At 62.4% G+C, this 131,351-nt stretch overlaps 13 protein-coding genes and 3 pseudogenes across 17 annotated transcripts in view; 6 read left to right on the forward strand and 10 right to left on the reverse strand.

Moving 5' to 3' along the window:
* Positions 1–8,208, reverse strand: part of INPPL1 (inositol polyphosphate phosphatase like 1) — a gene marked incomplete at its 5' end in the record, with an annotated part of 24,754 nt that extends 16,546 nt beyond the window's left edge. The window contains 2 exon segments of the mRNA XM_054224894.1: positions 425–488; positions 8,036–8,208. Coding sequence (XP_054080869.1) covers positions 425–488; positions 8,036–8,208 — 237 coding nt within the window.
* A 1,776-nt stretch (positions 8,209–9,984) lies between these two features.
* LOC128904291 (folate receptor alpha-like) lies at positions 9,985–12,160 on the reverse strand. The gene is made up of 5 exons (XM_054188399.1): positions 11,980–12,160; positions 11,675–11,825; positions 11,350–11,538; positions 11,122–11,257; positions 9,985–10,405 (listed from the first exon to the last, which is right to left on the reverse strand). The coding sequence occupies exons 1-5, from the start codon at positions 12,024–12,026 to the stop codon at positions 10,125–10,127; spliced, it is 804 nt and encodes a 267-aa protein (XP_054044374.1). The 5' UTR covers positions 12,027–12,160; the 3' UTR covers positions 9,985–10,124.
* A 2,076-nt stretch (positions 12,161–14,236) lies between these two features.
* On the forward strand, positions 14,237–16,204 carry ANAPC15 (anaphase promoting complex subunit 15). The gene is made up of 4 exons (XM_054212996.1): positions 14,237–14,436; positions 15,280–15,339; positions 15,683–15,820; positions 16,018–16,204. The coding sequence occupies exons 1-4, from the start codon at positions 14,317–14,319 to the stop codon at positions 16,063–16,065; spliced, it is 366 nt and encodes a 121-aa protein (XP_054068971.1). The 5' UTR covers positions 14,237–14,316; the 3' UTR covers positions 16,066–16,204.
* Positions 16,205–16,553: 349 nt separating this feature from the next.
* TOMT (transmembrane O-methyltransferase) lies at positions 16,554–19,425 on the reverse strand. Its single transcript, XM_054222650.1, has 3 exons — positions 19,164–19,425; positions 17,956–18,152; positions 16,554–16,874 (listed from the first exon to the last, which is right to left on the reverse strand). Exons 1-3 carry the CDS (start codon positions 19,423–19,425, stop codon positions 16,554–16,556), a joined length of 780 nt encoding a protein of 259 aa, XP_054078625.1.
* A 3,235-nt stretch (positions 19,426–22,660) lies between these two features.
* Positions 22,661–29,494, forward strand: LAMTOR1 (late endosomal/lysosomal adaptor, MAPK and MTOR activator 1). The gene is made up of 5 exons (XM_054182537.1): positions 22,661–22,814; positions 25,414–25,559; positions 26,203–26,280; positions 27,947–28,073; positions 28,887–29,494. Exons 1-5 carry the CDS (start codon positions 22,773–22,775, stop codon positions 28,977–28,979), a joined length of 486 nt encoding a protein of 161 aa, XP_054038512.1. The 5' UTR covers positions 22,661–22,772; the 3' UTR covers positions 28,980–29,494.
* Positions 29,447–31,878, reverse strand: LRRC51 (leucine rich repeat containing 51). Of its 2 annotated transcripts, XM_054182521.1 has the most exons (5): positions 31,694–31,878; positions 30,754–30,938; positions 30,526–30,674; positions 30,294–30,445; positions 29,447–29,540 (listed from the first exon to the last, which is right to left on the reverse strand). In XM_054182521.1, the coding sequence occupies exons 1-4, from the start codon at positions 31,767–31,769 to the stop codon at positions 30,331–30,333; spliced, it is 525 nt and encodes a 174-aa protein (XP_054038496.1). In that variant the 5' UTR covers positions 31,770–31,878; the 3' UTR covers positions 29,447–29,540; positions 30,294–30,330. The 2 variants fall into 2 exon arrangements, with proteins under 2 accessions (XP_054038496.1, XP_054038485.1); XM_054182510.1 differs by lacking the exon at positions 29,447–29,540 and having other exon boundaries at positions 29,945–30,445.
* A 1,115-nt stretch (positions 31,879–32,993) lies between these two features.
* NUMA1 (nuclear mitotic apparatus protein 1) lies at positions 32,994–56,690 on the forward strand. Of its 2 annotated transcripts, none has more exons than XM_054189899.1 (26): positions 32,994–33,345; positions 37,328–37,400; positions 37,994–38,082; positions 40,152–40,231; positions 40,941–41,023; positions 41,104–41,184; positions 41,476–41,560; positions 42,312–42,441; positions 43,059–43,216; positions 43,879–43,996; positions 45,661–45,778; positions 46,080–46,220; positions 46,347–46,469; positions 46,930–50,079; positions 50,697–50,738; positions 52,149–52,217; positions 52,362–52,472; positions 52,567–52,785; positions 52,881–53,038; positions 53,172–53,415; positions 54,638–54,917; positions 55,034–55,170; positions 55,321–55,524; positions 55,863–55,973; positions 56,067–56,234; positions 56,535–56,690. In XM_054189899.1, the coding sequence occupies exons 2-26, from the start codon at positions 37,359–37,361 to the stop codon at positions 56,568–56,570; spliced, it is 6,177 nt and encodes a 2,058-aa protein (XP_054045874.1). In that variant the 5' UTR covers positions 32,994–33,345; positions 37,328–37,358; the 3' UTR covers positions 56,571–56,690. The 2 variants fall into 2 exon arrangements, with proteins under 2 accessions (XP_054045874.1, XP_054045864.1); XM_054189889.1 differs by lacking the exon at positions 32,994–33,345 and adding an exon at positions 34,227–34,388.
* Positions 56,691–57,545: 855 nt separating this feature from the next.
* On the reverse strand, positions 57,546–62,876 carry XNDC1N (XRCC1 N-terminal domain containing 1, N-terminal like). 2 transcript variants are annotated; one of them, XM_054189912.1, is made up of 10 exons: positions 62,741–62,875; positions 61,233–61,341; positions 60,800–60,938; positions 60,552–60,707; positions 60,086–60,240; positions 59,821–59,897; positions 59,488–59,690; positions 58,949–59,033; positions 58,610–58,740; positions 57,549–58,035 (listed from the first exon to the last, which is right to left on the reverse strand). In XM_054189912.1, exons 2-10 carry the CDS (start codon positions 61,275–61,277, stop codon positions 57,851–57,853), a joined length of 1,176 nt encoding a protein of 391 aa, XP_054045887.1. In that variant the 5' UTR covers positions 61,278–61,341; positions 62,741–62,875; the 3' UTR covers positions 57,549–57,850. The 2 variants fall into 2 exon arrangements, with proteins under 2 accessions (XP_054045897.1, XP_054045887.1); XM_054189922.1 differs by lacking the exon at positions 58,610–58,740 and having other exon boundaries at positions 57,546–58,035; positions 62,741–62,876.
* Positions 62,877–63,286: 410 nt separating this feature from the next.
* Positions 63,287–82,157, forward strand: RNF121 (ring finger protein 121). The gene is made up of 9 exons (XM_054189936.1): positions 63,287–63,350; positions 70,316–70,353; positions 72,417–72,558; positions 73,396–73,550; positions 73,985–74,092; positions 74,884–75,004; positions 77,388–77,521; positions 79,442–79,543; positions 80,737–82,157. Exons 1-9 carry the CDS (start codon positions 63,294–63,296, stop codon positions 80,855–80,857), a joined length of 978 nt encoding a protein of 325 aa, XP_054045911.1. The 5' UTR covers positions 63,287–63,293; the 3' UTR covers positions 80,858–82,157.
* IL18BP (interleukin 18 binding protein) lies at positions 74,102–86,009 on the forward strand. Of its 2 annotated transcripts, none has more exons than XM_054189972.1 (5): positions 74,102–74,256; positions 84,710–84,778; positions 84,975–85,040; positions 85,323–85,452; positions 85,561–86,009. In XM_054189972.1, exons 1-5 carry the CDS (start codon positions 74,253–74,255, stop codon positions 85,745–85,747), a joined length of 456 nt encoding a protein of 151 aa, XP_054045947.1. In that variant the 5' UTR covers positions 74,102–74,252; the 3' UTR covers positions 85,748–86,009. The 2 variants fall into 2 exon arrangements, with proteins under 2 accessions (XP_054045947.1, XP_054045937.1); XM_054189962.1 differs by lacking the exon at positions 74,102–74,256 and adding an exon at positions 77,580–77,717.
* Positions 86,010–86,698: 689 nt separating this feature from the next.
* ART1 (ADP-ribosyltransferase 1) lies at positions 86,699–89,572 on the reverse strand. Its single transcript, XM_054189949.1, has 4 exons — positions 89,476–89,572; positions 88,322–89,187; positions 87,283–87,321; positions 86,699–87,190 (listed from the first exon to the last, which is right to left on the reverse strand). The coding sequence occupies exons 2-4, from the start codon at positions 89,106–89,108 to the stop codon at positions 87,108–87,110; spliced, it is 909 nt and encodes a 302-aa protein (XP_054045924.1). The 5' UTR covers positions 89,109–89,187; positions 89,476–89,572; the 3' UTR covers positions 86,699–87,107.
* Positions 89,573–89,724: 152 nt separating this feature from the next.
* On the forward strand, positions 89,725–99,476 carry LOC128919663 (F-box only protein 39-like; annotated as a pseudogene).
* A 440-nt stretch (positions 99,477–99,916) lies between these two features.
* Positions 99,917–107,476, reverse strand: LOC128900091 (neuronal acetylcholine receptor subunit alpha-10-like). The gene is made up of 4 exons (XM_054180861.1): positions 107,446–107,476; positions 107,083–107,288; positions 106,825–107,049; positions 99,917–99,952 (listed from the first exon to the last, which is right to left on the reverse strand). Exons 1-4 carry the CDS (start codon positions 107,474–107,476, stop codon positions 99,917–99,919), a joined length of 498 nt encoding a protein of 165 aa, XP_054036836.1.
* Positions 107,477–111,045: 3,569 nt separating this feature from the next.
* On the reverse strand, positions 111,046–114,622 carry LOC128900177 (F-box only protein 39-like; annotated as a pseudogene).
* A 3,519-nt stretch (positions 114,623–118,141) lies between these two features.
* LOC128900206 (neuronal acetylcholine receptor subunit alpha-10-like) lies at positions 118,142–121,811 on the reverse strand (the record flags this gene model as incomplete). Its single annotated transcript, XM_054181039.1, has 4 exons — positions 118,142–118,150; positions 121,172–121,396; positions 121,430–121,635; positions 121,793–121,811. Coding segments are annotated over 4 exons (459 nt in total), but the record flags the coding sequence as incomplete, so codon positions are not given.
* Positions 121,812–125,489: 3,678 nt separating this feature from the next.
* On the reverse strand, positions 125,490–129,102 carry LOC128904039 (F-box only protein 39-like; annotated as a pseudogene).
* Between the last annotated feature and the right edge of the window lie 2,249 nt (positions 129,103–131,351).

The raw sequence follows: 131,351 nt of genomic DNA on the forward strand, positions 1-131,351 counted from the left end.
CACAGCACAGTGCCGAATCCGAGCCGTGCCAAGCCTCCAGGTGTGCCAGATAGCCGGGCACACTCATGGCACGGTGCCGAATCTGAGCCTCCGGCCATACCGAGAGCTGGGGAGCCGGGCACACTCACGGCACAGTGCCGAATCCGAGCCCTGCCGAGCCATGCCAGGAGCCGGGCACACTCATGGCGCGGTGGCCATGCCAAGCCCTGCCACACCGTGCCAGGGAGCCGGGCACACTCACGGCACAGTGCCGATGCCAAACCATCCAGCCATGCCAGGAGCTGGGCACGCTCATGGCACGGCGGCCATGCCGAGCCCTTCCACGCTGTGCCAGGAGCTGGGCACACTCGCGGCACGGTGGTGATGCCGGGGGGTGGCCGGTGTGGCGGTGGGTTGTGGGGGGGGGACAGGACACAGTGCCCACCTGCACGGCCAGGAACTCCTCCTCGTCGGGCAGGATGCGGTAGGTGTGGACGTGCTTCTGGAACCTGCGGGCAGTGTGGGGGGGCGGGGGGGGGGGGGTCAGGCAGGGGGTGCCGGGGGGGACACACGTCCCCTCACCTCCCCGCACAGCCCCCCCCAGCCCCAGGGGGACACCAGGCACCCGTCCCGTGGGACCCCTCTGTCACCAGCCCGGCACGAGCACCCGCGGCTCTGGTACTACCATCACCCATGGCATGTAACGAGCTGCCGGGTCTCAGCCCGGCTCCTACGGGAAAATGCCTGTGGGAAGGGTGCTGGGGGTCCGGGGAGGGCGGGGGGTCCCAGAGTGACCCCCGGCTTGCTCCGAGAGGGACCCCCCGATCAACACCCCCGTGTCCCCGGGCCATCCTCCAGCCTGCCCCATGCCATGCCGTGGATCCTGTCCCTGCTGCCCGTTCCCTGCCTGCATGGTAGGCAGGAGCAGGCAGGAGGAGGCAGGGACAGGCAGGAGGAGGCAGAGCAGGCAGGAGGAGGCAGGGGCAGGCAGAGACAGGCAGGAGACAGGAGGAGGCAGAGCAGGCATGGGGAGGCAGGAGGAGGCAGAGCAGGCAGGGACAGGCAGGAGCTGGCAGGAGGAGGCAGGGACAGGCAGGAGCTGGCAGGAGGAGGCAGGGACAGGCAGAGAAGGCAGGGTAGGCAGGGACAGGCAGGAGCTGGCAGGAGGAGGCAGGGGCAGGCAGAGATAGGCAGGAGACAGGAGGAGGCAGAGCAGGCAGGGGGAGGCAGGAGGAGGCAGGGGAGGCAGAGCAGGCAGGAGCTGGCAGGAGCAGTCAGGGGCAGGCAGGAGGAGGCAGGGGCAGGCAGGAGGAGGCAGGGGGAGGCAGGGGGAGGCAGAGCAGGCAGGAGCTGGCAGGAGCAGTCAGGGGCAGGCAGGAGGAGGCAGGGGCAGGCAGGAGAAGGCAGGAGGAGGCAGGAGGAGGCAGGAGCTGGCAGGGCAGGCAGGAGAAGGCAGGAGGAGGCAGGGCAGGCAGGAGCAGGCAGGAGGAGGCAGGAGCAGGCAGGAGGAGGCAGGGCAGGCAGGAGCTGGCAGGAGGAGGCAGGAGGAGGCAGGGCAGGCAGGAGCTGGCAGGCAGGAGGCCAGGAAACAATTCCTTTTTCAATGGCAGCCGAGCGGAAGCGGGGACACGACCCCGGGGCCGGGGGTGACGGGCGGCGCTGAGAGACGGGGCACCGATGCCAGCGGGAGTGGGGAGCGGGACAAGGACCCCACGCCTGTCCCCTGCCCGTCCCCACCATCGCACAGGGACCCCCCGGCACCCCCAGACCTCCCACCCCGGGTGACAGCGGCAGGGACGGCAGCAGGGACGGTGGCTCCCAGCCTGGCCCCCGGCCACGGTGCTCCCGGAGGTCACCATGAAGACAGAGGTGGCTGTCACCGCGCCAGGGCCACCTGTCAGCCCCACCACGCCGTCCCCTGCCCCGGTGGCATTCCCCCGTGGGGCTGGGGGAGCAGTGTCCCCCTGCCACTCTGCCTGTGCCACCGGAGGGGGTGCCCTGCCTGGCAGTGCCAGGTCCCCTGGTGTCACCGTGTCACCCCACAGTGCCAGGTCCACCAGTGCCACCTCGCTCCCCACAGCACCAGGTCCCCCAGTGTCACCCCACGGCGCCAGGTCCCCCAGTGCTACCTTGCTCCCCAAACTGCTGGATCCCCTGGTGTCACCCCATAGTGCCAAGTCCCCTGGTGCCGCCCCACAGTGCCGTGTCCCCCAGTACCACTCCACTCCCCACAGTGCCGTGTCCCCCAGTGCCACCCCACAGTGCCGTGTCCCCTGGTGCCACCCCACTCCCCATGGTGCCAGGTTCCCTGATGCCACCCCACTCCCTGTGGTGCCAGGTCCCCTGGTGTCACCCCACAGTGCCAAGTCCCCTCGTGCCACTCCACTCCCCACAGTGCTGTGTCCCCCGGTGCCACCCCACAGTGCCATGTCCCCTAGTGCCACCCTGCTCTCCATAGTGCCAGGTCCTCTGATGCCACCCTGCTCCCTGTGGTGCCAGGTCCCCTGGTGCCACCCCACAGTGCCATGTCCCCCGGTGCCACCCTACTTGTGATGTGTCCGCCAGTGCCACCTTACAGTGCTGTGTCCCCTGGTGCCACCCCACTCCCCACAGTGCCATGTCCCCTGGTGCCACGCCACTCCCTGCGGTGCCAAGCCCCTGGTGCCACCCCACAGTGCCATGTCCCCTGGTGCCACCTCACTCCCCACAGCACCGGGTCCCCTGGTGTCACCCTGCTCCCTGCGATGCCAGGTCCCTGGTGCCACCCCACTCCCCACATCACCAGGTCCCCCAGTGTCACCTCACAGTGTCAAGTCCCCCGGTGCCAGCAGGTCCCCTGGTGTCACCCTGCTCTCTGCAATGCCAGCTCCCTGGTGCCACCCCACTTACCATAGTGACGGCTCCCCCAGTGCCACCCCGCTCCCCACAGTGCCGTGTCCCCTGGTGTCCCCCCACTCCCCACAGTGCCCTGGTGCCACCCCCTAGTGCCACGTCCCCCAGTGCCCCCCCCACTCCCCATCCCCCACCCCAGTCACTTCTGCCCCTCCAGCCCCTGGCCCCACAGCGAGGCGGGGGGCCGGGGGGGGCACAGCACAAGCACCCTCCCATGGGCTCCGAAAAGGTGGTCCCCCATTTCTGCCCCCCCCGACCTGTGGACATGACCGACCCCCCCCCCCCCGCCATGGCTGGCATCGCACCCCGGGGGCGCAGGACCCGCTCCCCCAGCACCGGGGCTGCGCTGGGGGGTCCCAATGCCCAGCCAGGGGATGGGGGGCGCGGGGGGCCATGGGGAACCCCCCAAACTGGGAGGAGCTGAATGGGAAACCTCCGGGTTAGGGGGGGGATGACGACAAGGGGGTCCATGGGAGACCCCCACTGAGGGATCTGGGGGGTCCCCAACTCAAAGGATTCTGGGGGGGTCGCCATAGAAGACCCCCAACTGGGGTCAGGGGATTGGACGGGGCAGGGGGGGATGCACAGCCCTCCAGCTTGGGGGGGGCACAGGGGGTCTCTGTGGGGAGCCCTAGAGCACAGTCGGGGTCTCTGGAGCAGGAACCCCATATGGGGGGGTGACAGGGGGGTGATGGGAACCCCAGCACAGGGTTTGGGGAACCCAAACTTGGGGGGGGGGGCACAGGAGGGACCCCAGCTGGAGGGGAAGCACAGGGGGGGTCTCTATGGGTAACCTGGGGGGGGGCTCTATGGGGACCCCCAGCAGAGGGGTCAGTGCAGGTGACCCCAGCCTGGGGGGGGAGGGAGCCCCACAGCCACCACCCCAGGGGGCTGCCCACCCCCCCTCCCAGGCACCACTCCGAGGGGCTGCCCCCCCCCAGCTGGTGTTTTGACCCCCCTGTGCACCCACCCCGGAGAGGGGGGCACCCACCCCGCCTTCTCCACCAGCACCCCCCCGGCACCGCCATTGCCATGAACTGGTGCAGAGTGGGACGGGGCCTCTGGCCCCCCACCCTCCTGGGGGACACCACGCGGGGACCGTCCCCACCGCCAGCCAGTGACGCCAGCGCTCGCCACCGCCAGGTGCCGTGGCCCACCCTGGCAAAGCCCCCGGGGTGCCACGACCCTCCCGGTGATCCCCCGACTGCCACCACCAGCCCTGACCAAGCCCCAGGGTGCCATGACTGTCCCCAGAGAAGCCCCAGCGTGCCACCGCCAGCTCTGGCAAAGCTCCGGTGTACCACGACTGTCCCCAACAAAGCCCCGCTTGCCATGGCCAGCCCTGGTGAAGCCTCAGGGTGCCACGACTGTCCCCAGCAAAGCTTTTGCATGCCACAACTGTCCCCAGCAAAGCCCCGGGGTGCCGTGACTGTCCCCGACAAAAGCCGCCGTGTGCCAGAGCTGTCCTCAGCAAAACCTTGGCGTGCCACAACTGTCCCCAGCGAAGCCCCGGTGTACCGTGACTGTCCCTGGCAAAGCCCCCGTGTGCCACGATCAGCCCTGGCAAAGCCCCGGTGTGCCACCACTGTCCCCGGCAAAGCCCTGGCGTGCCACGACTGTCCCCGACAAAAGCCCCCATGTGCCACAACTGTCCCCAACAAAGCCCCGGTGTGCCACGGCCAGCCCTGGCAAAGCTCTGGTGTGCCACGTCTGTCCCCGGCAAAGCCCCGGTGTGCCACAATTGTCCCCAGCAAAGCCTTGGCATGCCACAACTGTCCCCAGTGAAGCCCCAGTATGCCACAGTCAGCCCTGGCAAAGCCCCAGTGTGCCATGACTGTTCCCAGATAAGTCCCGGTGGGCCACGACTAGCCCCAACAAAGCCCTGGTGAAACCCCGGTGTGCCGTGACTGTCCCCGGTGAAGCCTCAGAGTGCCACGGCCAGCCCTGGCAAAGCCCCAGTGTGCCACAACTGTCCCCAACAAAGCCCCGATGCGCCGTGCCGGTGCCGGCAGCAGCCGCGGCGCGTGGGCGGGAGGGTTAAAGGAAGACGGCGCTGCCGGGATCCCGGCGCAGTTCCCTTTCCTCCTCCTCCTCCTGCCCCCACAGCTATTTTTAGGTGGCCGCCGCCGCTTCTAGCAGCCACCCCAGCGCCGGCGAGGGGGCTTCGGTGGCACCGCGGCACGCTCCTGCCCCCAGCCCGGCCAGGGACCCCCACCGCCCCTCGCCACCGTGGGGTCTGGCGCAGCTGCCCACCATGGCATCGCCGTGCTGGGCTTCGGCTTGCGGCGGGGTGCCGGCCCTCGCCACAGCCACGCAGCACCCACAACCGGGCCGGCGGCACCGAGCCAGCAAGCCCACCGGGCCAGTGGCACAGGGGGGACACCAGCCACTGAGCCAGCCCCGCGGCAGGGATGCCACTTTCCCACCACCGGCACTGGGCCAGGAGGGGGGAGACGCCAGTGCCACATCCCCCTTACCACGGCACCAAGACCCCCCGGCACCCACCTATGTGCCCCCACGTGCCCCCCGGCACCGTTGGGTGCCGGTACCCACAGGGGCGAGGCGTGCTCTGCCCGTGCCGTGCCGTCGGGGCCGCCCACCACCCCGGCTTGACGGCAGGCAGCCAGTGGCCACAGCCACCCTGTGCCTGCGTGGCCAGCAAACCAAATCCGCACAAGCCACCGGCCCCGGGGAAGGAGGACGGTGCCACCGCGGAGGCTGCACGCCCTGCGCCGGCGCGGCACGCGGCACAGCCCGGGGCCAGGGCAGGTCGGCTCCCGCTTCTCCCTCCTTTGCCGTAGGAAGCCAGCGGCCACCGGCGCCTGCGGGCTGGCACGGAGCGGAAAAGGCTCGTTTCAGGGTGCCCTCACCGCGCCCCAACCACATCAAGGTGCCAGGGAGCACCCCGGGAGCACCCCGGCACCCCGCCAACGCACCGAGGGGATGGTGAGGCCCCGGGGACGGCCGGGGGGACGGGCTCTACTCCACGGGGACGGCCCGGCCGCCATCCCGGTGTCACCGCGCACAGGACGGCCACCACAGGGACCCCCAGGGCTGTTGGCACCCACCCGTGGTCCTGGCACCAGCCGGTGTTGCCGCAGGAGCCACCGAGTCCCCCCAGTGTGACCCACAGACAAAGAGCCAGCCCCCCCCCCAGGATTAGGACCCCCGGCCAGACATGAGGGCAGGGGCTGGGACCCCCCCCCGTCTGTGGGTGCCCCAGCCCCCTGGAACCCCCACCCAGCCCAGAGCGGGTGCCAGCCCTCCAGTAGCGCCAGTGCCCCCCCAGGTCTCCCTGTGCCCCCCCAGACCCCCACTCCCAGCACTGCCTCAGCCCCCCCTTCCCGTTGCCCCCCCATGCCCGGTCCCCACCTTAGTGCCGGTGACCCCCATGGCCAGTGTGTCCCCCCCAAGACACAACCCCCCTCTGCCTGCTGCCCTCTGGGTGACAGTCCCCCCCGCTCTGCCCCCCCCGGGACACCCCACTCATGTCCCCCAGTGCTCCCCCAGTGCTCTCCTCAGACCCCCCCCCAGTGCTCCCCAGACTTCTCCAGGTGCCCTCCCCCTCCAGTGCCGACAGTGCCCCCCTGGACACCCCCATGCCCCCCAGATCTCCCCCAGACTCTCAGACCTCTCTGGGTGCCCCCCCCAGTGACCCCCCTCCATACCTTCTCGGTGCTCCCCCGGATCCCCCCACCCGCTCCCCTCCAGTGCCCCCCCCCGGTGCCGACAGTGCTTCCCCAGACCCCCCCCGGTGCTCCCCTGGACCTCTCTGGGTGTCCCCTGGTACCTCATCGATGCTTCCCTGGATCCCCCCCAAGTACTCCCCCCCCTCTCGGTGTCCCCAAACGCCCCCCCCGCCGCTCCCCAGGACCCCCCCCTCTCCCATGGATCCCCAGACCCCCACCCCCAGTGCTTCCCTGGACCTCTGCCGGTGACCCCCCAGTACCTCATCGGTGCTCCCCCAGATCTCCCCCCCCGGGTGCTCCCCTCCAGTACCTCCCCAGTGTCCCCTTTCCCCCAACCCGATGCTCCCCAGGACCTTCCCCTGGTTCCCCCCGGTGTCCCCCCCGGTACGTCATCGGTGCTCCCCCGGATCCCCCCCACAGTGCTCCCCTCCAGTGCCCCCCCAGTGTCCCCTTTCCCCCCATCCAATGCTCCCCGGTGTCCCCCCCACTGCCCCCTTCAGTGTCCCCCTCCGATGTCCCCCTCGGTACGTCATCAGTGCTCCCCCGGATCCCTCCCCGGTACACCCCCAGTGCCCCCGGTGTCCCCTTTCCCCCCACCCGATGCTCCCCGGGACTTCCCCGCCACCCCCTATGGTGTCCCCCCCGGTGTGTCCCCCCGGTTTTCCCCCCGGTACATCGTCGGTGCTCCCCCGGATCCCCCCCGGTACATCCCCAGTGCCCCCCGGTGTCCCCTTTCCCCCTGCGGTGTCTCCTTTCCCCCCCACCCGATGCTCCCTGGTGTCCCCCCCGCTGCCCCCTCCAGTGTCCCCCTCCGATGTCCCCCCCAGTACGTCGTCGGTGCTCTCCCCATATGCCCCCAGTGCCCCCCGCTGTCGCCTTTCCCCCTGCCCGATGCTCCCCGGGACGCCCCCGCCGCCCCCTCCGATGTCCTCCCTGGTTCCCCGTTTCCCCCCCCGGTGCCCCCTCCGGTGTGCTCCCCGGTTCCCCCGGTGTCGCCCCCGGATGTCCTCCCCGGTACCTCGTCGGTGCTCCCCCGGATCCCCCCCAGATACACCCCCAGTGCCCCCCGGTGTCCCCTTTCCCCCCACCCGATGCTCCCCGGGACTTCCCCGCCACCCCCTCCCGTGTTCCCCCCGGTTCCCTCGGTGTCCCCCCCGGTACGTCGTCGGTGCTCCCCCGAATGCCCCCCCGGTACACCCCCGGTGCCCCCCGGTGTCCCCTTTTCCCCCCCCGCGACGCTCCCCGGCACGCCTCCGCCGCCCCCTCCGGTGTCCCCTCCGATTCCCCGTGTCCCCCCCCCGCTGTCCCCCCACCGGTGTCCCCCCCAGTACGTCGTCGGTGCTCCCCCGGTACACCCCCAGTGCCCCCCGGTGTCCCCTTTCCCACTGCCCGATGCTCCCCGGGACGCCTCCGCCGCCCCCTCCGGTGTCCCCCCCCGGCTTCCCCGTGTCCCCCCCCCGCCCCCCCGCACTCACAGCAGGCAGAGCGCGTAGGCCCCCGCCACGCTCTCGCTGTCCCGCACCAGGAAGCTGCCGTCCCGCCCGGCCCGCGCCAGCAGCTCCTCGGCGGCGGCCCGGCTCAGGTCCCGGTGGTACCAGGGAGGGGGAGGCGGCGGCGGCGGCGCCCCCCCCGCGCCCCCCGCGCCCCCCGCGCCCGCCATGCTCCGCCGGGGCCGCGCCGCGGGGCCGCGCTCCCGCCGCGGTGGGCGGGGACACCGGGGGGGCGGGAACACCGGGGGGCGGGGGGAAACGGGAGGGGAGGGGGCACACAAGGGGGGGAGACCGGGGGGGGCACCCGGGGGGGGGCCGGGAGAGCAACGGGGGGGGACCGGAGGGGGTTTGCGGGAGCAGCGGGGGGACATCGGGGGGAGCACCGGGGGACTCCGGGGGAGCAACAAGGGGGTACCGGGGGGACACCGGGGGCGTCCAGCAGAGCACCGGCGGGGGGAGCACCGGGGTGGGCAACGGGGGGGTCCGGGAGAGCACCAAGGAGAGCACCGGGGGGCACCGGGATGAGCACCCGGATGGTTTCGGGAGGAGCAGCGGGGGGGGCACCGAGGGGGCAACGGTGGGGTCCGGGAGAGCACCGGGGGGAGCACCGGAGGGAACATCGGGCGGGGGGCCACCGGGATGGGCACCGAGGCCCTCCGGGGGGGGCACCGGGACGGGCACCCGGAGAGGTCCGGGAGAGCACCGCGGGGGGTCCGGGGGGAGCAGTGAGGGGCCACCGGGGGGGTCTGGGGGGGACACCTTGAGAGGTCTGGGAGAGCATCGGCGGGTACCGGCGGGGGAGTGGGGGAGCGCCGGGGGGGACATTGGGAAGAGCATCCGGGGGAGCACGGCGGGGGAAACCGGGGGGAGCACCAAGGGGGACATCGGGGGGGAGCACCGGGGGGGTAACGAGAGGTACCGGGCCGGGGGGGGGGCCACACTGGGAGGAACACGAGGGAGGCTGCGGGGGCGATCCAGAGGCACGGGGAGAGGGGGGGTCCAGGGAAGCACCGGGAGGGGCACTGGGGTCGGAACGAGAGGTACCGGGGGGGGCCCGGGGAGAGCGGGGCGGGCCGAGGGCAAGAGTCGGCACCGGGACCGGTGGGCACCGGGCGGGGGGGGGCTGCGAGGGGTCCCAGAACCGGCGACCCCCCCCCCCCCGCCATGACCCGGGGGCTGCTTGCCGGGGCAGGGGCCCCCCCCGTGGGGCACAGATGGGGACGTGGGGGCTGAGCTGAGCCCCCCAAGATGGGATGTGGGGCAGCCGGGAGGGCTCCGGCCCGGAAGGACACCCCCCCCCCCGCCCCGGGACAGCCTGGGCCCCAGCTCGGGGGGGTCCCAGCGGCGGGGAGCCCCATGCCCCTCACTATGGCGGGGGGGGGATGTCACACAGCCCAGTGGGCCAGTACGGGTAAAGGTGGGACCCCCCGGCGATGGGTCCCCCCTCCCATCCTGCTGCCCCACTCAACCCATCCACCCCCCCCACGGCCCCCCGACACCGAGTGGGGCAGGAGCATTTATTCACCAGCCACATGCCGGGGGGGGGAGGACAGAGCGGCTTGGGGAGCTTGGGGACACCCCATGGCGGGGGGGGCCAGGGCAGCCTAGACACCCCCATTGCCCACTCCTCCCCACAGCCCCCCCCACTTGGGACAGCCTTGGGGGGCCCCAGTGTCAGGGAGGCCCGTGCCCCCCACTTTGCTGGCTGTGGAGGTTCGGGGGGGGGGGTGATGCCACGCAGCCTGGTTGGGTCGGTGTGGGTAAAGGGGGGGTTGGTATGGATAAAGGGGGGGTCCCCCCGGGTCAGTAAGGATAAAGGGAGGTCAGTATGGATAAAGGGGGGGTCATCCCCCAAAGACAGGTCCCCTCTCCTATCCCACTGCCCCCCCCCCCATCCCACCTCCCCACAGCCGCCCGACACTGGGTGGGGCATGAGCATTTATTCACCAGCCACATGCTGGGGGGGGGGAAGGGATGGACACAGCGGCTTGGGGAGCTTGGGGACACCCCATGGAGGGGTCCAGGGTATCCTGAACACCCCCCCTGCCCACTCCTGCCCCGCAGCCCCTCCAGCTCAGAGCAATGCCAGCAGGACGGGGGGCAGCAGGGCCAGCAGGAGGGGGAGCGGGGGGGCGGGGGAGGCCGGGGGGGCGTCGTTGGCGTAATAGCGGGCGACTTCGACGTTGGGGTTCCCCAGGACGGGGTCAAACCACATCTGGATGCAGCGGGCACTGCCACGGCGGTGGGAGGTGTAGCGGTAGGAGTGGGACCAGATCTGCTCGCAGAGGGCCGCCGGCGTGGGGAAGACGAACTTGAACTTCTGGCACATGGCGCCTTGGGGACACTGGTTGGTGCCTGGGGGGGCGGGGGGTGGGGGGAATAGGGGGTGAGGTGGGGTAAAGGGATTGGGGATGGGGCAGGGGGGGTTGTTGACCCGCTGCAGTTGAGGGTTCTGGTGGGTCCCGCTGGTGGCTTTGCTGGGCCGGGGGGGGGGTGTGACACACCGAGGGACAGCACCCCCCCATGGGGACTCGCACCCCCCAGGGGGACCCTCAAACCCCACCCATAGGGGCCCTCACCCCCCACAATGAGGATCCTCACCCTCCCCCATGGGGACCCTCAACCCGCTCTCATGGGGACCCGCACCCTTCCATGGGGACCACCAACCCCCCCCCCCCATGGTGACCCTCACACCCCGCCATGGGGACCCTCACACTTCCATGGGGACACCCACCCTCCCTCCATGGGGACCACCAACCCCCCCCGTGGTGACCCTCACACCCCACGATGGGGACCCTCAAACCCGCCTCCCTGGCAATCCTCACCCCTCCAATATGGTCCCTTGCTCCCCCCATGGCAACCCTCACACCCCCCCCGTGGGCAACCCCCCCCCTCCATGGGGACCCTCACCCCGCCCAGCCCCCTCACCAGGGAGGGGGTGACAAAGCCACATCCCCTGTGGCCAGACGGGGGTGGGGTGTGTGACTGGGGACCCACAGGGGGGTCCAACCATGGGTGGGTGGGTGGGTGGGGTGTCCCCATTTCGCCCCCCCCCCCCCCCCATCACTGACCTGTGGTCCAGTTCCAGCCCTTGTGCCAGTTGACCTTGCAGGTGACAGCATCCTGGCAGTCCTCCCACCACTGCTCGCAGTCCTCCCGGCACAGCGGCACGTGCAGGATCCGCTCCTTCCGCCAGCTGTTGTCCGCCTGCCCCGCCACCCCAGTTCACCCCAGTTCACCCCAGTTCACTCCCAACCCCAGCGGGTGACGGGGGTGGGGGGTGATGTGTGTCCACCCACCTGGTCGATCCATGGCCCCAGGTTGGGGGAACACTCGTAGAGACACGTGTCCTGGATGAAGTGACGCTTGCACTTCTCCGGCATGGCCCCGCAGTGGTCCCAGTTGAAGTTGTAAAGGTAGGACTGGTCTTGGTGGGCTTCCATACTGGTGTTGGCGGTGCAACAGGCGTTATCCTTCCAGAGGACACACTGCGCCAGGCGAAAGCAGGGTTCAGCCGTCACCCACTGGCAGAGCTCCGGCTGACGGAGACCCCCACCGGGACTTTGGTGACATGGCGGCGGGTGGCACCCCACGGCGGGTGGCACCGCTGGGGTGAGGACGCACCTGCCCGTAGAGCTTCCCCTCGGGTCCCGGCTGCTTCTTGTGGTGCTTGGCGTCCATGCAGATGTTGAGCAGCGAGTCTCGCGCCGCACCGGTGACGGTGGCCGGCCATGCCGCCAGCACCACCAGCGGCACCCACATGGCAGCCATGGCCCTGCCGGCGGCGACGGAGGGTCGTTGGGGACACGAAATGCCCACCCCCACACACACACACACCGTGGGATCCCCCACTGGCACGGCGGCACCGCCGGCGGGGTGACCGGAGTGGGGGGTGATGGCGGGGGTTGGGGGGGGGGGTCGGGGCTTACCTGGGTGGGTGGCGGGTGGAGGGTGGCGGGTGGCGAGCGCGGCTCATCTCAAAGGTCGCGGCGGCGGCGCAACCCTTGGCCGCCGATCACGGGACGTGGCTGGGGCACGGCGGGACGGGCAGAGCTCGCGGGGCACCCCGGGGAGGGGGGGGGCACCCCGTGAGCTCTGTGTGTGTGTGTGTGTCCTTGGCCACGCGCGGAGCCAGGGACCCTCCGCCCGGCGCCGGGCGGGGGCCAGCGCCGGCCAAAATCCACCGGTGGGTGTTTGTCCTTCCCGCCCGTGGAGGGAGGGGGGGGCACGGCGGGGGGGGTGGCCACGCGCCCAGACACTGGCACCCGGGGCAGGATCCACCCCCCCCTCCCAGCACCGATGCTCTTACCCCAGTGATGCTCTTACCCCAGTGGGTAAGGGATGCCCCCCAGGATGGGGGGGGGGCAGGTTCCCCCATTTTGGGGTAGGAGATGCCCCCCCCCCCCCCCACCGAGGGGCCAGGGGCAGGTTCCCCCCCTTTGGTCGGATGCTCTGAGGTGGGGGTGGGGATACCTACTAAGTAAGAGATGCCCCCCCAGGATGGGGGGGGGGGGGGCAGGTACTCCCCCATGGGGGTCACAGATAGCCCCAGGGGGGTTACAGAAGTCCGGGGGGGGCAAATGCCCTCCATGGGGGTCACGGATACCCCCCCCCGAGTCACAGATACCCCTGGGGGGTCAGGTACCACCCCATTGGTGTCCATTGGTGTCACAGATAGCCCCGGGGGGGGGCTCAGATGCCCCAGGGGTTTCACAGATGCCCCAAGGAGGGTCACAGATGCCCCGGGGGGGGATTACAGATGCCTTGTGGGGGCTGATACCCCCCCATTGGGGTCACAGATACCCCGCTGGGGGGCCACAGATGCTCCAGAGGGGTGACAGATGCCCTGGGAGGGGCAGATACCCTACTTGGGGTCACAGATATTCCCCGGGGGGGGTCACAGATGCCCTGCGGGGGCTCGCACTGCCACATTAGGGTCGCAGAAACCCCCCTGGCAGGGTCGCAGATACCCCGGGGGGGGGCAGACAGCCCTGGGGTAGAGACTGGGGGTGGGAAGGTACCCCAGGGAGGGGCAGATACCTCTGGGGTGACACATGATGGGGGGGCAGACATGCCCCTGGGGGTCACAAATGCCCCGGGGGGGGAGCAAATACCCTCTGTGGGGGTCACAGATGCCCCCGGGGGGGAAGATACCCCATGTGGGTCACAGATTACCCCCCCTATTGGGGTCACAAGTACACATCAGGGGGGTCACAGATACCCTGGTTGGGGGCAGATTCCCCCCGGGGGGGTCACAGATCCCCATGGGAGTCACTGGTACCCCCCCGATGGGTCACAGGTACCCCCCAGGGGGTCACAAATGCCCTGGTGGGAGGCAGATACTCTCCGAGGGGGTGACACTTGCCCTGGGGGGGGGACAGATACCCTCCAAGGAGGGTCACAGATGCCCTGGTGGGGTTTACAGATGCCCCGGGGGGCAGGCACCCCCCCACTGGGGTCACAGATACCCCGGGGGGGGTCACAGATGCCTCAGGGGGCAGATATCACCCCATTAGGGTCACAGATATCCCCCGGGGAGGGGTCACAGATGCCCTGGGGGGGTCACAGAAGCCCCGAGAGGGGCAGGTACCCCCCTCATTAGGGTCAGAGATACCCCATGGTGGTCACAGATACCTCCCGGGGGGGTCACAGATGCCCCGGGGGGGTCACAGATGCCCCGGGGGGGACAAATATCCCCTCGTGTGGGTCAGAGATACCCCATGGGGGTCACAGATTCCCCGGGGGGAGCAAATATCCCCTCATGTGGGTCAGAGATACCCCATGGGGGTCAGAGATACCTCCCGGGGGGGGCACAGATGCCCCGGGGGGGACAAATATCCCCTCATGTGGGTCAGAGATACCCCATGGGGGTCAGAGATACCTCCCGGGGGGGGGCACAGATGCCCTGGGGGGGGCAGATATCCCCCCGTGGGGGTCACACATACCCCATGGGGGTCAGAGATACCCCCCGGGGGGGGCACATTCCCCCCATAGTTCCCAGATGCCCCCCCACGGGGTCGGACGCGCTGGGGGGGGGGGGGGGGGGGGGAGATCGCGGCTGTCAATCAAAACTAGGCCCCGCCCCATCGCATAAAGCCACGCCCCTTCGCCCCAGAGCACCCGTTCCCTCTGCGCATGCTCCGTGCGGGGGGGGGCGGGAGAGGGTGCACTGCCAAGTGCTTCCGGTGGGGTTGTACTTCCGGGTGGGCGGCCGGTGGCGGCGGGTCCCGCTCCTGGTGTCCCCCCCCGCGTCTTCTCCCCCCGCCATGTCCACGCTGTTCCCCTCGCTGCTGCCCCGCGTCACCGAGTCCCTGTGGTTCAACCTCGACCGGCCCTGCGTGGACGAGACCGAGCTGCAGCAGCAGGAGCAGCAGCACCAGGCCTGGGTGGGCCCCGACGGGGGGAACCGGTGCCGGGGGGAGCGGGGGTTCTGGGCCCCGAGGCCGGGGAGGAGTCCCCGCGGCCCTCTGTGGACCGTTCCCTCCGCTCCCGGAGCTCCCCGTTATTTGGGGGGGTGTGTGTCGGGGGGTGTGTGTGTTAATTAAAGACCTGGTGCTGAACCGAGACTCCTAATTAATTAATTAACCTTCTCCCGGGGGGGGGGGTGGGGGGGGGAGATTTCTGATCCCGGGAATCTACCGGCACCGGGAGCGTGAGTTGGTGTCACGGTCTTAACACCAGCCCTGGAGTATGGGGGAAAAACACCTCTGTTTGATTAAAACGTGAGAAAAGGAATCTCGGTGATTAAATTACTGTAATGGAATAAAATAATTTCAATCAATAATTAAACCCCCGGCGCCGGGGGGAGGCTCCGGGGCCCTCTGCGGGGGTGTGGGGGGGTGCAGGAGTATTTTAATTGAGCTTTAATTAGCTGCGGCTCATCTGCCTGAACTGACACCTCGGAACGGGGTTCTTGCTTTTATAAAATAACGGAAAAAATCTTTGTGTTTGAGCTCACTCGAGGCACCGGGGTGGGGGGGGGGGAAGGTGTCTCTGGGACACCCCACCCCCGGTGCTCTGGTGCCAGCGACCCTCCCCTTCCCTGCCTGTCCCCCACCCTGGGGACACCGCGGGCAGGGGGAAGGGGGGGCCCCATCAGGCAGCGGGGCGAGTGCTGGAGGGGCCGGTTTGCCAGTGGGGAGCCGCACTGGGGGTGTCACGGAGCTGTTGGGGTGCTCACCTCCCACCCCCCCCCCTTCCCCCCCCCCTTCCCCAACTTCCCTCCCCAGCTCCAGAGCATCGCCGAGAAGGACAACAACCTGGTGCCCATCGGAAAGCCGGCGTCCGAGGTGCGTGTGGGGGACATGGGGGGGTCCCCCACCCTCTTGCTGGATGTGGGGGAGTCTCATGGGGGGGGACAGGAGGGTCCTCCAGCCCCTTGTGAGGCCGGGGGAGGGGATGACAGGGTGTCCCCTACCCCCTTGCAAGGCAGGGGGAGGGCTCATGGGGGGCACGGGGCATCCCCCATCCCCTTACGAGGCAGGGGGAGGGCTCATGGGGAGCACAGGGGGTCTCCCAGACACTTGCAAGGTGGGGGGAGGGCTCATGGGGGGCACTGGGGGCCCCCCATCCCCATGTGAGGTTGGCGGGGGGGGGGGGGGCGGCAGGGCACTGAAGCTGTCGTACCCGCAGCATTACGACGAGGAGGAGGAGGAGGACGACGAGGACGATGAAGACAGCGAAGAGGACTCGGAGGACGACGAGGACATGCAGGACATGGATGAGATGAACGATTATAACGAGTCTCCCGATGACGGGGAGATTAACGAGGTAAAGGGTGGGGGGGGGCAGCGCTGGCTCGTGTCCCTGCCCCACTGAGCCCCTAAATGGGGGGTGTCTGATGCAGGGGAGGCCGAGGATGAACCCCAGGGGGGTCCCAGGCCTCCCTGCCTTTGGGAAGGGCTGGCTGCTGGGCCGCACTCTGCTTGGGGGGGGGGGTGTGTGTCTCACACCTTTCCCCTCCCCAGGTGGACATGGAGGGAGCAGAGCAGGATCAGGACCAGTGGATGATCTGATCCCACCCAGAGCCGAACTGGAGCCTGAGGACGGGAGGAGGCTGGGGGGGGGTGAGCCCTCCCCCATGGCGGTTTGGGGCTGAGGGGCCATTTGAGTGAAGCTCCTCCTGCCGTGGCCGCGCCGGGGGCTGCGTGGGGCGGGGGGTGTTGGGGTGAAGTTGCCTGGGGGGGGCCGGAGAGATGCTGGGGGGAGCGTGGGGCTCTGCCTGGCGCTGTGTCTTTTCTAATAAATTCATTTTCTAAGAAATCGGGCCCCAAATCTGGTGTCCGAGAAACACCGGGGGGGGGGATTCCGGGTGCTGCTGGGGAGCGCTGGGCTTCCCCGGGGTCTCGCCCCGGACCTTCCTCGGCTCCAGCAAGGCGCCCTCTTCCACCCCTGGGTGCCGCTCCCACCTCCGTGTCCCATCACAAACCACAGCAGCCACCACCTTTTCTCCGCAGCCTGTGTTTCCAGCTGAGCGCGACCTTGGCGGAGCTCCGCGCCCGGCTCAGCGGTTCCCGGTGTAGCAGAGCTCGGCGATGCCGTCGGGAATAGCGCGGAAATACTCCAGGCTGGCGCGGTGCACCCTGCAGCGGTATTTGCCGCAGGTTTTGGCGTACTGCAGGAAATGGGGCGCCCCGGGGAAGAGGACGTTGTCGGCCAGGACGGTGGCCCCCTCGGCCAGCAGCTGGTGGCTCTCCAGCAGCTGCAGGTCCCGCAGGTAGCAGCGCTTCCAGTGGTCCATGAAGACGAAGTCGACCTTCGTCAGGCCGTGCCGCTCCCTCAGGTGGGGGATCACCTCCTCCGAGGGGCCCACGATCAGCTCCACCTGCACCGAGCAGCGCAGATGTTTAATGGTGCTGGGTCCATACTGGGACCAGAGCTGTGTGACATCACTGGTGACATGGATGGTGGGGTCGAGGGCAACCTCAGCGAGTGACACCAAGCTGAGCGGTGCGGTCACACAATGAGGGACGGGATGCCATCCAGAGGGACCTGGACAGGCTGGAGAGGTGGGACCACATGAACCTCATGGGGTTCAACCAGGTCAAGTGCAGGGTCCTGCACCCGGGTGGGGGCGACCCCAAGCACAAATCCAGGCTGGGCAGAGAATGGATGGAGAGCAGCCCTGAGGGAGAGGGAGGGGGGGGAAAAGCTGGCCATGACCCGGCACCATGCGCTGGCAGCCCAGAAACACCCCGCAGGCTGGGCTGCATCCCCAGCAGCGTGGGCAGCAGGGCGAGGGGGGGATTCTGCCCCTCTGCTCCGCTCGGGGGAGACCCCCCTGCAGTGCTGCCTCCAGCTCTGGGGCCTCAGCACAGGAGAGACACGGAGCTGTTGGAGCGGGGCCAGAGGAGGCCCCGGAGATGCTGGGAGGGCTGGAGCCCCTCTGCTGGGAGGACGGGCTGAGAGAGTTGGGGGGGTTCAGCCTGGAGAAGAGAAGGCTCCGCGGAGACCTTGGAGCGCCTTCCAGTCCCTCAAGGGACTCCAGGAAAGCTGGGGAGGGACTCTGGATGAGGGAGGGGAGCCATGGGACGAGGGGGAAGGGTTTTCCACTGCAAGAGGGGAGACTGAGCTGAGATCTCGGGCAGAAATTCTTGGCTGTGAGGGCGGTGAGCCCCTGGCCCAGGTTGCCCAGAGAAGCTGTGGCTGCCCCATCCCTGGAGGGGTTCAAGGCCAGGTTGGCCGGGGCTTGGAGCAAGCTGGGCTGGTGGGAGGTGTCCCTGCCCAGGGCAGGGGGGTGGAATGAGATGATCTTTAAGGTCCCTTCCCACCCAAACCATTCCATGACCCCCCTCAGCCCCAGGGTGCCAACCCACCACCCCTACCAGGGCAGGACCCCCCCACCCCTTTCCTCCCCGGCAGCGGTGGGCAGAGCCGTGTTTCCCTCCCCTGGGCACGCTGCTCACCGTCTGCTCGTCGAAGCCGGCCAGGCGGATGACCTTCTCGGCCACGGCGGCGTGGCGGGGGTCCCCCTCCACGGTGTAGAGGCGGGCGCCTGGCGGAAGCCCCCGCGCCAGCAGCACGGTGCCGTAGCCGCAGTAGGTGCCCAGCTCCAGCACCCGCAGCGGTGCCCGCTCCTCCAGCAGCCGCTCCACGATCCGCCCTGCCGCGGCCCGGCACCGTCAGCACCCCGGGGGGCTGCACCCATCCCTCCCCCCGCTTCCTGGCGCAGCGTCGGGTCCCCAGGGCTGCTGGGATGGGGGGAAGGTGGTGGCTGGTTCCCCAGCGCCCAGAAGGATGGGGGACGTGGCACGGCATGGCAGGAGGGAGGTGGATGGCCGCGCCAACGCTCCCCGTGGCCCCAGCCACCCACCCCGTGTCCCTACCTGTGGCGGGGCCATGGCCCTGCTGGGGGTGCAGAGCGCTGGCAATGGTGCCGTGACTGTAGTGGCAGTGCCACGGCTGTGCCAATGATGCCATGGCCACAGTGATGGTGCCACGGCCATGCCATGGTCATGCCAATGATACCGTGGCCGTGTTGAGGGTGCCACGGCCATGCCAATGATACCATGACCATACTGATGGTGCCATGGCCACACCGATGGTGCCGCAGCTATGCCAATGGTGCCATGGCCACACCGATGGTGCCATGGCCATGCCAATGATGCCATGTCCATGCTGATGGTGCCACAGCCATGTCAATGGTGCCACGGCCGTGCCAACAGTGCTGTGCCAGTGGTGCCATGGCCTTTCTAATGGTCCCATGGCCACACCAGCGGTGCCATGGCAGTGTCAATGGTGCCACGGCCATGCCATTGGTGCCGTGGCCGCACCAACAGTGCCATGGCCATGTCAATGGTGCCACTGCCGTGCCAACAACGACGTGTCCATTCCAACAGTGCCACGGCTGTTTTCAAAGGTGCCGTGGCCATGCCAACAATGCCGTGCCCATACCAACAGTGCCACGGTGGTGTCAATGGTGCCACAGCCATGTCATTGGTCCCGTGGCCATACCAACAGTGCCATGGTCATGCCAACAGCGCCAAGGCGTTACCGCTGGTACCACAGCGGTGTCAATGGTGCCACGGCCGTGCCATTGGTGCCGTGGCCGTGCTAACGGTGCCATGGCTGTGCCGGGCCTCCCCCGGCGCGGGCAGGCGAGGGTGGTGCTCACCTTTGACGGGCCCCACGCAGCTGAGGTGCTCACAGTGGTAGCACCACTGGTCGAAGGTCTGGAGGACGTGGCAGGGGTCGCCGGGGATGGCGTGGGCCAGCAGGTACTGGAAGGCGCGCTGCTCCCGGGGGACGCCGGTGAGCCGGTCCCGCAGCCAGCCCACCAGCACCGCCCGGTACAGCAGCACCAGGTAGTGCCGGTAGCGGATCAGCAGGGTGACGAGGAAGGGGAGGAAGGCCAGGGCGATCGCCGGCGACACCATCCCGGGGGCTGGGGGTCAGGCTGTGGAAAAGGGCCCCCCCCCACCACCAAGTGATGCTGTGGAGGGGGGGAGGTTCCTCCCAGGGTGCCAGCCAGCAACTCCCACTCGTGCCATGAGCTGGCAGTGCTCTGCACACACACCCCCCCCCCCCCTTTGCCGGGGCCGGGGCACCCCGGGGTGCTGTGGGGGTCCCTGCGCCGGGGCTGAGGGGGGGGGACGGGGACCCATCTGCAGGGCTGCTGTCCTGGGGGGTCGGGCTGTGGGGCTGCTGGGCGTGTGGGGGGAACTGCCTGGCACACCCCCTCACACCCACCTTGGCCCAGCTTTGCTGCCTTCGCACCCCATATCCTGCACCCCACATCCCCTCCCCACCGCCCTGGGCTGTTGGGGGTCCCCAACCACAGCAAGGGGACGGGGCTGTGGGGGTGGCACCTACCTGTCCCCACGCTCCAGGTGGGCAGGAGGAGGCAGGGGGCAGGCAGCAGGCAGGGCTGCGTGTCCCCGAGCGGTGCCGAGCCCCGCTGCCCACTCAATTATTGATGGCGTTGCCTCAGCCACAGCCGGCACCAGCTCCGGTTACCGGTTACTGGGCTGAGAGGGGCTGGGGACAGGGACGGGGACAGGATGGGGCTGGGGGATGGCCCTGGGGCTGCCGGAGGGGTCTTGGGGCTGGGATCCCCATAACGGGGCTGGGGTCTTGATGCTGGGGCTGGGTTCCCCATACTGGGGCTGGGGTCCACATACTGGGGTTGGGGTCCTGACACTGGGGCTGGGGTCCCAATACTGGGGCTGGGGTCCTGATACTGGAGTTGGGGTCCTGACACTGGGGCTGGGGTCCCAATACTGGAGCTGGGGTCCTGATACTGGAGTTGGGGTCCTGACACGGGGGCTGGGGTCCCCATACTGGAGCTGGGGTCCTGACACTGGAACTGGGGCCCCGTCACTGGAGTTGGGGTCCTGACACTGGGGCTGGAGTCTTGATACTGGGGCTGGGGTCCTGTCACTGGAGCTGGGGTCCTGACACTGGGGCTGGGGTCCCCATACCGGGACTGGGGTCCTGATACTGGAGTTGGGGTCCTGATACTGGGGCTGGGGTCCTGTCACTGGAGCTGGGGTCCCAATACTGGAGTTGGGGTCCTGTCACTGGGGTGGGGTCCTGATACTGGGACTGGGGTCCCCATACTGGAGCTGGGGTCCTGTCACTGGAACTGGGGCCCCGTCACTGGAGCTGGGGTCCTGACACTGGGACAGGGGTCCCAATACTGGGGCTGGAGTCTTGATACTGGGGCTGGGGTCCTGTCACTGGAGCTGGGGTCCCAATACTGGAGTTGGGGTCCTGACACTGGGACAGGGGTCCCAATACTGGAGCTGGGGTCCTGTCACTGGGGTTGGGTCCTGATACTGGGACTGGGGTCCCAATACTGGGGCTGGAGTATTTATACTGGCTCTGGGGTCCCCATACCGGGGCTGGGGTCCTGTCACTGGGGTTAGGGTCCTGATACTGGGCCCGAGGTCCTGTCACTGGCGCTGGGGTCCCCATACTGGGGCTGAGGTCCTGATACTGGGCCCCTCTCCCTGCCGCTTCCCGCGCAGTCGGGGCCACGCGCGATGTCCTGCCGGGCTGAGCACCGACGCACTCGCCACAGCGATGGGTCCCATGGTGGGGAGGGGGGGCGGCACCGGGCAAGGGGGTGACAGGGTGCTGGGGAGCGGGGTGGCAGCACAGGCAGCGGGGAGCTGCAGGCAGAATGGGGGGGCTCAGCTTGGACCCCCCCACGGCGTGGGGGTGCCCAAACCTGCTGGGGGGGCTGCAGGGGGGCAAAGGGAAGTCCGGGGGCTTGGGGGGCTCGGGACTCGGGGGGCTCAGACAGTTTGGGGGGGCTCAGGGGGTTTGGGGCTTAATGCTCAGGGGACTCGGGATTTGGGGGGCTCAGGGGGCTCAGTTGGATTTGGGGGGCTCAGGGCTTGGATATTTGGGGGGTTCAGGGGGTTCAGGTGGTTTGGGGGGCTCAGGGCGTTTGGGGGGCTCAGGGGTCTTTGGGGGGGCTCAGGTCTTGGGGGGCCCGGGGAGGCTCAGGGGGATGTGGGGGGCTCAGGGTGCTCAGGGCTTGGGGGGCTCAGGGGCTTCAGGGGGCTCAGTGGGATTTGGGGGGCTCAGGGGAGTTGGGAGACTCGGGGGGGGGGGGGGGCCGTGCCTCAGTTTCCCCACCCGCCGGGTACCAGCCCTCCCGGGAGTACTGGGAGCACTGAGAGGGTACTGGGGGGCACTGGGAGGGCACTGGGAACGCTGGGAGCCCTGGGGGCACTGGGAGCACTGGGGGTGCTGGGAGCCCTGGGGAACACTGCGGGGGGCACTGGGAGCACTGGTGGACTGGGGAACACTCGGGGGACACTGGGGCACTGCGAGGGTACTGGGAGCACTGGGCGGCACAGGGGGGCACAGGGAGAGCCCTGGGAGTATACTGGTGGGAACTGGTGGACACTGGGGAGCACTGGGGGACTGGGGAAAACTGGGGGACACTTTGAGCACTGGGGGGCACTGGGACACTGGGAGGCATTGACGGGCACTGGGGAGCACTGGGTGCTCTAGGGGACTGGGGAACACTGCGGGGGGGGCACCGGGAGGCACTGGGAGCACTGGGAGGCACTGGGGAGCACTGGGAGCTCTGGGGGAGTGGGGAACACCGCGGGGAGTGGGGCGCTGGGAGCACTGGGAGGCCCTGGGGATACCGGGAGGGTACTGGGAGCACTGGGGGTCACTGGGAGGCATCGACGGGCAGTGGGAGGCACCGGGAGCTCTGGGGGACCGGGGAACACTGGGGGGCACTTTGAGCACTGGGAGCACTGGGAGCCCTGGAAACACGGGGGGGCACCGGGAACGGGGTTGTGCTGGCAGCCCTGGGCGGCGCGTGCAGCCGGGCACGTGACCGCTCTCGCACGCGCCCGCCGCCCCGGGCCGCGTGACGCCTCTACGCGCGAGCTCCGCCCCCCTCCCCTCTCCCCCCCACCTCCCCACCCGCGCCATCCTGTGACACCGCCCCCACGCGCGAGCGCGGCGCGAGGCGCCGCTCACGTGACGGGGCCCGCGGAGGGAGGGGCTCCGTCCCTCCCTCTTACCCGCCCTCTGATTGGCTGCCCTTCACGTGACGGCGGCGCTTTTATGCGGGGCCTGTCTCCTCCTTTCCCATTGGTTCCTTCCCCCCCCACGTGACGCCATGGCGGGTCACGAGGCCGGCAGGGGGAGGCAGGCGGTGCCGCCCTCTCCCCTCTCACGTGACCGGGGCGGCGGGGCCCCCGCCGGACACCGCAGCGGCGCCGCGCCCGGCCCGGCCCTGCTGCGCCTCGCCATGGGCTGCTGCTACAGCAGCGAGGCCGAGGCCTCCGACCAGGTGCGCCCGGGGCCGGGGGAGGTGGCCCGGGACCGGCGAGGGGAGGCCCGGCTCCGGCGGGGGCGGCCCGCTGCGGCGAGAGTAGGCCCGGGGCCTGCGGCGGGCGGCCCGGCCCGGCCCCGCCACACCACGGGGGGGGACACCGCGGAGAGCTGCCTGCCCGGCACCGGGGGAGGCCTGGCTGACCGCGCTCGGGGCCCTCGTCCCCTTCCCGGGGCCCGGCGGTGGGTTCGGGAGTCCCGCCGCGGCTCCTCCGGTTCGTCCATCCCGCCGTGCTTGGGAGGGGTCTGGCCCCGCCGGTGCTGCCTCGCCGTCTCCGGTTGCGTCCCGCAGGTCCCCGGGTCCGCCTTGTCTCCCTATGCGGAGCCCTGGGACCGGCCGGAGGGGTGGGTCTGCGATCTCATGGGGTTCAACCAGGCCGAGTGCAGGGTCCTGCACCCGGGTGGGGACAGCCCCCGGTCCCACCCCAGGTTGGGGATAGAAAGCAGCCCTGAGAGAAGGGCTTGGGGCTGCTGGGGGGTAAAAGCTGTCCATGACCCGGCAACGTGCACTTGCAGCCCAGAAACGCCCCGCAGCCTGGGCTGCATCCCCAGCAGCGTGGGCAGCAGGGCGAGGGGGGAGATTATGCCCCTCTGCTCCGCTCGGGGGAGACCCCCCTGCAGTGCTGCCTCCAGCTCTGGGGCCTCAGCACAGGAGAGACACGGAGCTGCTGGAGCGGGGCCAGAGGAGGCCCCGGAGATGATCCAAGGGCTGGAGCCCCTCTGCTGGGAGGACGGGCTGAGAGAGCAGGGGGAGTTCAGCCTGGAGAAGAGAAGGCTCCGCGGAGACCTTGGAGCCCCTTCCAGTCCCTCAAGGGGCTCCAGGAAAGCTGGGGAGGGACTCTGGATCAGGGAGGGGAGCCATGGGACGAGGGGGAAGGGTTTTCCACTGCAAGAGGGGAGATTGAGCTGAGATCTCGGGCAGAAATTCTTGGCTGTGAGGGTGGTGAGCCCCTGGCCCAGGTTGCCCAGAGAAGCTGTGGCTGCCCCATCCCTGGAGGGGTTCAAGGCCAGGTTGGCCGGGGCTTGGAGCAAGCTGGGCTGGTGGGAGGTGTCCCTGCCCAGGGCAGGGGGGTGGAATGAGATGATCTTTAAGGTCCGTTCCCACCCAAACCCGTCTGTGGTTCTAAGGTGCTGTCCCTGTGCATTGGCACATCCAGGGTGGCTGATGTTTCCCTGTTGCCCCTTGTCCCCCTGGACACTGTCAGCCCCCCAGCAGGGCCCAGCCTTTCTCTGGCCGCACAGACCCGGGGCTGACTGCTCTCCTAGAACAGCCTCCCAGAGCTGCTTCTTCCCCTGAGCTTCCTAAAGTCACTTTTCCCTTGTGTTTCTCTGATTACCAAACTTGTGCCAGTGCCCACCAGTCTCCCAGGTGCTGAGTGGGAGGAGGAGGGGGCTTGGTGGATGGGGCAAGACAAGCCTCGCACCCTGCAGACTCTGTCCCGCTGCAGGTGTGAGCCCAGGGTGACAGACGCTTGTGGCACTGGTGGGAGTGGTGACAGGTTTTCCTTCCTGGGACAAAGCAACCGTTCCCGCTGACACTGAGCAGCTTGGGGGCCTGGTGCAAATCTGAGCTGTCATCTGTCCTGTGGAAACTTAATCCGTGGCTGTGGTGTGGGCAGCCTGTCACTGTCAGGGAGCTCAGCTGTGACAGCTCATCCCCAGGGGATGCTGAGCTGGGGTGCTCCTGCCATGCTGTGGGGAAGGTGAGGGGTCTGGGCTCAGGGATGCCAGCCATGTTTCCCAGCAGGAGGAAGGGGAGAGGGAGCTGCTGGCCAGGGAGGAGCTGAAGATGGCACCAGCAGGGTGTGCGGAGGAGTGACAGTGCTCTGGCTCCCCAGCATCTTGCTCTCCTAGGTGCTTGCACCCATCAGCTCCCTGCCAGGCTCTTCCCCCCCACCCCTGTGTCGCTGCTTGGCCGAGCTGGAGGATTAAGGCCTGAGTCACGGTGGGGGGCTCTGCACCCCCTGAGCTGAGGAGGGGATGTGCCCTGGGGCTTCACTCCCTCCCAGAGCCTCCTCCAGGCACCCCCTGCCCCGTGGGGCTGTAGCTGGTGGGGTTCACCTGGCGCTGGCCACACCATAACCCAGGCAAGCCACGCTCTGTGGCTGCGAGGAAAGGCTGGTGGTGGTCTCTGCAGACCCTGGGTGTGGGGTGAGGCTGTGGTAGGTGCTGCATGGGCAGGTTTGGGATGCGATGGGTGCGTCCTTGTTAGCTGTGAGTTTTCGGGCAGGTTGGCACTGGCAGTTGGGATCCTCCTTAGGGACATGAGGTGCCGGCCGCGTCGGGTTAGCTGCCCGAGACGTGCTGCTGCACGCTGCCTGATTTCAGCCGCGCTTGCTCGCTTTGTGGCAGTGGGGGCTCCAGGTGTGAAAAAGCGAAGGAATTAGGGAAGAGGAGCTTGACCGTCAGCTCGGTGGAGCCAGGGCTGTGCTGGGGTTACACTGGGAAGCGCGGGGAGCCTTTTCTGGCAGGCGGAGGGCAAGACTTGCACTATCCCGTGGGGTGAAAGCTGGTGGCGTGGTGGAGCCAGGGCTGATTCTCTTCTTCCCTTTCCCCAGGAAGAAGAGACGAAGCGGCTGCTGGAGCCGGCGGCCAGCCCTCCCAACAAGGTGCTGAATGGAGCAGAGCAGAGCTACCACAACCTCCCGTCGGCGCGCACAGATGAGCAGGCCATGCTGTCCTCCATCCTCGCCAAAACGGCCATGTAAGCCTCCTGCTGTAACCACCGCAGGCCAGCCCCATTGGGGGGTTCTTTGCGTTGCTCGTGGGCCCTACTGGCATGGAAGGGCTGGTGGAAACTGGTGTGCGTCCCACACACGGTGTCACAGCACCACACTGCCTGGGGGAGGTGGCAGGGGGCACGGGGCCAGGCCACGGCATGGACCTGGGCGAGTGCCCAGTTCTTCTCTGAGCCTGGGGCCCGGCACCGGGGCTCTCGGGATGCCTGCCAAGTGCTTAATCCTCGCAGCCCCTGCAGCATGGTGCAGCGTCCTTCCCCAAGCAGCTGCGTGCCGAGGTCCTCAGGGTACGGGCCACCCTGCGCTGCAGGAGGCTGCATACCAAAGCCTCTGACCGCATCTGCCCCGGGGCAGTTTCAGGCAAATGCTCCTTGGTGTTTCCCCTCCCAACAAGCAGCCGCTCCAGCCTGGTACGCTCCTGTCCAGCTGGCTGCAGCCACACTGCAAATTTGGCCTCGTAACAGCCCTGAACTGTTCATTTTGGGGTGCTGGAGGGGGCTGAAGTCCTGGTTGCCCTCCTCAGAGGGTGCTGGGTCTGCCGGAGACGGGGATTGTCCTCGAGGGGAGCGACGGACCTGCAGTGGGACCTGCTGTCTTGTGTCTCCGCAGCAACATCATTGATGTGTCGGCAGCGGATTCGCAGGGCATGGAGCAGCACGAGTACATGGACAGAGCCAGGCAGTACAGGTGGGACCTGCCCCGCTCCCTCGGGGCGCTTCCAGCCCCTCAGAGAGTCATAGAATCCCAGAATCCCGGGTTGGAAGGGACCTCAGGGATCAGCTGGTCCAACCTCCCTTGGCACAAGCACGGTCTAGACGAGATGGCCCAGCGCCCTGTCCAGCTGGATCTTAAGTGTCCGATGCTGGGGAGTCCACCGCTTCCCTGGGGAGATTATTCCAGTGGCTGATTGTTCTCACTGTGACAAATTGCCCTCTTGTGTCTAATTGGAATCTCCCTGGCAGTAACTTGTACCCGTCACCCCTCATCTTTTCCCCTCGTCTTTTCCGTGTGACCCCTTGTAAAAAGGGAGTCTCCGTCTTCTCTGGAGCCACCCTCTGAATACCGGAACGTGGGGATCAGGTCTCCCCTGAGCCGCCTTTTCTCATGGCTGAACACACCCGGCTCCCTCGGCCTTCCCTCATGGGGCAGCTTCCATGTCCCCGAATCGTCTTGGTGGCCCTTCCCTGGCCCTTCTCCAGCCTGGCCCCAGCTGTTTTGCATAGCGGTGACCGAAACTGAGCCCCGTGTTCCAGGTGTGGCCTGGCGAGCGCTGAGCAGAGCGGGACAAGGATTCTTTGTCTCTGCTGGCGATGCCCTTGGCGATGCAGCCCAGCGTCCCGCTGGGTTTCTCTGCCGCAGCAGCCCCCTGCTCGCTTACCTTGAGCTTGGTGTCACCAGGACCCCCCAGGGCCCTTCCCACAGCGCTGCCCCCGAGCCGGGCAGATCCCAGCCTGTGCTGCACTCTGGGACTGTGTGTTCCCAGCTGCGAGACCTTACACTCGTCCTCATTGAATTTCACAAGGTTCTTGTCAGCCCACTCTTCCAGCCGACCCAGGGTGTCCTGCAGGGTGGCTCTCCCTTCCCAAATGTCCGTTTCCCCACCCCGTTTGGTGTCATCAGCAGACTTCCATCAGGGTACACTTGATCCCATCACCCAGCTCGCTTATGAAGCTATTAAACAGTGTTGGGCCCAGTATCGATCCCTGGGGGACCCCACTTGGGCCAGGTTGTTGGTTTGAGGAGGAGCTATTGACCACCCCGCTCTGGATGCGGTCAGTCAGCCGGTTCCCCCAAACTGCACAGACCACTTGTTTGGACCGTAATGCACCAGTATCTCTAGGAGGAGGCTGTGGGGAACTGTGTCTAAAGCCTTGGAGAAATCCACATAGATGATGGCCATATCCCCGGGAAGGCATTGGGCCTTGGGAGAATAACGGTGTGGAGCAGGGCTGGTGCTCAGCCTCTTCCTCTCCTGGCACTGCTGGGTGAAGCCAGCGGCAGAGCCCTCATCCCAGCTACGGTCTCGCTGAGGGCGGCCGCAGACAAAGGGCTCCTGTGTTTCCCCCTGGCACTCGGGGCAGCCGGCGGGTGGCTGGATGCGATCGCTCCCGCGTGAAAGGCGCCTGTGTTGGAGAGCTGGAGGCTCCTTCGTCCTCCCGCCTCGGGGATTGTAGGGGGGTGAGTGCTGGGAGCGGTGCAGCGCAGCTCTCCCCAGCTCCCCCTCGGTGTTTGGAGGTGCAGCACCCGTCTTCTGCCGAGCCTGGGGTCTGCTGGAGTCCCGTTGCTCCCTGGGGTGGGCTGACACCCTCCTCCCCAGTGCCAGCGCTGACCCTCGCTGCTCTCCCCTCCGCAGCACGCGCCTGGCCATGCTGAGCAACAACCTGACGCACTGGAAGAAGCTGCCGCTGCTGCCGTCTCTCACCAACCAACCGCACCAAGTGCTCGCCAGTGACCCCGTCCCCTTCGCAGACCTGCAGCAGGTGAGGGGCTGGGGGGAGGGGGAAGCTCTGCCCCACAGCCGATCTGTGGGCCCCGCTCGATGCTCTGCTGAAATGCAGGAGCCGAACGAAGTGTCCTTGTCCTGGGGGGAGCAGCAGTGGCAGTGACCGCTCCAGCTTGTCTGTGGCAGCCCGGCTGTGCTGGAGGGCCCCAAGCAGGTCCCGGCGGCTGCTCTTGTCATCTTTAGCCTTGTCAGAGGGGTGCGGACACCACGGGATCCCATGAGCGTGGAGGTGGGAGTCACGGTGCCCGTGGGTGATGCAGAAACACCCCAAGTTTCAGGCAGTCCCGTAGGGGCTCGTTAGCACTGAAGGCAAAGCCCAGTCACACATTTCTAGCGCAGTAACTGCGTGCAGGCAGCAGCTTTATACTCCTCCCAGTCCCTTCAGAGGGTCATGGCGGCAGCAGGGTGTCTTGTAGCGCAGGCAGCTTTGCTCCCAGGGTGTCCTGCTGCTGCTTTGGGAAAGGAGCTGCTGGGGAAACCTTCTTCCTCCCAGGCAGGAGCCATTGCCTTGCCAGTTAAGTGCACTGAAAAGGCTCAGGTTTGCTCTCAGCCGCAACTGGTTTGCCCGCTGTGCTGAGCTCGCCTGCCTGCAGCTTTCCTGATGGATGGCCAAGGTGCCACGGGTCCTTTCCTGCTGTCCAGTTTACGAGTGATGCCAAATGCCTGGAGTGGGCACCCTGCTGCTGCAGGATGTGCTGGGGCTGCCACGCTGCTCCCTGCGGTGTTTTCTTTGGGATAACTGCCTTGTCGGAGCCACTGCTGATGCCGGCTGCTGTGCTCGTGCCCGCAGGTGTCCCGGATAGCTGCCTACGCCTTCAGCGCGCTCTCACAGATCCGCGTCGACGCCAAAGAAGAACTGGTTGTACAGTTTGGCATCCCCTGAGCCCTCCCCGCAGCACCACAGCTTCACCGGTTTTGGGTTGGTTTTGGTTGTTTGTTTCTTTTTTTTTTTCCCTTTTTTTTTTTTTTCTTGTCTTTCTTCCCCCTCCCTCCCCACGGCACTGCGACAGAACTTGTACAGACACCTGGTTTCCTACTAATCGCGAAGACGCTGTCACCAGCGCACCGACCCTGCCGGCCCTGCTCGGAGGCTTTCTCCTCCTCCCGGGTGGGTGGGTGTGCGTGGGGAGGGGGCTGTGTTTCACCGGATGCCACCTTGCACAGGGATAACCACAAAGGGAACGCTGGCGCTGGGGGAAAAGGCCCGGTGTGGGTCGGCACCACTGCTGTGCCGGGTCAGGGCAGGCTGGGCCGGAGTCAGGCTGCCGCGGATGTGACGCTCTGCACGGGACCCGGTGGCTTCTGACACCCTCCCCACTTATTTTTACATGTTTGGACCTTTATTTTTTTTTTAATTATTATTTTTGGCCGCAGTAGATAAAAACCATGTTCATCCAGCGCCCGTCTCCTCTGTCACGGCATGGACATGGTTGGGGACACGTACCTGCTCCCGGGGAGGGGCAGGGGGACAGGGATTTTGGGAGGGATGTCCCTTGTTTAGGGACAGCTCTTCCCTTTGTTTTGGTTACGGGATTTGCTCTGTGCTCCGGACAAAGTCCATGGAGCCCCACTCTACTCTCCCAGCTGCTTACTGGGACCCACTGGACCTGCACTGCTGTTGCTGTGTGGGGCTGATCCCTGCACCCACCCCACGGTCCCGATTTGGCCCATTTTTATAGAAAACAACCCCACGAGCCACCTTCTGCCTTCAGCCACAACTGCCACCCCCCTAGCTGAGGCCTGCATTGATTAGGAGGGGCAGGGAGTCACAGGGGGGTGGCGATGGGGGGGTCCAGAGGAGGCAGCTGCCCCCTCCCCCTCCCTCCCCCCCAGGACCCCCACCCCCAGTGTCACCCCAGGAGGCAGCCAAGGCCTGGGTGAGCCTGTGGGGGGTCTCTGGGTGCCGCTCCGCAGGTTTCAAGGCAGATGTTGAGCCTTGTCTTCCATCGGGGTCCCCTGGTTGAGAGGACGCCCCTGGGCAAGGGGTGACATGGGGCTGTGGGCCTAGGGACAAGCCCCAGACACCCCCCGGGACTGCCCAGGTCCTGTTCCCCCTCTCTCCCCACCCCCAAGCAGGGCAACATCCCACTTGTGGGTGGGTCAGGGCAGGCTTGGGGGGCTGGTGGCACCCAGGGGCTTTCAGGTCCCTCTCCCCAGGGTGCCACCCTGCCTCCCCGTGTCCCCCACCACCACCTACTTCACTCTGAAGCGGGGGCTCGGTGTCCTGGCCCCCCCTATTTCTTCTTGCCATGCTGGAGCCTGGCATTGGCAGCATCCTCACGGTCCTGCTTGGTCACGCCGCTGAAGTCCAAGGAGGTGAGGTGGGGCAGCAGGGACAGCACGTAGCTCCTGGGGGAACAGGGCTTCAGTGGGGCGTGGGGGCTCTCCCCTTGCTCCCTGCGGGGTAAGAGTGGCCCCCCCGAGGGTACCTGTAGCCCCTCTGTTCCTCCATGGGGTTCCCATGCAGGGTGAGGCGACGCAGCTGGGGCAGAACACCCAGCTTGTCCACTTCGGCCAGGCTGCTGATGCTGTTCCCGTGCAACTGGAGGCTCCGCAGGGCACGGAAAGTGGTCAGGACCTGTGGACCTCCCCTGCCATCAGCCCGGGACACCCCCCCCTGCACCCCAGGGAAACTGAGGCACAGTTCCCCTGCATACCGGGTCGATGGCAGTCAGACGGTTGAAGGAGAGGTCGAGCCAGTGGAGCTGTGCAGGGGTCACCAGCAGCTGCTCCAGGGTGGGGGGCAGCCCCCCCAAGGCCTCCAGGCTGTTGTTGTTGAGGCGCAGAGCATGGGTGGGCTGTGGGGGCAAGGGGCCAGCGCGGGGCTGCACCCTCAGCAGCTCTGTGGGGAGAGGAGTTGGCTGGAGGGTCACTTCTAGAGGGTGGTGGCCAATGGCTCCATGTCCTGATGGAGATGGGTCACTAGTGGTGTCCCTCAGGGATTCATACTGGGACGAGCACTGTTCAATATCTCCATCAATGACAGGGACTGTGGGAGCGGGGGCACCCTCAGCAAGGTTGTGGGTGACACCAAGCTGTGCGGTGACACGCCTGAGGGCTGGGATGCCATCCAGAGGGACCTGGACAGGTGGGACCACATGAACCTCATGGGGTTCAACCAGGTCAAGTGCAGGGTCCTGCACCTGGGGAGGGGCAACCCCTGGTCCCAGCCTAGGCTGTGAGAAGAGGAGGCTCCGCGGAGACCTTGGAGCCCCTTCCAGTCCCTCAAGGGGCTCCAGGAAAGCTGGGGAGGGACTCTGGATGAGGGAGGGGAGCCATGGGACGAGGGGGAAGGGGTTTCCACTGCAAGAGGGGAGATTGAGCTGAGATCTCGGGCAGAAATTCTTGGCTGTGAGGGCGGTGAGCCCCTCGCCCAGGTTGCCCAGAGAAGCTGTGGCTGCCCCATCCCTGGAGGGGTTCAAGGCCAGGTTGGCCGGGGCTTGGAGCAAGCTGGGCTGGTGGGAGGTGTCCCTGCCCAGGGCAGGGGGTGGCACCGGGTGGCCTTTAAGGTCCCTTCCTGCACAAAGCGGTCTGTGACTCTCTGAGAGGGTGAGGGTCTTGCTGTGGGGCTGGGAGCTCCTATGTGGCCATACTCACCCTTGATGGAGCTGATGCAGCAGAAGGAGAAGTCGAGGGGAGAGGCAAGCTCGGGGCGCTCCCCCCAGGACAGCATCCCCTGCCGTGGGGCAGGAGCCCTGTGGGGCAGAGTGGGCCCTTGCTGCCCCCGCCGCCACCCCCAAGGGTCCCTCAGGTGTCCCCCACCCCAAGTAGGGCTCTGGGGCTTGCACCCCCCAACCACCCCCATGGCCCCATGTGTGTCCTCATTGCCCCCCATGGCAGCATCACGGCCCCACACATGTCGCTGTACCCCCCACAGGAGCACCCTCCCTTTGCTCCATACATGTCCCTGTGGCCCCCAAGAGCCCCCTCCCCACAGCACCACGTAGCCCAGTGCCCCCCCTCCATGCCAGGGTCCCCCTCTCCTGGGTCCCCACGTGTGTCCCTATCCCCCCCTCTGGCATCCCATGGCCCCACACATGTCCCCATGCTCCCCCAGAGCCCCCTCCCCACAGTCCGATGTGTGTCCCTGTATCCCCCCATGGGAGCCCACTCTCCACCCCTGGATCCCCACGTGTGTCCCCGTCCCACCCCTCCGGGATCCTGCACCACGCGGCCCCACGCATGTCCCCGTGCCCCACCGGACCCCCCACCCTTGGAGCCACACATGTCCCTGGGCCCCCTCCCCTTGGTCCCACGCGTGTCCCCATGCCCCCTGGGCCCCCTCCCTGCAAAGCCCCACGAGTCCCCATGACCCCAGGCCCCCTCCCCGCAGCCCCACACATGTACCCAGGCCCCTCGGACCCCCTCACCACAGCCCCACACGTGGCCCCGTGGCCCCCGGACACCCTCTCCGCGGCCTCACTCATGTCCCCGTCACCCCGTGCCCCCTCCCCTTGGTCCCGCACATGCCCCCGGTCTCCCCAGACCCGCTCCCCGCGGCCCCAGACGTGTCCCCGTCACCCCGTGCCCACTCTCCGCGACCCCACACATATCCCCGGGCCCCCTCTCCGCGGCCCCACACATGTCCCTGTGACCCCAGGCCCCGTCCCTGCAGCCCCCTACCTTCCACGCCCTCCCCCCTCCCCCATACGCCGCCGTCGCCACGGCAACCCGCTCCCGGCGTCCCCCGCGGCTCTCGCGAGACCCGCGCCGCGCCCCGGGGGCCGCCGGGATTGGTAGTCCCTCCCGCCACGCCCCGGCGGCGGCCAATGGGGAGGCGGCGGGGGCGGGCGCTGCTGTTTGAATCGGGGCGGTGGCGGCCCTGCTACGGTGCGGCGGGGTGGGGGCGGGGGGACAACCGGGAGGGGGAGGCGCCAACCGCGAGGGGGAGGCGCCGGGGTCACTGGCGGCAGGGGGTCCGACCTCAGTGGGCCCGGTAGTTCCTGCGGCCCAGCCGAGGCCTCAGTGGGGGCCCGGGCCTGGAGTGGGGCCCGGGCCCGTTCCTGGTGTCGCCATCCCGGGGTGACCGGGGCCGGTGCTCGCTGGGGCCTAGCTGTGTGGGTCAGTGGGGCTGAGCTTCCCTCCGCTGGCCGTGGGGCTCGATAGAGGAGCTGCCGCCATTTGACGGCCCCACAGCGGGAGCCGGATTAGTGCGCTGCCGGAGAAAGGCCTGACGGCTGCCACCTGCCAAGGGCTGCGCCTCGTCCACACGACGCCCTGGGCCCAGCTCGTCCTCGCCTCCCCATCAGGTAGGAGAAACTTCTTCAGCCGGGTCCAGTCGGTCCGTGCACCTTGGCCCCTTCCCGGCTGGTGCGGTGAGGGCCACGCTCGGGGCAGTCCCCAGTTTCTCCTCAGCAGCCCAAACCCCGTGGGGATGGCTCCCGAGGGTCCCTGGATGAGTGGTGAGGGACGAGCCTCCCTTCCTCACCCTGCCAGCCCCAGGAGGCAGCCGGGGGCTGTGGGTGCAGGCAGGGCTTTGGGAGGAGTCAGGGGTCCCAGGGGGGTCCTGCAGCCCCTTGGCCAGCTGCCTTCGGTGCCATCTCTGCCAGCAGTGGGTCACAGCACTACTCTGGTCCCCACTGAATCCATGGCTGTTGTGGGGGTGTGTCGGGGGGGAATTTTTCAGGAACCATCTGGGATGTGGCTCCAGAGGGTGATGGGGGATCGCAGTGGGGAGCCCAGCACCCTTCCTGACCAAGGCCCCGGCTCCCTGCGAGCCACCGTGCTGGGGCTGGGTGCGGGTCCGTGCCGGCCCCACCAGCCTGTCACCCAGGGCACTGGCAGGGTGATGAATATTAGGTTAGATTGAATATTAAGAAAAATTTCTTCACCAAAAGGGTTGTCGAGCACTGGACCAGGCTGCCCAGGGCAGTGGTGGAGTCGCCATCCCTGGAGGGATTTAAAAGCCGGGCAGACGTGGTGCTGAGGGACGTGGGGTAGTGGTGGGCTTGGCAGTGTTGGGTTGATGGTTGGACTCCATGATCTGAAAGGTCCCTTCCAACCTTGACGATTCTGTGATTCTATGGCAGCGAGTGTGCCCATGGTGGGGGTGGGACGTTGCCCCTTCCCCGTGGCCGCTCCAGCAGTGGTGGCGGCTTTCTGTGCCGTGCGCCTTTAACGAGCGCAGCCTCGGCGCAGTGACGTGGGGTGGCCCAGGGCCAGGAAGGGGAACCGTCGCCTGCCAGCCCCGCCGAAGAGAAGCCCAACAACTTTTCTTTTGTGCGTGGCCGCTGGCTCCCCGGCCCTCCCCGGCTGCTGGTGCTCATGGCGGATTAAACCCCACACGCCCCCGGTAAGGCCCCAACAAAGACTTTATCCCTCTTCCGTGTTTGTTTCCAACAGAGCTGGGGCGGAGGAGGAGGAGGAGGAGGAGGGAGGCGGGGGAGGTGAAGCCCGCCGGTTTCCAGCCCCAGTGCCTCACCACAGCGTGTGGCTCCCACCCCAGTGCCCCGCGAGCCCCCGAGGTGCGAATCCCCGACTGTTGTTGGGACGCGGGCGGCCGTGTTGGCTTCGCCAACATCCGGGAGCTCGGGCCCCCCCGCCGCCTCCTCCCCACGCCAACTGTGGGCCTGTCCCCGGGGGGAAAGCTGCCGTGGGTCGCCCACCTTGCCTGGGCAAGCTGCTGGGTGCCTCCAGCAGCAGGACCCCCCTGCCCCACGACAGCCGGGGGGGTCTGCGGGTGCATCCCTCCAGCAGGTCGGCGTGTCGTCGGGAGCTCCGGAGGCGCGGGCTTGCGTAACGCTGTGTTTTGACCGGAGCGGGCGCTCAGGGAAAGCGGCAAAGGACAATGCCGCCCCCACCGCTCGTCGCTCCCTCTCCCGCCAGACCCTTCCCCACCGGGGACGTGGCTGGAAAGCGGTCGGTGCCGTGCTTTGTGCCCACACACCGGGCTCCCCAACTGTGTCCACTCTGCCCTCGCACGGATCCAGGCATAGTGCAAGCGGCATCTCCCCACAGAGGGTCATGTTGTTGTCTCCGGCACTTGGCGAGCACGGCTCGGGGAAGCCGATGTCGCCGGTGCTGAGCCAGGCTGTGACCGGGGCAGGAGCACAGCCGTGCTTGTCCTGGCCTCTTGCAGGGCACCGGCACTTCTGCAGCCCGGCTCTGGTAAACCCCAGCCCAGGCTGGGTGTGCTTGGCGGAAGTCTGCATTCGGGGCTGGCGCGCGCGTTTTGCCCAGAGGTTTTGGCTGGATTTTTGGGGAGAGGTCCTGGATTGGTCCTGCTGCACGCCCGTCTGAGGGGGTGGTGGGTGCCGAGAGGCTGTGTGCCGCAGCCGTGGGGCGGAGGAGCTGGTTTTTAGCCAAATGGGAGGGAGGACCTATCCCGCCGAAGATCCTGTGCGTCCCAGCTGAGCTCATGGAGGCGGTGGGTGCTCCGTGCACCCCAAAACCCAGGTGGCCGTGGTGTGCCGGGCGCTCCCAGGAACGGCTGCAGATCCCGGCCCGTCGCAGTGAGGGGGTCAGGGTGTGATATGGGGCAAGGAGCTGAGGAGCACCCTCCCCACCTGGGTGATTTTTGGTAGGGGGGGCTCTGTTCGGCCCCCATCTCTGCTCAGGTCTGCTCCCAGCAGCTCCCTGGCTGGGAGGATTACCAGGATGGCACAGGGACAGCCGGTGCGGAGGCAAAGGTCGCCGCAGAGGGGACCTGGCAGTGATCCCACATCGTGGGGGCAGTGGGTTGGCTCATCCCCACTCCCACCCTGTGTGGCGATGCCTGGGGGTCTCCCCCCGCCCCAGGAGGTGGTTCTCCTCAGCAGCAGTGGGAAGGGGAGCTGGCAGCACTCCGACGGCTTGACCACCACCTCGCTGGGCTTGTTTGGGGCCAGATGACCTTTGCAGGCTCCTTCCAGCCCCCACGACAGTGACCCAGGCACGGCCAGCGTGGGCAGCCTGCCTGCTCCCTGAGGGTGGTGGCACCTGGGGCTTTGGGGGACTAGGGAGCCCCAGCTCCTGCTCCACCAGCGTTTTGGTGGCCACACAGCTGGAAGGAAGCCGGAGCTGCTGCGGGCAGTACCACGGTGGGACCTCAGCCCTTCCCAGGCAAGGCCAGCTCTGCACCCCCAGCAGCCTGGGTTCCCTCCTTCTTCTTTCTCTCTTTAAATTTCCTTCCACTGTGCGGAGATCCCTCCCCCTGCCAAGGCCTGTCAGCCCGCGCTCTCCACAGCTCCCACCACGCTCCTGGCTGCAGCCTGTTGTCCTGCCCAGTTTGGGTGCTTGTTTGCTACTGGTCCCCAGTGCCCCTCTGCTCCTCAGGGGCCAGGCCACCATCTGTGGCCACTTTGTCCCGCTGGGGCCAGCTGCCCCTTCGCACAGCGCTGGGGGATTTCTTCCTGCTCTCGCTCATCCCGCAGGACCACCGCAGCTCTTTGCATGGCATCCCTACACATGCCAAACTTTTTGGGATTTGAACGATGCTGTCTCTCTCCAAAGTTGCTGCTCGTGTTTTCTAGAGGGAGGTGAATTTTCCTGGGATGCCAGCAGTCCTGGCAGCGATGCCGGTGCTCAGCTGTGACCAGTGGCAGGGACAACACTGTCCCCAGGTGGGCAGCAAGTGCCGACGAGCTGCCGGCCCCTGCGCCAGGACCCTGCGGGGTGCCCAGGTCGGGCTCCTTGCCTCCAGCCTGTCGTGGGCAACGGAGCCCCGTGGTTTGGCACAGCCATGGGGAAGCCCTCGGCCACCCCCGGTGCCCCACGGCGAGGCAGGGGGGCAGGATCCCTCGGGGTGACGGCAGGTGCCGGTGCCAGCTGGCCAGAGCCGTGACCAGTTGTTTTGTGTCACCGCAGTGTGACCTGAAAGACAGACCCAATGGGACACTGCCCTTCTCCCCAGGGCTGAAACCGGTGGTGAGGGGGACCTGCCTGGGCACGGGGTCTCAGCGAGCTCCCAGAGTGCCAGGCCTTTAAATTCCTCTTAAAAGAAATTTAAGAGGAGCTTGGAGGTGCTGGGGAGGGAAGGAGGCATGGCAGGGGGTGCTGGGGATGAGGAGCCCGAGCAGCGGTTTTCCCTTGAGCCTTGCCCGTGGGGAATCCCGATCTCCAGGGGTAAATCCCGCGGGGGTCTGCGGGAGAGGACCTGGCTGCTTACCACAGCCGGCCAGGCACGGAGGGTAGATCCTCCCTGGACGGACATGAATGCCTGGCGCAGTGTGCAAGCTGTATGTTAATGTAATTACTATGTTTGGCCCTAATTGCTTTTGTGTTTTTTTTTTCCCCCTTTGTTGGTGTTCCTAGGTCCGGGCGGTGACCTGGCAGCCTCGCCAAGATGCCTCTTCACGGTGCGAGAGCCGCGGCTCTCCTCGCTTGGGTAAAGCCTCCCTCTCTTCTGCCGTCTCTTGCTCCGTAGGTGGGACGCGCTGCCCGGCTGGGTCCCAGCTGGCACCGGCGCTGGCACTGGTGGCTCCCTGGGGACACGATGCTGTGGCCGGTTAAGGGGGAAATTGTGGCTGGGGCAGGCCCCGGGACAGCCAAGTCCCTGCTGTTCCCGGGCAGGTGGGTGTTTGCAGGAGAGGCTTTGCTCCTGTTGAATAACCAGAAATGCTGGAACGGCTTGGTCCGGTCATGGAAACTGCCCGGGAGCCGGCACCGAGCCCGGAGCAGGCAGCAGGCTTGGGAAGTGAGCGGCAGCTGGACCACGAAGGGGCTGTTGGATCTGCCTCGCAAAGCGGTGCTGTGTCTGAGCAAAGTGTCGCAGCGTGTTAAACAAGACCTGTGCCGGCCTGTCTGGCTGTGGAGCCGTGGGGATTGCGTTCAGCCTCTGCCAGGGCAGGGGTGGTCGGAAGGGCTGGCTTTGCTTTCGCACCCAGCTGGGTCTGGCTGTCCCCTACAAGGACTGGGAGGTGGCGGGTGGTGTGGTGCGACTTTGGCTTCTGCCTTCTGACCGTCTCCCCCCATTTCTAGGTGAACAGCACAAAAGTTTCTACTGATCCCCTCAATGATCTGTCACAGCTCCAGGACTGTAACGTCTTCATCAGGATCATCAACAAAATGTGAGTACGGGGAGCCAAGGGCCCCTGGGGAATTCATCCTCTGCCAGCCCTGCTGCTGGATCTCCGGCTCCTCCGTGCAAGGCTCTGGCGGAGCACAGCACCTGTGTAAGCAGCGCTTGCTGCCGGGCGTGCTCTGAAGCCTGCAGCAACGCAATAGGAGGCTCCTGCCCTCGCGCCGTGGCTCCTCCGCACGTAAACCCACCGTGCGTGGGATGGTGAGGCTTTTGGGCTGCCCCACTTGGAAGCCTCCGTATGTAGATGATGTGCCGGGGCTCTGCTGGCAGCTCAGCCTCCAGACAAACCTGCTTTTGAGGTAGCCGGGAGAAGGTCTGTTCCCCAGTCTGCCCCACAGCCCTGCGCGGCTGGGGTCTGCCCGCGGAGCCCCAGGCAGAGCTGTCGGACCCCATGGAGCCGCCTGGGTGGGATTTTGGCCAGAGTTTCTGTTGTTGGAGGCTCAATATCGTGTCTGGCATTGACGTCTGGGCTCGCTCCTGGTGTTGAAGCAAAGAGCCGAGCACTGATGCCAGCGGCGTGGGGACTCCTGGAGCTGCACGGGAGAAGCTTTATTTTCATAAACGCTGCTCGGGTGAGAAAACAGCAAGTTTTCCTGAGCCTTGGGATCCTGAGAGGGAGCCTTGGGTCTGTAAAGCAGCTTTAATAATGACAGCTCCCGCCCCACGAAGCGCTCCTGTTCTCTGGGGACGTCAGAGATATGACTTCTGAGTACAATACGGGCAGGACAGAGCCTGTTTGCTCCGTCCGGAACCCGAGGCGGCTGGACAGGGCTGGGAGGAATGCCTCCGTCAGGAGCTGCGTTCCTTGCCTGTGAGCCAGAGCGATTAAAACTTGCAAGCCGTAATGGGCACTGGAGCTAGGACTGAGCACACTCCGCTCCGGCTGCACGTCTTTAATGAGCTGGCGAGGCAAATTGGGAGGCTTCGAGGCTGCTGCTCAGCTCCGAGCGCGGCATTGCTTTCAAACCCTTCCGGCGAGAGGCTCTGTGGGAGCCTGTCTGCTATAATTACCTCCCGTGCGCTGTAACGAGAGCCTGCTCGGAGCAGGGATCTGCCTGCTGTGGGTGGGGAGGAAGGAGCCGCCTGCAGAGGGGATATATTTAGTCAGACCTGGTTAATCTCCTGGGTCTGTGCTCCAGCTCAGATTAGCCGGGATCTCCGGCGGCGTGTGCTCACTAAACAGGCCTGACTGTAGCTTGATAACAGGGGCGGACACCGCGGCAGCCGGCTGAGCTGGGGAGCTCCCCATAGCATGGGGGGGTGGTCTGGGAAACCCATAAGGATAAGAAAATCCTTGTTCCGGCCCCTTTCCCGGGCAAAGTCCCTGCTTTCGGTGCCTTGGGAGCAACCGAAGGAACCACAGCAGCGCTGGTTGAGCACGGCTGGCACGGGTTTTAGGCCCACTGTCTCAGTTTGAGCTGGCGAGGAAGAGCGTGGTCTCAAACAAGAGCGGCAAGAGGCAGCTTCGGCCCCACCCCCTAAATCCAGCGTGGGTTTTAGAGCAGCGACCCGGAGGGGAGCGGGGTCTGCACGTCTCCCAAACGCCATTTCCCACAAATGGTGACACTTTGCAATAGCAAGAAAACCCTTGACTCCCTCTGCCGCGGCGGATGCCGGGGCTGGCAGGCGGAGGAGGAAACGGCAGAGGCCGGCAGCGCTCCGGCACACGCGCTGGAGGCGGGGGGACCTGTCTGCCTGGCTCTGGCTGCTCACCAAACGCAGCCATGTTTGTCGGGGCTGCGGGAAGCGTCTGCGCCTGCTCCTGGGTACCACGGCGGGCTTGGCTTTTGCTTCGCCACCCGACCTGGCACGGAGCCATATGGCAGATGGGTGCTGCGTTGCTCAAGAGCCAGCCCCTTGCTCAGCAAGCTCTGTTGCAAAAAAAACAAAACAAAAAACCAAAAAAAAACCCCAAAACCAAACCAAAACAAAAAAACCCAAAAAAAACCCCAAACCAAACTTAAAAAAAACCCAAACAAACCGCCCAACAAACAACAAACCACTGTTTGTTTAATCCCTCGGCAAAGCGTTAACGCAACCCGTGTCCTCTTCTAGCCACAGGAGTGAGGAGGGGGAGTCTGTGCTGGAGCAGCCGCTGCCGGAGAGGATCTCCTTCATCCGTGGCTTCCTGCAGAGTAAGAGCCGGCGCCAGGGGAAGTGGCCGCTCGGTGCCTGCCACCCCTGCGGGGGTCTGGTTTTGTGTCTTTATTCCCCCCGCCTCAAAGTGACCACCCCCTGCTGCATCAGCAGTTTCAGGAGGTGCAGGCGGGGCTGCCCTGACCCGGGAAGGAAAGATTCCTCATGGAAATCCGTGCTGGAGCCCGGGCTTCGTGCAAAGGAAGTCCAGGGGGTGAAGGGCAGGGTGCTGGTGGCTGCTCCAGTGATGCTGCTTTGGGCAGCATTCCTCACCTGGGGCCTGGCCTCAAGCTGTTCAAATCCCACTGGAAAACCTTTACCTGAGCAGGAATCCTGGAAGGGGAAATGGGAAATCGCTTTTGCTCGGCCTCTCCTGGAAGAGGAGACACTGTATCCCACCCTCCATAGATGGGGTTCAGTTTGTGCTGGGGGTGGAGGAGCAGAAGGTGCAGAGAGATGCCGAGGGGGAGGTGGGGAGGCTGGGACCGAGGGGGAACTTGCCAGGGAGGAAAAATATCCCATCAGCGTTAATGGAGGACGAGGGGCTCAGCCCCTGAGCCCAGCCTGCCCCATGTCTCCCTTCTCGGGGATCCATCACGGTGCCCCCCAGCCTGTCACCCCGGGGGATGGTTGCGTGCCAGGGCTGGTGGGCAGAGTGCCTGGCGGCGGGAGCTGCTGCGTGACTGGGAATCCTGCTTTCCATTGCAGAGCACTGCAAGCACAAATCGGCCGCGGAGAACCTGGTGTCGGCACAGGAACTCCTGGGGGGAGAGGAGCTGGCATTGGCCAAGGTAACCGCGGGGCATGCTTTATTCCTAGATGACACCGTTGACCAACCTGGGGTCAGTGACACTTACCTGCCTTATTTCAGGTGGCCGTGCTGCTCCTGTATCACACCTCCATGAGCTGCAAGAGCCCCAGGGACTGGAATGAGTTTGACTACAAGACCCAGGTAATCTCTTCTGGGTTCCCCCTCTGGCGCGGGGGGAAGCGGAGATGCCTTTTGGGGGGTGCTCTGAGACCTGCCCTCATATTCGGGTCCCCTTGAAGGATGGTGCTGGGAGGGTGCTGTGGTTCTTGCCGGCGCATCTGGGCAGTCAAAGGCTCGTGACTGCGAGTGTGGGCACCTGCGGGTGCAGGCACGGGCAGGCAGGGAGCTGCCCACTGTGGTTGCTGCCCGGCCGGCGCTGCTCTGCCTGCGAACCGCAGCAGAGCTGCTGACCCTGCGGCTCCTCCGCCACAGGTTGAGCTGGCATCGATCCTCAAATTTGTGCTGGACAATGAGGAGAGCCTGAACGAGAATCTGGAGACGTTTCTGCAGAGGAAAGGTGAGCGCTGGGCCCTGCCTGCTTCTGCTGTGGCACCAGCCCGGAGTAACGGGCCAAGCCTTGTGCAGGCAGAGCAGGCACTGGGCATGTTTTGCTCCTAGTTGGTACCAAAGCAGCACCCAGAGTAACGTGTTTGCCCGAGTGGTGTCCGAGTGCCAGCTGGAAGTGGGACAGAAACAGACCATCACCTTGCGGAGAGCAGCAGGGTGGGATAGCACGAGCGCTGCTGGCATCTTCCTTTACGGCCCCAATGCTGGCAGCACCCAACTGGCATGGATGACCCTTTTCTGGAATGTAAAAACATTGGGGTTTTTCCCATTTGTGCTGCTATAGCTGCTGAGCCATAAAAGCAGCACCACCATCCAGATCCCCTCACCCCGGGACTGAGCACTACGAAATTGTCCCCTGTAAGCTCTTCTTTGAGAGTTGGGCTGCCTTATACCTGCTGATATAAGGTATATAGATATATATACACTGGCAGCATCCCGAGCTGAAATGTGCTTTCCCCGGAGGAGCGGGGCGGGTGGGAAGCCCACAGCTCCGTGGTGGGAGCGGAGTGCCGGAGCAGGTCCGTGGAGCTGGCAGAACGGGGATGTAAAGTGGGTTTATGGCTTTCTCGGCTGGGCTGATCCGTCCCTGCTGGAATTTGCAGTCCCTGCGCATCAGGGATTTCAGCTGCTAAACCCTCCCTTCTGGCAGGAAGGTGAAGATCACAACTTGCTTCTTGCTTTTTTTTTTTTTTGATTTCCAGCACCGCTGCCCTCGTCCAGCACGTCCAGCAGCAGCTCCGAGGAGCACTCCCCGCTGCTCTCCCTCCCGCACAAGCGAGAGGTGCGTTTCCTGGAGCTGAAGAAGATTGCCTCCTCCTCCGGCGCCAACAAGTACGTCCCTAGCCTCTTGGCTGCTGGCAGGGGGACTGAGGGGAGGAGGGGGACAGACAGGGTGGCTTCTGGGACCCGGAGATGTCACTAGGGTGCACACTGACTCGACAGAGACCCCCTTTCTGCCGTGGTGCTGGCCTGTTGTAAACTCCTCAGGCTTGACATGGGGATGTGTGGTGGTGGGCTGAGGTCAGGCTGTAATTAGCTCCTATTAGCCCAGCTCATTTCAGCCTAACGAACACAGAAACCTCCCAGAGCAGCTTGTGGCTCCTCTCCTGCCCTGGGTGGGTTTGGGAGGACCAGGCTTGTGTTGCTGCTGGATGTGCTGAAGGAGTTTCTCTCTTGCAAGCCGAGTGCTCTGCAGTGGGGCTCTGGCTGTGGTGGGAAGGGAGATGGAGGCTTTGCCCTGGAACTGGTTTTGAAGGTTCGTGCCGGACACTTAGAGGCTCCTCAAGATGAGGAGAGCATCCCTTCTGCCAGGGTGATGAAGCATCAAAGGGATTACTTGGAACCTGCCCCTGGGATGGGGGAACCGGAGTGGGTCTGGCTGCATGGGGAGGGATGGTGCCCTCCCGTTGGCTCCAGCTAACCGAGTTACATGGCGTGCCTCTCTGCAGCATGCTGCCCGGCCCTCCGTCCTCGCCCATGGGGGACGTCATGCAGACCCCCCAGTTTCAGCTGCGACGGCTGAAGAAGCAGCTGGCTGTTGAGAGAGAGAACCGGGATGAGCTGGAGGTGGAGCTGGCAGAGAATCGCAAGCTCATCACAGAGAAGGGTCAGTGGGTAGCGGGATGGCCTGGGGCATGGGGAGGGCTCTGCAGGGCTGAGACCTCGTCTGGTTCCTGTGACTTCGTTATGGTTTTGACCCCACGTGAGCACAGCTCACGGCTTTGGAGCTCTTTGGCTTTCCAGAGCAGATGGGGCAGCTCGCGGTTTGCTGTGCCTCCCTCCGTGGTGGGCCAAGGGGACTCTTGCCCGTTAATCTGGACCAAAGTGTGGTGTAAAAAGCCTTCCTGATGGGATCCAAGCCAGCTCCGATGCTGTTGTAACAGCTTGGAGCATCTCTGGGAGATGGCTGCTGGTCCCTCTGCCAAAAGATTTGGAGCAGGCTGGCAGGCGTAGGAGTCTCGCCATCCACATCTAAAACTCTCTCTGCACTGGGGATTTCCCCAGACGTGTGTGGAGGCTGCAGGTTCCTTCTTCCCTCTCGTATTCCCCTGTATATCCTGGGCAACAAAAGCCGTGATTGAAGCAACACCCGTGTGGAGCAGCAGTGCCTGGCTCTTCCGTGTCCTGCTTCAGGTGGTGTCTGTGCAGCGGCTCCTCACCCGCCTGGGAGAAGGACAGATATCCTCCACTGTGCTGTGTTTGGGGGCTTTCAGGTGACATAAAAAGATGGTAATGGGCCCTCTCTTGCTGTCTCTTCCCCCCACCCAGAGGCTCAGATCACCATGATGCAGCAGCGGATTGACCGCTTGGCCCTGCTCAACGAGAAGCAAGCTGCAGACCAGCAGGAGCCCAAGGAAATGGAGGAGCTGAGGGAGAAGAACGAGAGGTAATCCTCCGGGGACATGTGCACCCTCCTGCTAGGCTGGTCCTTGTCCCTCCCACGTCCCCGGGCTCTGTGTTCTCTATCTCTTCCCCAGCAATGCACAAAACAGGGGTGAGGGGAAAACCTTCCTGTTGTTCTTTACCACCTCCTCTGCAGCTGCACCCCAGGGAGGAAATGGCTTCGGCAGTCATAGGAGCAGGGAATGGTTTGGGTGGGAAGGGACCTTTAAAGGCCACCCAGTGCCACCCCCCGTGCCATGAGCAGGGACGCCTCCCACCAGCCCAGCTTGCTCCAAGCCCCGGCCAACCTGGCCTTGAACCCCTCCAGGGATGGGGCAGCCACAGCTTCTCTGGGCAACCTGGGCCAGGGGCTCACCGCCCTCACAGCCAAGAATTTCTGCCCGAGATCTTAGCTCAATCTCCCCTCTTGCAGTGGAAACCCCTTCCCCCTCGTCCCATGGCTCCCCTCCCTCATCCAGAGTCCCTCCACAGCTTTCCTGGAGCCCCTTGAGGGACTGGAAGGGGCTCCAAGGTCTCCGCGGAGCCTTCTCTTCTCCAGGCTGAACCCCCCCAACTCTCTCAGCCTGTCCTCCCAGCAGAGGGGCTCCTACCCTCCCAGCATCTCCGGGGCCTCCTCTGGCCCCGCTCCAACAGCTCCGTGTCTCTCCTGTGCTGAGGCCCCAGAGCTGGAGGCAGCACTGCAGGGGGGTCTCCCCCGAGCGGAGCAGAGGGGCAGAATTCCCCCCTCGCCCTGCTGCCCACGCTGCTGGGGATGCAGCCCAGGCTGCGGTTGTGCCAGCCGTGCCACTGCTCCTCGTGGCTGGGCGTAGCTGTGCCTCCCTCCGTGGTGGGCCAAGGGGATTCTTGCCCGTTAATCTGGACTAAAGCGTGGAGCAGAAAGCCTTCCTGATGGGAGCCAAGCCAGCTCCGATGCTGTTGTAACGGCTTGGAGCATCTCTGGGATTACGGCCCGTAGCCCTTTTTTTATCACAGTGGGCAGGGAGCCAGTCCCAAACCACACAGTGTGTTGTGAGTGCCCGCTCCTTAACCTAAACGTGTCACGGGAAGAGCCATCCCTGTTGTGGGAGAAGGCCTGCGTGGGTCTCGCCCACCTCCAGAAGAGCCTGCTTGGCCTTCCCAGCTCTGAGATGGGCTCTGCATCGCTGAAAGCTTTTGGGTGATATTGGAGCTCCCGACCCCAGCCCCTTGCCCAGCTGTTAGCCCTCCAGTTTGATCCAATTTGATCGGATCTGAACTGGGCTGTGTGGCACACTGGAATTCTGTTGCCTGCCGCGTTGTGTCCTGGTCTTTGCCCTGTCCCTGTGCAGCGCCGTGTTTACTTGGGAAGGACGCCCAGCCTCCACTGGCAGGTGCCGTGATGCCTTTTTTTGTCCTTTCCTCACTTATTTCACTTTGCAGAGGGGTGGCTGGCGTCCGTCAGCTGCCTCTGCCCTCGGTTCGGAGTGGTCACGCTCCTGCAAAGCACAAACATGGCTTATCTCTGCTCCGCTTTGCGACGTATCAGTTTAGAGCTGAATTTACAGTAGTTTCTCACCATGGCGCAGAGATATCTCGGTACCTTAGTTTCCTCAGCAGCATCGGTCCCCAGCGAAGTCCTCACCTGCCTTAGGTTTGCACCCCCCGCTTTAATGACATCCTCTCCCGCAGCCTGCTGGTGCGCTTGCACGAGGCCCTCAGGCAGTGCCAGGACCTGAAGACTGAAAAAGGCCAGATGGACCGAAAAATCAACCAGCTCTCCGAGGAGAATGGGGATCTTTCCTTCAAGGTACGGGGCGCTGTGTCCTCTCTGCATCCCCACAGCCCAGGCGTTTGTGGTGGGAACCAGGGGGGAGGGTTTGATAGCAGTGCCGGACTCTGGCCTGCTTTTGGCTCTGCTGCTGGCCTCCTGTGGCGTTGTCCCAGTGACCAAGTCTGCTTTGGGCTCCAGATCCTCATCCAAAGGGGAACCGTGGAGGCGGGAAATAGGGGCTGTGTGGAGTTGCAGTGCTCAGCGCTCGGGAGAAGGGAGCTGAGCAGAACTCTGGGCAGCGTGGGCGCTCTCTGATGGGGGATTTGCCCCTTCACAGCTGCGGGAGATCGCCAGCCACTTGGTCCAGCTGCAGGAAGCCCTGAACGAACTCTCGGAAGAGCACAATGCGGCCCTGGCGCAGTCGCAGGAGAAGCAGGGGCAGCTGGAGAGCGAGCTGCGTGCTGCCCTGCAGGAGAAGGTGAGGGGACCCCGGGGTGCCGCCGGGGTGGTGGGTGCCAGTGTGGAATAAAGCTGGGTGACTTCACCTCCCATTGCTTCGTTCCCTCGCCTCGCGCGGCACTCAGTTTCACGTCTCTGTCCCCAGAAATGCTCGGAAGAGAAGATTGAGATTCTGCAGGGGAAGATTTCCCTGCTGGAGGACCAGCTGGCCAAGCTGGGGGACTGCGGTGCCCAGCAGAAGGGAGAGGTCCTGGGGGATGTCCTGAAGGTACGGCTGGGTCCCCAGAGAGCTCCCACAGCGAGGGCAGGCAGCGCTCGGGTGGGAAACCCCTCTAACTGGGGAGAAGGGTGGGTGCTCAGGGGTGCACCACAAATCTGTGTGGGGCAGAGCCGGCTGCTCTCCACTCCTAGATGGGAGTTATGGGGCTGAGCACTCTGTGCTGGATTTGGGAATGCTGCTCCCAGGTAGCTGCTGGCTCCCGCAGCCTCCCGTAGCATGGGCCGGTTGTGGAGGGAGCGGCTCCTGCATGGTGAGAAAAGGCATTTGGTCTGAGAGAGCAGAGCGGCGCAAGGCTAAGGGGAAAGCAGGGTGCGCTGCGGGGGGGCCGGGAGGGAAGGCAGGCGCCAGGACGCAGCACGTGGGTCTCCGGTGAGAGTGCTCGATGCAGCTCGGGTAATGCCTGGGGGTGCGTGTGTTGTTTCCCCTCCCCTCTTCTTCTCTCTGCCAGCTGGAAGAGCTGAAGCAAGAGGTGTCCAGCCTCGCCGCTAAAGGGGCCGAGCTCCAGGCCACCGTCCTGCGGCTGGAGGAGGAGAAGCAGCAGCGGGAGGCAGCCCTGCAGTCCGAACGTGGCCGCTTCGAGGAGGAGAAGCAGCAGCTGGGCGGCCTCGTCGCCAGCCTCCAGAGCTCCCTCTCCGAGAGCCACCGGGCCAGGGAGGTGCTGGAGCAGGACCTGCAAGGCCGGGAGGCCGAGGCCGGGCGGCTGGCTGCCCTCGACGCCCAGCACGAGAAGACCCTGCGGGAGAGAGACTCTGCCCTGCAGCAGCTCCAGCACCTGCAGGAGGTCAACGCGTCCCTCAGCAGCCAGCTGCAGGCCATGGCGCAGGCCCAGGATGCCAGCCAGGCTGCCTCGGCGGCGGAGAAGGCTGAGCTGAGCCGCAAGGTTGGTGAGTTGGAAGCCAGGATCCTGGAGCTCGGCGCCCAGCGGCAGCAGGGAGCGGCGGAGGGGCTGAAAGCCCAGCTGCGGGAGCTGGAGGGCAGGCTGAAGGAGAGCCAGCAGCGGCTGGCCGAGAGGGAGAGGCTGGCCCGGGAGAACACCCGCCTGCAGGAGCGGCTGCTCTTCCTGGAGGAGTCCCTGCGGAACACCGAGGGCATCCTGGAGGACGAGAAGAGGCGGGCGGCCGAGAGCCTGGAGGGCAGCCTGGCCAGGATTGCCGAGCTGGAGGCGGAGAGGCAGCAGCTGGTGCAGGGCCAGGAGCCGGCTCCGCAGGATGGAGAGCGCGGGCAGCTGGAGGAGGAGATGCAGGCGCTGAGCCGGGAGCATGGCCGGATCTGCCAGCAGCTACAGGCCGAGCAGGAGAAGGCGGCCGCGTTGGAGGCCCGGGCAGAGCGCCTGGCTACCGAGCACCAGGAGAGGCTGGCTGCCCTCCAGGCCGATCTGTCCAGCGCCCAGGCATGGGCAAAGGAGAAAGAGGGCGAAGAGCAGAAGCTGAGGGCCGAGGTCTCCTCCCTGCGGGAGAAGATGGCCATCACGGAGCAAACCGCAGCCCAGCGCACGGCCGGGCTTGAGGCAGATGCCTGCAGAGCCACCGAGGCGCTGGAGGGGGTCTCCCAGCAGCTCTCCCAGGAAAAGGCCAAATCCAAGGAGCTGGAAGCTGCTGTAGAGCGGCTGCGGAGTGCGGAGGCTGAGCTGGCCCAGGCGGCCACCGCCAGCAGGCAGCGGGAGCTGGAGCTGGATGGGGAGGTGAAGAAGCTGTCTGGGGAGGTGACCCTGCTGGGCAGCAGGCTGGAGGAGACGCTGCGGGAGCACCGGCGGGACCTGGCGTGCCGGGAGGAGGAAGCCGAACGCTTGCGACAGGAGGTGGAACGGGGCAAAGCGGATTGCGCCGCCGAGCGAGCCCGCAAGGCAGAGCTGGAGGCCCAGCTGCAAAACTCCCTCAACGAGCAGAGGGTGGAGAGATCGGTGCACCGGGAGGAGCTGGCCCGGGCCCGGGAGCTGATGGAGGAGAGGGAAGGGCAGCTGGAGGAGCTCCGTCAGAAAAACCTCTCACAGGGCGAGGAGCTGAGGGACCTGCAGAAGACGGTCAGCAAGCTGAAAGGAGAGCTCGCCTCGGCAGAAGCAGCCAAGGAGCAGCTACCCAAGGTGGACAACGAGCTGCAGGGCTTCTCGGAGGCCACCCGGAGCAGGGACGTGGAGGGACACAGCGTCAAGGCCACCTGCTCAAAGGAGATGTCCCTCAAAAGCTTGGAGGAAAAGACCCGTCACAGGGAGCAGGAGGCCGGCTCGAGCCAAGACCTTTACCAGGAGAAGCTGAAGGAGATCCAGGCGCTTCATTTGCAAGTGGAGGAGCTGGAGCAGAAGTGCAGGGAGCAGCAGGAGACTATGGCCACCCTGGAGCGAGCGGCGGCCGAGGCGGCCACAGCGGAACAAGCGGAACTGGAGGCCTCAAGGAGGGAAGCGGCCCAGCAGAAGGAGAAGGCGTCAGAGCTGCAGAAGATGCTGGAGGCCTCGAGGTCGGTGCAGGCTCTGCATGATGGCACTGTGGAGGCCCTGCGGAAGGAGCTGCAGGAGAAGGGCAGGGAGCTGACGCAGAGCAAAACCGCCATCGCCGCTGCCGAGAAGGAGCTGGCGTCCCTCCGCTCCGTCGTGCAGGAGAAGGGCCGGTCGGAGGAGGGCTGGAAAGACCAAGTGTCCCAGTGCGTTCAGGAGATGGAGAGGAAGAACAGCCTGATCGACAGCCTGGAGCACGAGGTCTCCATCCTCCATCGGCAAGTGACGGAGAAGGAGGGGGAGAGCAAGGAGCTGAAGCGCCTGATCGTCGCCGAGTCGGAGAAGAGCAAGAAGCTGGAGGAGAGGCTGCGGGTGCTGCAGACGGAGATGGCCACCGCCGCCTCCCGGGCGGCCGAGAGGTGCTCGCTCATGAAGGTGGAGGTGCAGCGGTGCCAGGAGGAGATGGAGAAGCAGCGCTTGGCCATCGAGGCCCTGAAGAGGGACCGCCACTGCCAGAGTGAGCGGGAGGACGAGCTGCGCCAGGAGGTGAAGGTCTGCCAGGACAAATGCCTCCAGAAGGAGCAGCTCCTCGCCGCCCTGCAGCAGGAGCTCAGCAGCGCCCAGGCGCTCGCCGGGGAGCTGCCGGCGCTGAAGCACCTTTGCCAGCAGCTGCAGGCTGAGCGCTCCTCCCTGGAGAGCCAGCACCGCCAGGACGTGGAGCAGAGGGCGAAAGCTTTGGCCGCTCTGCAAGCGGAGCTGGCACGGGCCAAGCTGGAGGCATCCGAGGTGTCATCCCTGCGGGAGCGGTCGGCGGAGCAGGACCGGGCCGTCCAGCGGCTGCAGGCGGAGGCGGCGGAGGCGGCGGCACGGCTGGCGGGGCTGCAGCAGGCCAACGCTCGGCTGGCCGAGGAGAACCGGGGACTCGGCGAGAGCCGGAGCCGCGGGCAGCAGCGGCTGGAGGCAGAGCTGGGGCAGGCCAGGGAGCGGCACGCGCGGGAGCTGGAGCGGCTGCGGTTGGCGTCGGAGGAGCTGGTGGCCAGCAGCCAGCAGGAGGCCGAGGAGGCGGCGCGGAAGCTGGAGGCGGTGAGCAAGGAGTATGAGAGCAGCAAGGCGGCGGCGCGGGAGGAGAAGAGGAAGCTGCTGGAGGAGAGGCAGAGGCTGACGGCTCAGGTAGGGGCTCCTGCCACCTCCCTGCTGGGTGGGGGGGATACCCCCGGGAAAAGGGGTCCATTTGGTCTCCTGCACACCCCTGAGTTGTAGAATGGTTTGGGTGGGAAGGGACCTTAAAGCCCACCCAGTGCCGCCCCCTGCCCTGGGCAGGGACACCTCCCACCAGCCCAGCTTGCTCCAAGCCCCGGCCAACCTGGCCTTGAACCCCTCCAGGGATGGGGCAGCCACAGCTTCTCTGGGCAACCTGGGCCAGGGGCTCACCGCCCTCACAGCCAAGAATTTCTGCCCGAGATCTCGGCTCCATCTCCCCTCTTGCAGCGGAAACCCCTTCCCCCTCGTCCCATGGCTCCCCTCCCTCATCCAGAGTCCCTCCCCAGCTTTCCTGGAGCCCCTTGAGGGACTGGAAGGGGCTCCAAGGTCTCCGTGGAGCCTTCTCTTCTCCAGGCAGAACTGCCCCAAGTCCTCCCAGAATCCTCAGCCTCCTGCTCAGCACAGGAGCTGGGGATCTGGGACACGCTCCCTGAGCAACACTTGGGTGTGAAGGGGATGGGTGGTCCTGAGAAGGGCAGCCCGTTCCACGCTGGCTGCGTATTCACTTCTGCCTTTTGTGCTCGCAGGTGGAGCAGCTAGAGGTGTTTCGGAAGGAACAAGCTAAGCAGGTAACGCATGCGAAGTGCCAGCTGCTTAAACGGTGACGGTGCATGGCCCTAGCTGCTGCCGCTTCCCACCGGAGCCACCCTCTCCTCTCGGGAACTGTTTGCCGTGGGGACCCAGCCGTGGGGCGCTTGGCTCCAGGTCTCTGGGCTCGTCCCTTCATCCCTGGGGAATAGGAACTGGGGCCCAGACCTGCGGCCTGCCCGCTCACGGTGGTGCCCGGGGCTCGGCACGGCTTCTTGCTTTGCCTTCCCGGCATGGCTGTGGGGCATGCCGCAGGCAGCATGATGGCAGTGACCGGCTGCCAAGGGCATCCGGGACTTCTTGACACAGGACCGTTGCTCCTGTGATACCTTGCCCTCAGAGAGAGGGGATTTGCGGGGGGGGGGGGGCGGGGCAGGGTGGGATCTCCCATTCCTGCTGTCCATCCCTTTTACCCCCCTCTTTAGCTGAGGTTCAGCCCCTCGCCCAGCTGGCAGGAATGGCAGGTGCCGGGAGGAGGGGGCTGTGCTCCCAGAAAGCGCAGTCCAGATGTGGCCAGGGGTGGGATGGTGTGGGTTAGCACTTGGGAAATGACGCTGGAAAAGCCCTGTTTCCCTACGCGGCTTAGTTTGCCCCCATGGTCACAGCCTGAGCTGCCCAGGGACCCCGCAGAGGCCTCGTGGCTGTGGCCGTGAGGGATGGGGGCTCCCCGAGCATCCCCTGGAGCCGGGAGAGCCCAGCTGGGCTGGGCAGGAGCTCGCAGCAGCCAGGGTCTGGTGGTGTCTCCCCTTGCTATGAGTGATGTACCATCCATGGGTCCGCAGCTTGTGGGCACCCGGGTGGTGAACGTGCTCGCTGCTGCGCTGCCAAAGGACTTCACAGTGCAGCCGCAGGCCTTGGGGGGGTTCCTTGGCCCTTCCGTGGTGTCACCTCTCCACTCCCAAACTGCAGGAGCACCCCTTTGGGGTGGGTTGCCTCCCTCTCTGAGCCAGCACGGGCCCCCCTTGAGCTCTGTGGCTTGAGATTTGGCATGGAGGATGCCCGGGGTGGGCTGGGCTCCTGCTCTTCCCCTGACAGCGAACAGCTGGCAGCGAGATGCGGCTCTGGGACTGGGGCACTGCGTAACCGCAGCGGCAGCGGCTTCCCTCGCCCTCCCGCCTAAAGGGGTCTCGGCTTCGCTTCCAGTGCGCGGCTGCTCCTGACGCTGGGGTAGCACCAACCCCGTCCCTGTGAAGACTTAATGGGGGGTTGCTGTGGCTGTCTGAATCGAGCGGGCTAACCAAAGTGCCGGCTGTACCCGGAGCTTCCGTGGCCATGGGCGCTGCTGAGCATCCCCCGGGGCAGGAATTCTCCTCTTGGCCCTGGCTGGAGGGGAGGGATGTGCTCAGGAGTCTTGTGCCTGGAGCCGGTCTAACCAAGCTCTGCTCTTCCAGGTGGAGGAGCTGAATAAAAAGCTGACCCAGCATGAGAAGGCCACCCGCTCCCAGCAGCAGAGGGTTAAGGTAAACGGGGACCAAAAACCCGGGGACCGGAGCTGGGCCCAGCCCTGAGGCTGTTGGTGGCCACCCCCTGAGGGATGTGGGGGGCTCGGCTGGGCAAGGAGGGGGTGCAGGGTGCCTCTGACCCAGTCTTTTCCCTGCCCGCAGGTGCTGGAAGGGGAGCTGCAGGCAGAGGCCACCCGCCAGCAGGAGAAGGTGGCAGAGCTGCAGGCGCAGCTCGCCCAGAAGGAGCAGGCGGCCGAGCACTACAAAGGCCAGGTATCCCGGGGGCTGGCACTGCCCCGCCGTCCCCGTCCCGCCGGGACAGCGCCCTGCGGGGAAGCTTGATGGGTTTTCTCTCCTTCTCTCCTAGATGGAGAAGGCAAAAACTCATTACGACGCAAAGAAGCAGCAGAACCAGGACCTGGCGGAGAAGCTGAAGGCCATGGAGCAGCTGCAGAAGGAGAACGCGGAGCTCCGGACCGAGTCGGAGAGGTTGGCCAAGGAGCTGCAGCAGAGCGTCCTGCAGGCCAAGGAGTCGGAGCTGAGCTGCAGGAACCTCACCAGCCAGGTCCGCAGCCTGGAGGCTCAGGTGGGCACGGCATGGCAGGTCTTCACCCTCCTCCTCCTCCTCGCCTCCGTTGCTGGCTCGCTCGGAGGATCCATCCCTCCCTGCTTCCCGTCCAGGTGGAGTTTGCCAATCAGCAGCTCCGGGAGCTTGGCAAGTTCCAGGTGACCACGGACACGCTGAAGGGCCGGGAGCCTTTCCGCCAGAACCCGGCCGATCTCAGCACCGACAGCCTTGACCTCAGCCTCGATGAAGCGCAGCCACTCAACTCCACCAGGTACCAGCATGGCACGGCTCGGCAGAGCCTGTACTGCCACCAGTGTCACCAAAACCCGGTGTCCCCCCATCCTCACTATTCCCTGATGTCCCGGTAAGGCTGTCAGTGCTGCCCTCGTGTCCCGTCTCTGCAGGAAGGTTGGCCGCTCGCAGTCAGAGGCCTCGGCATTGCCACCGGGCAGCGAAGAGTCGCTGGCGTCCCAGCGGCTGCCCCGCAAGGTGGAGTCCCTGGAGAGTCTCTACTTCACCCCCATCCCCAGCCGCACGCGATCCCGGCTGGAGACCAGCGCCGGATCCTTGGGTGACCTCTCGCTCGACTCTGGCTGCAAGACCCGCTCAGCCCGGCGCCGCACCACCATCAACATCACCATGACGAAAGTGAGCGGCCCCCGGGTGCAGGGCAGGGAGGGATCCGTGGGGCAGGAACTCTGTGCTGAGGACGGGGATGTGTGGTTTTCTGTGCCCTGCAGCCCCGGGGCTCGCTGGGGAATGGAGGCAAAGCCAGGGATGGCTCGGGGGAGCTGCCTTCCCTTGCTCCCATGGGTGACTGGGGCTGCCACCGTCTCGAGAAGCCCGAGCTGCTGTGGGGCTCTTTGTGCTCCCAAACTCTACACCCCTGTGATGCCTTGTCCCGAGGACCCTCTGTCCTTCACAGGCCGTGGCATGAGGGCGGAGTGAGCAGCGGAGGAGGATGAGGGGCCTGGGAGGTGCAGCTTTTTATCTGCTTCCTCCCCTCCTCTTCGGCCCCTGGGACAGCAGCCACAGGGCACAGCACCCCACAGGCTGCTCCAGCGCCTGCCAAGGGACCCTGGGATGGGCTGGGAAGTTTGATACCTGGGTGAAGGCAGCCCCTGGTGCCAGCCCAGGCTGGGGGTGGAGGGATGGAGAGCAGCCCTGAGAGAAGGGCTTGGGAGTGCTGGGGGTGGGGGGAAAAGCTGGCCATGAGCTGGCAACGTGCGCTGGCAGCCCAGAAACCCCCCACAGCCTGGGCTGCATCCCCAGCAGCGTGGGCAGCAGGGCGAGGGGGGGGATTCTGCCCCTCTGCTCCGCTCGGGGGAGACCCCCCTGCAGTGCTGCCTCCAGCTCTGGGGCCTCAGCACAGGAGAGACACGGAGCTGCTGGAGCGGGGCCAGAGGAGGCCCCGGAGATGCTGGGAGGGCTGGAGCCCCTCTGCTGGGAGGACAGGCTGAGAGAGCTGGGGGGGTTCAGCCTGGAGAAGAGAAGGCTCCACGGAGACCTTGGAGCCCCTTCCAGTCCCTCAAGGGGCTCCAGGAAAGCTGGGGAGGGACTCTGGATGAGGGAGGGGAGCCATGGGACGAGGGGGAAGGGGTTTCCACTGCAAGAGGGGAGATTGAGCTGAGATCTCGGGCAGAAATTCTTGGCTGTGAGGGCGGTGAGCCCCTGGCCCAGGTTGCCCAGAGAAGCTGTGGCTGCCCCATCCCTGGAGGGGTTCAAGGCCAGGTTGGCCGGGGCTTGGAGCAAGCTGGGCTGGTGGGAGGTGTCCCTGCCCAGGGCAGGGGGGTGGAATGAGATGATCTTTAAGGTCCCTTCCCACCCAAACCATTCCATGATTCTATGATCTCTGCATTTCCCCTCCTAGAAACAGGCCAAGACCGAGGAACCAGACAGCGCTGACGTCTCCTTCTGCAGCATCCCGGCAGCTCAGCCCCCCAGTGCCGCTCCTGGCAAGGCCCGGCTGCGCACGGCTGCCTCCACCCGCTCCCTTGCCAGCTTCTCCTCCCAGGAGTCCCTTGTCAAGCTGGAAACCTCCTCCCCACAGGAGACCCCCGGCAATTCGGCGCTGCTGGGCCTCCCCGGCTACCGGCCGGTCACTCGCAGCTCCCTGCGGCGCGGGCAGGGCGGCAGCAGCTCCAGCCTCGGTGTGTGTGGGCAGGGGGGGGTGGGCTACAAGCCGGGAAGGCCCTGCCTTGGCTTGCCGGGGGGGCAGCTCCTCAGCTGGGACCACCCCCCTCAGCCCTCTTTGCTTTGGGTTTAGGCCGGAGCAGCATCTACCTGGGTACGTGCCAGGATGAGCCGGAGCAGTTGGATGACTGGAATCGCATTGCGGAGCTGCAGCAGCGGAATCGGGCCTGCCCGCCCCACCTGAAGACCTGCTACCCTCTGGAGAGCAGGGTAAGTGGGGGGGACGACAAAAGGCTTGCCCCTTCCAGCACTGGGGAGGGGGCACGGGGACTGGGGAGCGGCTGGTGGGCAGCCCCGGGGGCCACAGAGCCAGGGAGCCTTGCTGGCCACCCCTTGGCACTGTCCCTGCCTCCTCCCCAGCCCTCCAACTCCCTGGGGACCATCACGGACGAGGAGATGAAGACGGGCGACCCGAAGGAGACGCTGCGGCGTGCCAGCATGCAGCCCTCGCAGATCGCTGCCGGCATGGCCACCCGGCGCAGCACTCTGGCCGGCACCATCGCCACCCGGCAGCTACGCAAACGCCGGTCGGACGAGTCCCACCAGGGCCCCGACACCCCCGAGGTGAGCTGAGCCTGCTGCAAGCCCCCCCGCCTAGTCCCCAGCTTCTCCAGGAGCCCAGATAGGGGACGAGGGGACAAGAGGGCTGGTGGGCAGCTGCAGATGTTCTCCAGATGTTGAGGGGCTGCTGGGGGCTACGGGAATGGCCCCTCCTGGGGCCAACCCTCAGGGTTGGTTCAGGCGGGGAAGGGCTGAAGGCCCCGTGGCTCCCCAGGCCCTGCTGCCCCATTGCCCCCTCCCCCCCCCCCCCCGCAGCCCCTCCTTTGCCACCAGCTCCCAAGGGAGGGTGGCCCCGGGGCTCTTGTTCCCCAGATGACAGTCCTGGCTTGTCCCTTTTCCAGTCCAAGAAGCCAACCAGCTGCTTCCCGCGCCCCCAGACCCCCCGGGACCGCAGCGAGCGGCGCAGCTCCCAGCTCAGCCGGAGGAGTGAGCAGCAGCCCCCCAGCAAGCAGGTGAGCAGCGAGCTCCGGAGAGAAAGAGAGGGGTCGGGACCCCCGTACTCCATTCTACCCAGAGCTCACGGTCCTGCCTCCCCTCCTCCGCAGGCCGAGAGGCGCCAGTCGATGGCCTTCAGCATCCTCAACACCCCCAAGAAGCTGGGGAACAGCCTGCTGCGCCGGGCGGCCGGCCGCAAAACCACCTCCAAGAACTCCCCCCACGGCAGCGCCCGCCGCTCGCCCCGCATCGCCACCGCCAAGTCCCCCAAGGGCAAGGTAGGCACCGCCACCCCCCCACGGCACGTGACTGAGCCCCCCATGGCAGGCTCCTGAGCCCCCCGCAGTGTGGGGGGGACAAGAGGGGAAGCACGTGCTCACCCCAGTACCCCTAAACCCCTGCTCTGGGCTCATGGGGACAATGTGGGGACCAGTCCCTGCTGCCAGGGGGTGGCATGTCCCTGGCCCTGCAGTGCCATGGAGGGAGGTGGGTCTGAGCGTGGGCCCAGCACCCCCCCGCCTCGGGGCTGTGGTTTGCCCCCCCTCACTGACATCTACTCTCTGCTCTGTCCCTTCCAGACCGGCCGCCGATCGCTCAAGGACACAAAATTCTGAGGGTCCCCCCTGCTGCCGGCTCTGCCCTGGCCCTAGCCTGCGCCCCCTCGCCTCTCCCTGCCCCCTCCCCGGGGTGCTGTAGGCACATCCCCAAGGACCCAGCAGCACCGGGGGGGGGGGCGGAATAGATGGGGCCACCTTCCCCATGTGACACTGCCCTGCACCTCCCACCGTCACCCCTGAAGAGGGCAGGGCCCCAGCATCCTTCCTCCTGCCCCCGCCATCATCTCTCTCCTGCCCCCAGCCCGGGGTGGGGGGGGATGCACGTAGAGAGGGGGCAGGAGAGGGTTATTTCCCCCCTGCCCCGGGGCTGTCTGAGCTGGAAACACCCCTGGGTGCAGGGCAGTGCGGGGTGGGGGGTGGTGCAGGGGGGTGTTTGTGCTGCGGGGGTTATGCCAGGCTGGGGCTGAGCCCTCCCTGGGGGGGGCTCCTGCAGCCCCAGGGACCCAGAGAGAGCGGGGCTGGAGTGTCCCCAGGGCCCCCAGCCTCCTCCCTGGGGTTGGGAGCCCCTGGGGACGGGGACAGCCAGGCTGGGCAGTGCCAGTCGCAGCAGCCAGCAGGACCCCAGCTCCCCCCCACCTGCCGCTGCCAGGGGGTGTGTGTCGGGGGGGGGTGGGGGGTGGGGGGTGGGGAAGGTGGCATTTTTAAAGTGTTTCTACTTGTAAATAAATTGTATTTTTCTCCTGCTGTGGGTGTCCCGGCTTCTTCCTCCCACTGAGCCCCTTCTGTGCCCGTGGGGACGCGTGCGCTGCCTTTGCTGGGGACACACCGCAGCCACGGCTTCATCTCTGCGGGCTGTGGGAGCCCACGGCTCCCATGCCAGTTGTGGGGCCAGGGACCCCGAGGGGAGGAAAAGTGTGACTATCTCCTCGTTACCCTGGCTGTCCCCAGGTCCCCCAGGGCTGGATGCTCACTTGGGCAACACTGTGCAGCCACAGGGGAATTTTCTCTCTTTTTCCTCTTTCTGTCCTTTAATTTATTCTCCTCCAGCAGCAACTCCCCTCGTCACAGCCGTGGCTGCGCCCCATGCCCCCCCCTCCCCAGCCTGGCCGTGGCCATGGGAGCTGCCTCTCCCTCCCCACAAGTTCACCGGGGCCTCTGCCAGCATGGCCGGTGGCTTCTGCGCAGGCTCGGCCCCTGCCCATGCATCGTCTTGCCATGGCACAACCGGCTCCAGGGCACTGGTCCAGTGTCTCCAGTGGCTGCAGCGACGGGGTTTCAGCCCCCGGGTGCCATGACACAAGGTTTGTCCCCTCCCTGGTTCCGCCGTCCTCGCAGCCCTACCCCTGCTCGCCGCAGGTGCTGGCGTGTCGCTCCACCTCCGCGGCGTCGAAGGGCAGCTCGCAGATGGGGCAGGACACCCAGGCGTCGGGGGACACCAGCGGGGAGGAAGGCCAGGCTGCGGCAGGGTCTTCCTCCCCACAGCGGGAGGCGTGCATGGGGAGGAGATCCAGGCTGAAGCGGCCTGTGGGAAGGGGAGGTGACAGGGTTGTGGGTGAGCGTGGGGTTTGGTCTCACTCCCAAAGACTCCCATGGCAGCACGGCACATGCTGTGACATCCTTCCGGGAGTGAAGTGTCCTGGCTACGGAGCCGCCGCTGCTTCTCCCTGAAAAGCTGGGGTTCCGCTCTCAAGCGGGGACAGCGGAGCCATCGGCAGACATTGCTGTCCCCACCTGCCGCTGTCCCCTTGCCCCTCACAGCCCTCCAACCCCAACCGCCTCCCATCTGAGCCCCCCTGGATGCTGTGGCAGCTCCGCAGCCGCTCCCCGGGGCTTCCTGCGGCATGGGGCAGCTCACCCCAGCGCCACCCTGCTGCCGCCCGGGGCATCGGGGCCAGGACCTGCCCCAGAGCTCCGGGCTGTCCCCCCACCCCGTCCCTCCCACCACCCCCCAGTCGGGACGGGGAGCGCTGCTGAGCTAAAGGGGACTCAGACGATGGGTGGATGGACAGATGGACGGACACACCGTGCTCTGCCCCAGGAGCGTGTCCCGATCCCCTGCGGGCTCTGTGTTAATTAGTTTCAGGCCAAGCACCCACCTGAGCAGATGGGGCAGATGCCTGTCTCCTCCTGACTGCTGTCCCCTCCACTGTCACCCCTTCTGGCCCGTCTCTCTCGGTGGCTGCGGGCTCTGGCTCTTCCTCCTGACCGGAATGTGGCTGGCAGAGCCCTGCAGAGCAGTTGGGAGCTTAGGGCTCGCTCTGCCATGTCCTGCCCACCCCAGGGAGCAAAGGACCAGCCCCAGCCAGGATCTGGCAACACACTGAAGGAGGACGGTGGCTGCGCAGTGGCTGCGGGCAAGGAGCTGGCTGGGAAAGGCTGAGAGCAGAGCGATCACCGAGCGAGGGCAGGAGAAACACGGCGAGGTGAGGAGTTACCTGCCGGCAGGGCTGGGTGCTCGCTGCCTGCGGGACGGCTGCCTGCGGGCTCTGGTGGGGGCTGCTGGGACGTCCTGTGCCGGCCCTGGGGAACAGAGGACAAGCAATGATCCCCCCTTCCAGCCAGCGGCAGCAGATCTCCCGGTGGAAGGGGCCGGGTGGGAACAAAACCAGTGGCATTTCATGGATAGGAAAACACCCGCATGACACAAAATAGTGATCAGCTGCCCCACTGCGGCCAGTAAACGGATCACAGGAGGCTCCTGGGTGAGCCGTGGGATTTACCATCACTTCTCCAACGCCAGCAAGGAGGGTGACTTGCCCCGAGGAAGGTCGCCCTGGCCAGGGCATGGCCTGCTGCCAGCAGGGCAGGGGGGACGGGACCGCTCTGGGCACGGGGAGCGCCCCAGGGGCTGCAGGTTCACCCCAGCCCCCCTCAACAGGACAAGATCCCTTGGGAGGGTTTTGGGGGGCGCGTACCAAATACATAAAGGCTCTCTGCCCTGCCAACATGCCCTACGCGGGCAGCTCTGGCTCACCTGGTGCCGCAAGGCCTCCTATGTCCTTACCCGGGAGCTCTGTGTCACCCCCTGGGTCACCCGTGCCCGTTCTGGGCCTTGATGCCCGGCTCCGCGCTGCTGACAGCACCATCTGGGCCGGGCGGCTGAGGCGGGCTGTGCTGCTGGCACCTGGCTCCAGCTGCTGCAGGCGGCTCTTCAGCTGCTCCTCCTCCCTCGAGCTCCTGCAGACAGAGATCGTCAGCCCCACGGGGAGGAGACAGGGCTCCGGGTGCCAGGGGACAACACCCCGAGGTGGCTCCAGGCCTGGCGGCGCAGGGAGAGGATGGAGCCGGACCAGACCAGGCTACTTACGAGCGCGGTTCGGGAAAGAAAGTCCGGCAAAAGGCAGGGCTGGAGCGCCAGGGGCTGTCTGCGGGCTCAACATCCTCCTGTGGGACAAGGGGATGCCTCGGGGAGGGGAGATCGGCACTGTGTGGCCCCCCAGGCCGGGTGCAGCCCCCGCGTCAGCCGGGCGAGCACCCTCACGCACTCGTCGTGGGCACGAACGGAGGAAAAACCCCATCATCACAACCTCCGCGTGAGTTCCCAGGGTGAGGAGCAGGGGAGAGGGACCTACCAGGCCTTGCCGGGAGGGGAGCGGGTGCTCGGCGTCCTGCGGCGTGCGCAGGCGGATGAAGGAGAGCCCGAACTGGCCCTGCTTGTTGAAGGGCTGGCTGCAGGTCAGCCGCAGGCGGTCCCACTTCTGCCCCACCGCCAGCGCCAGGAAATCCGCTGCAGGGGGGAAGGGGCAGCAGTTGGGGGGGCAGAGCAGGGACCTGTCCCAGTGCCGCTCCCACCTCTGCTCGTCACCCTGCGCCACTGTCCCCCCTCCAGGACCAGGAGACGGTGACAACGGGGGGAATACGGCCATGGGAGAGGGCAGGGCAGTGGAGCAGAGCTGGTACGACCCTCCCGAGGCTGCACAGCCCTGATCCTTGATCTCCCTGCCTCCTTCCACCCACCCCAGGGCCAGCCCCAGCCCCCCCAGCCAGCCCCCCAGGGGCTCTCTGGGTCTCCTTCCCCTCGGATGAGGCGATCTTTACCTTCCTTAAACATCCGGACGCCACAGCGGTTCTGGCCCAGCTTGGAGTCGGCCGGCGTCATGAGGGCCACGCTGGGCACCAGGGTGAGGAAGGGCCGGTCGAGGGGCCACGAGGAACGGCCCACCTCGACCTGCAGAAAGGCGCAGCCGCAGTTGCCTGCGTTAAAGCGGGGAGGGACGTGAGGTTCAGCGCCGCCACCCCCCCCCCCCCCGGGTTTGGGGGACACCGCGCCGGAGGCGGGGACGGACCCACGTCCACGTAGCCGATGGCACTGGCTCTCTCCAGCTGCAGCTCCACTCTCAGCTGCCTGCTGCGGTCCCGGGGGCAGCTGAGCCAGGGCCGGTGGCCGTCCTCGAGCAGCAAGTTCTCCACCGGGTACTTGGGGTCCTGCACACCACAGGGAGACGCTGCGTCACACCCCAGCTCCCGACCCATCCCGTCCCCTCCATCTCGCTCCGGGCGCAGGGGAAAAGCAGAGGGGGACTCTCCAGCAACCCCCGGAAATAGCGCTCTGCTTTTTGAGAGGGGAAGAATCGGGTGTAATTAGTGCCTTGTGGCACTAATTAGCGCCCTCCAGCCGGTGCCTAACATGGAGAGCTGTGGTGCTGCGCCCTGTCCCGAGACCTTGGCAACGCAGATGGAAACCTGGGCTTTAAACCCCCCCGCAGACACCCCAGAGACCTGCGAGGAGAAGGACACGACGTGGCTGATTTTAACCGGAGCCATCCGGGATCCCTGGAGACAACCCTCCGCCGGGACTGTGCTTCCTTCCGGACTTCTCCCCTGGCTCCTGGCGGGGAGAGGGGGCAGCTCTGCAACGGGATCGGGCACCTCCTGGCAGGGAAGAGCCGGCCCCGGTCCCAGCCAAGCCTCTGCCCTCCCCCCCCGGCTTCAAATGGTGCAAAGAGGGGGGCAGTGGGGCAGCCACTCCATTAGTCCCTGTTGACCCCAACCTTGCTCCACACACCCCCCCCAGCCACATCCCACAAACGCTCAGCAGGCCCACTCAGTCACCCCAGAGCCCCCCCAGTGCCCCCCAGCCCTGTTTTCCCATAGCAGTAACCCCCCACAACTGACTCACCACCCCCCCATCCCTGTTCAGCCCTTAACTCGCCCCACAACGCCCCCCCACCCCCATTCCAACACCCCAGTGCCATCCACATCCAGCCCACAACCTCCCCCAGCCCCACTCTGTCACGCCAGTGCCCCCGAGTCCTTCCCCACAACTCCCCTCGGCCCCTCCAGTTCTACCCCCCCGGTGTCCCCAGACCCACACATGACCCCCTCAGACACATTCTGCCATCCCAGTAGCCTCCAGCCCTGCTCCACAACCTCCCCCCGCCCCACTCACTCCCCAGTCCTGCCCCCAAGCCCCTCTCCCCACAGCGCTGCCCTCCGCCCCCCCCCCAGAAACCCCTGCCCCATTAACCCTTCTAGTCCTGCCCCACAGCCCCCCCCCATTCTCTCCCACAGTGCCACCCCAACCCTCCCCCCCAGCCCCCCCATTTACCCCTCAGCCCTCCCCCAGAGCCCCCCGCCCCATTAACCCTTCAAGTCCTGCCCCACAGCCCCCACCCCACTCACCCCCACGGTGTCCCCCCATAGGCCTGCCCCACCACCCCGCCACGCCATTCATCCCCCAGCCCTGCCCCACAGTCTCCTGCCCCATGCACCCCCCCAATGCTCCACAGTCCTGCCCCCCCCCCCCCTCCACCCCCTCCCATTCACCCCCCAGCCCTGCCCCCCAACCCCCCGACGCCATTCATCCCCCCGACCCGCCACCCAGCCCATTCTGGCCCCAAAGCCCTGCCCCACAGCTCCCCTGTAGCCCTATCCCCCAGCTCCCCCACCCCGTTCACCCCCTAGAGCCCCCCAACCCTGCTCTGCAGCCCCCCATTCACCTCCCAGTCCCTCTCCCCCCAGCCCTCCCATCCCATTCACCCCCCAGTGCCCCACAGCCCCTCATTCACCTCACAGCCCCTCGCCCCCCACCCCATTCGCCTCCCAGTGCCCCCCATCCCTGCCCCATTCACCCCCCAGACCTGCCCCACAGCCCCCCCACCCCAGTCACCCTCCCAGTGCCCCCCATTAGCCCCCCCACGCCCCCCCCGCACCGATCCCGCCTCCGCCTCCTGAATCTCCCGCCCAAACCGCGTGACCCCTGACCCCTGACCCCGCGGCCCGCTCACCGCCGCTCCCTCCTCGCTCCAGCCGCCCCGTTCCCGGCCCGGGCCCGGGCCCGGCCCCCGGGCCCCGGTTCAGCCCCCGGGCCCCGGTTCGCCCCCCGGGCCGGCGCGGGGCCCTGCCGCGGTGCATGACGGGACGCGTAGTCCTCCGGCAGCGCCGCGTCACCGCCCTACTCAGAGGGCGCTAAGGGACCGTCTGCCATGTGCGCTCCCTGCTAACCAGCGGGATGGAGGCAGCGGGAAGGGGCAGAGGGGAGGTGGCAGCCACCCGGGAGTGTTGACACGGGAGCCCCGCGGCGTGAAGCGGCCAGAATGACCGGGCCCGCCGGCGGGGACTGGGCGTCCCGCTCCAGGACTGGAAATGGCAGATAATCCCTGGCCATGACAGCTTGCCCCTTCCTTCTGCCTCTTGGCGGCTGTCCCACCCTCTCTCTCTCCTGACTGGCCGTCGGATCAGCGCCGCGCCCAGCGATTGGACGGAGGTACTGTGGCGCGGCCGGTGATTGGCGGAGGGTGGCGGAAGGAGCTGGCCTCTGGGGACGAGGGGGGGGGCAAGATGGCGGCGGTGCTGGAAGTGGAGGTTGGGGGCCCCGTCGAGCGCGATGTGGAGGAGGTAGCGGGGCCCCGGGGGCTCCAGGGGGCGGCGCGGGCCGTCAGTCCCGGGGAAGGGCAGGGACGGGGGGGCTGTGGGGCGGGGGGTGCCGGAGGGAGGGCTGGGCCCTGCCGGGGGGGCTGTGGGGGGCTCGGTAGCGGGAGGCAGCGGCAGGCTCGGGGCCTGGGGGGGCCTGGGCCGGGGTGGGGGTGTGCGCTGAGGGGCCTGAGGCTGCTGGGGGTCCCTGGGGCAGGGGGAGCTTGCAGGGCTTTGGGCAGATTAGGGGGGGTTAGCGTTAGGGCCGGGGGGGTTCCCTGGGGCAGGGGGAGATTGGGAGTCCCTGGGGCAGGGCGACACTGAGGGTCTCTGTGGCAGGGGCATGCTTCTGAAGGTCTCTGGAGCAGGTGAATGTTGGGGGGGGGTCCCTGGGGCAGGGGGAGATTGGGGGTCCTTGGGGCTAGGGGACATTGGGGGGCACTGGAATAAGAGGGCCCTGGAAGCTTCTGAAATTTTGCTGGGTTAGGGGGACATGGGGGGGCGTCTGGTTTAGGGGGACATTGGGGAGCTCTGGGGCAGGGTGGCATTGAGGGTCTGTGGGGCAGGAGGGCACCAGGAGCTTCTGAAGGTCGCTGGGGCAGGGGGTCACCGGGGCAAGAGGGCCCAGGGAGCTTCTGAAGCTCCACTGGGTTGGGGGGCTCTGGCTTAGGGGGGCTTTGGGAGGCTGTGGGGCCGGGGGGACATTGTGGTGCTCTGGCTTAGGAGCACTTCAGGCTCTTCCTGGTGAGCTTCAGTGGGTCTGCAGGACCCTGGGAGAAGGGCCCCTGGGGGGCTGTGGGGTCCCCGTGTGTCTTGGAGGCGCTGGGGAAGGGTGAGAGCGGGTCACTGGGGTGGGGGGGCTGAGCTGGCGGTGAGGGGCTGGACGTGGAGGGAGGAATTGCCTGGTGGGGAGCAGGGGGGAGGAGGGCAGCGATGGAGGGGGGGGCTCAGGAACAGCCTGGGAGCTGTGTGAGGAAACGGCGGTTTGGGACGGAGGAGGTGATGGCACGCTGTGGTGCTCAGGGACAAACCCCCCTGTGGGACTTCGTGTCCCTGGATTGGCCAAAGTGCCTACTTTGGGGGTCTCCAGAGCTGGTGCAGCTGAAGAGGGACCCCGGAAATCCCCGCTGGGCCCTTCGGCACCCTCGAAGCTTCTCTGGCGTTAATTCATTCCCTGATTAAAACTCACTCCTGGAAAATCCCGGGGTGGGATTCACATTTCTGGGAACGCGGGAGTGTGTGGGGCTGCTCGGGGTGCCCTCGAATGCCGGCAACGTGGATAACGTTCCCTCCTGGCAGCGAATTCTGCCTGTCACCTTGGTGCTGTGCTGCTCGAACTTCCATGCTGAGATAATTAGTAGCCCTTGTTGCTCTCGGGGGAATTGAAGCTGTATGAAGCAGAGGGCTTTAGTCGAAGTTCCCACTGTTCCGTGGTGGCGTTCGAGCATTCCTGCAGATGAGAAATTACAAAGCTGAAAAAAAACAACCGCTCGGAAAGCTGGAATTGGGAGCGGGTACTCGCCTGCTGCCGCACAACTGGAGTGCGGTGTGTGGGTCTGCTGCGGTGTGCGTGCCACCATAACCCCGCCGCTGTGCCGGGCTTTGCCGCGGCTCTTCGCCATCACCCTCTGCTTGTAGAGTGGTTCTGTGTGTGTGAGCTAGGAGCGCTGCCCGTGCTGGGGGAGCGGCGGCACAGGGGGGACAAGATGGATCAGCTGGTGCAGTTGGGGGGGTTTCAGTCCTTTTCCTCGAGATTTGGTAGTTTGGCTTAAAAATTCTCAGGTGCTGAAGGTTGTGTTTGGGAAGTTTGTTGTCAGGGATGAGTTGTGGAGCTTCCCTCGCCTATGGCTGAGCTGTGTGAGAGAGGTGAGACCATCTGGCTGAGGTGTGGTGAGAGCTTGTGTGTCCTCCCTGCGCCATGTGTTGCCACCGATGAGCAGGTACGGTGGGGTGACAGGAGGATTCAGCCTCAAATCCGGTGCCCAGATGTCTAAAACCATAAACCGGTCGCTCTTGAGTTGCTACTTGTTATATTTTTAAGTTATTCACAGGTGGCTTGTTATACCGGAGAGCTTTTTTTTTTTCAGCCAGCCTTTGAAGAACGCCAAGGTGTACGTGTACCCGCTGGAACCAGGCTGTTCAAGCCCTCTGTGAGCCAGCGAGCCTGGCGTCCTCCCGTCAGTCTCTTCTGCCCTGATAAGTGAGACTTAAAGCAAGCTAGTAAGCAAACAGCAAACTACTGCACTCATGAGCACCTTAGTTCAGTGCCAGCAGCAGACGCGAAACCTCTTCCCTGTAAACACATGGAAGATCTGAAATCTCCGACCCTCAAAAATGAAATTCCCGTGTTTCAGTCCGTCAGGAGAGCGCTTTTGGGGCTGGCTGAGAGGGGCAGAGGGGGCGTCGCGAGGAGGCAGCTGATGTGGAGGTACTTGTAGGGCTGTGCCTGTCCCTGTGCTGTGATTCCACAAAACCCACGCCTTTTGGGACAAAATCCATACGCTTGGGTTGTCCTGAGATCTTGGCAGCTCTTTGGGCCAAGCATGTCGCTGATGAGCCATTAGTGGTGGGGCTGGCGCACGGCGGAGATCGGAAAGCAGGTTTAACTTTCACTTGGTGCACCCGTGTGGGATAAACGCTGAGCGTCGCGTGGCTTTGGCTCTGCTTGTAACTCAGGCTGTCCTCAAAGGTTTCATTTACAATTACCAAAGCTTTTTTCACTCCTTTCTACTCTCCGCCGGTTGTCCCTGCACTGTTGTATGAGCAGAAGAAACGAGGAATTGAGATTCCACAGTTTCCTCAGGCTGTCGCTAAAGACTCCGCCTCTTCAAAATCTGCCTCGGGTGAATGGCTGGACTCTCAGCGCTCTTGAGATTTGTCTTCCAGTTATTTCAGGTTGTTCCTAGTGGGTGATGTGAAAAAAATGCTGAGGTTGGGGCTGCGGGGAAGGTGAGGTCAGGTCCCAGGCATCCCGCGTCCTCAGCTCTTGTGCTTCTGTCCGGTGCCGTGCGTGGGAGATGCTGGATGCAGTTGGTTTTGATGATCCAAAATACCACGGAGCCGCACAGCATGAGCTGTGGGCTGGTCTGTAGCTTGGAACTGGAATCAGCAGCTGCTTATTCTCCATCCTCGAGACGTTCTCCTTACCTCCTTCCCAGATTTAGAGCGTAAGGAGATTACAGCCGGCTCGCAGCAGGGTAGCTGGGACGCGTGCTTGGAGATCCTCCTGTCTCCGTGCTGCTGGATGACGAGAAGGAGGCAATTACGGGGTTTGTATTGTAGATAACAACAGCCCTTGTGTTTTCCTAGATGGAGGTAACTCTCTTGGCCTTCCCGGCAATGGGGATCGCAGGTTTGTGGTGATTTTGGGGCGTTAGCCCCTGCTGAAAACTGGGGAGCGGCATAAGTTTCTTCCAGAGGCCACAATACCATGTATAAGGAGAGAATTAGACTTTAGTCATAGACAGTTTCTCCCAGTCGTCACCCAGAGGGGACTGGGGTTTTTGAGTTGTTCATGAGTTGCGGAGGAGACAGAGGACAGAATATGTCATTCACAATTCTGTATTATTTTTAAAAAAAGTTGTTCTGAGAGCTCTGTTTGGTCACACAGAGCGGGTCCTGTGCTGGTGTCACCAGTCGGAGGAGGCTGCAGCGGGAATGGGTTGGTGCTCAAGGCTTGGTAGAGCATATTTTCAGTCATCCTCCTGGTTTTTGCCCAGCCCCTCTCCTCTCTGGCCTGATAAATCTCTGGGAGATTTCAGAGCAGAGGCTCTTCAGCTTAGCTAACGGGGCTAGAGAGGAACCCAAAAAATAGGTGTTAAAATGAGACAAACCCAAACTAGAAACAGAGCGAACGCGTAGCGGCGAGAGCAGGTGCTTCCTGTCACCGTCTCTCACGCTTAGATTTACCGCCGCTGTTCATTTTTAGAATCAAAACCGTATTTATTTGGTAAGGGAGCGTGCAGATCAAGAAGGGGTTAACTGGAAGGTCTGGCGTGGGGTGGCTGCTCTGCCAAGTCTCGTCTGACAGTCATCAGATTGCTCTTCTCCGCTTGAATGTCCTGGCCCTCCCCTTGATAAAGTTATTTCAGGAGCTTTGGGCTCTGGGGAATGTGGTGAAGCTCAGCTTTGTGTCCAAGGCGGCGGATTCTTGCACCTGTGAGGACGGGTAGGTAAGAATCCCTCTTCTCTGTGAAAGGCCGGCAGGATTTCCTCAGGGTTTGGGGCTGGGAAGGCTTTAGCTCATTTGCAGGAAGAATTTGTAGATTTGGGGAAGATGCTGAAGGCAAGAGGCCGGGAGGTGTTCCCTAAGCGTGGGACAGACCGACGTGGATGCAGTGGCTGCTGGCACAGAGGAAGAGTGACCAGAAGTCAGTGTACAGGGAAAAAAAAAATTGATGGATTGATGTATAATTGATGTCCAAGGCCAGGTTAGACAGGGCTCTGAGCAACCAGATCGTGTTGAAGATGTCCCTGCCCATGGAGGCTGGATTAGGTGGCCTTTAAAGGTCACTTCCCACCTAAACCCTTCCGTGATTCCATGATTTTGAAGGTGCTGGACTCCCTGTGCTTGTAAGATGTCCTTGTCCAGTGAGGACTGGGTTGGAATGGGAAGAACTGGGGTCTCCAGGGAGCGGGAACCCCCAGGCAACTTCCCAGAGCTTGGGGGAACTGACCGACAAGACTTGGGGTTTCGCAGCTTCTCCTGCTTCCAGCGAGTTGAGAACATTTTTAAAGGGTTTGGTTTTTGGGTTTTTTTTGACTGTTTATCAGAGCAGTTGTAACTATGAATTGCGCAGCTGACTTTTTGTAAGGGAAAGCAGCGACTGCGCTGATGAATTTGGACGTGGACGCTTTGGGAACAGAAGAGCTGGGGGAATTCAGGCGATACGAGCATGCTTCTCGGAGCCAGCGTCAGATCGTCACCACCTACATGCCGTTTCCTACGCAAGCTGGCGAGCTCGAACGGGGATTTTCATAGGTCTATATTTTGCATCTGTCTGAGTACCGAAGAGCTTCTCGAAGGCCTCGGGGACTGACTTTCTCGCAGGTGTTGCTCTGGGGTGCGGCACAACAGACGCGTAACAGCAGGCAGAGGGATGGCTGCTGCCCTGTGTCTCCCTGCCTCATCACCCCGGGGTATAATTAGGTGCCGCAGAGGAAGCGAGGCCGAGCCCGGGTGCGATGGGAGGTGCTGACTGCAAGACACCTCTTTGGGGAACAGCCCTGAGGGACGTGCCGTGTGTCGCCGGCAGTGGTGGCACGTCTGGCTGCCATGCTGTCCCCAGGAGAGCCCAGGGGTAAAGGTTGAAGCCGAGATGGCGGCTCCGAACCCAGTGATCAGAGGCTGGGGCGAGGTGGAGGTCGTTCCTTCGTACACATTGCAGGAAAGCACGATAACAAAGTCCTTGCTGTGACTTGTTTTCAGTTTCTTTTCTTATAACTCCATGTCTGTTTGCTGGTAAACGTTGCGTACAGGTCATTCGGGGCTGGCCAGCCCTGCGCTCGGCTGCGGCTGTGCCGGGGAGAGAGCTGGCAACCAGGGCGAGTGCCGTCCCAGCCCCTCGGCTGTGCTGGAGGGTCTCCAGCCAGATGGGGCTTTGTAAACCATGTGTTTATATGCCCAGCCCCAAGCGAGCCGCTGTAGGCTCTATCTGGGTCTGTGTCTCACCAAGCAAAGGCGACGTGAAGCCAGAGCTGCGGGATCTCGTTTGCTGCATCCCCGGCGCCGTGCGTCAGGGTTTGTGGTGGCGTTGGGGCGAGTGCTGCCCGTGGAGGGACGTGACCGGTGCTGGAGGCCTCTTCAGCTCTCATGGGAAGATATAAAGCTCCAAGAGAAAGCTGAAACGCAGTGTGGAAGGTCCCCACACCCCTCCCCGGTCCAAATGCCTCCTGGTGATGGTATTCACACTGAATCTCACTGGGGGAACAGGGGATTCTGCGAGACTTGGCCTCCGGGTGAGGTTTGGGTGCTGCTTGCTTGCGAGCTGCAGAGTTGCAGTTCTGCAGAGGAGGCCTTTTAAATCACTTAGTCCGGTTCCTTCTGTCCCCTAAACGTGTCACACGGAGGGTGTCCTTGGCACCCTGCGCCCAGCTTGGCAGTTTCAGCTTGCGTTAAGCGGGGATTAATCCAGCCCATCATCTCTCGTCACTAATAACAGCAACTCCTGTCGCTCTCGGTTGCTCCTGTCGGGCACAAACTTTGCTGCCCGTAACGCTTGGGAGCAACTTCCAGCCGTGTCAGCAAAGCAAGTCCTAAATCTTTCTTTTTTCTGTGATTCTTTCTGAAATTATTTTTTGGTGATGGTTTGTTGCTGGTGGGCAGACGCAGTCCCCTGTCCTGCAGACTGGTGGCATTTTGGACTCTGTGCTGTTTCTGAGAGGCGCTGGGGTCGCTCCTCTGTGCACAGAGACCCCCTGGCTGGGTTGTGAACGTGGGACTGGGACCGATTCCTGTCACGCGTAGCACGCGATGGCAGGCAGAGCCTTGGCTGCGGTAAAATATGGGATTGTAAGGGGAAAGGTACCTGCAGGCGGTGGAGGAGCAGGGGAACCATGCAGCTCTCGCCGTGCCATCTGGAGGGATGAAGGATATTGCTGGGCTGTAGTGTCACGATAGGCATGTCAAGGGTTTGTTGTTTGAAGCTTCTGAAGCCAGGGTTTGCCTTAAAGTTCTCAAAGAGCAATCCCGGGGGTCTCAGGGGATGGCTTTTCCCGGACTCCGCTGCTGTTGGCACTGGTGGGGTCTCGCCAGGAGATGAAGGAGCCGTGTCAGGGTGCAGTGAACAAGCAGCGTAGACACAACACAGCCTTGCTCCTGTAGGGCATAAACCCCCACACACTGCACTGTTTGGGGCGGTAAAGTAAAGAAGTTTTCCATTCTAGGCTGGTACTGCTGCTCCCAAACTTCAGTGGCTGATTTCTTTGTTGTTTTTTTTTTTTCTCCCTAGGTTGATCTTTCGCACTTATCCCCAGAGGAGAGATGGAGGTGAGTGTGCTGGGAGGTGAGCCAGCGCTTACAGCGTGCCCAGAGAGTTGTGATTAGTGGGGTGAAATCCTCTTGGCGGCCGGTCACCAGTGGTGTCCCTCAGGGCTCAGTTTTGGGGCCAGTTTTGTTTAAAACCTTTATCAATGGTCTGGATGAGGGGACTGAGTGCACCCTCAGTAAGTTTGCAGATGACACCAAGCTAGGTGGGAGTGTTGATCTGCTTGAGGGAAGGAAGGCTCTCCAGAGGGCCCTGGACAGGCTGGAGGGATGGGCCAAGGCCAATTGGATGAGGTTTAATAAGGCCAAGGGCCGGGTCCTGCATTTTGGTCACAACAACCCCAAGCAACGCCAGGGGCTTGGGGAAGAGTGGCTGGAAAGCTGCCCCGCAGAAAAGGACGTGGGGGTGCTGGTGGCCGGCCAGCTTAACATGAGCCAGCAGCGTGCCCAGGTGGCCAAGAAGGCCAACAGCATTCTGGCTTGTATGAGGAATAGCGTGGCCAGCAGGAGTAGGGAAGTGGTGGTGCCTCTGTACTCGGCACTGGTGAGGCCTCACCTGGAGTACTGTGTTCAGTTCTGGGCCCCTCTGTACAAGAGGGACCTTGAAGTGCTGGAGCGTGTCCAGAGGAGAGCTACCAGGCTGGTGAGGGGTCTGGAGACCAAGTCATATGAGGAGAGGCTGAGGGAGCTGGGCATGTTTAGCTTGGAGAAGAGGAGGCTGAGGGGAGACCTCATTGCCCTCCACAAGTCCCTGAAAGGAGGTTGGAGAGAGGTGGGTGTTGGCCTCTTCTCCCAGGTGAACAATGACAGGACCAGAGGAAATGGTCTGAAGCTGCAGCAGGGGAGGTTTAGATTAGATAGTAGGAAGAATTCCTTTACTGCAAGAGTGGTCAGGCACTGGAACAGCCTGCCCAGGGAGGTGGTGGAGTCACCATCCCTAGAGGTGTTTAAGAAATGTCTAGATTTGGCACTTCAGGGCATGCTCTAGTCACGAGATTGTAGGTTGTTTTATTTGTGTGTGTATGGTTGGACTCGGTGATCTCAAAGGTCTTTTCCAACCATGAAGATTCTATGATTCAACGTGCTCCTGCTCCTCACTGGAGCTACCAGCAGCACAGCCCCTGTTGACGGTGGGAGAGGATGGGGTCAGCCTTCCCTGCGCAGTGTTATTTGTTAGGGGGAGCTGTGAACTGTCTTAAAAGGCAATACTAATGTTTTTTCTTTGAAACTGCTTCCTAGATATTCCTCCATTCCCCTTAGCCAAACCAATTTCAGCCAGCCACTTGTTGAAAAGCACAGTAAGACCTGTCTTCTCTCAATATTAATTTAGAGAGGGCTTCTTAAGATCAGAGAATTTGGCATATTTCTTGGGTTTGGATTTTTTTTCCCCCCCCTAACTTGAGCTGTCTCATCAGCCCAAGACCGAGATGTAAGGATGTTACAGGTCTTAATTCTGCCTTGGTTTTTGGTCAAACAGCACGAACTGCAAAGAAACCCCAGGTGTCTGTAGAACATGAGTCTGGAAATGGCTCATTCCAGAATGCAAATGGGGCTGCTCAGGGCAGAGCGAAGCGATTTGCTGGGGCTTGGGGCTTTTGCCGGCTGTAGACCGTGCCCCTGCTGCCCACCCTGCCTTTCCCATGCCGGGTGAGAGGGAGAAGGGTGCTGGTGGCTCTGAAACTGGGCTGGGGGTTTGGTATGGAGAGTTGGTGCGCGCTCGGGGTGTCAAACAGCCGCTCGGATGATGCTGCCAGGTGAGTTACGTGAAAGGTGCACCCCGCGTTCGTTCGTTCAGGTGCATCAGTGTGAGTTCCCTCTGCCTCGTTCACACCAGGGTGGGCTGGATGGTGGCCTTGGCTTTCACACTTTAAAAAAGAGCTAGTCACAGAGAAGCCTTTTGTCTGTTCTCCTCTGGATTGCACCACAGCACCCGTCTCCACGACGCTCCTTCTTGGTGTCTCTCGCTCTGGTCTTCCCCGTGCCGAGGAGTTGGTTGCCCACCCTGTGCTGTGAGCATGCGGTCTGTGCCTGCGTACTCTTCAGCCGGCTTTTCCCTGTCGTTGCAGAGTGGAGCACGCACGGATGCATGCCAAGCACCGCGGTCACGAGGCTATGCATGCCGAAATGGTCCTCATCCTTATCGCCACACTGGTGGTGGCACAGCTCCTCCTGGTTCAGTGGAAACAGAGGCACCCTCGCTCCTACAATGTAAGTGTCTCCCGTGCAGCCGCTTGGCCTCCGAGGCTGGATGTGAGTGCTGAGGGATGCCATCCTTTAGCTGATGATAAGTATGTTCCTGTTTTTTCTCCTCTTCTCTGGTGTTGAGATACCCTCTTCTTCCCAACAGTGTATGGAATTCTAGCTAGGGATGAGGACGGATGTGCCTGGAGGCATTAAGTTTCCGTTATAAGTGATGCCAATAACTCGGTTTTACAGAGTGCTTTGATACCAGGCGATGGGATGAGCAGATCTCTGGTCTGCTGAGCAGACCTGCTGATGCCACTGGCTTGTCAGGGACTGTTATTTCACCTGAACCAACCTCACTCTGACTTCCTTAGGGTAATTAATGTTTCCACTCAATACCCGTCATCCCCCATGAACTTTAAACCAAACCTGTTTACCTGTTTTACGCAGATCCCTTTTGGCAATAGGCCGTAGGGCAGAGGCAAGTCTGAAACCTTCTGCTGCGCTCATCTCCTTGTTTAATAAATGCTTGAGGTGTCTGTGGTTTGTGGTTTATATAGCTGCTTTACGGCAACTAGATAGGTGGATCATCTCCTGTACCTCCTTCTGGAGATGTTTCCTCTGCGTTCTTCCTCCAGCTCTAGTCCTTTTTTTACCAAAGATCGCCTGGCTGCCGCCTCCGTCTCCCTCAGTCGCTCTCCGAGCCTGTTCTCTGGGTGCTGGGTGCCACAGACCAAACCTCCCGCGTTTCCTGGTGCTGTTCAGGGCCCTTCGATGCAGGCAGGAGCAGGGCTGGCAGGGTGTTTCTGATGTGTGATGAGCAGAGAACCAGCTCAAAATGCCTCTCCTCTGGTCCTGCAGATGGTGACCCTCTTCCAGATGTGGGTAGTGCCTCTGTATTTCACGATCAAGCTGTACTGGTGGCGGTTCCTGGTAATCTGGGTGCTCTTCTCAGCAGTCACAGCTTTTGTCACCTTCAGGGCAACTCGAAAACCTCTGGTACAGACAACGCCCAGGTTAGTACAGGTGTTTCTGGGAAAACTCCTCAGCCCCAGGGCAGCCATTACAAGAAACTCTTTCCAGTTAAGATGCCACAGATTATTGTCTTAAACTTTGCACCCTGCGGGTGTGTAACCCCCTGTGAAGCTCTAACGGCTGGCAGCTGGTCCTGTGCCCCAGTCGGTGCAGAGGCAGATCCCCGAGGGCATTCCTGGCATGAGGCACGCTTGTTTACGGCCTTTGCAGATCCCAGCGTTTCTGGTTTGGGAGTCAAAACCTTGAGCGGCCCATGGAGCTTGAATTAGAAATTTAAAGATCTCGCCCACGTGTATGGGTGGGTGAAGCGTCTGCAAACACCATCCAGGTTTTAAAAGTAAAACTCTTGAGGTGGTTGGTGGGGCTTCATTCAGGAGAAAGGAAGCCATTTGATTCTTGTTTTAATTCTTTACAGGCTGGTGTATAAATGGTTTCTACTAATATACAAGATCAGCTATGCCACTGGAATCGTAGGGTACATGGCTGTGATGTTTACGCTCTTTGGTCTTAACTTATTATTCAGGTGAGTGAATCTTTTGGTTGGTCGGACTCGCGGGGTGGGGGATGTAACACACCACATGGAGTGAGGCATTGCCTGTGACTCTGGAAAAACAGTTGTCTTAGCAATCTGATTGTCGGGACCAAAGAGACTCCTGGGGTGTCTCCTCCCTGCTGGGAGGATCATGGGTGAGAAGATGCTGGTACCTGAGCAGGTCAGGGTCGCTGGGGAGCCCTGCTTCCAGCTCAGCTGTGGCGGCAGCTCCTCCAGCTCTGCGCGTGTCCAGACGGGGGATTTTCTTTGCTACCCTGATAAACAGGTGCCTGCAACAAGCAGCCAGCCCAGGTGTGGTAGCAGCGGACCTTAGCCCAAGCCGTCTTCATGTTTTAGAGAGGTTGAATCCTTCTCTAGAATGATGAGCAGACCTGGCAACTGCCTGCAGAGGTGGAAGTGTTAACTGCGGGCTGAGGCACTCGGGGAGATGACCACCGTTGCTCGTTCCAGAGGCTGGGGAGGGCAATGGCCACCAGGTGTTAGCCAGCCGGGGTGTAACACCCACATCTCCACTCATATGCTGCTTGTTGACAGCCAAGGTGAAGTGTCCCTGAAGCAGGGACCAGGGTTGTGCTGGGCAGGGGCCTAAAAGACCTCTGTGGGTGATGCTTCCCAGTGACGTGTGTCCGCTGCCTCGGTGGACTGCTGTCATGACGGAGTTAGTGCTGTGGGCTGTGTCAACACACAGTGGCTTTGAACCCCAACAGCTGCCCCGCCCCCGCCGAAAAGCTCTTGATGTCGTTTGGGCTGCTCTGTTGTAGAATCAAACCAGAAGATGCGATGGACTTCGGCATCTCCCTCCTCTTCTACGGTCTTTACTACGGGGTGCTGGAGCGGGACTTTGCTGAGATGTGTGCAGATTACATGGCCTCGACCATTGGGGTGAGTTAACGCTGCACTGCCCCCCAGGCGAGGCTCCTGCCCCCTTATGGGGGGCGCCTGAAACGTCTCGGTCACAGCAGTAGCTTTTGCCTCCCCCCAAAGGGGAAAGTGCATCAAACTCCGCCCTTCAGGCTTCACTCCATGGGCTTCCTTCTGCTGCTTGTACCCACCGCGGCTTGTGCCGTCCCTGCAGGCACAGGACGTGTTCCCGTGTGCCTGCAGCGGTGGCCTAAAATCTGTAGCCCACTCATCTGGTACCAAAAAAAAACCCCACTCCGCCAAAAAATATGTGACCTAGGACAGGAGTGGAGTAGGTTGTGTTGCCTCTTTGCAGCAGCTCTTTAGGGACTTTGTGTTTCCTCCTCTTCCTCCTCTCCGAGCTTTCTGCTGCTGCTCCTTGGAGGTGCTGCCTGGCGGGACTGGGGAGCCCCAGTAGAGCTCGGTTCTTCCCCCATGCAGGTGGTGGGCACCTGGGACGGGCCTGCAGCAGCCCAGGCGCTCCCCGAGGGTCTGGCCTGGCTGCAGGGCTGCCGGGAGGATGGTGCTGCAGCCCGAGGGCTCCATCGGATGCTCGGAGTGAAGCTCTGCCTAGTCTCTGCCAGAGGCACATTTTGCTGATGATACTGAATTAGGACAGAGTAGGATCGTTTGGGTTGGAAGGGACTTTTAAAGACCACCTAGTCCCACCCCCTGCCCTGGGCAGGGACATCTTCAACTAGACCAGGTTGCTCAAAGCCCCATCCAACATGTCCTGGAATGTTTCCAAGGATGGGGCAACCACAGCTTCTCTGGGCAACCTGGGCCAGGGGCTCACCACCCTCACAGCCAAGAATTTCTTCCTGAGATCTAATCTGAATCTCCTCTTTTCAGTTTAAAGCCATTACGCCTGGTCCTATCGCAACAGGGCCTGCTGAAAAGTCTGTCCTCACCTTTCCTGTAGCCCTCTAGGAGGAGCTGTGGACTTGTTCGAGGGCAGAGAGATTTGGGTAGACCAGAGAGCCGGGCGGTCACCAGCCCTGTGAAATTTAACAAGAGCAAGTCCAGATTCTCCACCTGGGACAGAGTGATCCTGGTTATGTGTACAAATTGGGGGATGAGGGGTTGGAGAGCAGCCCCGCAGAAGAGATCTGGGGGATTGGCGTGGTGGCAAGTTGAATATGAGCCAACAGTGTACCCTGGAAGCCCAAAGGGCCAACTGTGGCCTGGGGTGGATCAAGCACAGCATTGTGAGCCAGATGAGGGGGTGATTGTCCCATTTGACACCACACTGGTGCAGCCCCATCTCAAGTTCTGTGTGCAGTTGGGCACCTTGGTATAAGAAGGACATAAAACTGTTAGAGTATGCACAGGAGGATGACCAAGATGGTGAAAGGTCTCCAGGGCAAGACTTAAGAGAGCGGCTGAGGTGACTTGGCTTGTTCAGCTTGGAGAAGAGAAGGCTGAGGGGGGACCTCATCACAGTCTGCACCTTCCTCAAGGGGTGGCAGAGGCGGAAGTGCTGATTTCCTCTCTCTGGTGACCACAAGGAAATGGGATGAAGCTGCATCAGGGGAAGTTCAGGTTGGACTTGAGGAAATGGTTCTTCTCTGAGAGAGAGGGCGGTCGTTTGGTCCCTGGACCAGGCTCCCCAGGGAGGTGGTCATGACACCAAGCCTGTCAGAGTTCAGGGAGCATCTGGACGACACTCTTAGTCATGTAGTTTGGTTTTATGTAGTCCTGAAAGGAGCAGGAGTTGGACTTGATGATCCTTATGGGTCCTTTCCAACTTGAGATACTCTGTGATTCTGTGTCTCCCAGCCCGGCTGTGGGAGCCGGGACACAACATGAGTGACCTGGGGCTCCTGGCCGTCCCTGGAGTGTGTGGGACCAGAGCTGCGCATGGGGAGCCCCGGTTGTGTGCCTGCACCCTCCTGCGTGCTGCATCGGGCCGGTGCTGAGCCCAGGGGGCTTGGAAATGGCTTTGTTCTTCAGCCATCCGAGCTTCAGGAACCCGCGGGGCTGGAGGCTCGGGCTGTATTTGATGGCTCGGGCCGTATTTGACCACCAGCCCAAGGCTGTCATCTTGGGTCAAAGCTGTGACCTCCAGCTTGTCCTGCTCTTGCCCCCTGCTGTTGAAGAGCAAAGGGGGGTGGTCCCCGGTATGTGGAGGGGGGTGCGTGGGGTTGGGGTGTGATGGGCCACCGTGTCACTGAGCAGCTCCCTGTCCTGTTGTAGTTGTTTCCCGCAGCTGGACCTGTAACAAGGTTTTTAAGCCCAAAAGGCTGAGGCTGGACTCCCTCGGGCGCAGACCCCAGCCCTCCTTAAAGCTTAGCCGTGCCGAGGCGGGCGTGGGCCGCGTGTCCTCCCGCTGTCACCGCTCTCCCTCTGCTCTGCCCTCGCTCAGTTCTACAGCGCCTCGGGGATGCCCACCAAGCACCTCTCCGACAGCGTCTGCGCCGTCTGCGGCCAGCAGATCTTCGTGGACGTCAACGAGGAGGGGATCATCGAGAACACCTACCGCCTCTCCTGCAACCACGTGTATCCTTCTCCTCCGGAGCCAGCCCGTTCCCTCGCCGGCTCCGTGCCGGGGCTGGCAGCAGGGAGCTCCTGCCCCACGGCTTCTCCTGCCCCACGGCTTCCCCCACCCGGGGTGAAGAACCACCAGCCTTGGGCTGCTCTGCTGATTTTGCACGTGATCCTTGCCTGTGTCATAGCTGACTTGGCATGGAAAGAGGTGAAGTCCCTGAAATCACTTCCTCGCCGCCTTCGTGTGTTGTTACAAGTGGTTGTTTCCTCTTCCTTCCCCTCTCCAGCTGCCCCCGCTCCGGGCTCTGACGGAGCCGCCGTGGAGCTGCGCTTCCCTTTCCAGCTGCCTTTACCAAATCTGCTGGGACCTTGCCCCTGTGCCAGCTCTGGTGGGGTGAGATAGGGACACGAAGTGTCCCCGGTCCAGCCGAGCTGGGCTGTCGCTGTCACGCTGGCCCCTTCTCGGAGAGCCAGCGCTGTGGCTGAGAGCTTCCGAAGGGAAGAGTCAGGGGGAAAACACCGCCTGTCCTACATGGCAACCCTCAGAAAACAGCCCCCCTGGGTCTCGTGCTGCCGGTCGCTGCCTGCTTCAGCCGCAGCCCGGCAGCTTCCTCCTTCCCCAGAACTCCCCTGGTGACTCCGGTTGCACGTGGGGTTTCTGGCACCTTGGAATTGCTCAGCCCTCCCCGTCAGCTGATGGATGCGCCGTCAGTTATGAAAGTGGAAGTCCTGGTGGTGTCTCAGCTGGGAGGGATCGCGGGGGGCGGAGGGGGGGGGAATTTTCCAGCGGTGACTCAGCTGTGGCGATGGGATGTCCTCTGGCACCGCTTGCGTTACTGGCTGCGAGGTGGTTTCCAAACTGGGCCTGAGCAAAGGTCAGGCCGGCAAAACTCGCTGCCTAAATTTAGGTGCTGGAAACTGTTTGGCGAGGTTTACGCTGGCCTGGCCCCGGCAACCGGCCCCGCGGCGGGGTCTGTGCCTGCCTGTCACCCCGGGCTCTGCGGCAGCTCGGCGGGGTTGTGGCTGCGGGAGGGGTCAGTGCTCGTGGTGATCCCTGGGGCTGGCTGGCAGCCCTGAACCACTTCGGTAGCCCTCCGCTCCAGGGCTGAGGAGGGAGCAGGTCCCGCTCCTGCTCTCCGGCATTACCTTTGAGCAGCAGAGGCGTTTCCCTGGGGGAGTTTCCGTTTGCTCGGTGACACCCTGGTGTGTGGCAGTTTCCCGGCAGGCCCAGCAGCCTCTCCTCACCCCGGAGCTGCGCCACCTCATGTTTCTGCATGATTTCTCCAGGCCGTGCTCAGGTTGGGCAAACCCTTGTTACCGTCTGCCGTGACAGAGCGGAGCTGGCGCCTGGAAATCAGACCGTGGGAGAAATTCCTTGAATATGTTGTTAATGGGCTGGGAAGCCTTTGCAAGAGCCGTGTGTAACACACGCGGTCGGGTTCGCAGAGCTCTCCTGGGCTGGACAAACCTTCCCAAGTGCTCGAAGCCCCAGCATGTCACAGCCAGGCTTGTCCCTGCCTGTCCTCTGCTGCCGGCTCTCGCCCTCGTATCAAGGAGTTTCGCTGCAGCCGCTGCCTGTGCGGGTCTAACCCAGCCCCGGTGCGAGCGTGTGCCGGGCTACGTCTGCGCCGGGCACCGTCGGTGAAGGGTTTGTTGTCTCACCGGTGCCCGGCGTGTTGGTCACAGCCCTCGTGATCCCTCCCCATCCCACTGCCCCATGAGCCCCTTCCGTTGTGCCTGGAAGGTGCTTGCGCCTTCTAGGAAAAGGCTGCGGTTGTGCAACGTGGCCGTCCATGCACGGCATGGGTGGTTCATGTCCCCCGCACAGCGGCGTGGGGGTGACTTTGTTTAACCTCGATGGGTTTCCTCCACGCTCGGTCCTGTCCCCCCTCCTCCAGCCCAGGCGGTTCCCCTTAACGTGCTGCTTCCCAGGTTTCACGAGTTCTGCATCCGGGGCTGGTGCATCGTCGGGAAGAAGCAGACGTGTCCCTACTGCAAAGAGAAGGTGGATCTCAAGAGGATGTTCAGTAACCCGTATCCTTTCCCCTCGTGGCACCCAGTGCTTTGTGAGGGGCAACAGTGGGTAGAGGCTGTGCCTGGGAGCTGCTGGCTGCTCACTCAGGCTTGCCTGGCACCCCAGGCAGGTCGCTGCCGGCACCCAGCGGTGACAGAGACGCTGCAAAAATCTGTCCCCCAAGCTGGGCATGTCGCCTGGGCCGGAGCAGCGGGCACATCGGGGGGAACTGGGAGGCCACGGGCTCCACCGAGGCTGCTGCTCCCTTGTCTGAAGACAAAAATGTCATGAAGCCCTTCACTGTCAACCCCCGTGGACCCTGCCCACCAACGGGAGGGCTCAGCCCCCCATGCTGCCCCCGTCCCCCTCCCTGCACCGCTGCAGGGGGTGACTTGAGCCCCAGATTTTGCTTTTCCACCTCTGGCCATTCCTGTGAGGAGTGCGAGTCCCTGCGGGGCCAGGTGCTGGGTTTGCCACCCGCGACGGCAGGTCGTGTCTGTCCCATGGGATGGTGAAGCCGGGTCCTCCTGCATCCCACGGGACACCTGCCTGCACCCCAGACCCTCCTTGTTGGGGTGCAGCCGAGGAGAGCCTGGCCGGAGCCATCCCTCCCTGGGCACCTGCTGCTGCAGAGCGTTGGGGCGGCGTCTCCCGGTCCCTTTGTGGCAGCTTTGGCTGGGCTGTGCTCCTCTCAGCCCCTCTCCCTGTGGCTCTTTTATAGAATCACAGAATTGTTTGGGAGGGAAAGGACCTTAAAGGCCAGCTTGCTCCAAGCCCCGGCCAACCTGGCCTTGAACCCCTCCAGGGATGGGGCAGCCACAGCTTCTCTGGGCAACCTGGGCCAGGGGCTCACCGCCCTCACAGCCAAGAATTTCTGCCCGAGATCTCAGCTCGGTCTCCCCTCTTGCAGTGGAAACCCCTTCCCCCTTGTCCCATGGCTCCCCTCCCTCATCCAGAGTCCCTCCCCAGCTTTCCTGGAGCCCCTTGAGGGACTGGAAGGGGCTCCAAGGTCTCCGCGGAGCCTTCTCTTCTCCAGGCTGAACCCCCCCAACTCTCTCAGCCTGTCCTCACAGCAGAGGGGCTCCAAGGTCTCCGCGGAGCCTTCTCTTCTCCAGGCTGAACCCCCCCAACTCTCTCAGCCTGTCCTCACAGCAGAGGGGCTCCAGCCCTTTAATTCCTTCTTTAACTTCTTCTTTAACTGTTCCTCGCCCAGCTGGGAGAGGCCCCACGTTATGTACGGGCAGCTGCTGGACTGGCTGCGCTACCTGGTGGCCTGGCAGCCGGTGATCATCGGACTGGTCCAGGGCATCAACTACATCCTGGGGCTGGAATAAGAGCAGGCGGTGGGGAGCCGCGGAGCCAGGAGAGGATGCGCGCCCAGGGCAGGGGACAGCCGCCGGCTGGGGACGCTGGCTTTTCTCCGTCACCTCTCAGGACCTCGGCCGCCCCGAGGACCGCGGCGTGGAGGGCCGAGGGAGGACTCTGCCCTGGGGCCCCTCCCACTAGGGCTGGGAGAGTCGTTTTTTTTTTTTTTTAAAAGCAATTATTTTAATGAGCGTATTTAAAACTTTCTATTGCAGAAGAAGAGACGCTTGTCCCGTTTCCCTCCCCGAGCCCCTTCCCCACGGCCCCGCTGTGCCGAGCTCCGGGCTGGGGGCTGTTCTCCATCTCCATCTCCTGCCGCTATGATGGGGAGGGGGCCGAGGCTTTGCCGCTGCGACGCCGGCTCCCCGGAGCAGCCCTGCCGGCGGCCAGGAAGGGATGTGGGGCAGCAGGATCACTTTTGGGCCCCTTTCCTGCGTGGGGCTGGAGCTCAGCGTCCTGGCCAAGGGGCAGGGGGGGAATGCTCGGCTGCCCCAGCACCCAGCGCCGCAGGCCGGACTCTTGGCTGTTTGGTGCCGTGGGTGCGCGGGGAGGAACCGAGCTGCTCCCCCGCGCCTCGGGTGCCCCTTTTGTACGCTCCCCTCTTTTCTATGTTCCTTCCCCGGCGGCGTTGGGGGGCAGCCGGGGCACGGCGCGGTGCCATTTCTCCCCCTGCGTCCCTTTCGGTGGCGGTGACGGTACGTCAAGAGCGGCCCGGGAGCGCGTTGCCCCTGCCGCCGGGGGACGCCTCACTGGGGGCTGCTCTTCTTGGCGCTGTCGGAAAAGGGATGGAGCGAAGGGCTGGGATGGCGCCGGTGTTTCCCTGCCCCAGCATCGTTCGGTGCCGCAGCCGTGGCTCCGTAAGGGATGTTGAACTCACGTTTTTGGCAGCCAGTGGGTACAGCCCGTGACAGCAGCGTGCGCGGGGGCAAGGTCCGCAGCACTGGGGAGCGGCCGGGGCGTGTTGGGGGTGGCTCTCCCAGCAGCGTGGAAGCTCGAGCCGTGTGCCCCGAGGTCTGGAAGGGGGGTGCGGAGGGGGGGACACGAGACAATGTCACCCCGCTCCTGGTGCGAGGGGCTGCGCCGTGTCGTGCGGGGGATTCGGGAAGCGGCGGCGGCTCAGCTGCGGGTGCAGCGGGGGCTGCGTCAGCCCTGGGGGGGACCTGGCGTGGCCGCGCCACGTGCCCCGCCGAGTCCTTTTGGTTTTCTTTCCGGCGAAACCACGTCGCGATGTTGTGCCAAACACAAGAAATAGAGTCCTGGAAACAGAAACGGTGGCCCCGGGTTTTTTTTTTTTTTTGATCGTCTTCCCTGCCCCGGGGCGAGGCTGTGGGTTCCTCGTGTCCTCCGGGGGGGTGGGTGCTACGTGTCTGGGGACAAAGCACCCCCTCCGTGTGTTTCACCTGGTGGCACCCTGAGCTCGGCTGGGTCGGGCTTTCGTGGGGAGCAAGGATGGGGTGGGGGAGCGGAGGGTGCTTGGTGTGTCCCCCCCTGGTAGCTGCCTCCGGCCCCTCGCTGCCTGCAGGACCCCCGGGCTGGCACTGTCACATCCCGGCACAGCGGGAAGGATGCGGCCGCTGGCCTCATCCCGGCAGGAAGGAGGGGACATGCCGCCCTTGGCAGGCGTGGAGAGGTCCCAGTGATAACCCCTCTCCCGTTTGCCGTCCTGCCCTTCTGGGAACTGGTGATAACAACTGCTGGGAAACTGCCCGGAGTTTTAGGGGCTTTTTTCCGGGCGGCGCGTTGGTCCTGTGCCCACCCTGCGGGAGCTGCCCCCGCCCGAGGGCTCGCGTGGCCAGTGGCCATGCCCACGCTGGCTCGCTGCCTTGGCCCTGCCCAGAGTGGAGGAGCCCAGGGGCTTCCCCCGGGTTTGCCGCTGGGGCTCGGGGGGTTACAGAAACCCCTCTGCCTGCTGCTCTCCTGCCGGTCCCCCCCTGGGGCTCCGGGGGGGTTCTGCCATGGCAGAGGGGCCGGATTCTGGTGGGGGGGGGTCCCGCTGTTCCCGTTCCTCGCCAGTCCCCAGCACCGGCTCCACCATGGTCGAGCGCCGGAACGAAGCCCTGGTTGAGTCCCTGGGGGTTTGCGTCCTTCGTACCCTGGAGCTGGGGGTCCCCAAGCCCCCAGGGCTCCCCCCAGCACCCAGCGTGGCTGCTAAGTCCCGGGGTGGGGGGCTTCACTCACCTCCCTCTGCCCAGACCCTGCATCCCCCCTGCCAGCCCAGAAGCCCCGGACTCGCCAGTGCTGCCACCAGCCCTGGGGATGTCCCCAAGCCCTGTGACACCACGCGATGGACACGGGGTGGCCGGCTGGGCCCCCTCCTGCCCGCGGCTGCTCGCCACGGGCACAGGGGGATGTGGGGCGGGGGGGGGGGGAGGGGCGACACATGGGATGCAGCGAGGCTGGTGACAGAGGGGCTGTGGGACATGGGGCACAGGGGTGTGTGGGGCAAAGGGCAGAGGGACCGTGGTGTGCAGAGGGCTGAGGGGTCCAGGGGGACGTGGGGGGGCTCAGGGGGACATGGAGTGCTGTTCCAGGGGACATGGGACACGGGGAGACACTGGGCATGGCAGGGGGTCTTCAGGGAAAGGCACAGGGGACATGAGGGGACACTGGGCATGTCCCAGGGTTGTGGGGGGGCTCAGGGCAAGGCCTGGGGGTCACGGGGACATGGGGGGACACTGGGCATGGCGTGAGGGGTTTGGGGAAAGGCACAGGGGGCTGGGGGACACGGGGACAATGGGGGGACACTGGGCACGTCCCAGGGTCATGGGGGGCTTGGGGAAAGGCACAGGGGGCTGGGGGACACGGGGACATGGGGGGACACTGGGCACATCCCAGGGTCATGGCGGGTCTCAGGGAAAGGCACGGGGGGCTGGGGGACACGGGGACACAGGGGACACTGGGCACGTCATGAGGGGCTCAGGGAACAGCACAGGGGACACGGGGGGGACAATGGGCACATCCCAGGGGATGGGGGGGGCTCAGCAAAAGCCCCCCCCGGGGGGGGCTGGGGGACACGGGGCCCGTAGGCACGTAGGGGCTGGTGCCGGTGCCGGTGGCGGGGCCGGGACCGAGGGCGGCTCCCGGTGAGTCACGGGGCTCCCCCCCCCCCCCGCTCCCCGCCCCCCCACGGGCCGCCCCATAAAGCCGGGCCGCCCCGGGCGCCGCCGCACCATGGCCGCGCTGCGCCCTGCCCGTACGGCCGCGGGGGGAGCGGGGCGGGGGGGAGGGCCGGGGCACCCCTGGGGGGCACCCACCGGGACTTGGGGCACCCTGGGGTGATGCCTTGGCGGGGGGGGCCGTTCCGGGGCTCGGGGGATGCTGGGGGGGGGATCCTGTGGGGGGGCACGCTGAGGGGGGGGGGTGGTGGTGTGGGGGGATGCTGGGGGGGGGATGCTGGGGGGGACTGTCTTGGGCTCAGGGGATGATGGGGGGCGTGGGTGATAGGAGGAGGGGGTGCTGGGGGGTATGTGTGCTGGGGGGGGGATGGTGGGGGAATGCTGGGGGTGGGGGACAGTCCTGGCCTCGGGGGATGCTGGTGGGGGGATGCTGTGGGGGGGGATGCTGGGGGGGGGATGGTGGTGTGGGAGGATGCTGAGGGGGGATGCTGGGGGGAACCATCCTGGGCTCGGGGGATGCTGGGGGGATGATGGGGGGGGATGATGGGAGGAAGGGTTGCTGGGGGGGCTGTGCGTGCTGGGGGCCGGGGGGAGGAATGCTGAAGGGATGCTGGGGGGGGAAGATGCTGCAGGGAACCATCCCGGGCTTGGGGGGGGTGCATCCATCCCGGGGTGCCTGGTGCTGAGCCCCATCTCTGCCCGCAGGGACCCCCGGCCCCCCCGCCTGGCTCCTGCTGTCCCTGCTCTGCTGGGCCCTGGCCTCCCACCGCATGGGTAAGTGGGGGCTACTCGGGGGGGGAGGGCCAGCTCCTGGCTCTGTGTCCCCCCCAGGGGGCCTGTGGGGAGTGCTGGGGATGAGCCATGCCCCCATCCCCTCTGCGGGACCCTGCCCTCCTGCCCACCCCGGAGCTGTGGGGTCTCAGGGGGCAGCTCTTGCCCCCCCGCCTCACCCTGCTCTGCTCCCCTCCAGCTGCCATGGCCCTGCAGCCCCCCAGCATCACCGACCTGCGGATGCCGGCAGAGCCCCCTCGCCCAGGTGAGTGACCCCCGGGGCCATGGGGATGGGGGGGGGGGGGCGCTGCAGTGAGACCCCCATCTCGGGGGAGGCACGGGGTGGGGGGTGGTGTCAGCTCCCGCGCCAGCCCCAGCAAACACACGAGATGCATCTTCCACCCACAGCCGAGATTTTTTGGGTGCTGGTGAGGTGGGGGACGTTCACCTTTGGGTGGGTGGGGGGGCTGTGCCTGTGGCAGCTTGGCACAGGGGGCACCGGGGACCCTCGCAGCCCCTCTGACCCCTGTGTCCCCTCCGGCTCCAGGCGAGAGAGTGACGGTCTCATGTGAGGCGACGAGCGTCCTTCCCGAGCTCACGCTGCTCTACTGGCTGGGGAACGGCTCCTTCGTGGAGAAGCTGCACCCGGACGGGGCCGTGCACGAGGGGACGGTGCTGTGAGTACAGGGTCGGGGGGGACCGTGGGGCTGCCGACGGGTCCCCCAGCCCCGGGGGGTGTCACGGAGCTGGGGGCAGGTGCTGACGTGTCCCCTCTGGGTCCGCAGAGAGGAGCCGCGGGGCTCGGGGGTGACGCTGCGCCGCGACCTGCACTTCAACTCTTTCGACCCCCGGCACCTCCACACCAACTTCACCTGCGTAGTGCTCAGCCCCCTCGGCGTCGACACCCGGCAGCTGCGGTGGCCGCTCCCGGCACCGGCCCCGGCCCTGGCTGAGAGCGGGGGACTGGGCTGAGACCGGGGAGCAACTCGTGACGGGTGAGCGCCCCGTGGTGCGGGTCCCCGCTCCCATGGGCCCGCGCCACTGCGTGGGGACGTGACAACTCCGTGGAGGCCAGTCTCCGTGCCCCGCCGTGGGGTCTGCACGGCCCCTCGTCTCCCGGCCCCGCTGTGCGGGGGGCTCCCGGTGCCCCTCACCAAGCAGGGGCTGATGCCCGGGCCGGCCCCGGGACCTGCCCACAGCCGGCTGTGGGACCCCAGGGTCTATTAAAGCACATCAAGGCTGCCCAGTGTCACCCGTGTCTGTGGGGACGGGGCTGCCCGTGGGTGCAGAGGGCACCCGTGGGGTGAGGAGGGTGGGAGAGGAGGTGGCTCTGGTGCCTGCCGAGGGCAGGATCTATCCCTGACCCCCTCCCTGCCTGGCCAGGGGCTGGAGAGCTGCGGCCAGCCCTGGTCCTGCCCCACGGCTGCGCCCTGCCCTGGAGGAGGAGGAGGAGGAGGAGGAGGGTGGGGAGCCCTGGGGCGCAGGGACCCCTGGGGAGCTGGGCCCATCGCATCCCACTCTGCACTTGCCGGGGGGGGGCGGGTGAGGGCTGTCTTCCAGCACGGCTCTGCTGAGCCCCACATGCTGCTCTATGGGGCAGCCCCCCACCTGTCTTGTCCTAGCGGAGTCCTGCTCCTGGGAACCGGGGCTGGGGTGGCCGGTGCCACCCCCCCAGCTCCCTCCCTGCTCCCCTGGGTGCTGGGGGGGGGCTGCGACCCCCAGGGGCTGCAGGCAGGGGAACTGACCCTGGCAGGGGACCCCCGCCAAGACCTCTCAAGCAGGACCCGGGGCGCAAGCATCGCTCTGCGGGACGCTGTGGATGTGGGAGGAATGGGGATGGTGGGAGGGGTGGGCTCCAGCCCCCAGGAGCTGCCCCCAGCCCAGCGAGCCACAGGAAACCCCCGGAGACACCCCGCTGCTGCAGCGAGTCTTTATTCCTCTGGGAGCCAGGGGAAGGCGAGCGACGGAGCAGGTGGCTGGGCATGGACACCCCCAAAACCAGCCTCGCTGTGTCCCCGTCCCGGTCCCCAGCAGCGCCAGCCCCCATCCTTGGTGGGGGATCCCACGCTCAGCTGCATCCAAAAGCTCCGGCCGCGGCTCTGCGAAAGGCCTCATCCGGGCTCCAACGGTGTCCCCAGGGCTGCCGGCGCGTCCCGGGGCCGGTGGCACCATGGCAGGGCTGAGCTGGGCACAGGGGGTGCAGCGGGGCTGTCCCCGCACCCCCAGCCCCATCTGCTGCCCCGTCCCGTCCCATCGTCTGGGTGAAGCTGGTGGCTGCCATCCCCGGCCTCTGTCCCTCGCCGTGGGGCCGTGGCAGCGGTGCCATCGTGGCTCAGGGGCTCCCAGCGGCTGCCAGGGCCGTGGCTGCCAGGAGGAGCCCCCAGAGGAGCCGGGGGTCCCTGGCAATGCTCCTGCCTGGGGGGGGTCAGAGAGGGGGTCAGGGGCAGCCGGGGGGGGGACCCGGCCAGGGGCACCCTCCCCGTCTGCAGCGGGGACCCCGGGCTCACCTGCGCTGAAGTCGCACGTCTGGTTCTGGCATCGCTTCTCTGCCAAAGAAAGCAACTCCGTCTGCGCGGCCGCTGCACACTCCCTGCCCCAGCCCGGCCATGCCCTGCTGTCCTGCACCGCGCCACGCCACGCCATGCTGTGCCCTAACGTGCCATGCTGTGCTGTCCTGCACCACGCCACGCCATGCCATGCTGTGCTGTGCCGTGCCGTGCCATGCCGTCCTGTGCCATGCCATGCAATGCCATGCCATGCTGTGCCCTAACGTGCCATGCTGTGCTGTCCTGCACCACGCCACACCATGCCATGCTCCCCTGTGCCATGCCATGCCATGCCATGCCATGCTGTGCCATTGTGTCCTGCACCACACCATGCCGTGCCATGCTCTGCTGAGCCATGTCATGCCGTCCTGCACCATGCCATGCCATGCCATGCTATGCTGCGCCGTGCCATGCTGTCCTGCACGATGTCATGCCATGCCATGCTCCCCTGTACCATGCCACATCGTGCCATGCCACGCTGTGCCATGCCGTGCCGTGCCATGCCGTGCCGTGCCGTGCTGTGCTGACCCGTGCCATGCCCTGCATTGCAGGCCACACTGTGCCATGCCGTGCAATGCTGTGCCGTGCTGTCCTGCACTATGCCACGTCATGCCGTGCTGTCCTGGGCCATGCCACGCCACGGCATCTTTGGACTAGATAACCTTTAAAGGTGCCTTCCAACCCAACACATCCTATGCCGCATCATGCCATGCTGTACCCTAACGTACCGTGCTGGGCCGTGCCATGCTGTGCCATGCTGTGCCATGCTGTGCCATGCTGCCCTGTGCTGTACCCTGCCATGCCGTGCCGTGCCGCCAAGGACCCCCATTGCAAACCCCGGGGGAGAGCGGCTGGGAGACGTGTGAAGACGCGCACCCGAAGTCAAACTCCCCCCCCCCCCCCCCGCCCCCGATCGAGGTCCCCCTTCCCGGCAGACCCCCCACCCCCTCCCTGTCCCCTGCAGCCTGTGGCGGGGAGGGACGGTCGCAGGAGATGTCACCTTTCACCCATTCGCAGTTGTAGGTGCTGAACGTGGCCTGGGAGCGGAGCTGGATGAGGGCTCTGTCCCCACTGCGGGTGACGTTGGTGACCTCAAAGCTCTCGAAGGGCGGGATGAGGACCTCCTCCTCCTCGGGGAAGAAGGAGAAGTTCCTGATGGGGACGCCATAGCAGGTGTCCACCGAGAAGAAGGTGTCCTGGCCGAAGGGCAGGGTCCTATTTTTCTGGAGGGAGGTGGAGGTGAAGTGGCCAAAGCGGACGTTCTGTTGGTGCCGGGCGGTGAAGCGGATGCCCTGGACTCCACGGTAGACGCGGTAGCAGCGGTGGGGCTGCGCGTCCCGCAGGGTGCGCAGGGCCTTGCTCAGGAGAAAATGCAGCACCTTGAAGTGGAAGGTGCTCAGGTATCCCTCGCGGGAGCGCCCGGCCTCACGCACGGCCGCGTTGAACGCCTGGTGCAGGGGTCCCTGCAGGGTGTACGCCATGACGGCCACCATCTGCTCCGGCCTCAGCGCTGGTGGCTGGGGGTCGCGGCCCCGCCGGCTCCGCCATTCGGCAGCGGCCTGAGTCCAGGCCTCGGCGTAGATCCTGTTGTTGGCAAACTCGGTACGGTTCAGCTCCTCCAGCTCCTCCTCCATCATGCGGCCGCAGCTCCTGTACTGGTCGTCGAAGGAGGTGGGGGCCACATCCAGTGCCACCTCCTTCACGGGCTCGCGGTCTCGCCAGTGCAGGGGGTTGCCGGCGGCCAGGATCCTGGCCAGCAGCACCAAACCCAGCACCAGATGCTCCATGGAGGGCAGAACCTCCCCAGGGGAAGACCCCAGCCGCTGCAGTGCCGGGCAGGGAAGCAGCCGGTTCCTCTGCAAGCAGCTGGGGAAGTGGAGGAGAAGGAGCTGGGTCAGCTCAGGGAGGGCAGCGGGGCCTGGGAAGGTCTGAGGAGAGAAGCAGGGGGGCAGGCTTGGGGAAATCACCCCCCCCAGGTTGCATCCTCGGCCAGGAACACCCCGCTCGGCACACCTCCCAGCGCCGGCTAAGACCTCGACCCCGTCACGGGCTGAGACCCCGACCCCGTTACTTGCGTTAAACAGTGCAGCCCCGGCAGCCCACAGGTCCCCGTCCGGGAGCAAACCTCCCAGGAGCCCAGCCGAGAAGCGTTACCTGCACCCTGCGGCAAGCGCGGGGTCGGGGTGCTGCTCCCGCGGCACCCAATCCCTCAGCCGCCCGCCCGCTGCTGCCCGGAGAGGTGAGAAGTGGTCGCTCTTTCTTTTTATAGCAGCCCCGGCCGGGATCGCTCGGGCCCAGATCCAGCCCCTGCCTCCGTCCTCACGGTTATTTTTACCGACCGTTCCCCCCCCACCAACAACCTCCGAGCGCCCAGAGCAGCGGGTGCCCCCCCTGCCCGGCAGCATGGCTGCGGGGGACGGTCAGGAAACCCCTGTGGGATAAATTGCCTTTGTTTAACCTGGGTACGGGTGCCGTCCCGCCGGAGGGCTGCGCCTTTTCCTGCGGGATCTGACGCCGGATCTGGCCCTGCTGAGCCGGGACGTGGTGCTTGTGCTGACCCACCTCCCCCATCATGCTGCCGAGGACAGGGGCAGGTTGTGGCATGGGTGCCATGGAGGAGTCGATGGTGCTGGCGGGGGGCTTCCATCTCTCCCCACTCCCCAGCCACTGCTTGGAAGACACATGGGGCAGGTTGTGGGGGGGCAGCACCCTGTTCCCACAGCACTGGGGGTGAGGAGGTTCCTACTGGGCTGCTCCGGCATTCTTGGTTCTTCTCGTCTCAAAGGCAGGCGAAGGGGCTGGGGTCATCATCGCCCACCCCTGGGACACCCCTGGACGAGTGCCCCTTGCCCGGGACACTCGGCCACCAGCATCCCTGGGGGACCCCTGCCTGCTCCATCCCAGTTCGAAGCGGCTGGGGGTCCCCCTGGGCAGAGGGAGACGGCCGGGACAGGGACCCCGACACAGCTGGGGATGCTGAGGATCAGGCCCTGCTCCTGGCAGAAGGATGCGGAGAAGTGACCCCCCCCCTTGGAGGTGCTAGAGCCCCCAGCTGGAGGCGGGTGATGCCCCAGTGCTGGGGGCCCACAGGTGGCTGGCAGGGTCCCACAGCAGCTGCAGGGCTCTCACCGGGTTGAAGCGGGGGAATTTGAAGGGGAAGCTGCCGTTGGAGCCGCACAAGGGGAAGCCGCCACGTTCAGGGGCGGGTGCAGGTTGTTGCGCGGGTAGGGGACGGTGAGGGGTGCAGCCCTGCTGTGTGAGCGAACCGCACTTGGGTGCAGGCAGATGCTCAGCCAAACCCAAGTTAATGCTCTTGCGTGAGGCCGTCAGCGAGAGCTCAGCACCAAAACCAAAAACCAGCCCTGTTTCGGCTGGAGATCGGGCTGGTAAGTGGCTGAAACAGCCTGAACGCAGCAGAAAACCCGACTACGACTCAACCCCTCGATGCTCTAAACACCCGCAGCCATCGGGGTCTGTGGAGCTCCAGCCACGGCCGCTCCGCTCCCAGGTGCTGGGGCTTCACTGTGGCCCCCAGCTGCTGCTGCGCCTCCATCCTGCCCAGGGGATGGAAGGGCTCCCCGGGGAGGTTCCAATCACAGGCCCCCGCTGCCCCTTGCCAACGGGCCTGCAGCACCTTCAGCATCTCATAGCACCGCCTGGCCATCTCCTGGGTGGACTCGAAAGAGCAGAGGAGCCCCACGACCAGCTCCCCTTGGTCCGAGGCCATGGCTGGGGGGCGGTGGGGTGGGGTGGGGCGCTCTGGGGGTGAAGGCTTCATGTACACAGGGTTCTGCACCCTGTCCCTGCTCAATGCCTCCGCACTCGCCCTGCAGAGGAGGAGAGAGAAGAGACCCCTCTGCGCCCTGGACCCCAGCAGGGCCCACGGGCAGCACCTGACGGGGGGATCACTTCTCCTCCGCATCCTTAAGCCAGGAGCAGGGCCCGATCCTCAGCATCCCCAGCTGCGCCGGGGTCCCTGTCCCGGCCGTCTCCCTCTGGGTCCTTCTCCTGGCCATCTCCCTCTGTCCAGGGGGACCTGCAGCCACTTCAACTGGGACAGGGGTCAGGCGCCAACACACCCATCGGGGTGTATCAGCCACCACCTCCCCCCGAGTTTCGTGGGTGCCAGCCTGTCGCACTGGGGTTGGGCACTGAGGGGGTAACACCCCCAGCTGCGGGAAGGGTGGATGAACCACAGCACCAGGGATAGAGAAAATACTGACTTTTTTATTGGTTCAGAAGAGGGGCACCCCAGGGGGTTCCCGGCCCCACCCTTCCCACCCATTGGGGGAAATTGCTGAAGCAGACACGGCGCGGCTGGCAGCAGCGTCTCCAGCAGTCCTTCAGGCGGTGCCAGAGCCAGGTGCAGCACTGACACACGCACCGTCCTAGTGGGCACAGCCCTGGGGACGCCTGGTCACACTCCCTGTCCATGACCTCGCCGTGCTGCTGCCTCTCCTCCTCCAAGGTCTTGACAGTGTCCAAGAGCTCCAAGTAGAACAACTTGTCGTCCGTGGCCTTGGCTGGGGGGCTGCTGGGTGGTGGAACCACATTCACGGGGCTCTGCACCCTGTCCCTCCTCCCTTCCGCATCCGTGGGGGTGCTCCTGCCTGAGCCTGGGGGGCTGCTGGTGCTTGGCCCCATGGAGTTGTTCTTGCCCGGCCCCATCTTGCTGTTTCTCTTCACTTCCGCCAGGCTCCCCCTGCCGAGCTCCACAGGGCTGCTCCTTTCCTTCTCCTTCACACTTCTCTCTGGTCCTGTGTCCTCCTCCTTGTCCATGTCCCCATCCTCAGCCTTATCAGTGTTTGCATCCACCCATGGCCGCTCCACTCCCAGGTGCTGGGGCTTCACTGTGGCCCCCAGCTGCTCCTGCGCCGCCATCGTGCCCAGGGGATGGAAGGGCTCCCCGGGGAGGTTCCGATCACAGGCCCCCGCTGCCCCTTGCCAACGGGCCTGCAGCACCTTCAGCATCTCACAGCACTGCCTGGCCATCTCCTGGGTGCACTCGAAACAGCGGAGGAGCTCCATGACCAGCTCCCCTTGGTCCGAGGCCATGGCTGGGGGGCTGTAGGGTGAAGGCTGCGTGTCCACAGGGCTCTGCGCCCTGTCCCTGCTTTCCCTGGGGACCGGCTCTTGCTTGGTCCTTGTCGGCAGTTCCTGTGGGGGCTCCTGGCAGAGGGCTGGCCCTGGCTCCTCCACCCTCCCGTTGACAGCCCTGGGGGGATGGCGGGGTCCTGAGCGGTCGAGTGCTGCCAGCTCCGCCATCGCACTAGGCCGGCGCTCCGGGAAGGAGTAGAGGGAGTTGAGGGAAGAGCAGCCTCTGTCAGTCACAGAATCCATGGTGACAAGCGGGGCCCGTGGGGAGCGATGCTTCCTGTTCAAGGCCTCCGCACTCGCCCTGCAGAGGAGGAGAAAGAGACCCCACTGCACCCCAGAACCCAGCGGGACCTGCGGGCAGCACCCCCCTTGGCCGGTGGGCAGGGCTGCCCAGCGCAGGCAGGGGCAGGGCACGGGGTGAGGGTCTGGGGCAGCATCGGGGGTCTCCCCCACACTCACCGCTTCTCCTGCTTCGAATGGGATTTCTCCACTTCTCCATACACTGCCCGAGAAGCTGCAGCGGGAGGAGACAGATTGAGCGGCCGGCAGCCCCCGGCACAGCCCTGGCTCAGGGCCGCCGTGGGGTGTTGGCCGTTTGCAGGGTGCTCCATGCTGGGGCCACTCACCGCTCTGCTTCTCTGGCTGGGCTCCTGTCTTGCTTGTCTGATGCTTCTTCTTACTCTTCTTCTTCCACCACTTCTGCAAGGTCCCCAGGAGCTGGGTGAGACGGGAGCGCCTCCCAGTCCCACACCACAGCCCCCCACGGCACCCCACACCACCCTATGCCATCCCTCGCCACCCCATGCTGCAGCACAGTGTGGTGCAACAGTCACCTACCTGAAGCCGCTTGCTCTGCAGCACAGCTGAGAATACGCTGAGCCCTGTCACAATCAGGAGGAGAGGGCCCAGGGGAGACACGGCGTCAGAGCGCCCCATGGCACCAACGCCGGTGTGGCTGCGGTGGTCCGAGTCACCAGCACAGAACCGCGATGCGGCTCCCCAGTGTCCTCCTGGGTCCCCAGTGACGGGACCCGCAAGACTGCTGGGGTGTCAGAGGCCGAGGCTGCAGTCTGCCCAGACAATGCCAGACTGCGGTGCCCAGCATCCGCTGACGGCTCCAGTGGGGACCGCATCCCCCTTTTATAGTGTGGCCGGGGGACACGTCCCCCCTTTGTGACATCACAGGCAGTCAGAGCCCCCCTTGGTGACATGCAGCAGGGGATGAGGAAGAGCAAGACAAGGAGGGCACTTGCCCCAAGCTGCCAACAGGACTATTTCATAGCACGAACATCACATTTAATATAAATTACAAAGTCTGCTGTGTAGTTCGACTCTCCCTTGATGGCGGCGGTGCAGAGAACTCCTTGCCGCGGTCTCGGAGCCCTGAGCCCTTCCCTTCCTCGCAAAGCCACAGCACTCGCAGTGTCCCCCATTGGCTGTCCCCTGCTGGGAGTGCACGGCTTCCTGCTGATGGAAGGGGCTGGGTGTAGTCCTTGGGTATTTTATATCGATATCGGGATTGACACTGCTTCTTTAGCATTATTAGTGTAAATTCTTTAGTTTTATCCTAGTAAATCTATTTCTCTTTCAACCCTCCTGTTTCCTTGTTTTTCCCCCATTCCTCTTCCCGGGTGGGGAGGGGTCATCGGGTGAGAGAGCAGTTGTCTAAAGGACAAGAAATTGTGGTGGGTTTCTCAAATCATAACAAGAAGGGAGGGAGAAGGAGAAGGAGAAAAGGAGAAGGAGAAGGGCCCCACCCCTTCAGGGAATGGTTTGGGTGGGAAGGCACCTTAAAGGCCACCCAGTGCCACCCCCTGCCCTGGGCAGGGACACCTCCCACCAGCCCAGCTTGCTCCAAGCCCCGGCCAACCTGGCCTTGAACCCCTCCAGGGATGGGGCAGCCACAGCTTCTCTGGGCAACCTGGGCCAGGGGCTCACCACCCTCACAGCCAAGAATTTCTGCCCGAGATCTCAGCTCAATCTCCCCTCTTGCAGTGGAAACCCCTTCCCCCTCATCCCATGGCTCCCCTCCCTCATCCAGAGTCCCTCCCCAGCTTTCCTGGAGCCCCTTGAGGGACTGGAAGGGGCTCCAAGGTCTCCGCGGAGCCTTCTCTTCTCCCGGCTGAACTTTTATAGATATTATTTAGTATTCCTGCTGAAAAATGAGAACCCCTGTCTGATCCTCTGGTTTCATTTTAGTCAGTATCTGGGAATGATTTCCCACAAAAGTGCTTTGACCACTCCTGGGGGATCAGCTTTCCTTGTAGGAAAAGCTTCTACTCCTCCTGAGGGTTGATCCATGATTATCAGCGGGTGCTTAATGCCTCTCACAGGAGGCACGTCAGCATAACCCATCTGCAGCCTTTGGAATGGGAAGTATGACCATGGTTGCCCTCCAGCCTCCTGCTTGGGTTTTGCACCGGAAAACTTCCAACATGTGGGCCAAGAACTCACAATCCCCTTTACTGCCACATGTCTTCCGGGGGCTGTCCACCTTTTCTCAATCTGATTAAAAATTGTCATCCCTCCATGTGTTTTATCACAAAACCGCCTAGCCAAAGCCATTGAGTATTTTTTTGGTAAGACGGGGTTTCCTCCAGTAGTCCAAATTCTAGTTCATCTTTCATGGAGGAGGGAGGGATCCCGAGTGCAGGGCCCAATTCCATTTTTAGAGACCAAGGCAGCGTTAGATCTGTCCCTGTCGTCTGACCGATGGAAGACACGTCTCAGACAGACATCAGGTAGGTGAGCCCAGCGATTCTGCTCAGCTTCGCTGTCGTCTTCCATTGAGAAGACAGTTTTTCACTTCTCTTCAGGGTGTTGAGCCAAACCTAGAGGAAGACTCTCTCCAGCAGGCTCCTGAAAAGACCAAAGTCCGCCCTCCGGAAGTCCATGGTGGCAGTTCTGCTGACGCCCTTCCTTGCTTCTCTAAGAATCAAAAACTCTGTCATTTCATGGTCACTGTGCCCAAGATGGCCTCCAACATCACATCCCCCACAAGTCCTTCTCTGTTCACACACAGCAGGTCCAGCAGGGCTCCTTCCCTAGTGCGTTCCCCCACCAGCTGTGTCAGGAATTTATTCCCACACACCCCAGAAACCTCCAAGACTCTTCCCTCTCAGCTCTATTGGGTTCCCAGCTGATATCTGGTAGGTTGAAGTCTCCCACCAGGACAAGGGCCAGCAATCGTGAGATTTCTCCCACCTGCTTACAGAATATTTCACCTGCCTCTCCGTCCTGGTTGGGCAGTCTATAACAGACCGTCATATCAGCCTTGTTGGCCCTCCCCCTCATTCTTACCCAGAAACACTCAACCCCGGTGTTTACCATCATTAAGGTCTCGATGTTCACAACACTCCCCAACATACAGGGCCACCCCACCTCCTCTCCTTCCTTGCCTGTCCCTTCTGAAGGGTTTGTAGCCATCTAATGCAGCACTCCAGTCGTGCGAGTCAGCCCACCACCTTTCCGTGACAGCGACTACGTCATAGCTGTCCTGCTGCACAATGGCTTCCAGCTCCTCCTCTTTCTTGCCCATGCTGCAGGCATTAGTGTGGAAGCACTTCAGCTGGCCTACTGGTCCTGACACCTTTTTGCTGGAAGAAGACTTCACTCCTACCTGACCATTCCCAGGAGCAGCCGTAGCTTCTAACCCATCAATGACCCTTGTGTCTCTGCTGCCGGATTCATCCCTTTCCCCCTTCAAATCTACTTGAAAGCCCCTTTGATGAGCCCTGCCAACTCCTGTGCAAGGATCCTTTTCCCCTTTTGAGGCAGGTGTATTCCATCTGTCTCCAACAGGCCTGCTGTCCTGTAAACCATGCTGTGATCAAAAACCCCAAAGTCCTGCCACTGACACCAGGCTCGCAGCCAGGTATTGATCTGCTGGCTCTTCCTGTTGCTTTCCTCATCCTTCCCTGGGCCTGCAACGACAGAGGAGAACACGACTTGCGCTCCTGAGCCCTTTCCTAGTCATCCCAAGGCCCAGAAGTCTCTCTTGATCTCCCTTGGGATTCTCGGTAACAGATCATCTCTGCCCGTCTGAAAAATTAGGAGCAGTTAATAATCGGAGGCGGGGGAACACCGCCGCGTCCTGTGAGGGAACCCCCGAGCGCCGCCATCAGCCGCCGCTGTGGGCCGGGCCGGGGCCGGGGCCGGGGCCTGCGGCGGGGCTGCGCCCGGCTGTGGGGCGGCTGAGGGCCCGGTGCCGTGGCCTGTGCTCCAGAGCCCTCAGCAGCTCCCTTGCCCTTCTCTGGACACACAGAATGGTGGGAGAAATAAGTTCCGGTCCGAATGAAATAGGCTCAGGCAGAATCCTCTGGGAAGCACATTTTTGTTCACGCTCTTGCAAGAGCGGGTGACCTAGCAAGTAGGCACACTTTCCATTCTTGAAACACCACACCTTTTTATTTCCTAATCCCGGCCGAATTTTTCCCTCCCCTGTTTCCCATTGGTTGGGTACTCCAGGGTTCACAGTCTGTGCGAGGCGCCTAACATTCTTCCCGCATGTCCTGCCGCTGTTTACTTCTCTTTATGCTACACCTAAAGGGATTATCTGACTGGCTGATTTCTTTCCTTTTTGGTAAAAAAATTGCTCAATGTCATTAGCCCTGGTTAAATGTTTGACCACCCTTCTAGACACTAATCCAGTAGGAATCAGTTTGTCCTTTTGTCTGTGTGATAAGAGATGTTCTACAAGCCTTTGCTGGAGCCCCTTTGTCTCAGTCATTCCCTTATCGTGTCACCTCTGATGGAAACGGCTTTTCTCCTCCCAAAAGCAAGACCTGCCTTTCTTACAATGGGAAGTGGGAAAGGGAGGAAAGTCGGGCCGTGAGAGAAAGGCAGTTTAATGAGCAAAGCAAAAGCCGCGCGCACAAGCAAAGCCAAACAAGGAACCCGTTGGCTGCTTCCCATTGCAGGCGGGGGTTCAGCCGTCGCCAGGAAAGCCGGGCTCTGGCAGCGTGACGGTGACTTGGGAAGACAAACGCCATCACTCTGAACATCAGCCCTTCCTTCTTCTTTCCCCGGCTTTATATACTGAGCGTGACGTCAAATGGCACGGAATGTCCCTTTGCTCAGTTGGGGTCAGCTGTCCTGGCTCTGTCCCCTCCCAACTCCCTGTGCCCCCCAGGCCATTAAAGAAGCAAACTTTCATGCGTTTGCTTGGAAGCCTATGCTGTTGGGAATGGCAAGAAATCTACCCACACCTTTCTTCGTCTAGGTTTGGCTCAACACCCAGAAGAGAAGTGAAAAACTGTCTTCTCAGCGAAAGACGACAGCGAAGCTGAGCAGAGCCCCTGGGCTCACCTACCTGATGTCTGTCTGAGACGTGTCTTCCATTGGTCAGATGACAGGGACAGATCTAACGCTGCCTTGGTCTGTAAAAAATGGAATTGGGCCCTGCACTTGGGATCCCTCTGGAAAAACAGAACCAGCACCTTCTACGGCCAGCCCTCAAGGGAGGACACACTGGAGTTGCAGAGTGTACTGTGGTACCTCAGGAAAGTTGGCAAGTAGCTGGAGCGCCTTGAGATCAAGTTATGGAATCCTTGCAATACTGGCTTTACCCCAAAATGTCATGGGACTATGAGAGATCTTCTTTCATGCCTGGGCGAGTGTAACAGTTGCCTAGTGTCCCTGAGCATCGGGTACCTGGGATTAGACCGCTTGATCCGGGAAAATGTGATGAGGGCTCAGTTTCTCAAGAACTTCTCTACCTTCCTGAAAAGAATGAGCAAACGGCTTGATTCTCTCAACTTGAAAGGAGCCAGAGTAACCTTGGAAGAAGGCTGTGAGCTTCTGCATTCTCTCAGCTGCTTGACAAATGAAAGCTCTCTCTCTGAAATCGGTGTCGAGAATTTCTGCAGCCTCCACCGTCCTGTCTTCAGCAGCGCCTTGTTCCACCAAACGATGGCCAAGTTCCACAGCCTGGTCATCCTGACTTTCAATTACAACTGCATCTCTGACGAGCTGCTGAACACCCTGCGGGAGCAGAGTGCTCATTCCCTGTGCACCTTGAATATCCAATGTCATATCCACGACCCTCATGGGCAAGTGGTCAGAGGAACGTCGTGGGCCAACTTGGCCAAGGGAGCCCCAAAACTGCGCCTGAACTTCTTCTTTGAAAGAGTCACGAAGCACGATCACCTAGCCAGGATCCTGCTAGCGGAGATGCCAGTCAGCAGCATAAGAGTCTGCGGAGCTACAGTTTCAGAGACCCAGGCTGGAGAATGAGACGCACCCTCACCAACCTCCTCCCAGCCTCCTGGCGTGTTCTGCAGGTACGGGAACCCAGAGGGACATCTCACCGCGGTATCACAAAGCTAAGCAAAGTGATCCTCCAGGCCTTCTGCATAGCAGCGCTCAGCAGGAGGAATTCCTGACCACTTCAGTGTTATGTCCCGAGGGTCATTTTCATAAGCGAGCCACTGCGGTGTTCCACTCTAGCCTGGTTGAGGTCGTTGTCCCTGTCCAGTTGCGATGCCCGTTATGCCAGTCTTCACTGTCAGGCCGATGTCAGGTTGCCCTCATAAAAAGCTAAAACACCCAAAATACTGGTGCTGGAATGTCAGCTGTGAGCACAAAGAGTTTTTCAGGCAGGAAAACCTCAGTTTTGTGAAACCGCTTTAGGCTTCTTCTAGTTAGACATGTTCACGTTTAGTAACTGGTAACTTGCTTATCCTTTCCGATGTTTCTGAACCCCACCCTTTTGCAGGGAAATCTGCGTATGAGGAGAAGAGTCTGTACACCCTGTTTGCTTGCGGAGCTGTAGCCTGCGTCAGCCTGCACTCGTGGTTCTGCTCCCTTTTGGCAACACACAAACGTCTACAGCAGATGTAAATTAACTGGTGCCCATGTCACAGGCCTTTGGTGTCACGCAGGATGTGCCACCAAAGGTGTGCGACAGCCTTGACCCGCGTCAAGGAGCATCAGGTCTTTGCACGCCTGAGGGAAGCACACGGCCTGATGGTTGCTGACAGCGCTCTTTAGGTTCTGTTGCGCTGCAGAGCTTCCAAGGAACAGCCGGGATCTGCAAAGCTTTCTAGAAATTGTCTTTGGATCTACTCTCGTACCTGGGATAATTTCCAATATGTCAAATAAGATCATGGCATGAGCTGAGGGTGCAGCATCTTCTAACGGTAACAGAAGTTGTCTATCCCTTAGGGTGGGGTGCAATGCACAAGGGCCCCCCCAGGTGCCCGTACAGAACAGATATGGGCCTCTGGAGATAGATGATGAGGGAACTAAGGATACTGACAAAGCCCCATCCAGGGAGTTGCCAAAGCAGCCAGCTCCACGCATTAAGACTGCTTCTGTGAAGAGCAGGAGGAGGGCAATAGTCATAGGGGGGTCCATTCTGAGGGGAACTGAGGGTCCCATATGCAGGCCAGACCCCTCCCACAGGGAGCTCTGCTGCCTCCCTGGGGCCCGTGTTAAGGATATAGCCAGGAAGCTTCCTGGCCTGATACGGCCCTCAGATTATGACCCTCTTTTGATCTTACAGGCAGACAGCGAGGACCTGGAGAGTAGAAGTCTGAGGGCAATGAAGAAAGATTTCAGGGCCTCGGGACGGCTTGTCAAGGGTTCGGGAGCACAAATTGTGTTCTCCTCTGCCCTTCCAGCTTTGGGGACTGACGAATGGGTGAACAAGAAAATCGGACAGATCAACACCTGGCCCCGAAACTGGTGCTACGAGCAGGGCTTTGGGTTCAGCGATCATAGTTTGATCTGCAGGACACCGGGCCTGCTCGCTAAGAATGGGAAAAGCCTATCCCAAAAGGGGAAAAGGGGACTAGGCCGAGAGTTAGCAAGGCTCATGGACAGGGCTTTAAACTAGAATCGAAGGGGGAAGGGGATAAAACCAGGCCCGGTAGTAATGAGCCTAGGGATAAAGGACCAAGGATGGGGACGCAATCGGTAGCCCAGCTCAAGTGCATCTACACGAGTGCACGTAGCATGGGCAACAAACGGGATGAGCTGGAAGCCGTTGTGCGGCAGGAAAGCTATGATGTAGCTGCCATCACGGAAACGTGGTGGGATGACTGTCACGACTGGAATGCTGCGATGGATGGCTATAAGCTCTTCAGAAGGGATAGGCAAGGAAGGAGAGGTGGGGGTGTGGCTCTGTACGTCAGGGAGTGTTTTGATTGTATAGAGCTAGATTCCAGTGATGATAAAGTTGAGTGTTTATGGGTAAGGTTGAAGGGGAAGGGAAATAAGGGAGATGTTGTGCTGGGAGTATGCTATAGACCACCCGACCAGGATGAGGACACAGATGAAGTATTCTATAAGCGGCTGGCTGAAGCCTCGCAATCGCCAGCCCTTGTTCCGGTTGGGGACTTCAACCTGCCGGGTATCTGCTGGAAATATAACACAGCAGAGAGCAGGCAGGCTAGGAGGTTCCTCGAGTGCATGGAAGATAACTTCCTGACACAACTGGTACGTGAGCCTACCAGGGGAAGTGCCTTGCTAGACCTACTGTTGATAAACAGAGAAGGACTACTGGGAGATGTGGTGGTCGGAGGTCGTCTTGGGTTTAGTGATCATGAAATGGTCAAGTTTTCAATTCGTAGCGATGTAAGGAAGGGGCTTAGCAAAACCTCCACCTTGGACTTCTGGAGGGTGGACTTTGGCTTGTTCAGGACGCTGGTTGAGAGGGTCCCTTGGGAGACAGTCCTGAAGGGCAAAGGGGTCCAGGAAGGCTGGACACTCTTCAAGAAGGAAATCTTAAAGGCCCAGGAGCAGGCTGTCCCCAAGTGTCGCAAGTCTAAAGGGCGGGGAAAATGGCCAGTCTGGATGAATAAGGAACTTCTGATGGGACTTAGGAATGAAAGGAGGGTTTACCACCTCTGGAAGAAGGGACAGGCAACTCAGGAGGAGTACAGAGATCTCGTTAGGTTCTACAGAGAGAAAATTAGGAAGGCAAAAGCCCAGCTGGAGCTCAACTTGGCCACTAACATTAAGGACAACAAAAAAAGCTTTTATAAATACATCAGCAAAAAGAAAGCCAGGGAGAATCACCATCCCTTACTGGATGCAGGGGGGAAAGTTGCAACCAAGGACGAGGAGAAGGCTGAGATACTTAATGCCTTCTTTGCCTCCGCCTTCAATAGTCACACCAGCTATCCCCAGGGTGTTCGACCGCCTGAGCTGGAAGGTAAGGATGGAGAGCAGAACAACCCACCCATAATCCAGGAGGAAGGAGTCGATGATCTGCTTCTGCACCTAGACGTACATAAGTCTAGGGGGCCGGATGGGATTCACCCAAGAGTACTCAGGGAGCTGGCGGGAGAGCTCACCAAGCCTCTCTCCATCATTTATCAACAATCCTGGTCAACAGGGCAGGTACCAGATGACTGGAGGGTGGCTAATGTGACACCCATCTACAAGAAGGGTCGGAAGGAGGATCCGGGGAACTAGAGGCCTGTGAGCCTGACCTCGGTACCAGTGAAGATCATGGAGAGGATCATCTTGAGTGAGCTCTCACGGCAAGTGCAGGGCAGCCGCGGAATCAGGGCCAGCCAGCATGGCTTTAGGAAAGGGAGGTCCTGCTTAACCAACCTGATCTCTTTCTATGACCATGTGAGCCGCCTGCTGGATGCGGGGAAGGCTGTGGACGTTGTCTCTCTGGACTTTGGTAAGGCCTTTGACACCGTCCCCCACAGCATTGTCCTGGAGAAGCTGGCGAATCGTGGCATAGACAAGTGTACTCTTTGCTGGGTTAAAAACTGGCTGGATGGCCGTGCCCAGAGAGTTGTGGTTAGTGGGGTGAAATCTTCTTGGCAGCCGGTCACCAGTGGTGTCCCTCAGGGCTCAGTTTTGGGGCCAGTTTTGTTTAAAACCTTTATCAATGGTCTGGATGAGGGGACTGAGTGCACCCTCAGTAAGACTGCAGACGACACCAAGCTAGGTGGGAGTGTTGATCTGCTTGAGGGAAGGAAGGCTCTCCAGAGGGCCCTGGACAGGCTGGAGGGATGGGCCAAGGCCAATTGGATGAGGTTTAATAAGGCCAAGGGCCGGGTCCTGCATTTCGGTCACAACAACCCCAAGCAACGCCAGGGGCTTGGGGAAGAGTGGCTGGAAAGCTGCCCCGCAGAAAAGGACGTGGGGGTGCTGGTGGCCGGCCAGCTTAACATGAGCCAGCAGCGTGCCCAGGTGGCCAAGAAGGCCAACAGCATTCTGGCTTGTATGAGGAATAGGGTGGCCAGCAGGAGCAGGGAAGTGACCGTGCCTCTGTACTCGGCACTGGTGAGGCCTCGCCTGGAGTACTGTGTTCAGTTCTGGGCCCCTCTGTACAAGAGGGACCTTGAAGTGCTGCAGCGTGTCCAGAGGAGAGCTACCAGGCTGGTGAGGGGTCTGGAGACCAAGTCATATGAGGAGAGGCTGAGGGAGCTGGGCATGTTTAGCTTGGAGAAGAGGAGGCTGAGGGGAGACCTCATTGCCCTCCACAACTCCCTGAAAGGAGGTTGGAGAGAGGTGGGTGTTGGCCTCTTCTCCCAGGTGAATAATGACAGGACCAGAGGAAATGGTCTGAAGCTGCGGCAGGGGAGGTTTAGATTAGATAGTAGGAAGAATTCCTTTACTGAAAGAGTGGTCAGGCACTGGAACGGCCTGCCCAGGGAGGTGGTTGAGTCACCATCCCTAGAGGTGTTTAAGAAACGCCTAGATTTGGCACTTCAGGGCATGCTCTAGTGACAGAGATTGTAGGGGGTTTTTGTGTGTGTGTATGGTTGGACTCGATGATCTCAAAGGTCCCTTCCAACCATGAAGATTCTATGATTCTATGAGGTGCATATCAGAGCTCCCCATCCTTCTGCATCACCTGCCACGTGCCCCCAGGGCCTTAGAGAACCATAGGTGGTGTTGGGTTGGAAGGGACCTTTAAATGCCATCTAGTCCCACCCCCCTGCAGTAAGCAGGGACATGTTCAACTAGATCAGGTTGCTCCGAGCCTCATGAAGCCCGGCCTTGAATGTCTCCAGGGATGGGGCCTCCACCACCTCTCTGGGCAACCTGGGCCAGTGTCTCACCACCCTCGTTGTAAAGAACTTCTTCCTAATGCCTAATCTAAACCTGCCCTGCTCTAGTTCTCTCTTCCTTAAGTGAAAGCAATCCCACAGATGGGTTTGCCTTTGCCCGAGGCAGGACTAACCCAGACTGTCTTCCCTGACACACTCTTCATGTGCACTACGGGGACTTTATCCCCTTCTAGGGTACGTGGAAGTTCTGATTGGGCAGGACCAGCTCAATTATTAGATTCCCAGGTGTTAACTAGCCAGGTGGCCTTTGCTAACTGTGTATCCCATTGTTTTAAGGTCCCACCCCCCCATTGCTCTCAGGGTAGTTTTTTACAGCCCGTTGTATTGTTCGATCTTCCCAGAGGCGGGCGAATGGCAGGGGCCATGATATACCCACTCAGTGCCACACTCTTTGGCCCAGGGACCTGAGAGTGTTTTGGAAATGAGTCCCATTGTCCGACTCGGTTCTCTCTGGGGTGCCATGTCACCACAGGACTTGCTTGTCTTGCCTCTTGCAGTGGAAACCCCTTCCCCCTCATCCCATGGCTCCCCTCCCTCATCCAGAGTCCCTCCCCAGCTTTCCTGGAGCCCCTTGAGGGACTGGAAGGGGCTCCAAGGTCTCCGCGGAGCTTTCTCTTCCCCAGGCTGAACTTTTCACGGACTCACAGAATTTCAGAGTTGGAAGGGACCTCTAGAGATCATCTATCCAACTCCCCTGCTAAAGCAGCATTGCCCACAGCACACTACTCAAGACTGCAGCCAGGCACGTCTTGAAAGTCTCCAGAGAAGGAGACTCCACAACCTCCCTGGGCAGCCTCTTCCAGTGCGCTCTCACCCTCACCGTAAAGAAGTTTTTCCTCATGTTTGATCGGAACTTCCTCTGTTCCAGCTTGTGCCCGTTACCCCTCGTCCTCTTACTGGCAACCACTGAAATAAGTCTGGCTCCATCCTCCTTCAGCCCACCCTTTAGATACTTGTAAACATTAAGAAGGTCTCCCCTCAGCCTTCTCTTCTCCAGGCTAAAGAGTCCCAGCTCTCTCAGCCTTTCCTCAGAAGGACGATGCTCTAATCCCTCCAGCATCTTTGCTGCCCTACGCTCGACTCTCTCCAGAAGAACACCTCCAGGGATGGGCCACTGACAACTTCCCTGGGCAACCTGTGCCAGTGCCTCACCACCCTCACAGTCAAGAATTTCTTCCTGAGAGCCAATCTAAATCTACCCTCCTTCAGTTTGAGGCCGTTACCCCGTGCCCTATCGTTACACTCCCTCAGCCACAGTCCCTCCTAATCCCTCCTGGAGGCCCCCTTTAGGGACTGCAAGGCCGCTACAAGGTCTCCCCGCAGCCTTCTCTTCTCCAGGCTGAACAACCGCAACTCTCTGCTGCTCTGCCCTCTCCCTGACGCTCCGCAGCCTTTCTGCTCCCTCTTTGACCTCTGCCGCCAGGCCGAGCGGATCAGCCGCCTGCTCGCACCTCACGCACCCGGCATCCCTTCTACCCTCCGCTACCCGGGAGAGACCTGGGAGCCGCCCCCGCCCCGGCACTGCCTGGTGGCCCCCGCAGCCCCCGCCCTCTCTCCCCAGCTGTGGCTGAGCCCGTCCCCGCCGGACGGGGGCTGAGATGGGGCTGGGGACCCCCCTGCCGCTGCCGGGACCTGGCTGTGCCTGGGGGCCCTGCTGGGACCCCCCTGAGCGGAGTCGGCGCAGGGCTGGGGTCTCGGTGGGACCCCCGTCCCCGCTGCCCTGCGCTTTCCATGCTGCCTGGCCCCTTTGCCTTCCTCCTCGGCCGCTGGGGCTGCCCTGGCCGGGCTCCCTCCTCGCCCCGGGGCTCCCCGCGGGGACAGCGGCTCCTTCCCCTCGCCATGTCCCCCCAGCCGGGTCCCTGCACTCAGCCGGGGGCGGTGCTACTGCCCCCCCGCACTCCTCTCGCTACGGCCATCCCTGCTGCCAGCGTCTGTGCGCCATCCCAGCCAGCCCGAGGGCACTCCGTGTCCCCCGCACCCTGTTCCGGCTGCCCCAGCGCCTCCGGCTCTCATCCCCAGGTTCCCCCATCACCCACGGGTGTCCCCCCGGGTTTGGCCACTCTCCCCCTCCCCACCAGCTGATTGGTCCCCTCCACCGGTGACAAGATGGCATGAGCCCCGAGGCCTCCGCCAGCCACTCTGTGGGGTGTGGGGCAGGGATGGGGACGAGGGGCCCAGCCCCCCCCGGCACAGGCTGTCGGGCAGGGTGAGCGCGGACCAGCCGCCGTCGCTGTCGCAGGAGAAGAGCCAGAGGTCACTCAGCCAGAGCTGATGGAGTCGTTATTTTATTGAGGGCTGATCAGTAAATGCAGGGGGGTGAGATATTCCGTAAGCCCGGATGGATCGGCAGGAAATGCTCCGCTATTTACCGCACGCAGGGTTTGGGTGGGATACAAAGGTCCATGCTCTGTCACCGAAGGTGTCGAGGGCCAGACCCCTCCGTCCCTCCCGGGCACCATCCTGGCCCCAGCCAGCACCCGGAGGGGACGGGGTGGGGGCTGCCCTGCTCCCCTGGGACCCTCAGCAGGGCTGCCGGACACTGGAGTCGCGTTTCGGGGGGCTGCAGCAGACCCGAGCCCTGGCCAGGCAGGGTGGCAGGCACTGGTGGGGACACAGGAGGAGCAGAAGGTGTCTATGCATATATCTATATGGTCCAGAGGAGGCCCCGGAGATGCTGGGAGGGCCGGAGGCCCTCTTCTGCGAGGACAGGCTGAGAGAGTTGGGGGGGTTCAGCCTGAAGAAGAGAAGGCTCCGCGGAGACCTTGGAACCCCTTCCAGTCCCTCAAGGGGCTCCAGGAAAGCTGGGGAGGGACTCTGGATGAGGGAGGGGAGCCATGGGATGAGGGGGAAGGGGTTTCCACTGCAAGAGGCAAGATTGAGCTGAGATCTCAGGCAGAAATTCTTGGCTGTGAGGGCGGTGAGCCCCTGGCCCAGGTTGCCCAGAGAAGCTGTGGCTGCCCCATCCCTGGAGGGGTTAAGGCCAGGTTGGCCGGGGCTTGGAGCAAGCTGGGCTGGTGGGAGGTGTCCCTGCCCAGGGCGGGGGGGTGGAATGAGATGATCTTTAAGGTCCCATCCCACCCAAACCATTCTGTGATTCTATGATTCTACATCTATATTTCCATACGTCACAACCCAGACAACTGCTCGGGGGGCCGTGACCCCTCAACCCCGCAGCTGGGGCAGCCCCGGCCGAGTCAGGGTCCCGCTGTCAGGCTCCTCTTCCCTGGTGCTGGTGGAGCTTCCAGCCTGCAGGTCTATGATGTGCCAAGGGGTGCTCAGGACGAGCCACCCTCATGGGGCACCCGTGGCCACCACTGTCCCTGGGGGCAGTGAGTCCACTGGGCCATCAGGCAGCATTGCCCAGGACCAGCACACTCATGAGGAAGACCATGAGGAAGAAGACCCACATGAAGAAGCGGTCCATCACCTTGTCCATCTTCTTCCACTCAGCGGTCCGGTGCTGGGAGGCTCGGTGGCGCCGGAAGCAGCCGGCGATGTAGCCCACATTCCTCAGCATGTCATCGTGGTGGCACAAGCAGCAGTCCCAGGGACAGCCCCCTGCCTCGGCACCCACCTCCCCCTCCATGGGGCTCTCCCCTGGCCCCCCAGTGTCCTCCCTCCCCACCCGCCTGCGCGGCACCCACCGGGGGCTCTTGCAGCTCTCGCCTACCTCGTAGACGCAGCAGAGCCGGGCCATGTGGTGGAGGATGAGCCACCTGGCCCAGGGGGGCACGGGCCAGGTCCCCGGTCTGCAGTGGTGGATGTTCATGATGAAGATGGTCAGCGCGGTGGAGGCCGTGATCATGGTCATGGTGGCGATGTAGTACTTCCCTGCGTGGGTAATGGGTGGTGATGCCGCAGCGGGGTGGGGAGAGACCCGTGCGCACCTCCCCCCATCGAAACCCCCCCCTGTCATGGGGGGGTGCCCACCACCCCGGTGCAGACGCCCTGGTCCCATGGGATGGTCCTGGGTGCCATCAAGGCTCACCAATGAGCGGGACGCTCTCCGAGGGGACCATGTGCTCACAGTGGTGGAAGCAACCACTGGATGACTGGAAACATACCCTGTGCCCCGTGCCGCTCCAAGGAACGCTGTCCTGGGCCTTGACAAGCAAGTCCTGTGGTGACATGGCACCCCAGAGAGAACCGAGTCGGACAATGGGACTCATTTCCAAAACACTCTCAGGTCCCTGGGCCAAAGAGTGTGGCACTGAGTGGGTATATCACGGCCCCTGCCATTCGCCCGCCTCTGGGAAGATCGAACAATACAACGGGCTGTAAAAAACTACCCTGAGAGCAATGGGGGGGTGGGACCTTAAAACAATGGGATACACAGTTAGCAAAGGCCACCTGGCTAGTTAACACCAGGGGATCTAATAATTGAGCTGGTCCTGCCCAATCAGAACTTCCACGTACCCTAGAAGGGGATAAAGTCCCCGTAGTGCACATGAAGAGTGTGTCAGGGAAGACAGTCTGGGTTAGTCCTGCCTCGGGCAAAGGCAAACCCATCTGTGGGATTGCTTTCACTTAAGGAAGAGAGAACTAGAGCAGGGCAGGTTTAGATTAGGCATTAGGAAGAAGTTCTTTACAACGAGGGTGGTGAGACACTGGCCCAGGTTGCCCAGAGAGGTGGTGGAGGCCCCATCCCTGGAGACATTCAAGGCCGGGCTTCATGAGGCTCGGAGCAACCTGATCTAGTTGAACATGTCCCTGCTTACTGCAGGGGGGTGGGACTAGATGGCATTTAAAGGTCCCTTCCAACCCAACACCACCTATGGTTCTCTAAGGCCCTGGGGGCACGTGGCAGGTGATGCAGAAGGATGGGGAGCTCTGATATGCACCTCATAGAATCATAGAATCTTCATGGTTGGAAGGGACCTTTGAGATCATCGAGTCCAACCATACACACACACAAAAACCCCCTACAATCTCTGTCACTAGAGCATGCCCTGAAGTGCCAAATCTAGGCGTTTCTTAAACACCTCTAGGGATGGTGACTCAACCACCTCCCTGGGCAGGCCGTTCCAGTGCCTGACCACTCTTTCAGTGAAGTAATTCTTCCTACTATCTAATCTAAACCTCCCCTGCCGCAGCTTCAGACCATTTCCTCTGGTCCTGTCATTATTCACCTGGGAGAAGAGGCCAACACCCACCTCTCTCCAACCTCCTTTCAGGGAGTTGTGGAGGGCAATGAGGTCTCCCCTCAGCCTCCTCTTCTCCAAGCTAAACATGCCCAGCTCCCTCAGCCTCTCCTCATATGACTTGGTCTCCAGACCCCTCACCAGCTTGGTAGCTCTCCTCTGGACACGCTGCAGCACTTCAAGGTCCCTCTTGTACAGAGGGGCCCAGAACTGAACACAGCACTCGAGGTGAGGCCTCACCAGTGCCAAGTACGAGGCACGATCGCTTCCCTACTCCTGCTGGCCACCCTATTCCTCATACAAGCCAGAATGCTGTTGGCCTTCTTGGCCACCTGGGCACACTGCTGGCTCATGTTAAGCTGGCCGGCCACCAGCACCCCCAGGTCCTTTTCTGCGGGGCAGCTTTCCAGCCACTCTTCCCCAAGCCCCTGGCGTTGCTTGGGGTTGTTGTGACCGAAATGCAGGACCCGGCCCTTGGCCTTATTAAACCTCATCCAATTGGCCTTGGCCCATCCCTCCAGCCTGTCCAGGGCCCTCTGGAGAGCCTTCCTTCCCTCAAGCAGATCAACACTCCCACCTAGCTTGGTGTCGTCTGCAGTCTTACTGAGGGTGCACTCAATCCCCTCATCCAGATCATTGATAAAGATTTTAAACAAAACTGGCCCCAAAACTGAGCCCTGAGGGACACCACTGGTGACCGGCTGCCAAGAAGATTTCACCCCACTAATCACAACTCTCTGGGCACGGCCATCCAGCCGGTTTTTTACCCAGCAAAGAGTACACTTGTCTATGCCGCGATTCGCCAGCTTCTCCAGGAGAACGCTCTGGGGGACGGTGTCAAAGGCCTTACCAAAGTCCAGAGAGACAATGTCCACAGCCTTCCCCGCATCCAGAAGGCGGCTCACATGGTCATGGTGATCTGACTGTGGGTGAGACAAGCCAATGAATCCATTTGTGTGATGTTAATTGCTATATAGCCCTGCCACTCTGTGTCATCATTATTAGAATTGCTAGATGCCATACCGATGGGACTCCAGTAAGAATCACCCAAAACAATGGCAGATGGACTTTGATGAACGTGAGTAAAGCGCAGTGGTGATGGGATCACACCTGACCTCAGCAACTGGCGCCCAGCAACTTCCTCAAGATTGACATCTTCAACCTGCGGAACCTGGGCAGGGTCCGCACCAGCTACACCAGTGACGAGCTCTGGATACAGCATGCAGGAGTCCAGCACCACACACCATCTCCCCTGCCCTGAGAGACTGCTCTGACAGAGGGAGCCCAAAGCCATGGATTAAATGAACTCAACCTCAACGGACATTGTCGAGGGATGGCCCAGAGACTAAGGGTCGGTCTCTTCTCTCAAGGAACAGGCGACAGGACAAGAGGAAACGGCCTCAAGTTGCACCAGGGGAGGTTTAGGATGGATATTAGGAAAAACGTTTTCACCAACAGGGCTGTCATTGGAAGAAGCTGCCCAGGGCAGTGGTGGAATCACCATCCCTGGAGGGATTTACAAGCCGGGCAGACGTGGTGCTGAGGGACGTGGGTTAGCGGTGGTTTTTGTCAGTGTTGGGTTGATGGTTGGACTTGATGATCTGAAAGGTCCCTTCCAACCTCGACCGTTCTATGATAGCTGTATGTCTATAGATGTGTGTATATATCAAAGACAGGGAAAAGCGGTGGTAATTCATTGGAAAGTGTAAGATCTGGGCATGATGTTGAAGGTATAGAACAAAGGGTGGAAAACACCCGATTCTGCCAGCAATAGGGTCAGTTTTCCCAAGGAGCTGTCACGGGACAGAGGTACTTCCCGGATCCGGTCAGTGAGCAGCGGTACATTCATGGTGTTTTGTACATTCCTCTAACAGCGTTATTGTTGTGGTTTTCCGCTTTCCTTCGCTGTTCTGTTAAACTGCCTTGATCTCAACCCAGGAGTTTTGCCTTTCTCTTCCCATTCTACCCCTCTCCCGTGGCAGGGGGGAAGCGAGTGAGCGGCCGCCTGTTTCTTTGTTGGTGGCTCAAGTTAAACCAGGACATCACCCCACGTCTCGGTTTCCCTCTTTGTAAATTGGAAACAGCGCGCTGGGCTTCATTGGTAAGGTGTTTGAAGCTCTACAATGAGAGGTGCTGAAGAAAGAGGGGGCCTTATTTTTCCTAGAGATGCCCGTAAGGGTGGAAAAGGGCTCGCTGCTTCCTTTGGTTCTGGCGAGGAAAAAAAAGTAAGGGTAAAAAGAAATGATGCTGGAGATGTAGGAGGCCCGTTCCCAAGTCCAACATTTTAACGCGTGGAGCGCAACCTTGTCCCTTGCCTCTGTCTTGCTGTAAAGGTCTCTCTCGTTCAGAGGCACTGCTGTCGAGATTCAAATCCCTTCCTAGAGCCCTCCAAAGGATGCATTCATTGCGTGCAGATGGCACCGGGTGTTCTTCTCCCTTCCTCTGGTTTATGCCTTTGGGTAGACGACAGCAAAATGATTAATCTCTGAGTCAATCAGGTATTTGAACCTCCTCTAACTAGCGTGCAAGAGCTGAGCAAGGCGTTCGACACGGTCTCCCACAGCATCCTTATAGGGAAGCTTAGGAGGTGTGGGTTAAATGAATGGACGTAGATATGGTGGACAGATAACTAGTTAAAAGACAGAGCTCAGAGGGTCGTGATTAGGGGCAAAGAGTCTAGTTGGAGGTCAGTGACGAGTGGTGTTCCCCAGGGGTCAGTACTGGGTCCAGTCCTCTTCAATATATTCATCAATGACCTGGACGAAGGGATAGAGTGCACCCTCAGCAAGTTTGCTGATGACACAAAGCTGGGGGGGCGGGTGGCTGACACACCAGAAGGCTGTGCCGCCATACAGAGAGACCCGGACAGGTTGGAGAGTTGGGCAGAGAGGAACCTTATGAAATTCAATAAGGGCAAGCGTAGGGTGCAGCACCTGGGGAGGAATAACCCCCTGCACCAGTCCAGGTTGGGGGCTGACCTGCTGGAGAGCAACAGGATGACCATGAGCCAGCAATGTGCCCTTGTGGCCAAGGAGGCCAATGGCATCTTGGGGGGGCATCAAGAAGAGTGTGGCCAGCAGGTGGAGGGAGGTCACCCTCCCCCTCTGCTCGGCCCTGGGGAGGCTGTGTCTGGAGTACTGGGTCCAGTTCTGGGCTCCCCAGTTCCAGAAGGACAGGGGACTGCTGGAGAGGGGACAGCAAAGGGCTACCAGGGTGATGAGGGGACTGCAACACCTCTCTGATGAAGAAAGGCTGAGGGACTTGTGTCTCTTTGGTCTGGAAAAAAGACGGCTGAGGGGGGATCTTATCAACGCTTAGAAATACGGAAAGGGTGGGTGTCAGGAGGATGGGGCCAGGCTCTTTTCAGTGGTGCCCAGCAACAGGACAAGAGGTAACAGGCACAAACTTGAGCATAGGAAGTTCCACCTAAACACGAGGAGGAACTTCTTTCCTGTGAGGGTGGCAGAGCCCTGGCACAGGCTGCCCAGAGAGGTGGTGGAGTCTCCGTCTCTGGAGACATTCCAAACCCACCTGAACGCGTTCCTGTGCCACCTGCTCTGGGTGACCCTGCTCTGGCAGGGGGTTGGACTGGAGGGTCTCCAGAGGTCCCTTCCAACCCTACCATTCTGTGATTGTGTGGGCCTCTTCACTAGGCTCTTGTCGGGCTGTGTAAATCCCGACCTGTACGAAGGAATGACGGCCGTGTCTCTCAGATACACAGAGCACGCTCAGCCCGTTAAATTTCATGACAACAAGAAGCCTCTGTGACTAATGAGGAACCCAGAGAAGCCAAATGCCTTGGCTTGGAGTAAAATCTTGAGGTGTTACTGTTTTCACTCCAAACTGACGGAAAACACCATCTCCTGCTGAAGAATCTCTGGGGAGAGCCAGGTTCCTTTTACCCCCAGAAGCGAGGCACCCCTGGGAGCTGCACACATCGGGGAGGATCCACTGAATTCAGCATCTGGCATGCAAAGCAGCATGACAGCATGGTGTACACCAGCCACAGTCGTGGTCTGGCCCAGTTCAACACAGCATCCCTAAAGAGTGAGATGTGCTTCCATCTTTTTGCAGTTTAGTGGGATTCAACCCCCCGGCCTCGACTTAAGCGTAGACGTAAGCGCCAGGGCTGGCAGGTGACTCAGAATCCCCAGCTTGAACTAGAGGAGACAGAGGGAACCCCAGCCTAGGAAGGACTCGTGGAACTGCTGGGGCTTGTTGTTCAGCCTCTGCAGCATTCTGTACCTGGCTGAGGAGGTCGGAAAGCCCCGTTTCTGTGAGTGGTTCTCAGGCTCGTTGCAATGCTAAAACGTAATCTAGGGAAGGTAGTTATGTTAGCATTTCCGTAAGCGCCCTTTCTCTGGGCCTGGGGACCTCACCTTTCTCTGGCTATTGGAGAGAGGAAGGGAATGGGAGTTTTGAAGCACAAAGTCTTACCTTTAGAGTAGCCAAACTGCATTTCCTTTCTGCCCGGTTTTGGAACAGCCTCTCCACAGGGGTGACACTTAGAAAGGCCCACACTTCCAGAAAGAACAGCCTGTGGCATGACAAGGTGAGCTGTAGCAGCTCCTTGTCCAGCAGCTCATGGTCATTGTTCCACTGAAGTGTTAATTCCGTCCAAAAAGAACAAATGTTGTTAGGGCTACTCAACAGAACTGGTGAGCGCAGTAACTAGAATTCAATAAACAAGTTTCCCAATACTACCAACAGAAGGGACTGGCAGCAGATCAATTTTGTCCCTTGACAGGAGCAGAGAATCAGTTTTGGGTAACGACAACGGTAGATGCTACGGTAATCCCAACTCTCCCGTGGAGATGGGGGGGCCCTTGTGCATTGCACCCCACCCTAAGGGATAGACAACTTCTGTTACCGTTAGAAGATGCTGCACCCTCAGCTCATGCCATGATCTTATTTGACATATTGGAAATTATCCCAGGTACGAGAGTAGATCCAAAGACAATTTCTAGAAAGCTTTGCAGATCCCGGCTGTTCCTTGGAAGCTCTGCAGCGCAACAGAACCTAAAGAGCGCTGTCAGCAACCATCAGGCCGTGTGCTTCCCTCAGGCGTGCAAAGACCTGATGCTCCTTGACGCGGGTCAAGGCTGTCGCACACCTTTGGTGGCACATCCTGCGTGACACCAAAGGCCTGTGACATGGGCACCAGTTAATTTACATCTGCTGTAGACGTTTGTGTGTTGCCAAAAGGGAGCAGAACCACGAGTGCAGGCTGACGCAGGCTACAGCTCCGCAAGCAAACAGGGTGTACAGACTCTTCTCCTCATACGCAGATTTCCCTGCAAAAGGGTGGGGTTCAGAAACATCGGAAAGGATAAGCAAGTTACCAGTTACTAAACGTGAACATGTCTAACTAGAAGAAGCCTAAAGCGGTTTCACAAAACTGAGGTTTTCCTGCCTGAAAAACTCTTTGTGCTCACAGCTGACATTCCAGCACCAGTATTTTGGGTGTTTTAGCTTTTTATGAGGGCAACCTGACGTCGGCCCGACAGTGAAGACTGGCATAACGGGCATCGCAACTGGACAGGGACAACGACCTCAACCAGGCTAGAGTGGAACACCGCAGTGGCTCGCTTATGAAAATGACCCTCGGGACATAACACTGAAGTGGTCAGGAATTCCTCCTGCTGAGCGCTGCTATGCAGAAGGCCTGGAGGATCACTTTGCTTAGCTTTGTGATACCGCGGTGAGATGTCCCTCTGGGTTCCCGTACCTGCAGAACACGCCAGGAGGCTGGGAGGAGGTTGGTGAGGGTGCGTCTCATTCTCCAGCCTGGGTCTCTGAAACTGTAGCTCCGCAGACTCTTATGCTGCTGACTGGCATCTCCGCTAGCAGGATCCTGGCTAGGTGATCGTGCTTCGTGACTCTTTCAAAGAAGAGGTTCACGCGCAGTTTTGGGGCTCCCTTGGCCAAGTTGGCCCACGACGTTCCTCTGACCACTTGCCCATGAGGGTCGTGGATATGACATTGGATATTCAAGGTGCACAGGGAATGAGCGCTGTGCTCCCGCAGGGAGTGCGAGTCAGCCCACCAAGTTTCCGTGATGGCGACTACGTCATAGCTGTCCTGCTGCACAATGGTTGGACTCCATGATCTCAAATGTCGTTTCCAACCATGAAGATTCTATGATTCTATGATCTCCATGGGAGAGTTGGGATTACTGTAGCATATACTGTTGTCCTTACACAAAACTGATTCTCTGCTCCTGTCAAGGGACAAAACTGATCTGCTGACAGTCACAGGGATAGAGAAAATATTGACTTTTTTATTGGTTCAGAAGAGGGGCACCCCAGGGGGTTCCCGGCCCCACCCTTCCCACCCATTGGGGGAAATTGCTGAAGCAGACACGGCGCGTCCGGCAGCAGCGTCTCCAGCAGTCCTTCAGGCGGTACCAGAGCCAGGTGCAGCACTGACACAGGCACTGTCCTAGCGGGCACAGCCCTGGGGACGCCTGGTCACACTCCCTGTCCATGACCTCGCCGTGCTGCTGCCTCTCCTCCTCCAAGGTCTTGACAGTGTCCAAGAGCTCCAAGTAGAGCAACTTGTCGTCCGTGGCCTTGGCTGGGGGGCTGCTGGGCGGCGGAAGCACAGTCATGGGGCTCTGCGCCCTGTCCCTCCTCCCTTCCGCATCCGTGGGGGTGCTCCTGCCTGAGCCTGGGGGGCTGCTGGTGCTTGGCCCCATGGAGTTGTTCTTGCCCGGCCCCGTCTTGCTGTTTCTCTTCACTTCCGCCAGGCTCCCCCTGCCGAGCTCCACAGGGCTGCTCCTTTCCTTCTCCTTCACACTTCTCTCTGGTCCTGTGTCCTCCTCCTTCTCCATGATCCCATCCTCAGCCTTATCCGTGTTTACATCCACCCACGGCCGCTCCGCTCCCAGGTGCTGGGGCTTCACTGTGGCCCCCAGCTGCTGCTGCGCCTCCATCCTGCCCAGGGGATGGAAGGGCTCCCCGGGGAGGTTCCGATCACAGGCCCCCGCTGCCCCTTGCCAACGGGCCTGCAGCACCTTCAGCATCTCACAGCACTGCCTGGCCATCTCCTGGGTGGACTCGAAACAGCGGAGGAGCTCCATGACCAGCTCCCCTTGGTCCGAGGCCATGGCTGGGGGGCTGCAGGGTGAAGGCTGCGTGTCCACAGGGCTCTGCGCCCTGTCCCTGCTTTCCCTGGGGACCGGCTCTTGCTTGGTCCTTGTCGGCAGTTCCTGTGGGGGCTCCTGGCAGAGGGCTGGCCCTGGCTCCTCCACCCTCCCGTTGACAGTCCTGGGGGGATGGCGGGGTCCTGAGCGGTCGAGTGCTGCCAGCTCCGCCATCGCACTAGGCCGGGGCTCCGGGAAGGAGTAGAGGGAGTTGAGGGAAGAGGAGCCTCTGTCAGTCACAGAGTCCATGGTGACCAGCGGGGCCCGTGGGGAGCGATGCTTCCTGTTCAAGGCCTCCGCACTCGCCCTGCAGAGCAGGAGAAAGAGACCCCGCTGCACCCCAGACCCCAGCGGGACCCGCGGGCAGCACCCCTCCTTGGCTGGCGGTCAGGGCTGCCCAGCGCAGGCAGGGGCAGGGCACGGGGTGAGGGTCTGGGGCAGCATCTGGGGTCTCCCCCACACTCACCGCTTCTCCTGCTTCGAATGGGATTTCTCCACTTCTCCATACACTGCCCGAGAAGCTGCAGCGGGAGGAGACAGATTGAGCGGCCGGCAGCCCCCGGCACAGCCCCGGCTCAGGGCTGCCGTGGGGTGTCGGCTGTTTGCAGGGTGCTCCATGCTGGGGCCACTCACCGCTCTGCTTCTCTGGCCGGGCTCCTGTCTTGCTTGTCTGACGCTTCTTCTTACTCTTCTTCTTCCACCACTTCTGCAAGGTCCCCAGGAGCTGGGTGAGACGGGAGCGCCTCCCAGTCCCACACCACAGCCCCCCACGGCACCCCACACCACCCTATGCCATCCGTCACCACCCTACGCCGCAGCACAGTGTGGTGCAACAGTCACCTACCTGAAGCCGCTTGCTCTGCAGCACAGCTGAGAATACGCTGAGCCCCATCACAATCAGGAGGAGAGGGCCCAGGGGAGACACGGCGTCAGAGCGCCCCATGGCACCAACGCCGGTGTGGCTGCGGTGGTCCGAGTCACCAGCACAGAACCGCGATGTAGCTCCCCAGTGTCCTCCTGGGTCCCCAGTGACGGGACCCGCAAGACTGCTGGGGTGTCAGAGGCCGAGGCTGCAGTCTGCCCAGACAATGCCAGACTGCGGTGCCCAGCATCCGCTGACGGCTCCAGTGGGGACCGCGTCCCCCTTTTATAGTGTGGCCGGGGGACACGTCCCCCCTTTGTGACATCACAGGCAGTCAGAGCCCCCCTTGGTGACATGCAGCAGGGGATGAGGAAGAGCAAGACAAGGAGGGCACTTGCCCCAGGCTGACAACAGGACTATTTCATAGCACGAACATCACATTCAGTACAAATTATAAAGTTTGCTGTGTAGTTCAACTCTCCCTTGATGGCGGCGGTGCAGAGAACTCCTTGCTGCGGTGCCGGAACCCTGAGCCCTTCCCTTCCTCCCAAAGCCGCAGCGCTCACGGTGTCCCCCATTGGCTGTCCCCTGCTGGGAGTGCACGGCTTCCTGCTGATGGAAGGGGCTGGGTGTAGTCCTTGGGTATTTTATATCGTTATCGGGATTGACACTGCTTCTTTAGCATTATTAGTGTAAATTCTTTAGTTTTATCCTAGTAAATCTATTTCTATTGCAACCCTCATGTTTCCTTCTTTTTCCCCAATTCCTCTTCCCCGGTGAGGAGGGGTCATCGGGCGAGAGAGTAGTTGTCTAAAGGACAAGAAATTGTGGTGGGTTTCTCAAACCATAACAAGAAGGGAGGGAGAAGGAGAAGGGCCCCACCCCTTCAGGGCATGGTTTGGGTGCGAAGGCACCTTAAAGGCCACCCAGTGCCACCCCCTGCCCTGGGCAGGGACACCTCCCACCAGCCCAGCTTGCTCCAAGCCCCAGCCAACCTGGCCTTGAACCCCTTCAGGGATGGGGCAGCCACAGCTTCTCTGGGCAACCTGGGCCAGGGGCTCACCGCCCTCACAGCCAAGAATTTCTGCCCGAGATCTTAGCTCAATCTCCCCTCTTGCAGTGGAAACCCCTTCCCCCTCGTCCCATGGCTCCCCTCCCTCATCCAGAGTCCCTCCACAGCTTTCCTGGAGCCACTTGAGGGACTGGAAGGGGCTCCAAGGTCTCCCCGCAGCCTTCTCTTCTCTTAACGCCTCTCACAGTAGGCACGTCAGCATAACCCATCTGCAGCCTTTGGAATGGGAAGTATGACCATGGTTGCCCTCCAGCCTCCTGCTTGGGTTTTGCACCGGAAAACTTCCAACATGTGGGCCAAGAACTCACAATCCCCTTTACTGCCACATGTCTTCCGGGGGCTGTCCACCTTTTCTCAATCTGATTAAAAATTGTCATCCCTCCATGTGTTTTATCACAAAACCGCCTAGCCAAAGCCATTTAGTATTCTTTTGGTAAGACGGGGTTTCCTCCGGTAGTCCAAATTCTAGTTCATCTTTCATGGAGGAGGGAGGGATCCCGAGTGCAGGGCCCAGTTCCATTTTTTACAGACCAAGGCAGCGTTAGATCTGTCCCTGTCGTCTGACCGATGGAAGACACGTCTCAGACAGACATCAGGTAGGTGAGCCCAGCGATTCTGCTCAGCTTCGCTGTCATCTTCCATTGAGAAGACAGTTTTTCACTTCTCCTCTGGGTGTTGAGCAAACCTAGAGGAAGACTCTCTCCAGCAGGCTCCCGAAAAGACCAAAGTCCGCCCTCCGGAAGTCCATGGTGGCAGTTCTGCTGACGCCCTTCCTTGCTTCCCTAAGAATCAGAAACTCTGCCATTTCATGGTCACTGTGCCCAAGACGGCCTCCAACATCACATCCCCCACAAGTCCTTCTCTGTTCACACACAGCAGGTCCAGCAGGGCTCCTTCCCTAGTGCGTTCCCCCACCAGCTGTGTCAGGAATTTATTCCCACACACCCCAGAAACCTCCAAGACTCTTCCCTCTCAGCTCTACTGGGTTCCCCGTTATCCCGTGCCCTATTGTTACACTCCCTCAGCCACAGTCCCTCCCAATCCCTCCTGGAGGCCCCCTTTAGGGACTGCAAGGCCGCTACAAGGTCTCCCCGCAGCCTTCTCTTCTCCAGGCTGAACAACCCCAACTCTCTGCTGCTCTGCCCTCTCCCTGACGCTCCGCAGCCTTTCTGCTCCCTCTTTGACCTCTGCCGCCAGGCCGAGCGGATCAGCCGCCTGCTCGCACCTCACGCACCCGGCATCCCTTCTACCCTCCGCTACCCGGGAGAGACCTGGGAGCCGCCCCCGCCCCGGCACTGCCTGGTGGCCCCCGCAGCCCCCGCCCTCTCTCCCCAGCTGTGGCTGAGCCCGTCCCCGCCGGACGGGGGCTGAGATGGGGCTGGGGACCCCCCTGCCGCTGCCGGGACCTGGCTGTGCCTGGGGGCCCTGCTGGGACCCCCCTGAGCGGAGTCGGCGCAGGGCTGGGGTCTCGGTGGGACCCCCGTCCCCGCTGCCCTGCGCTTTCCATGCTGCCTGGCCCCTTTGCCTTCCTCCTCGGCCGCTGGGGCTGCCCTGGCCGGGCTCCCTCCTCGCCCCGGGGCTCCCCGCGGGGACAGCGGCTCCTTCCCCTCGCCATGTCCCCCCAGCCGGGTCCCTGCACTCAGCCGGGGGCAGTGCTGCTGCCCCCCCCGCGCTCCCCTCGCTACGGCCATCCCTGCTGCCAGCGTCTGTGCGCCATCCCAGCCAGCCCGAGGGCACTCCGTGTCCCCCGCACCCTGTTCCGGCTGCCCCAGCGCCTCCGGCTCTCATCCCCAGGTTCCCCCATCACCCACGGGTGTCCCCCCGGGTTTGGCCACTCTCCCCCTCCCCACCAGCTGATTGGTCCCCTCCACCGGTGACAAGATGGCATGAGCCCCGAGGCCTCCGTGTCGTGGTTTAGCCTCAGACGGCAACAAAGAACCACGTGCCGCTCGGTCGGGCCTTCCCGATACAGGAAGAATCAGAAGAAAAAAAAGGCAAGACTCTTGGGTTGAGACAAAGGCAGTTTAACAGAACAGCAAAGGGAACAAGCAAACAACAACAAGAACACGGATAGAGGCATATACACACACGATTACGGGACCGCCGCTCCCCGCCGCTCCCCGACCGGACCCGGGACGCCCCAGCCCGCTCCAAGCGCGACTTCCTGCCCCCTCCCCCGGCAGCTCAGGGTGGGCATGGCTCACATGGCATGGAATACCAGGAAAAATTAACCCTATCCCCGCCGGAACAAGGACACTCCGCCAGCCACTCTGTGGGATGTGGGGCAGGGATGGGGACGAGGGGCCCAGCCCCCCCCGGCACAGGCTGTCGGGCAGGGTGAGCGCGGACCAGCCGCCGTCGCTGTCGCAGGAGAAGAGCCAGAGGTCACTCAGCCAGAGCTGATGGAGTCGTTATTTTATTGAGGACGGATCAGTAAATGCAGGGGGGTGAGATATTCCGTAAGCCAGGATGGATCGGCAGGAAATGCTCCGCTATTTACCGCACGCAGGGTTTGGGTGGGATACAAAGGTCCATGCTCTGTCACCGAAGGTGTCGAGGGCCAGACCCCTCCGTCCCTCCCGGGCACCATCCTGGCCCCAGCCAGCACCCGGAGGGGACAGGGTGGGGGCTGCCCTGCTCCCCTGGAACCCTCACCAGGGCTGCTGGACACTGGAGTGGCGTCTCGGGGGGCTGCAGCAGACTCGAGCCCTGGCCAGGCAGGGTGGCAGGCACTGGTGGGGACACAGGAGGAGCAGAAGGTGTCTATGCATATATCTATATGGTCCAGAGGATGCCCTGGAGATGCTGGGAGGGCTGGAGGCCCTGTGCTGTGAGGACGGGCTGAGAGAGTTGGGGGGGTTCAGCCTGAAGAAGAGCTCCACTGAGACCTTGGAGCCCCTTCCAGTCCCTCAAGGAGCTCCAGGAAAGCTGTGGAGGGACTCTGGATGAGGGAGGGGAGCCATGGGACGAGGGGGAAGGGGTTTCCACTGCAAGAGGGGAGATTGAGCTGAGATCTCAGGCAGAAATTCTTGGCTGTGAGGGCGGTGAGCCCCTGGCCCAGGTTGCCCAGAGAAGCTGTGGCTGCCCCATCCCTGGAGGGGTTCAAGGCCAGGTTGGCCGGGGCTTGGAGCAAGCTGGGCTGGTGGGAGGTGTCCCTGCCCAGGGCGGGGGGGTGGAATGAGATGATCTTTAAGGTCCCTTCCCACCCAAACCATTCTGTGATTCTATGATTCCACATCTATATTTCTATACGTCACAACCCAGACAACTGCTCGGGGGGCCGTGACCCCTCAACCCTGCAGCTTTGGCAGCCCCAGCCGAGTCAGGGTCCCGCTGTCAGGCTCCTCTTCCCTGGTGCTGGTGGAGCTTCCAGCCTGCAGGTCCATGAAGTGCCAAGGGGTGCTCAGGACGAGCCACCCTCATGGAGCACCCGTGGCCACCACTTTCCCTGGGGGCAGTGAGTCCACTGGGCCATCAGGCAGCATTGCCCAGGACCAGCACACTCATGAGGAAGACCATGAGGAAGAAGACCCACATGAAGAAGCGGTCCATCACCTTGTCCATCTTCTTCCACTCAGCGGTCCGGTGCTGGGAGGCTCGGTGGCGCCGGAAGCAGCCGGCGATGTAGCCCACATTCCTCAGCATGTCATCGTGGTGGCACAAGCAGCAGTCCCAGGGACAGCCCCCTGCCTCGGCACCCACCTCCCCCTCCATGGGGCTCTCCCCTGGCCCCCCAGTGTCCTCCCTCCCCACCCGCCTGCGCGGCACCCACCGGGGGCTCTTGCAGCTCTCGCCTACCTCGTAGACGCAGCAGAGCCGGGCCATGTGGTGGAGGATGAGCCACCTGGCCCAGGGGGGCACGGGCCAGGTCCCCGGTCTGCAGTGGTGGATGTTCATGATGAAGATGGTCAGCGCGGTGGAGGCCGTGATCATGGTCATGGTGGCGATGTAGTACTTCCCTGCGTGGGTAATGGGTGGTGATGCCGCAGCGGGGTGGGGAGAGACCCGTGCGCACCTCCCCCCATCGAAACCCCCCCCTGTCATGGGGGGGTGCCCACCACCCCGGTGCAGATGCCCTGGTCCCATGGGATGGTCCTGAGTGCCATCAAGGCTCACCAATGAGCGGGACGCTCTCCGAGGGGACCATGTGCTCACAGTGGTGGAAGCAACCACTGGATGACTGGAAACATACCCTGTGCCCCGTGCCGCTCCAAGGAACGCTGTCCTGGGCCTTGAGAAGCAAGTCCTGTGGTGACACGGCACCCCAGAGAGAACCGAGTCGGACAATGGGACTCATTTCCAAAACACTCTCAGGTCCCTGGGCCAAAGAGTGTGGCACTGAGTGGGTATATCACGGCCCCTGCCATTCGCCCGCCTCTGGGAAGATCGAACAATACAACGGGCTGTAAAAAACTACCCTGAGAGCAATGGGGGGGTGGGACCTTAAAACAATGGGATACACAGTTAGCAAAGGCCACCTGGCTAGTTAAGACCTGGGAATCTAATAATTGAGCTGGTCCTGCCCAATCAGAACTTCCACGTACCCTAGAAGGGGATAAAGTCCCCGTAGTGCACATGAAGAGTGTGTCAGGGAAGACAGTCTGGGTTAGTCCTGCCTCGGGCAAAGGCAAACCCATCTGTGGGATTGCTTTCACTTAAGGAAGAGAGAACTAGAGCAGGGCAGGTTTAGATTAGGCATTAGGAAGAAGTTCTTTACAACGAGGGTGGTGAGACACTGGCCCAGGTTGCCCAGAGAGGTGGTGGAGGCCCCATCCCTGGAGACATTCAAGGCCGGGCTTCATGAGGCTCGGAGCAACCTGATCTAGTTGAAGATGTCCCTGCTTACTGCAGGGGGGTGGGACTAGATGGCATTTAAAGGTCCCTTCCAACCCAACACCTTCTATGGTTCTCTAAGGCCCTGGGGGCACGTGGCAGGTGATGCAGAAGGATGGGGAGCTCTGATATGCACCTCATAGAATCATAGAATCTTCATGGTTGGAAGGGACCTTTGAGATCATCGAGTCCAACCATACACACACACAAAAACCCCCTACAATCTCTGTCACTAGAGCATGCCCTGAAGTGCCAAATCTAGGCGTTTCTTAAACACCTCTAGGGATGGTGACTCAACCACCTCCCTGGGCAGGCCGTTCCAGTGCCTGACCACTCTTTCAGTGAAGTAATTCTTCCTACTATCTAATCTAAACCTCCCCTGCCGCAGCTTCAGACCATTTCCTCTGGTCCTGTCATTATTCACCTGGGAGAAGAGGCCAACACCCACCTCTCTCCAACCTCCTTTCAGGGAGTTGTGGAGGGCAATGAGGTCTCCCCTCAGCCTCCTCTTCTCCAAGCTAAACATGCCCAGCTCCCTCAGCCTCTCCTCATATGACTTGGTCTCCAGACCCCTCACCAGCCTGGTAGCTCTCCTCTGGACACGCTGCAGCACTTCAAGGTCCCTCTTGTACAGAGGGGCCCAGAACTGAACACAGTACTCCAGGCGAGGCCTCACCAGTGCCGAGTACAGAGGAACGATCCCTTCCCTACTCCTGCTGGCCACGCTATTCCTCATACAAGCCAGAATGCTGTTGGCCTTCTTGGCCACCTGGGCACGCTGCTGGCTCATGTTAAGCTGGCCGGCCGCCAGCACCCCCAGGTCCTTTTCTGCGGGGCAGCTTTCCAGCCACTCTTCCCCAAGCCCCTGGCGTTTCTTGGGGTTGTTGTGACCGAAATGCAGGACCCGGCCCTTGGCCTTATTAAACCTCATCCAATTGGCCTTGGCCCATCCCTCCAGCCTGTCCAGGGCCCTCTGGAGAGCCTTCCTTCCCTCAAGCAGATCAACACTCCCACCTAGCTTGGTGTCGTCTGCGAACTTACTGCAGGTGCACTCAGTCCCCTCATCCAGATCATTGATAAAGATTTTAAACAAAACTGGCCCCAAAACTGAGCCCTGAGGGACACCACTGGTGACCAGCCGCCAAGAAGATTTCACCCCACTAACCACAACTCTCTGGGCACGGCCATCCAGCCGGTTTTTTACCCAGCAAAGAGTACACTTGTCTATGCCACGATTCGCCAGCTTCTCCAGGAGAACTCTCTGGGGGATGGTGTCAAAGGCCTTACCAAAGTCCAGAGAGACAACGTCCACAGCCTTCCCCGCATCCAGAAGGCGGCTCACATGGTCATGGGGATCTGACTGTGGGTGAGACAAGCCAATGAATCCATTTGTGTGATGTTAATTGCTAAATAGCCCTGCCACTCTGTGTCATCATTATTAGAATTGCTAGATGCCATACCAATGGGACTGCAGTAAGAATCACCCAAAACAATGGCAGATGGACTTTGATGAACGTGAGTAAAGCGCAGCGGTGATGGGATCACACCTGACCTCAGCAACTGGCGCCCAGCAACTTCCTCAAGATTGACATCTTCAACCTGCGGAACCTGGGCAGGGTCCGCACCAGCTACACCAGCGGCGAGCTCTGGATACAGCATGCAGGAGTCCAGCACCACACACCATCTCCCCTGCCCTGAGAGACTGCTCTGACAGAGGGAGCCCAAAGCCATGGGTTAAATGAACTCAACCTCAACGGACATTGTCGAGGGATGGCCCAGAGACTAAGGGTCGGTCTCTTCTCTCAAGGAACAGGCGACAGGACAAGAGGAAACGGCCTCAAGTTGCACAAGGGGAGGTTTAGGATGGATATTAGGAAAAACGTTTTCACCAACAGGGCTGTCATAGGAAGAGGCTGCCCAGGGCAGTGGTGGAGTCACCATCCCTGGAGGGATTTACAAGCCGGGCAGACGTGGTGCTGAGGGACGTGGGTTAGCGGTGGTTTTTGTCAGTGTTGGGTTGATGGTTGGACTTGATGATCTGAAAGGTCCCTTCCAACCTCGACCGTTCTATGATAGCTGTATGTCTATAGATGTGTGTATATATCAAAGACAGGGAAAAGCGGTGGTAATTCATTGGAAAGTGTAAGATCTGGGCATGACGTTGAAGGTATAGAACAAAGGGTGGATAACACCCGGTTCTGGCAGGAATAGGGTCAATTTTCCCAAGGAGCTGGCACGGCACACAGGTATTCCATACCATCACCATGTGAGCCATGCCCAGTCTATAGCCGGGAGCTGGCTGGAAAAGGGAGCAGGAAATCCCCGCTGGGGACTGGGCTGGGGGCTTCCTGGGTCTGGTCGGTGAGCAGCGGTACATTAATGGTGTTTTGTACATTCCTCTAACAGCATTATTGTTGTGGTTTTCCGCTTTCCTTCACTGTTCTGTTAAACTGCCTTGATCTCAACCCACGAGTTTTGCCTTTTTCTTCCCATTCTACCCCTCTCCCACGGCGGGGGGGAAGCGAGCGAGCAGCCGCCTGTTTCTTTGTTGCTGGCTGAAGTTAAACCAGGACATCACCCCACGTCTCGGTTTCCCTCTTTGTAAAATGGAAACAGCACGATGGGCTTCATTGGTAAGGTGTTTGAAGCTCTACAATGAGAGGTGCTGAAGAAAGTGGGGGCCTTATTTTTCCTAGAGATGCCCGTAAGGGTGGAAAAGGGCTCGCTGCTTCCTTTGGTTCTGGCGAGGAAAAACAAAGCAAGGGCAAGAAGAAATGATGCTGGAGATGTAGCGGGCCCGTTCCCAAGTCCAACATTTTAACGCGTGGAGCGCAACCTTGTCCCTTGCCTCTGTCTTGCTGTAAAGGTCTCTCTCGTTCAGAGGCACTGCTGTCGAGATTCAAATCCCTTCCTAGAGCCCTCCAAAGGATGCATTCATTGCGTGCAGATGGCACCGGGTGTTCTTCTCCCTTCCTCTGGTTTATACCATTGGGTAGACGACAGCAAAATAATTAATCTCTGAGTCAATCAGGTATTTGAACCTCCTCTAACTAGCGTGCAAGAGCTGAGCAAGGCGTTCGACACGGTCTCCCACAGCATCCTCATAGGGAAGCTTAGGAGGTGTGGGTTAAATGAATGGACATAGATAAGGTGGACAGATAACTGGTTAAAAGACAGAGCTCAGAGGGTCGTGATTAGGGGCAAAGAGTCTAGTTGGAGGTCAGTGACGAGTGGTGTTCCCCAGGGGTCAGTACTGGGTCCAGTCCTCTTCAATATATTCATCAATGACCTGGACGAAGGGATAGAGTGCACCCTCAGCAAGTTTGCTGATGACACAAAGCTGGGGGGGCGGGTGGCTGACACACCAGAAGGCTGTGCCGCCATACAGAGAGACCCGGACAGGCTGGAGAGTTGGGCAGAGAGGAACCTTATGAAATTCAATAAGGGCAAGCGTAGGGTGCGGCACCTGGGGAGGAATAACCCCCTGCACCAGTCCAGGTTGGGGGCTGACCTGCTGGAGAGCAACTCTGTGGAAAGAGACCTGGGAGTCCTGGTGGGCAACAGGATGACCATGAGCCAGCAATGTGCCCTTGTGGCCAAGGAGGCCAATGGCATCTTGGGGGGGCATCAAGAAGAGTGTGGCCAGCAGGTGGAGGGAGGTCACCCTCCCCCTCTGCTCGGCCCTGGGGAGGCTGTGTCTGGAGTACTGGGTCCAGTTCTGGGCTCCCCAGTTCCAGAAGGACAGGGAACTGCTGGAGAGGGGACAGCAAAGGGCTACCAGGGTGATGAGGGGACTGCAACACCTCTCTGATGAAGAAAGGCTGAGGGACTTGTGTCTCTTTGGTCTGGAAAAAAGACGACTGAGGGGGGATCTTATCAACGCTTAGAAATACGGAAAGGGTGGGTGTCAGGAGGATGGGGCCAGGCTCTTTTCAGTGGTGCCCAGCAACAGGACAAGAGGCAACGGGCACAAACTTGAGCATAGGAAGTTCCACCTAAACACGAGGAGGAACTTCTTTCCTGTGAGGGTGGCAGAGCCCTGGCACAGGCTGCCCAGAGAGGTGGTGGAGTCTCCGTCTCTGGAGACATTCCAAACCCACCTGAACGCGTTCCTGTGCCACCTGCTCTGGGTGACCCTGCTCTGGCAGGGGGTTGGACTGGAGGGTCTCCAGAGGTCCCTTCCAACCCTACCATTCTGTGATTGTGTGGGCCTCTTCACTAGGCTCTTGTCGGGCTGTGTAAATCCCGACCTGTACGAAGGAATGACGGTCGTGTCTCTCAGATACACAGAGCACGCTCAGCCCATTAAATTTCATGACAAGAAGAAGCCTCTGTGACTAATGAGGAACCCAGAGAAGCCAAATGCCTTGGCTTGGAGTAAAATCTTGAGGTGTTACTGTTTTCACTCCAAACTGACGGAAAACACCATCTCCTGCTGAAGAATCTCTGGGGAGAGCCAGGTTCCTTTTACCCCCAGAAGCGAGGCACCCCTGGGAGCTGCACACATCGGGGAGGATCCACTGAATTCAGCATCTGGCATGCAAAGCAGCATGACAGCATGGTGTACACCAGCCACAGTCGTGGTCTGGCCCAGTTCAACACAGCATCCCTAAAGAGTGAGATGTGCTTCCATCTTTTTGCAGTTTAGTGGGATTCAACCCCCCGGCCTCGACTTAAGCGTAGACGTAAGCGCCGGGGCTGGCAGGTGACTCAGAATCCCCAGCTTGAACTAGAGGAGACAGAGGGACCCCCAGCCTAGGAAGGACTCGTGGAACTGCTGGGGCTTGTTGTTCAGCCTCTGCAGCATTCTGTACCTGGCTGAGGAGGTCGGAAAGCCCCGTTTCTGCGAGTGGTTCTCAGGCTCGTTGCAATGCTAAAACGTAACCTAGGGAAGGTAGTTATGTTAGCATTTCCGTAAGCGCCCTTTCTCTGGGCCTGGGGACCTCACCTTTCTCTGGCTATTGGAGAGAGGAAGGGAATGGGAGTTTTGAAGCACAAAGTCTTACCTTTAGAGTAGCCAAACTGCATTTCCTTTCTGCCCGGTTTTGGAACAGCCTCTCCACAGGGGTGACACTTAGAAAGGCCCACACTTCCAGAAAGAACAGCCTGTGGCATGACAAGGTGAGCTGTAGCAGCTCCTTGTCCAGCAGCTCATGGTCATTGTTCCACTGAAGTGTTAATTCCGTCCAAAAAGAACAAATGTTGTTAGGGCTACTCAACAGAACTGGTGAGCGCAGTAACTAGAATTCAATAAACAAGTTTCCCAATACTACCAACAGAAGGGACTGGCAGCAGATCAATTTTGTCCCTTGACAGGAGCAGAGAATCAGTTTTGGGTAACGACAACGGTAGATGCTACGGTAATCCCAACTCTCCCGTGGAGATGGGGGGGCCCTTGTGCATTGCACCCCACCCTAAGGGATAGACAACTTCTGTTACCGTTAGAAGATGCTGCACCCTCAGCTCATGCCATGATCTTATTTGACATATTGGAAATTATCCCAGGTACGAGAGTAGATCCAAAGACAATTTCTAGAAAGCTTTGCAGATCCCGGCTGTTCCTTGGAAGCTCTGCAGCGCAACAGAACCTAAAGAGCGCTGTCAGCAACCATCAGGCCGTGTGCTTCCCTCAGGCGTGCAAAGACCTGATGCTCCTTGACGCGGGTCAAGGCTGTCGCACACCTTTGGTGGCACATCCTGCGTGACACCAAAGGCCTGTGACATGGGCACCAGTTAATTTACATCTGCTGTAGACGTTTGTGTGTTGCCAAAAGGGAGCAGAACCACGAGTGCAGGCTGATGCAGGCTACAGCTCCGCAAGCAAACAGGGTGTACAGACTCTTCTCCTCATACGCAGATTTCCCTGCAAAAGGGTGGGGTTCAGAAACATCGGAAAGGATAAGCAAGTTACCAGTTACTAAACGTGAACATGTCTAACTAGAAGAAGCCTAAAGCGGTTTCACAAAACTGAGGTTTTCCTGCCTGAAAAACTCTTTGTGCTCACAGCTGACATTCCAGCACCAGTATTTTGGGTGTTTTAGCTTTTTATGAGGGCAACCTGACGTCGGCCTGACAGTGAAGACTGGCATAACGGGCATCGCAACTGGACAGGGACAACGACCTCAACCAGGCTAGAGTGGAACACCGCAGTGGCTCGCTTATGAAAATGACCCTCGGGACATAACACTGAAGTGGTCAGGAATTCCTCCTGCTGAGCGCTGCTATGCAGAAGGCCTGGAGGATCACTTTGCTTAGCTTTGTGATACCGCGGTGAGATGTCCCTCTGGGTTCCCGTACCTGCAGAACACGCCAGGAGGCTGGGAGGAGGTTGGTGAGGGTGCGTCTCATTCTCCAGCCTGGGTCTCTGAAACTGTAGCTCCGCAGACTCTTATGCTGCTGACTGGCATCTCCGCTAGCAGGATCCTGGCTAGGTGATCGTGCTTCGTGACTCTTTCAAAGAAGAGGTTCACGCGCAGTTTTGGGGCTCCCTTGGCCAAGTTGGCCCACGACGTTCCTCTGACCACTTGCCCATGAGGGTCGTGGATATGACATTGGATATTCAAGGTGCACAGGGAATGAGCGCTGTGCTCCCGCAGGGAGTGCGAGTCAGCCCACCAAGTTTCCGTGATGGCGACTACGTCATAGCTGTCCTGCTGCACAATGGTTGGACTCCATGATCTCAAATGTCGTTTCCAACCATGAAGATTCTATGATTCTATGATCTCCATGGGAGAGTTGGGATTACTGTAGCATATACTGTTGTCCTTACACAAAACTGATTCTCTGCTCCTGTCAAGGGACAAAACTGATCTGCTGACAGTCACAGGGATAGAGAAAATATTGACTTTTTTATTGGTTGACAAGAGGGGCACCCCAGGGGGTTCCCGGCCCCACCCTTCCCACCCATTGGGGGAAATTGCTGAAGCAGACACGGCGCGTCCGGCAGCAGCGTCTCCAGCAGTCCTTCAGGCGGTACCAGAGCCAGGTGCAGCACTGACACAGGCACTGTCCTAGCGGGCACAGCCCTGGGGACGCCTGGTCACACTCCCTGTCCATGACCTCGCCGTGCTGCTGCCTCTCCTCCTCCAAGGTCTTGACAGTGTCCAAGAGCTCCAAGTAGAGCAACTTGTCGTCCGTGGCCTTGGCTGGGGGGCTGCTGGGCGGCGGAAGCACAGTCATGGGGCTCTGCGCCCTGTCCCTCCTCCCTTCCGCATCCGTGGGGGTGCTCCTGCCTGAGCCTGGGGGGCTGCTGGTGCTTGGCCCCATGGAGTTGTTCTTGCCCGGCCCCGTCTTGCTGTTTCTCTTCACTTCCGCCAGGCTCCCCCTGCCGAGCTCCACAGGGCTGCTCCTTTCCTTCTCCTTCACACTTCTCTCTGGTCCTGTGTCCTCCTCCTTCTCCATGATCCCATCCTCAGCCTTATCCGTGTTTACATCCACCCACGGCCGCTCCGCTCCCAGGTGATGGGGCTTCACTGTGGCCCCCAGCTGCTGCTGCGCCTCCATCCTGCCCAGGGGATGGAAGGGCTCCCCGGGGAGGTTCCGATCACAGGCCCCCGCTGCCCCTTGCCAACGGGCCTGCAGCACCTTCAGCATCTCACAGCACTGCCTGGCCATCTCCTGGGTGGACTCGAAACAGCGGAGGAGCTCCATGACCAGCTCCCCTTGGTCCGAGGCCATGGCTGGGGGGCTGCAGGGTGAAGGCTGCGTGTCCACAGGGCTCTGCGCCCTGTCCCTGCTTTCCCTGGGGACCGGCTCTTGCTTGGTCCTTGTCGGCAGTTCCTGTGGGGGCTCCTGGCAGAGGGCTGGCCCTGGCTCCTCCACCCTCCCGTTGACAGTCCTGGGGGGATGGCGGGGTCCTGAGCGGTCGAGTGCTGCCAGCTCCGCCATCGCACTAGGCCGGGGCTCCGGGAAGGAGTAGAGGGAGTTGAGGGAAGAGGAGCCTCTGTCAGTCACAGAGTCCATGGTGACCAGCGGGGCCCGTGGGGAGCGATGCTTCCTGTTCAAGGCCTCCGCACTCGCCCTGCAGAGGAGGAGAAAGAGACCCCGCTGCACCCCAGACCCCAGAAGAACCCGCAGGCAGCACCCCTCCTTGGCTGGCGGTCAGGGCTGCCCAGCGCAGGCAGGGGCAGGGCACGGGGTGAGGGTCTGGGGCAGCATCTGGGGTCTCCCCCACACTCACCGCTTCTCCTGCTTCGAATGGGATTTCTCCACTTCTCCATACACTGCCCGAGAAGCTGCAGCGGGAGGAGACAGATTGAGCGGCCGGCAGCCCCCGGCACAGCCCCGGCTCAGGGCTGCCGTGGGGTGTCGGCTGTTTGCAGGGTGCTCCATGCTGGGGCCACTCACCGCTCTGCTTCTCTGGCCGGGCTCCTGTCTTGCTTGTCTGACGCTTCTTCTTACTCTTCTTCTTCCACCACTTCTGCAAGGTCCCCAGGAGCTGGGTGAGACGGGAGCGCCTCCCAGTCCCACACCACAGCCCCCCACGGCACCCCACACCACCCTATGCCATCCGTCACCACCCCACGCCGCAGCACAGTGTGGTGCAACAGTCACCTACCTGAAGCCGCTTGCTCTGCAGCACAGCTGAGAATACGCTGAGCCCCATCACAATCAGGAGGAGAGGGCCCAGGGGAGACACGGCGTCAGAGCGCCCCATGGCACCAACGCCGGTGTGGCTGCGGTGCTCCGAGTCACCAGCACAGAACCGCAATGCGGCTCCCCAGTGTCCTCCTGGGTCCCCAGTGACGGGACCCGCAAGACTGCTGGGGTGTCAGAGGCCGAGGCTGCAGTCTGCCCAGACAATGCCAGACTGCGGTGCCCAGCATCCACTGACGGCTCCAGC

The sequence above is a fragment of the Rissa tridactyla genome, chromosome 1 (genome assembly GCF_028500815.1).
Source record: "Rissa tridactyla isolate bRisTri1 chromosome 1, bRisTri1.patW.cur.20221130, whole genome shotgun sequence".
Taxonomy (NCBI): domain Eukaryota; kingdom Metazoa; phylum Chordata; class Aves; order Charadriiformes; family Laridae; genus Rissa; species Rissa tridactyla.

Coding starts and splice junctions, on each gene's coding strand:
- LOC128904291 (XM_054188399.1), bottom strand. CDS start 12,026: ATGAGCCGCGCTCGCCACCCGCCACCCTCCACCCGCCACCCACCCAG. Junction 11,539..11,674: donor AGGGGAAGCTCTACGGGCAG/GTGCGTCCTCAC, acceptor CGCCTGGCGCAG/TGTGTCCTCTGGAAGGATAA. Junction 10,406..11,121: donor GGGCTGGAACTGGACCACAG/GTCAGTGATGGG, acceptor CCGCCCCCCCAG/GCACCAACCAGTGTCCCCAA.
- ANAPC15 (XM_054212996.1), top strand. CDS start 14,317: ATGTCCACGCTGTTCCCCTCGCTGCTGCCCCGCGTCACCGAGTCCCTG. Junction 14,437..15,279: donor AGCAGCAGCACCAGGCCTGG/GTGGGCCCCGAC, acceptor TTCCCTCCCCAG/CTCCAGAGCATCGCCGAGAA. Junction 15,821..16,017: donor ATGACGGGGAGATTAACGAG/GTAAAGGGTGGG, acceptor TCCCCTCCCCAG/GTGGACATGGAGGGAGCAGA.
- TOMT (XM_054222650.1), bottom strand. CDS start 19,425: ATGGTGTCGCCGGCGATCGCCCTGGCCTTCCTCCCCTTCCTCGTCACC. Junction 18,153..19,163: donor CTGCGTGGGGCCCGTCAAAG/GTGAGCACCACC, acceptor GGGCCGCGGCAG/GGCGGATCGTGGAGCGGCTG. Junction 16,875..17,955: donor CCGGCTTCGACGAGCAGACG/GTGAGCAGCGTG, acceptor TGCTCGGTGCAG/GTGGAGCTGATCGTGGGCCC.
- LAMTOR1 (XM_054182537.1), top strand. CDS start 22,773: ATGGGCTGCTGCTACAGCAGCGAGGCCGAGGCCTCCGACCAG. Junction 25,560..26,202: donor ATCCTCGCCAAAACGGCCAT/GTAAGCCTCCTG, acceptor GTGTCTCCGCAG/CAACATCATTGATGTGTCGG. Junction 28,074..28,886: donor CCTTCGCAGACCTGCAGCAG/GTGAGGGGCTGG, acceptor TCGTGCCCGCAG/GTGTCCCGGATAGCTGCCTA.
- LRRC51 (XM_054182521.1), bottom strand. CDS start 31,769: ATGCTGTCCTGGGGGGAGCGCCCCGAGCTTGCCTCTCCCCTCGACTTC. Junction 30,939..31,693: donor CTGCATCAGCTCCATCAAGG/GTGAGTATGGCC, acceptor CTCTCCCCACAG/AGCTGCTGAGGGTGCAGCCC. Junction 30,446..30,525: donor GAGGAACAGAGGGGCTACAG/GTACCCTCGGGG, acceptor CTGTTCCCCCAG/GAGCTACGTGCTGTCCCTGC.
- NUMA1 (XM_054189899.1), top strand. CDS start 37,359: ATGCCTCTTCACGGTGCGAGAGCCGCGGCTCTCCTCGCTTGG. Junction 38,083..40,151: donor ATCAGGATCATCAACAAAAT/GTGAGTACGGGG, acceptor GTCCTCTTCTAG/CCACAGGAGTGAGGAGGGGG. Junction 46,221..46,346: donor GTGCTGCCCTGCAGGAGAAG/GTGAGGGGACCC, acceptor CTCTGTCCCCAG/AAATGCTCGGAAGAGAAGAT.
- XNDC1N (XM_054189912.1), bottom strand. CDS start 61,277: ATGGCTCCGGTTAAAATCAGCCACGTCGTGTCCTTCTCCTCGCAG. Junction 60,241..60,551: donor CGTCCGGATGTTTAAGGAAG/GTAAAGATCGCC, acceptor TCCCCCCTGCAG/CGGATTTCCTGGCGCTGGCG. Junction 59,898..60,085: donor TCCCCTCCCGGCAAGGCCTG/GTAGGTCCCTCT, acceptor CTTGTCCCACAG/GAGGATGTTGAGCCCGCAGA.
- RNF121 (XM_054189936.1), top strand. CDS start 63,294: ATGGCGGCGGTGCTGGAAGTGGAGGTTGGGGGCCCCGTCGAGCGCGAT. Junction 63,351..70,315: donor TCGAGCGCGATGTGGAGGAG/GTAGCGGGGCCC, acceptor TTTTCTCCCTAG/GTTGATCTTTCGCACTTATC. Junction 72,559..73,395: donor GGCACCCTCGCTCCTACAAT/GTAAGTGTCTCC, acceptor CTGGTCCTGCAG/ATGGTGACCCTCTTCCAGAT.
- IL18BP (XM_054189962.1), top strand. Junction 85,041..85,322: donor GGCAGAGCCCCCTCGCCCAG/GTGAGTGACCCC, acceptor CTCCGGCTCCAG/GCGAGAGAGTGACGGTCTCA. Junction 85,453..85,560: donor GTGCACGAGGGGACGGTGCT/GTGAGTACAGGG, acceptor CTGGGTCCGCAG/AGAGGAGCCGCGGGGCTCGG.
- ART1 (XM_054189949.1), bottom strand. CDS start 89,108: ATGGAGCATCTGGTGCTGGGTTTGGTGCTGCTGGCCAGGATCCTGGCC. Junction 87,322..88,321: donor CAACTGCGAATGGGTGAAAG/GTGACATCTCCT, acceptor TTTCTTTGGCAG/AGAAGCGATGCCAGAACCAG. Junction 87,191..87,282: donor GACGTGCGACTTCAGCGCAG/GTGAGCCCGGGG, acceptor GACCCCCCCCAG/GCAGGAGCATTGCCAGGGAC.
- LOC128900091 (XM_054180861.1), bottom strand. CDS start 107,476: ATGGTCCCCTCGGAGAGCGTCCCGCTCATTG. Junction 107,050..107,082: donor GGTGGGTGCCGCGCAGGCGG/GTGGGGAGGGAG, acceptor GGGCCAGGGGAG/AGCCCCATGGAGGGGGAGGT. Junction 99,953..106,824: donor TCTTCCTCATGAGTGTGCTG/GTCCTGGGCAAT, acceptor CATTGCCCTCAG/ACTTCTACTCTCCAGGTCCT.